Source organism: Lethenteron reissneri, chromosome 30, assembly GCF_015708825.2.
Source record: "Lethenteron reissneri isolate LAM-NWPU_2019-01 chromosome 30, ASM1570882v1, whole genome shotgun sequence".
Classification (NCBI taxonomy): Eukaryota; Metazoa; Chordata; class Hyperoartia; order Petromyzontiformes; family Petromyzontidae; genus Lethenteron; species Lethenteron reissneri.
The window spans coordinates 5,135,918-5,267,032 of NC_083808.1; the positions used below are offsets into that span (position 1 = coordinate 5,135,918).

At 44.7% G+C, this 131,115-nt stretch overlaps 1 protein-coding gene across 5 annotated transcripts; it reads left to right on the forward strand.

Annotated features, from left to right (window-relative positions):
- Window positions 1–18,704: 18,704 nt before the first annotated feature.
- Window positions 18,705–74,304, forward strand: GPR22 (G protein-coupled receptor 22). Of its 5 annotated transcripts, none has more exons than XM_061562880.1 (5): window positions 18,705–19,281; window positions 50,505–50,523; window positions 63,897–64,224; window positions 65,263–65,869; window positions 68,214–74,304. In XM_061562880.1, the coding sequence occupies exons 4-5, from the start codon at window positions 65,315–65,317 to the stop codon at window positions 69,042–69,044; spliced, it is 1,386 nt and encodes a 461-aa protein (XP_061418864.1). In that variant the 5' UTR covers window positions 18,705–19,281; window positions 50,505–50,523; window positions 63,897–64,224; window positions 65,263–65,314; the 3' UTR covers window positions 69,045–74,304. The 5 variants fall into 5 exon arrangements, with proteins under 5 accessions (XP_061418864.1, XP_061418866.1, XP_061418861.1 ...); XM_061562877.1 differs by lacking the exon at window positions 18,705–19,281 and adding an exon at window positions 19,743–20,123; XM_061562882.1 differs by lacking the exon at window positions 50,505–50,523.
- The last annotated feature ends 56,811 nt before the right edge of the window (window positions 74,305–131,115 follow it).

A 131,115-nucleotide genomic window follows, 5' to 3' on the forward strand; every position in this document is an offset into this window, starting at 1 on the left:
AGGATAGCAAAAGTGTGGACTCCACCTATTTTTAGATTTGATGTTTTCGTGACTGCAAGGATTTATACTCTTTGAGTTTTTTCGGTAAAGTCACGTAGGTAACAAAAAAAATGAAAACTAAATTAAATCACGACGTTTTGGGCGCAACACAAGCGTCCTTCTTCAGGTGGAGACAACGTAGCGAAAGCACAACCGCTTAAATGTGTCTGACTTAGGTAAGCGGTTGTGCTTTCGCTACGTTGTGTCCCCACCTGAAGAAGGACGCTTGTGTTGCGCCCGAAACGTCGTGATTTAATGTAGTTGTTTTCATTTATTATATTTGTTACCTACGTGACTTTACCGAAAAAACCCCAAAGAGCATCCACCTATTTCGTCTGTACGGAATAGAGCGAATTCCCCTTACACGCGCCGGTCTTCTCTCCCGCATGTAAACACTCATTAATTGGCTGACAACACTTTAACATAGAGAGAGGTCCTCAGAGCTTTGGCAATTATTGCCGCCAGCTCACCACGTGACTGCCTTCCCCGCTCGTCCGTAGTTCTTCGCGCCTCCGAGACTTTCTCTATGTTGCTCTCGACGAGGGCGAGCGAAAACAGTGCGCGTTACGAGTTGGAAGTTACTGTTGTTGAGGTTGTCGTTTGGGAGCGAGCTATTTATATATGGCAGGGTGGACAGCAGCGGAAGCGCGGGAGGGGGGCGTTAATCAAGAACGTTCTGGTTGGAACCTCATTTGCCAGTAGAAAAAAAATATGATAATTGTTTTTTTACCCTTTAATCTGGCAACAAAACTGACACCTTTTTTTTACAAGGATTCATGTTTGCATTGACCACAATACCTGCAGTCGGAATGCAAACAAAGAGTTGTGTTTTTTTTTTTTATCAGAGTTGTGTTTTTTGTTTGCATTCCGACTGCAGGTATTGTGGTCAATGCAAACATGACTCCTTGTAAAAAAAGTGTCAGTTTTGTTGCCAGATAAAACGGTAAAAAAAAACTATTATCAACGTTCTGGTATATTATTATATTATTTTATTATGTTATTTTAGCATTGTTTAATTATATTATTCTATTGTCTTATTTTATATTATAATATTATTATATTATTTTATTATGTTGTATTTTTTTATTTTTTTATTTCCATTCTACGTGACTTTACCGAAAGAACCAAGAAGAAGAAAACGTTCTGGTTGTTTCAACTTTCACACCGGTGGATCGAACCAGCGACCTGTGGATTCCAGGTCCCTTGTTACCATAGGCGGCTTTAACGGAGCAACAGTGGTGGACGTTAAGAAGGGGGTAATCAGCAGCTTCTGTGCGGGGGGGGGGGGGGGTGCAACCGACTGGATTGGACACCTGGGAAGCTGTGTTGACACCCAAATGGCATCGGTTTGTATCCCTGGCTAAGGTTACATGCAAGCGGTAACCCGATTGTTGAACCACCACTCTCTCACAGAGTCGATTCACCGAGCGATGCTGTTTTGTTAAAGATAATTGGTCAGCGCGGGGTTTAGATGTCAATCGCCACTGATGTTAGCCGTGAAAGGGAATAAAACACCGATGACTCGTTGTTATTCGTGAGATGTTGAAATCAGTATTATGATGAATGTTTATGACGAAAATGATGAATCTTCATCGGATCATTCATGTTCATCATCAAAAACATTATTTTATGAATTAATAATCATCCGACGACCTGAGTTAGACTCTTTGCATTGACCAGCGTGGTGAAGTATGGTTAAACGACACGCCTTCATCCAGCAGTGAATTGACACATGCTGAAAATTACTTTATTGTATTATAATACGTATAAGTCAACATTGCATTACATAATTCACGTACTTCAGCCGTATTGTAATAGTAAATGTAGATTGTAATACAATACTTACGACTGATATAATTAAGTCAATTGGCTCCTACCTCTGTGTCTTTAGGGATTCGTGCTTGGGTGCCATGGTCCATTGTTAACCCCCTGCCCCTTCCTAATTGAGTGGGTGATGGCCCTCCACCCCCACCACCTCCCACCACCTCCCACCCACCCCACACTATTGTTCTTTGCTCAGTGGCATAGTACGGTGGAGTGATATTTTTTCCGGCATGGTGGAGAATGAATCCATCATTAGTTTGCAGTGTGACCGGGGCGAAGTTATCTGCGACGAAGGGATGCCGCTAACAGGTCGGGCTGCGTCTGCAATATGTGCCGGGCGGAGATTTGCGTAAACAAACGCACACACACACGCACGCACTTGCTGATTAAATGAACCGCACGGTATTCAATCTCATTATTTAAACGAACTTACGCCCCGTGCAGGCCGCGTCACAAAAAGACGAAACAAAAACCAACCCGTGATAAAAAACAATACGACGTCCAGTAAATGTGAGATATTAATTTTCCGCTTGTTGTTTGCCTACAGAGCCCCCAGCCCCTCCCCCATTAGCGTGAATCCAGTGTCGCCATGAAATGCAATAGACTTTAAAAGTTAAAGGGGTGCGGAGGGAGGAGTGACATCAAGATAACCCACAGCACGTGGTATATAAATCACGAAAGCTAGTCGCGATAACGTTTCCAACTTGTCTATTTAATAATAAAAAGCCTTTTAATGGAACGTGATCAATACATTTACACACAAATGGATCTGGGGGGAGAGTCGGGGTGGTGTCAAGGGATGATGGAGCCCTTCGGTGGAAGGAGGGGGGGGTGCCCGTGATGGGATCGTTGCTGCCGTTTCATTACCTACGACGATGCACGAAAACAAACCGAGAGCCAACGTCCCCCTGAGCCACGCGCACCCAATTCAACAATCGCGTTGTTCTGTCGCCTTTGAAATTTTAAAGAGGTGAGGGATCGGGGAGGCGGGAGAGGGTGGTACGGTGGAGGAGAGGGCTCAGAGAAACGGAATATTCTTCCAACACTTCCACACTCACGCCCGGCCCGGTGTTCGTTGTACAAGATGTTCCCGCACGAATATCCTTGCGTGCGCGTTGGTCCAGTTGAACTGCATTGCAGAATGTTAAATGGGTGCCCTTGCATTGCATGCCTCTGATTACTCGTTACGATCATGAGGCACACAGGTGTTAAATGTATCAATATTGATACAAAGTAGACGCACGCGTTATTTCAGATTCCTTGCTTGCTTGGCATTTTAATGATTTGACTAATTTTTGTTTTGCTACTTTACAACGTAAAGACCCAGCGACCGCCAAGCTACCGTGGCGCGGCGTTATTCAGTTCTGTTTGGAATAGCGACGGGAGTGCTTTTAAGCGCTAAAAATATACGCTCATTAAAATGACGCCACCAGCAAAAACCTCCTCGTGCAGGCAGCGGCCGTGTTGTTGCGACTAGAAACATCGTACGCTGTTGGCTTTTCCCACGTCAACTGCGCAAGCGACGCTGGCCGCAGGCGCACGAGATCTGGCGGCGCAGAAACGCGAACTGGAAACTGCCCTGACCGTACTCGGGGACTTTGAGTCTCCGTAAACTGCAATTAAGTGGCCCTACCTTAGCCACGGTTTTACCCTGAAGACGGAAGCTTGTGTTGCCTCCGAAACGTCGTGATTTTTATTTTATTTTACTTTTATTAATTTTAATGTTTTACCTACGTGACTTTACCAAAAAAACCTAAGAATATGAATCCTTGCAGTCACGAAAGCTTCAAATCTAGAGTCAAAATGATCCTTCAATAAGCTCTTGGCCGAGTGATGCGACTGCTTTTGTTGAACGAGAGAACTATGGGAAGAGGATGCCTACTTTTGTTTTGTTGGGGAGGTGGTGGCACGGTAAATTGGTTTGAAGTCTCGTGACTTGCGACCCCTAAGTGCTGTGGCTTGGGTGGCTTTATCTGGAGCTCTCATCAGGGGCAAAAGGGACCCCGTGACACCTGCTCGCAGTCTCTTTCCACGACCACAATTAACCTCTTGACACCGCGAACTCAAGCGCCGATGCACACGTGGCAGGCACGCGCGCGTACGCACACGGGCGGTCACGTCGAGGGCAATAAATGTGGTCGTGGTGTTAGGGTGACATCGGGATGGTATTGACTGACACGGGCCCTTAAGGACATAGTGGCTTGAGCTCTGTCTCTGGCTCCACAGCCCACTCGGCCGATGCCAAAGATGCGTGTTGCTGTTACTCGGAGAAAAAAATAAAAACCACAGCGGCTGTTTTTGTGGGGCCACAGATTCCCGTCGTTGGAGGTTGCCGGAGAGGAGCGCTGGTGCAGCCACGCCTGGCAGGACCAGATGATTGAGATGGTGACCGACAACCTGGATGGCGCCGTGCCCTTTGGTGCAATCGACACTCTCCACATTAGCCTCGATGGCCCGGGTTGTCACCGCCATCAGCAGCAACCAGCGGGGAGAGTTGAGTCCGCCAGTGCGTGACGGTGCGGCTGTTACAGCTGATGATCCCGTCAAAGGGTGCTTGCGGTGAATACATGCATGTTAATACAGTCGCTACGTGCTTTGGCAGCTATTAAATGCATGCACGTGCGTATGTACGTACTACGCAAGTGTGGACGTACATCTACGTATGTTAGTATGTATTTATGTGTGTTTTTGGTACGTAACATTGTATTGATTTATCAACTGAAATGGTTCTCGTGCTCACAATAAATGCATAGAATTGTAACACCCTAACATTGCATTGTTGGCACTGTACGCACATTTCATGGGAATATGATTATCGAGGGAAATGGATTTCAATGAGAGTGGAGAATGAGGCCAAACAAATAAGAAATAATACCAACGAAAGTTAAAACCAGATAGCAAATTATTGATTATTGACCCGAATCATGACCCAGAATTATGCGATCATTCAATCACGATAGGGGTTCATATGGATAATTAAAGACATCTAACAACACATGGATTCATCAATTAAAATACATTTTAACCTCAAGATGCATGCAAATGATATTCAATGTTACATGAAGGCGAATGAAGTGAAAGCACCTGTACAAATGGGACGTCAGAAATGTGAAACAATACAAACAAGATGGTAAATATGAGACAAAAGAATACATTCCTGATTTAAATATTGACACAGATTCATGACAATTCGTCTCAACACTGGACGTGGGGGTAAACTATTTCCAGGGGCAAGTGTAACAGCACTTGCACCTACAGGATGTTAAGGCTTTCGGGAGATCTTTGTCTTTGTAGCGGTTAGCACGCTGCGCTACGAACCTGGCGACCCAGGTTCGATTCTGGCTCACGGCCAATACCAGTGACGATTGTCTGAACCGGTCCTGGGCCTCCCCTAGGTCGACTCAGCTTAAAATGAGTACCTGGTGCGGTGTGTAAACATCGTCACTAGGGAGACAAAGGCGATGGGGCGTGGTGCTGGCCACCCACCCCCTCGTGTGCCGTGCCGTCCTTCATAGGTGCTCGCTAACAGCACTTGCCCAAATAGTTTGTTAAGGCTATACGGGGGATCTTTGTCTTTGTGTGTATGTATGTGGAGAGTGGAAGTGATGTGGTTAGAGCACTGCACTACGATAGCCAAGGTAAATTCCCGCTCGTGGCCAACATCGGCATCGGATATCGAAACCGGTCCTGGGCCTCCCCTAGGCCGACTCAACCTCAAATCGGTACCTGGTGTGGTGTGTAAACATCACCACTGGTGAGTTTAACACGGAGGCTTTCGCGACCAATATTATTCATAATAAAGGAGTTTGGGTTAGATCACATACGTATAAATGTTGTGTCGTACCCCTCCACCACCCGACACAGCCAGTAAGGTTCGTCACGTAAACAACGCGCCAATCAGTGTACTACTTCAGCACACCGGTGTGTTGGAGAGTAAATCCACAACATTGACAATTTGAGTAGTACGACGTTTCGCTGGTAATTGCATCCAGCATCATCGGGAGATTTTGCCAGAATCTGGAATGGAGCTCGTCATGCTACTGTCGTCGTGGTCTTTGCCTCTTCAAGCTGTGGGTCTGGAAGCATGTTGCCTGTCCAGACCCGGTATGGAGTGACCCCCTATGGCTGTGAGAGCCGCAATAAACAAGAGGGATAACGCCTCCTACTCGTGTCTCTGAATGAGTACACTACATTTGGTGTCAGGAGTGTTAAATAGAGCTGGATTACGTCCTCACTGAACCACTGGTGGTCACCACACCACACCATCGTGTGCCGTGCTGACCTTCATGGGCGCCCGCCAGCAGGACTTGCTCCCAACAGTCTGGTAAGGCTTCAGTGGGAATCTTTTTTTGTCTCTGTAAATGCATGCACGCATGTAATGCAATGTGCGACGCGTCTGTGTTTGCTGATCTTCAGCCGTCATGAAGAAAGGTTCAGGATATTCAGAGAGCAAAGCGGAGCACAACACACGCACACACGCACACATCCGTTTAAAGAGTTCAAACGCTAACGCCGCTCCATATCATAACATGAGATGCATCGTCAATCGCTCCAGTCAAAATCCATTCTCGCCATCCGTTTCGCATTCCACGCTTTGAGCGTCGCTCTGGAACATCAGCGGCGTTTTTTGTTGTTGTCGTTGTTGCAGGCTCGAGGTCAGCAGTTCAACTTTACCGGCAACGCACGTCCGCCGCTGGCAAGACTCTCACATTAGTCTCCCTGCCATTAAAACAACTGGAGGAAACGAAATGACCTTTAAGACACTCCAAGTAGCCGATTGTTTTGTACAAACATCTTGACTGTACAATCTAAGTAAACACTATTTTCGAAGATATTGTCTCTGATTTTTGTTGAAAAATTGACTCCTACTCGCAATGGGCTCGTGTTGATAAACAGGCCACCGACTTATATATCCGAAGTCTTGTGTAGTTAGTATTTGAAATGTATCCTTATTAAAAGCCAGAGGTCCCATGATTGCATGGGGTTGACTGATTGGACTTTCTCCATGAGCTTCTACTCTGTGGCTCTTAACCCAATCACATCTACACTCATCATACTCCATCCCACCGCATCCCCCAGTTCAAGCTCGGTCTCCCTCTACCCTGTCTTCTCTGCACCGATGGCATCTCTATCGCACTTCCAATATACTGTATGCAGTCTCCGTGTGAGTGTATGGGTCTCCGTGTGAGTGTATGGGTCTTTGTAAGTCTATGGGTCTTTGTGTGAGTGTGTGAGTATTTGTAAGTATATGGGTCTCTGTGTGAGTCTATGTATTTCCGTGTTAGTGTGTGGATCTCTGTGTCAGTCTTTGGGTCTCTGTGCCTCTGTGCGAGCCGATGGGTCTTTGTGTAAGTCTGTGGATCTCTGTGTCTTTAGATCTCGGTGAGTCTCTGTGTGAGTAAATGGGTCTCTATGTGAGTTTGAGTCTCTAATTCCATAGCCCTTCGAATTGCATTTTATTTCTCTCAACACAAGAACAAAATCATCTACAATCTCGCCTGCCCGACCTCAAGAATATTAATCAACGTTGCTGAGGCTCGTCACTTCGTCATTCTGCCTCCTGTCCCTGAGAGATATTCCCAACATCCATCTCCAAATCTCATCTCGATGAATATTCCCCAACACGTAGCGCTAAGCATACTCATTGTCGCACGAAGTGTACTGTATATGCAAAAAATTAAATATCTATTGGACGTGTAACGATGACTGAATTAATCACGATAAATCAATTCGCGTGCGCATGGAACATTACTGAATCACGCGTCTGAGAACAGAAGTACGATGCATACAAACGACACGCAAATTATATCCGCACGTTACATTTTGGATGTGGGAGCGAACCAAACGGCACAAATGAGACGGACGAAATGAGAAACGATACAAATGAGATGGTAAGTAAAAAAAAACGATAAAATAATGGAAATGTTAAATTGTGGAGCCGGATCGTGACAATGCGTCAAACTGCTGGGGGGGAAATGAGGGGTGGGGGGTGTCGATGCACTGTACGAGTGTCTAAACCCCATAGCATTATTTATCACTCATATTCAGAATGATAAATAATTACCTGAGACATTTCAAAATAAAGTATCACAATTTACCGGATAAATTACTGATGCTCTCACCAGCCCCCTCCTACACACTCCAAAGACAAAGAACCGCCCCCCCCTGTATAGCCTTTAATAGACTGTAGGGGCAAGTGCTGTTAGTGAGCACCTATTAAGGCTGGCATGGCACGGCACACAACGGAGTGGGTGACCAGCACCACGCCCAGCTGCCTTTGTCTTCCTAGTGGCGACGTTTTGCACACCGCACCAGGTTCTCATTTGAGGCTGAGTCGACCTAGGTGGAGGCCCAAGACCGGTGCAAGATTATCGTCACCGGTATTGGCCGTGAGCGGGGATCGAACCTCGGGTTCGCCGGGTTCGTAGCGCAGTGCAGCGGCGTTCGTAGCCGCTGCACCGCTGCTCCGCGCGTCTCCCAACACCCCCCACTCCTTGCGGGGGGAGAAGCAGGGAAGACATTAGTATTCAGCGGAGGGTGTGAAATTCCCCAACACGCCTACTCAGCATTACAGCCCCGCGTTTGCAATTTGGGCGAGAGCCCCGATGCAGCGCCCGCTGCTACTTTACGCATTAATCTTGACAAACCTCAATCATCCATAAGCATGCCACACGCTAAACACCTCCTTTATTAAACACGGATTTAAATTCCCCCTCTCCCTCCCTCCCTCCCCTCCCTCCCCTCCTTCATCCTCACCCCCCAAAACACACAGAGTTGACGTTTTAAGTAAATCGCAGTCGTTGGCGTACGTTGTTCTAACCTGTGTTTATTCAGCGGACACGTTCCTCGACCAGCATCCACACCCCATGTATAACGACGCCTCGCGTCTCGCTACGTCGCCAACCGTTAAATACACTGCCATTGGATTGCTATTGGCAAGGATTGGCAAGGATGTTGGCTATTGTTTTTGCCAATGCCTCGACTGCAAATGCCCCCCCCCTCCCCCCGCGCGTCTACACAATGCAGTAAACGCGTGCGCTCTTACGTAGACGCGCACGCACACACGCGCGTTATAATTCGCGAAATCAAAATAATCATTGACGATGGCGATATTATTAATCGGTGCCGACGTAGTTGGCACTCGTCCACCCTTAAAATGACATCGCCAACTCCACGCAATCCCGACTGCTGAAGGTGAGGAGCGAGGTTCCATCATGCCCCACCCTCCCCACCCACCTCATTCCCATCATTATTCCACACGGCTCTCACTTTGCGTTCAAAGCGCCGCAGCTCCGCTAGTCAAGGGAGGGATTTCGCAACGCCACAGCGCCCACCGCCCCTGCGACATTTGGTCGCTTTTTTTCTTCTTCTCCTCCTCTTGTTTTTACATTGCACGCCGCTCGCAATGCCGATGCTATTGCCTCGCTTCGAAAAAAAAACTTACGCCCGATTTTTTTGCCAGCGGTGTGAAGCGTACGAAACGCGCCTTGTGCGATCATCGTCATCATCGTCGTCACCAACACCACCGCCGACGTCATCGCCGTCGTTATCGTGGTCGTCATTGTCACGGTGACAATTTCTCATTGCGCGGAAATTTCAGTCGGAGGTGGCCGGGTTGCTCAGAGAGACGATGTTTTTGGTCAGAGGCACTAAGAAAGCATTGCCGAGTTAGCTTGGTTTGAATCCAGGCCTCGTCCACTCTGGATTAAACAAGTGTAGCGAGCCGATGATTTGTCTGACCACCAATGTCCACAACACAGAGAATCATATTTAATGGGGTTTTTTTATCTTCTTCCTGGTTCTTTCGGTAAAGTCACGTAGAAGGGAAGTAATAAAAGACTAAAAATAAAACATAATAAAATAATTCTAACGACGTTTCGGCCACAACGCAAGCAGCCGTCCTCAGGTGAAGACCAGGTCTGTCAGGGAGACAGCGTCTGAATGAGACACCACCACGCTTGGAGCGTATATTTAAGCTGGGTTGGAAGGGGGGAAGGGCGCCTTGACAAAATAATTTGCATAAAATGAAAGCACCACCACGCTTGGAGCGTATATTTAAGCTGGGTTACTTAATTCTGCTTCTTTCAGCACCCGTAATCAGATGGCCCCGTTACACTTCCCATGCAAGACACAATCTTGGAATAGCATGCAAGTGTGGACACGAGGCAATTGAGGGGACTGCAGCAGTAGCAGCAGGAATTACCACCCGGCTTCAAGACTGTCGACCGCAATGGGCCTGCGCTTAATCGCTTTCGAACAACACGCGGCACGTGCGGCTATGTCCTTCACACGCGGAAAACGAAAGAGTCGCCCACCCCCCTCCCCGCATTGTGAACGCGAAGTGCAATCTGTTCATCACGCGGCCGACCGCTGCCCATGAAACACTTTACACGGGAGGCGTGAGCGCTCTGCATCAAGCAAACTCGTGACGCCCTCGAAGGGCGCACCAAACTCGCTACAATATCTCGTCAATTAATAATAGAGGTTTTTTTGGGAGGTTTAGATCGCGTACATATATAAATGTGTCCATATTCTTGGTTCTTTCGGTAAAGTCACGTAGATAGAAAATAAAAATAAAATAAAAATAATAAAATTAATTCTAAATTAAAAGTAGTAAAAAGCAATAAATGGTCTTCATCAAAGTCCTGGGTTTTTTGCTTTTGATTATTTTCAATTTATTATTTTTAATAAACATTTTTTTCTACGTGACTTTAACGAAAGAACCAAGAATATGAATTCCTATAATCAGGAAAGTTTTAAGTCAAAATACAAATGTGTCGTTAAAACCCGCCACCACCCGACACAACCAACTAGTAAGGGTCATCACGTAATCAGAACGTGCCAATTCGTCACTAGTACAGCACACCAGTGTAGTGTATAGTGTAGTATACTAGTACAGCACACCGGTGTGTTGGAGAGCCAAGCTACAACATTTACAATCTGAGTACGACGTTTCGCCAGTAATTACAACTAGCTTCATCAGGCAACAGCCAGATTTGTGGAGAAGTCCACCTGTTTCGTTCTTTATATGAAGGCTTAGATGTGGTGACCACATTTCTGCGCTCTTGTGCAAAGTGGGGGGGCGATTAATGAGTCAACGTGCATTATTTTGTATGCTATTGGTCGCGAAAGCCTACGTGTTAAACTGACCAACATCTCGTCAATTGCTCTTCGAATGCCGTGCGAAAGACACAGGGTGGTGTACTGCTCGCTGTGATAGTCTATTTGTTACGTCTCACGGAATGATGCCGGTAGGAAGATCGAAATTTAATTATTGGAAAATATTTTTTTTGTATGAATAAAATGAGTCTGTATCTTCATTCCAGATGGCAAAGCCTACAGTAGTAAGGATTTGTGTTCGTGCTCAAGAATCAGGCTCTTAACGTCACCTTTGGATATCACAGGAAATGGGAGAAAGTAATAACAATCCCATTATGCATCGCCAATTCCAGATTACTCACACAATCCGAGTCATATTTCAGCATTTCGAAATCAGAGACGCGCTCGTGACCACATGTCAATGTACCCGCACGTCCTCTGTAAACACCGTTGGCTTAGAGCTCATGGTAAATTAGCGCACTCACCATGACAACCCTGTTGATGCAGCCTTTGGCCGCTATAAATTTCGACTTGATAAGCCATTTCGTTGAGCTATCATTTGTGTCCAGGTCGCTTCTGAAAAAGACCTATAGAGAGCTCAGCGGGCCTTACCTGGTTCAATAAAAAATAGTTTTGTTTGAGTTTAAACATTCTTAAAGGCTCTCACGTCGGTGTTAAGGAGGCCAAACACACTTCTGTTACTTTTCCAATTTAGCTTCGAGTGCCCTGCTATCCGCATTTACACAAAGAGGCAAGTTGCTCCTTTGCGTGTGTCATTTTTTGTGCCTCGGAATGTCCTTATTTTAAGTTACATCTTTGTTGTTATAATGAATGGATTAATATCTTGAGTATTCATAATAGAGTTTTTTTTTGGGGGGGGGGGGGGGGTTAGATCGCGTAAATATGAATGTGTCGTTAAGCCCGACACAGTCAATTAACAAAAAAGATGTTCGTCTGATCTTGAGTTTTTCCTTACATCTGCTACACCTCTCCACCCCCTCCTCTCCCTCTCACCCCCACTGCCCCCCCTCCCTCCTGCCCCTCCCTCCTGCCCCGCGAAGAAAGAAGTTCTCTTAAACACATTAGCAGCTTATTCACTGTCGAGCAGCCAGTAGGCAGAGAGAAGCTTTCAAGTCGCGGCCGCTCTCACGTGAACGGAGCACCACCTCTCAGAAGGCGTTTCCCACCGTAAACGAACTCGTTTGCGTGTACCAGACCACCTGCGTGCAATCGAGCCCTAAGTGCATGAAATGTCAGCGATTGTTATTCGCACGTTTTCATTGAGCCCCGTTGACTCCAGGGATCCCCATTTACCATTGTCTGACGCAGGCATCATTCTTAATCTCATCCACTCCCTGCCCATCTTCTAAAGGGCACAGCAGTCTGCCCATTAGCGCCAAGGTGATAGAGTGCAATGGCTTGCAGAGTGCCTCTTTTTTTGTGTCACGGTGACCGCGTAGGCCGGTTTATTATGGAGGTGCACAGGTTCGCGAGGGACGCCTGAGACCACGTGCCCAGAGCCCTGGCAGCGTTACACCAGAACTGGCCACGCCAACTTGAGTCTCTGGATGCACTGGTGCTAGTGCTGGCCAACTGGGCGCAACAACGCGATACATTTTGAAATGACGTCGACAGGAAGACAACGGGACGCACAGTTATAGAGGTGGAGTGAGATGAGAGATGCAGACGAGATAGAGATGAGAAAGATGAATTAACTTTTTGTTATTTTCTTTATAGTGTTAGTATTATTTGACGGCACACCTATATGCCACGTGAATCTGCTGCCCTTTGAGCTGCTCAGGGCCCTATGGGGCCGTCCATAAATGACGTCGCGCACCTAGAGGGGGGGTGGGGTCAGACTTTTGTGACGATGTGTGACGAGGAGGGAGGGGGGGTTGAGAAATGTGACGTCACATCAAAATGCGCAACTTTAAATAAATATAGAATTGTTATAACAACACTCCTACAACATCAGAGTGCAGCGCCACATTAAATACGCACTACAATGACAATAGTTTAAAGCGATTTGAAGCATGTTTTATTTACAAAATGGAAATATAATTTTGAGGGGGGGGGCAGAGCTTTGTGACGTCATATTTGAGGGGGGTCTGACTTTTTGTGACGCCGTGTGACGAGGGGGGGGGGGGCAAAAATCATCTAAATTCGCGTGACGTCATTTATGGACGGCCCCCTAGGTGTGTGCTTGGTTTGTTTACCGTCACTGTGTGCAGTCGTCAGGCGCAGGGCTTGCCATAAGCGGTAAATTTAGCGAGTGGGAGCAGTGGAGAAATAATAAAGATGATGCAAATTGCAATGGTTCCTGGGTCCATATGTCACCTGGAATATATAAATGTCTTCCATCATTCACAATCCACCCTTTAAAAAATTACCCCATCCCTCAAGGAAAAGAATATGGAATGAACGTACTTAACTAAAGCAAATACATCTATTTTGCATATTGTATTTTTTTCATTATCGATTATCAGCCTATGTATGTACGTAGAAAAAAATAAAAATGATAAAGTTAATATGTCTATCACAACAATAATGGCAATTCATTACTCGGAAAAGCCTCACTGAGTCTGAAGAAAAATGCATTCAGCAGGGTCCTGCATTGGTTGATGTGGCCAATTCCGTATATGAGCATTTGGATTCACGTGCGAAAATCCATGCACACAAGGGGGATGATACACAGCCCCGTTCCTCCAACGCCTGGCAATCCCTAGCAAGCACCCATCCAAGTCCTAACCAGGCTCCACCCAGCTTAACTTCCAAAGCCTGGGCAAAATAGATTCTACCTTTGCAAGACCGTGAGGGTTGGTGACTACACCTTAATCCAGAAGTGGATTGATCATGGCTTTTGAGGAGGAAGATGATGATGGTGATTAAATAAGCAAATACAATGTTGCATTTCTTCTGTGTTTTTTTTATTTTCTCAAGAAGGCAAATCTATCTTGTTTTTGTGCTAACCCAAATCAGAGCCCCACTCACACTGCCTGATTTCCGGGGTAGAACGTTAAGGAGTGCAATGCTGTGTGGACTCAATTGCCCATTCATTAGCCTTGTCACTCTTGGTTCCAAGAGATTTAGCAGTAAAACAAAGTAGTTGTGATGCTTTGTAGTTGCAGAGTCAAGTGACAATTCATTGATGGTTCATTGGCCACCCACTTTCATACTACTTGCTTATCAAAAGCAATTATATTTTAATTACGTCAAATAACCGGATATTGTTATTATCATTGCTTTAATATACAAAAAAAACCACGCAACATTATGCATCAAACATGATTTCCGATTACTCTTGGTCATAATGTTTCCATATATAAACAGGAGTGGTATGTTGTATCCCCACGCACACATACTTTAGATAGTCACTTTAAGATGTTTTTTTGTTCATGTTTTTGTTTTTTGTTTGTTGCGGTTGCACCCGATTCAAGAGCCGAATGGCTCACAGGGCTATACCTAATAAATGAACTTTGAACTTTGAACTTTACTAATATGGATGTGCTTTAGCTATCTAGACCAATATTATCTAGGAGCATTTGCTTTTTCAAGCAAACCCTGGACCGGTTTTGGTATTCTGTCTCATCAGCAGTGAGACTCATTAAACAAATGCTGCTGGGTTGCCAGATGTTACCATTGCTGTAGAGGCACTATATATTATTCAGAACATATATTTTTTCACTGTATAAATATTCGGCAATATGCACATTACCCTTGTTGTGATGTGACATTGTATATTCCTGATTAATTCTATTGTTGCTTAGTTTCAATACTTTAACGTTTAAAAAATAAAATTACGTAGAAATAAATCTCGTTATTCTATTATATCCATGGTTACAAATGCAATTTTACTTTAAGATAAAGAAGGGAACACATATCGTGTGTTTGCATGCGTGTGTACAAGAGGGCATATGGGTTTATGATTATGAAAATAATTGTCAGTCCTTTGTCAATCCACAGCTGGATCAAGGCTTCTTTCACACACTGTCAGCCTTGGGGGCTGTTTGACCATGCTTCACCACATTCGGCCACGAGTGAGTCGTGACATAGCCAACACGTTGGCACGTAGCATAGCATCAACAAGGTTCGATTATTGCAACTCGCTACTCTACGAGACGTCTGGCAAAAAGCAGTAGCAAGCTGCAACGTGTGCAACATTTTTTGGGCGCGTGTCATGTCAGGTTCGGCAAGATCCGATCGTGTCCGTGCGTTGCTCGCAGAGCTGCATTGGTTTCCAGTTGCGGAACGAATACATGATAATAAGGTCGCACTCATTACACACAAAGTGCTTTCCACAAATGAACGACAATTCCTCGCTAATCTCGTCAAGGAGCATGAACCATCGCGCGAACTACGGTTATCCTCGCAGCAGCTCTTGGCTAACAATCGATCAGAGGCCACATCGCGTGGCTTTGAGATGCGCTTCTGCGGCCGTCTGGAACGCTCTTTTAAATCTAAATTGAAAACGAATTTCTCTAGAACTGCTTTTTGTGTTTCGTTTGTTGCCCTTCCCATGCACCTTCGATGAGCACGGTGCGAACGGATTTCAACAAACAAACAAACATATGTACAGCCAGCATGATACAGTAAGGCCAAAATACCATCCGTTACGCAATCTGGCAATTTAATTTGCATGTCAAATTTCTGAATTATTTGACACAGCAGGTGTGAGCAATTTTGGCAACAAAGGTGAACATGAAATAAATAAAATTCCATATGTATCCGTAGTCTGCAAAGGACAACCCCTAAGTGTAAATGTCAGACCTTTGCCAAGGTCTTTCAGAGACAGGAATGTGACATTTTGAGGTCAAAAGAACGGCTGTCCTCAGATGCTTCACACTCGATGGAAGTGTTTCAGGACGGGATGTACTCTTACCGCAATTGCAGGGCTGCACCTCTTACATTTTTTTTTTTAATTCCCGAGGTGGTGAGGCTACACAATAGACATGGAGCATTGATTTTTTTCTGCTGCTCCGCGCATAACAAATAGGCCAGGCCGACCAGCGTTATTCACACGTGTCGGTGTGCGCTGGGGAGAGATTGCTCTGGGCGTCTCATCATTTTATTATCATCATTCTCTCCGCGTCCGCCTCTTCCCCTCCGCCTTATCGCACAGCTGAGTGAGCGGGGCGACCAGCTTTTGCGATCTGAACTCTGCCACCTTTCTGGAGCAAATTGGAAGTCAAGGGGATAATCAGAGAGTTGGTGTGGGTGGTGGTGGTGGTGGTGATGGTGGTGATGGTGGTGGTGGTGATGGTGGTGGTGATGGTGGTGGTGATGGTGGTGGTGGTGGTGATGGTGGTGGTGATGATGGTGGTGGTGGTGGTGATGGTGGTGGTGGTGGTGGTGATGGTGGTGGTGATGGTGGTGGTGATGATGGTGGTAGTGGTGATGGTGGTGGTGATGGTGGTGTTGGTGGTGATGATGGTGGTGATGTTGGTGGTGGTGATGGTGGTGGTGATGATGATGGTGGTGGTGGTGGTGATGGTGATGGTGGTGGTGATGATGGTGGTGATGGTGGTGGTGGTGGTGGTGATGGTGGTGGTGGTGGTGGTGATGGTGGTGGTGATGGTGGTGGTGATGGTGGTGATGGTGGTGATGGTAGTGGTGGTGTGGGTGGTGGTGGTGATGGTGGTGATGTGGGTGGTGGTGGTGGTGATGGTGGTGGTGGTGGTGGTGGTGATGGTGATGGTGGTGATGGTGATGGTGGTGATGGTGGTGGTGGTGATGGTGGTGGTGGTGATGGTGGTGATGGTGGTGGTGGTGGTGGTGTGGGTGATGTTCATGGTGGTTGTGTGGGTGGTGGTGGTGGTGGTGGTGATGGTGGTGGTGGTGGTGATGGTGGTGGTGGTGGTGGTGATGGTGGTGGTGGTGGTGGTAATGATGGTGGTGGTGGTGGTGGTGATGGTGGTGGTGATGGTGGTGGTGGTGATGGTGGTGATGATGGTGGTGATGGTGGTGGTGGTGGTGATGGTGGTGGTGGTGGTGGTTATGGTGGTGGTGGTGGTGATGGTGGTGGTGGTGATGGTGGTGATGGTGGTGATGGTAGTGGTGGTGTGGGTGGTGGTGGTGATGGTGGTGATGGTGGTGGTGGTGGTGATGGTGGTGGTGGTGGTGATGGTGGTGATGGTGGTGGTGGTGGTGATGGTGGTGGTGGTGATGGTGGTGATGGTGGTGATGGTGGTGGTGTGGTGGTGGTGGTGGTGGTGGTGGTGGTGGTGGTGATGGTGGTGATGGTGGTGGTTGTGTGGGTGATGTTCATGGTGGTTGTGTGGGTGGTGGTGGTGGTGGTGGTGATGGTGGTGGTGGTGGTGGTGATGGTGGTGGTGGTGGTGGTGATGGTGGTGGTGGTGATGGTGGTGGTGGTGGTGATGATGGTGGTGGTGATGGTGGTGGTGATGGTGGTGGTGGTGATGGTGGTGGTGGTGATGGTGGTGATGGTGGTGGTGGTGGTGATGGTGGTGGTGGTGAATTGGCAAACAGAACCCGTCTCCACCACAACAACCAGTCTGCCCATTTAATTGGCACAGCATCAAGGAGAAGAGTTTCCCAAGAAGATGGCACCAACAAAGTGGCGATTACGCAGAAGATGTGGCACCGGGTGTCCGTGTGTTTTGCCATGAGATTCATATAGAGCCTGTGAGTCACACTCTCAGATGCCACACTCAGTTGCTGTAACTATGCCCTACGCCTCCTTGAATCAAACGAATTTGTCTAAAATCTAGACCTCCAAAGTAACCGGAGCGTTATTACACACACACACAAAGCATTTCTTGTTCACCAAGAAATGCTTTGTTTCAGACGCGTCGAAGTGTTGTTCTTCAGCACAGAAGGTTGTCACACAGGCCGCAGTTTGAAATTCGCACGTTTCAAACCAAACGATCAAATTTCATTGGACCAGGATGCTGCACGTTCCTGGAACCAAATTCAGACAACGGAAACCAAACAAACGAGGCAACTTCTTGGTTCTTTCGGTAAAGTCACATAGAATGGAAATAATAAAATAATACAAATTAAACATAATAAAGAAGACAGAGTCAGACTCTGTCTTCTCGACAGACCTGTTCTTCACCTGAGGACGGCTGCTTGCGTTGTGGCCGAAACGTCGTGAGAATTATTATATTATGTTTTATTTTTATCATTTTATTATTTCCATTCTACGTGGCTTTACCTAAAGAACCAAGAAGATGAATCCCTGCAGTCACGAAAGCTTTAAATCGAAATATGGCTCTTTCCATTTACACCATTTTGCATCTCACTCTGGCTCCGCATATAAACATCCTGTTTCAGACAAGACAAAGAGAAAGAGCGCCAGTATAGCCTTAACAGATTGTAAGGGCAAGTGCTGTTAGCGAGCAGCTATTAAGGCCGCTATGGAACACGAGGGGGTCGGTGGCCAGCACCACGCGCGGCCCCCTTTGTCTCCCCAGCGGCGATGTTTACTACACACCGCACCAGGTACTCATTGGAGGCCGAGTCGACCTAGGGGAAGCCCAGGACCGGTTCAGATAATCGTCACCGGCGTTGGCAGTGAGGGGGAATCGAACTCGCGTTCCCGGGGCGGGGGGGGGGTTGGGGATGGAGGGAGGGTACGTCGCGGAGCGCGCTAACCGCTGCGCCACCGCTCCCTATTCTGTCCCAGAAGACGCATGCCACGTGCCCTTCCCCGGCGCCACGAGAGGCGACGCAGCCTCAAGGCGGACCCCGCAGTCTCGAGCCGCTCTGGGGCAGGCGACGTGAACGCGCGCGGCACACGCAACACTCACAACGCACGCTCGCTCGCTCGGCGGTGTGAACGCCTCTATCTGGAGGGGAGAGAGAGAGAAAAAAAACCCTACGGGCTGGCGATCGACGTTGAGACGCACACACACACAGCGTGTGTACGTGTCACGCGCCTTATGATTTATTTATTTATTACTAGGGATGTCCCAGTCATCCTCCACGTGCCGCTGTGAAGATTAGGAGCATTTGGACGCATTTATCGCATGTGTGTGTGTGTTCGTACGTCTCCGCAAGCACTGACAAGAAGGACGCGCCGGTTGAAGCACATTTTCTTCGTTGGTTCATCTGGCGAAAGATAAGCTGGGAGAAGATATTTATACAAAATGTTATCGTCTTTTTAGTTTTCTTCACGGTTTTTCCTCTCTCTCTGAAAGCTGGGCATGCCTTCGGACAGCTACGACAAAGACAGCCTCGATCAGTTTATTTTATTTTATTAAGGACGAATTTATTTTTTCACTCTTTGTGATGATAAAATGACTCCGCTTAAGTAGCCAATTACTTTCTCTTGCACGGCTCAAGCTCGCGTTACCCAGGGTAAGTGAACTTCTCATCGATTTCATTTTTTTTTGTTGCATGAAATGTGTCCAAATAGAAAATAATAATTTGAATAAGGACTTAAAGCTTTCGTGACGGCAGGAATACATTTTCTTATATATTATTCTTGGGTCTTTCGGTAAAATATTTTAACCTATCTACCTACGTGACTTTACCGAAAGACCCAAGAAAAAAATATACATTTGAATAAGGTTTCCCTGGAAAAGACTGCTAATTAAAATATATTCGGTTTTTTTAAGCAATGCAACAACCAAGTATACAATTTAAACTCGACACGTTGGAAACCCACCCTGCGTATTTCAGACGCACATTTCGTCTAATGCGTTTCTGTCACACGAGGGACGGAGGGAGGGAGGAGGGGGGGCGGTCGATTCATTTCCGATCACCGCCGCCATCGTCCCGATTGTCGAATTGTCGTTGCCGTGGCCAGTTGGCGAACGCGTTCCGTAGAGGCAAACTTATTTTGGGTAAACAACACACACCCGCTGAATTATATTTCTGCACGCGCAAAACAAAAAAAACTTCTAGTATCCAAGCAAAGGCGCGGGCTCATTCGCCATCGCAGCGATGCGCGTGTGCAACTCCCACCCACCCCCCTTGGTAATTTTTGTATTGGTCGCGGCGATGAAGCCCGAGGTTGGAATCTCTGGTTCGTGATTCGCGCGGTAACGGACAGCGGCGCTCCCAGCAGCAGCAGCAGCAACAACAAGCTCGCCAGTCCGGTGCATTCTCGAGCCCGGCCGTCAGTCACACTCGCAAGGTTATCGCACAGAGGACAAAACTAGTCACGTTGCAGCTCCGATGTTCCAATAACTCTGCAGGTAAGTGTCGTGTGCGCGTGTGTGTGTGCGTGTGTGTGTGCGCGCATCCCTCCGTTCCTCATTTCTGTATTGATCTGGTAACCCGCTGTTCTGCAGATGCGTTTAGAATGCTTAAAAGGAAGGGAATTGAATTTGGTTTAAGTAATTAGCTCGAGGCTGTGCTTCCTGCAGCGACAGAAGAGGCTTGTTCAAATGTCATTCAATTTCGTTGCAGAGCCACCTTGTTACATAAACACACACACACACAAGTTAGAAAAAAACTAATAACTATGGCATCGTTGATTAATAATTAGGGTCATGAAATGCATCTGGATTTTGCTTTTCTTTCAGAGCAAGAGCTTTGTTACAAATAAGCACACTCGATTGCTTTGTCTTTTCTCTGGAATGTATTGAATGCATATGAAGCCAGACTGCCCTCCGTCTCATACATGCTAACATGGCAATTTAATGTGCACATTCATTTTCTAAAGTCATTGACAAAGCAGGGGAGAGAAATTGTGGCAGCAAAGATGAACATAAAATATATAAACTTCCATATGTATCCGTCGTCCGCAAAGGACAACCCCTATTGGCATAAATGTCAGACCTTTGGCAAGGTCTTTTGAGACAGGAATGTGACATTTTGAGGTCAAAAGGCTGTCCTCAGATGCTTCACACTCGCTGGAAGTGTTTAAGGACGAGATGCATTCTTGTCGAGTGTTCGACGTTAAATTGTGATCAATACCGCCCGATCAATAATGAAGAGTTGGGTGGTTGCTTCAAGCAAGTGCATTAATTAAACACCCAAAGCAAATGCTGATTGTTAAAAAGTCATATATATTTTTTAAATATACATTTTTCACAATGTCAACGAGGTGAATTAAACCCCTTATTTTTCACGAAACTAAAGGGAAAATAGCATTGCCACACTGAATAGAAAACGCTTGTTTGTGTTGGTCGGGTAAAATGTGTATATATATCTCTTTTTTTTATTAACCTGTCATCGTTGTTTTCTGGGGGAAAAAATACGAGTTGGATTTGCACGCCTCAACCTAGTGGGTGGGATACAAAAAAAACTTGTTTGAGCTCTTCGTGAAATTTCAAGACGTGCACGGATGTCATCGATGCGGCGTTATGGCTTTTGTAATGCGTCTTGGCACAAAGGTGCCAATACTCACGGCTCTTTCATTGGCCGCTGCATCGAATTTACCGATCCATGTCATAGTAACGAGGTGAATAATTGTTTGGTTCATATTTCTGTCATATTTAAGACGTAAATTCAAGGCGCGAATGAAGCTTCACTCGACGGGATGATAGCAATGGAGTGGCAGCCGTGGGAATAGAGCGAATAAGAGAGGACACCAACCGAGGAGATGAAGCCGTGCAACCATTATCGTGTGCAGGTTGTACGTGGATTGTTACATCTCAGATTCGTGAGCGACAGCGTCGGCTTTGGGAGACCTTTATCCAGTGGTGGATAAGCAATGACTGATGTTTCGTCTTCTTGGTTCTTTCCGTAAAGTCACGTAGAATGGAAGTAATAAAATATTAAAAATAAAACATAATAAAATAATTCTCACGACGTTTCGGCCACAACGCAAGCAGCCGTCCTCAGGTGAAGACCAGGTCTGTCGGGCAGACAGACCTGGTCTTCACCTGAGGACGCTGTCTCCCCGACAGACCTGTTCTCCACCTGAGGACGGCTGCTTGCGTTGTGGCCAAAACGTCGTGAGAATTATTTTATTATGTTTTATTTTTATTATTTTATTATTTCCATTCTACGTGACTTTACCGAAAGAACCAAGAAGATGAATCCCTGCAGTCACGGAAGCTTTAAATCGAAATGACTGATGTTGATTGCCAATATTTATCCTCTGCCACCCTTCACTTCTCCGGCCACGAGATCTGGCTGGATGGCTTGGAAGTAGAGCGTACAGAAGTACAGTGGACAGCTCTACGAGACATCTGTGAAGAAAAAGCTCATTGGATTTCTCCAGTATAAATAAATATTCTCATTCTGATCAAGAAGTCGGGTTTGTTCAGTCCTCCAGGGTTGATAACATGAGCACCACGATGTGTGGAAGAGCCATCGTCGTTGTCCTATGGAAAGACTTGTCCCCGCCATAGGAATGAGGAATGTCCCCCACTGGCTCGGGGATGTATACAGGAGATGGACACTGCCTCGTGCTAAATTGAGCTGGAAATCACAGAGCTTTTCACAACGGTACTTACGGACCTTTAAATTAATTTACAGGACAGTCCTTTGTCGATCCACTGCTAGATCAAGGCCTGCCTGCTTACTCCCAAATTGGTCAGTTGGGTTATTTGGTCAATCTTCATCACGACTGCTCGCTGCGCGTTTAATGAAGGAAGGGGGTGGGGAGTTTTCCGTGACTGCTGCACCCACCTCGGACCCGAAAAACATGTATTTGAAAACGCAGAACAAACATTGAGCGGTGTCACTCGCTGCTGCAGCCTTTGCACCTTCAAAGTGTGGCAGCATGGGTGCTTGCGAGAAGACTTCCAGCGGTGCGCGTTTTACATGTTTACCGAGTTGCAAGCAGCCAGGACGGGTGTGTGCGTATGTGTCGTGCCAGGTATTTGTTCGTCGTACTGCGAAGCCGCTTGTAAACTCCACACATCTGGGAGCTCTCTGTTGTTTTTGCTTAATCGGGCATGCAACGGGGCAAAACTCTAAGTGAATTAAATAAAGGTAATCATAAAAACCCCTCAGGGTACGCGCTCTTAAGCTGTCCACCAAGGCGAAAAGGAAAAAGATCGTGTAGAACATGTAAAAATAAAACGCATTCTGCTCAAATGGGCATTGAGGTGGTGCTCATATCCCCTTTACAGCCATGACCCAGTGGTGTAAATTCACAATTTTTACGGTGGGAGGAAGGCCTCTCCATTGGGCAACCACTGTTGACTTAAATTTCGATTTAAAGCTTTCGTGACGGCAGGGATTCATCTTCTTGGTTCTTTCTGTTGACTTCCCCACAAAGTGGTACTTAATTTCTCGAATCCCAGAGAGATGATGGGCCGAGTCTACCATTGAGCCACCTGTTCAGCTCCAAAATACAACCATATATAAATAATGTAAACTCCAAACGTAGCTTTTATTTCACATCAATGTGTTTGACGCGCGGATTGCAAGTCAAACGCCGGGTCGTGCGTCAACGCCACGTCACGGCGTTGACAAAAAAAATGCGACATCTACATCGGCTCCAGATCGCACAAACTTGGAAGGAGAAGCATTCGGGTTGGCATCGTGCATCTTGAGTCTCACCGGCGAGCGCATAAGGAAGCCAATCGAGTGCTCTGCAGCTCACGACCACCCACCCACCCACGGATCCATCGCGCCCAACACCTCCCGCCCCACCTGCGGCAGACTCTGTGCATCTCACATGTTGGGCCCTTCAGTCATCTCAGAACACACGGGTGCCACGGTGGAAGGAAGTCGACCCTTGATCAGCCAGAGCCTGCCAAAGGGAGGAGATGTGACATTGTTGATAGATAATACAGCAAAGATTCCGAACCGGCGTGGCTTTTTCCCGACAGGCTTTCGTCGCTCGCGCCTTTTAATCGGTTTGAGAAAAAATGTCGTATCGCGTTCCACATTGATTGTCCATAAAACGCGTGTCGCCGTTACACAGGGGCTCGGTAATGTACATTGACGGGGGTCTATTTCATACAAGCGCCATTAGGTAGAGAGCGAGCACACGGGAGCTTCGTAAAAAATGAGCCCAAATGACGCGGCGCCTCGAAACACAATCGACTCTTGCCACGTGACAAGATCACAAACTCGGCATACTTTCACGAAACGCTTCGTTAAGTATTCTTAGGTTTTTTCGGTAAAGTCGCGTAGGTAAAAAATTAAAATTAATAAAAGTAAAATAAAAAATAAAATAAAAATCACGACGTTTCGGAGGCAACACAAGCTTCCGTCTTCAGGTGGAACAGTCACAGCACGATAGGAACAGTCACAGCACGATTCTTATCGTGATGTGACTGTTCCACCTGAAGACGGAAGCTTGTGTTGCCTCCGAAACGTCGTGATTTTTAGTTTATTTTATTTTTATTTTACTTTTATTAATTTGAATTTTTTACCTACGTGACTTTACCGAAAAAACCTGAGAATATGAATCCTTGCAGTCACGAAAGCTTCAAATCTAGAATCGCTTCGTTAAGGTTGTCAGGGCACAACGAAACGCCGCAAATGTTAATGATTTTGGATGCTCTGGGGTTAGTTTGTTTTGGGTTGGTCACGGGACGAGCAAAGCTAATATATCTGCACGGAGAAGGGGTGCATAACATTTTCTGCGCTCGAGTGAAATGCAGGTTAATAAATTGTTCGCTTGAAGGTGTAATTACCGGGGGCGATGATGCAGCAGCCGCTAAGGGCAGCATCGTAAAACTAAACCTGAAGAGCGTACACTGTAACCTAATCAGAATGCGTCGCACATCTCCGCAATTTCACATTTCTTTTCCCCATGCTAACGCTCATCGAGTCTTTGATTTAAACTGAAAAAAATCAGGAGGGTCCTGCATCGGGATGTTTGCTCATTTCCATGAATGAGGATTTGGCGCAAAGGAGATAAGTTGAGAACCCAGAAAAAAATCTACGCGTACGAAGGAACAACACTCAAAAGTCTGCAGAGATAGATTCAGTCCAGTGACAGATCCATTCCAGTGAATGGACCAAACCTATTGCTGTGCCGCCATCTCCTGGCAACTCACAGATTGTTGCCTACAACACCTGGTATGCACTGGCGGTCGCCCATCCAAGGACTTACCACGCTCAAACCCCTCCCTTAGCTTACAAATCCAGCGACGATCGGACACGTGGATGGAGATTTGGTTGCCGACATAATTAGCCCTTTAACTGCATCACCTACTAAATAATGACCTGTCAACAAAAACAAATAACCCCCAGAGGCAGGGACATCCATAAGGGGGTGCGGGGCCTGGGGCAAACCCCACTGTGTGTGCCCCCCCCACCCCGACGCCTTCAAACTAAACCGGAAGTACTACATCAGACACCGTCCCCCAAAGCGCGGGGCCCGAGGCAGTCTTCCCGTTTCGACGTACCCCTAGGGACGGCTCTTCCGAGAGGCATCAAATGAAGTGGATAATTTTCACGTCTTCATTAAGCCTCAAGATTGTTATGAACTCAACAAGAAAACAAATAAGCCATATGCTATTTACTCTAATTCTAGACGTGTTCAGTGAAATGTATTATCTGGATTGCATTTCAAGGACTTAATTTTGTTGAAAAGAGAGTCCTCCCGTAGTCATTAATCAATATATCAGAAGCCACTGCGCTGGCAAACAAAGCTTGCGAGTGTGGCTTTTCCCTTATTTCATTAACCGTAACCGTTCTATTTTTAGGCCAGCTCGCAATGCCGCCGTGTGTACTTGTAATCCGTATGTGTTCTGCACATTGGCAAGAAGCCCGTGAAAATCAGACGACAATTCGACCAAAAGTTGTTCCAAGAGCTGAAATTTGAAAGAGAAGGAGAGAATAAAGGCAACGTTAAGCTAATCGCTACGCAAAAACACACACACACGCGCGACCGAACCGTTCCAACGATGCCATCGGTAAAGAGTCCATCACAGCAGTGACAGATATCCCATGGCGAAATTATATAAACCTGAAAAAAATTCCTGCCAATGCCTTTGTCACGCTGTGCTTACTGGATCACAACCACAGCCTCTCTAACCAGTTGCTTGCTACGCCCATTCATTTTGTATTTATTAAATTATTCCTTGTATCAACACATAAGCAACGCGCCGAGGCTGTATCGTTGTTTTTTTTCCTTCTGTTCTATAAGCGTCAGAGGGCGGCGGGGGGTGGGTGGGTGGATGCTCTCAGAGAGCAGCCACGCGTTTGGGATAGAGCGCCATGTCAGTGTCCTCAATGTCACGCCAAGGTCGCAGGCCAGACACCCGTTATTTACGGTGCCTCCTCTCTCTCGCACTCACCACACACGCACGCACACTCATGGAACAGGGACGTGGGTGGTGGTGGTGGTGGCGAAACGCGTGGGAGGCTGAAATCTGCTTGCGCGCACAGCACACGCGTCGACAAAACCCACGTTGTAATTTGCAAATTAAGATTCTGGGTGTGTGAAAACCGGCAGGGAAACCATCAAGTAACCCCCCCACCACCCCCCACCGCTTGCAACACTACCCACAAGCCCCGGGAGCTGCCTCGCCTCTCTCCCTCTCTCTCCTCTGTGCGACACGTCCGACTTCCCCGTGCAGTTTTAATTAGCAAGATGGGATAGAGAGGAGTGTGCGCGCGGGCGTTAGGCCTCCTTGCGGCTACGCAGCCAGCGATCCGTATCGCTTGCCCACGTGTTTGCCCTAAAGTGAATCGGAGACTCATCCCACAAGCCCCCGTCGTCTGTGATTACTGAGCGCGGCGTGGTCGCCGCGACACATCGAGCGACGCGTCTTGGCACGCGGCCGGTGCCAAGACGCGTCGGTGCAAAAATGCTGGTGCCACGACGTCGTTGTGGGTAACACGATACTGTGGGTGCCATTTGGGCAGCAGCCGGTGGTCCCATTTCCCACGGTCCTCAAATTCATCGCCGCCGAGATGGAACCACCACAAATGACGCACCGCAAGCGCTCCTCCAGAAGCTCTTCAAGTTGCCCTCTTGCCGGCAATTGTGCACCACCACACCCCCCGGCTGGAGCGAGCTACGCGGATTTGCGACGCGCACCTGTGGCTGATTAATCCATAACGAGAGGTGCAAATGCAACGTCGGGGGGTTAATTCCCTTTTTCACAACCATCAATGGACTGCGGCTGGGAATATCGTGCGCATTTTGCACGAGAACGTGAACCAGTCGAATGTCATGATAGGCTTTTTCCTCCTGGTGTCCTGACCTCGAGGCGTGAATCTTGAATACCGTATCTGTATGCGCCTTCCCACCTCCCCCCTGACGCTTATAGAATGAAAAATAAATGACACAGCCTCTGCGCCATACTCGAATAATTAATGCTGAAAGGTATCCATTCAAACTTAAAATAATTTAATACCTTTATTCAACATCAAGATTCAAGATGTTCGCGAATTTGACCACAATGCAATTCGCTATAATTCTAAATGTGCATCAACGACCTCGCGTGCAGCTTAGCGCATTCACTGCGACAACTTCACTTTCATGGCACTGCCTACGTCTGCGTGTGGATGTTGAACCACGAACAGCGTTCTCCCGTGGGCAGTCGCGCGATTCTGAGCGTGCATCGTTAAGACGCTGTACAGACACAGCGGTCACGTCCGTCAAAGTAGAAAAATAAAGGCCTTGAGCCTGGACTTTATACTGGTAGGAACCTCCTGGTTACACCAGCCCACAGGGGATTATTGTGTCCGTCGTGCAGGGAGGAGCTGGGTGGGGAGGGAGGGGCTAAGTGGGGAGGGTGGGGCTGGGTTGGGAGGGGAGGGTGGGGCTGGGTGGGGAGAAGCTGGTCACCCTGTGGTGCCCTTATAAAACTCAACGTTTAACCTACTCACGCCGGCTTGTGCCCGCCCTCACAGTCGGGCATATTTGCGGAATACACCACGCCGCCGTTGACCCTGGCCATTGACCGAGCAACCCAACGTTCCTACCAGCTCCCTCCGCAGGAATGTGTAATCGAGGCAGGGAGTCGAGAACACAGACTGCTGGGGGAGTGGAATTCCTGAATGTGGGGACAGCAGAGGAGAATAGGCGACATCGTACGGAGCGAAAGTGGACCGGGAGCTTCACGAGAAAACTTCGGTTTGCTGAAGCGTAGAATGTGGTAGAGTGGAAGGGAGTAGAGTGAGACGAGATCGAGTCGATAGCAGAGAGCGTGGAGGGGAATAGATTGAGATGAGAGAGAGAGGTAGGTGGGAGGATGCGCAGAAGGGAGTAGAGTGAGACGAAAGGGGAGAGTTGGGAGAGTGTGTGGAGGGGAGTAGAGTGATCCGAGATGGAATAGATATGAGACAGCGTGGAGGGGAATAGATTAAGATGAGAGGGGAGAGGTAGGTTGGGAGAGTGTGTCGAGGTGAGTAGAATGATTCGTGCCTATTGTGCAGTTAGGTGGGTGGGGGGTTTCCATGCTCCACAATTGCACCGGGAATGGCTCGGTCTAGACCTGGCATGAGCACGCGACCCACACACGACACACACACATGACACACACACGACAGACACACACGCGGCACACACACACGACGTACACACGACACACACACGACACACATGACACACACGACGTACACACGACACACATACACATGACACAAACGACACACACACACACATGACACACACACGAGACACACACACATGACACACACACGACACACACACACGAGACACACACACACGACGTACACACGACACATACACATCACACACACACGACACATACACACACATCACACTCCACACACACACGACACACCCACACTACACACACGGCCGTGTCCCAGGCGGACTCCAACCCACAGTCATTCCCTTTCTCTAAATATTCTGGGCACCGTCAAATAAATGTTTGACAGGCCACATGTTATTTATTTTTGTCAACCATTCCACGGCGAACGTTTCGAGTTCACAATTAAAGCTATATATACACGCGTACTTGAGCAGTTAAACCTCAATCATGCAATCAAATCGCTTTTACGAAAACAAATATCCAGCCGTTGCAGTGTTATACCCTGACATCCAAACTTTCTTCGGAGAGCGTCGCTGTATCGAATAACAGGGGGGGCGGGGGGCGTTCTTTTAAAAACTCTTTGATATTTTGTAACAGCAAAGCCTTGGGGTACGGCTTTTCTAGCGGATTCATTTCCCCACGATCCTGATTCCCGAGTAGATGCTCTGGCAGCCGATCCGACTCGCACGACGTGACCAGCAGTCGGACCTTTCTCGCTCGCTCGCTCGCCACACCGTTGACTCCTCTGTCACATCCGTGCCGATGGTGGCAAGGGCTTCTCCTCGCACAGAGAGTGAAGCCTCGCTCGTTCCAATTGCGTCGGTTATTAATCAGCGAACATGCCTCACAACCCGCCCGATTGTCATCACAACTTCCTCTTTGGAAGCAACCGAAATCACTTTAGACATTTTTTTTTGCTCTCAGTTGTTGCCGATTCCCATCTTCATGCCTCCCGCCCACCTCATTAGCTGATAGTTCAGGCGCCTCGTGCTTCGTCGCGAGATAAGGCGCCAATGATTTGCCTCTTGAGCGAGTGGATGGGAAATCTGGCCAATGCAAGCTGCAGCTGCAATGTTGAGAGGGACACTTGTGAGGAGGAGGAGGAGGAGGAGGGAGGCATCTTTTTCTTAATTTCGCACATCAGGCGACGCTCATCGATTGTCTGTCAACAACAGAGCGGCGTTTGCAGGCTTGCCAACCGCCACCTTCATAAGCAATTAGCTCCGTAACAATTCCCTCCCATCAACTGCACGTCATCGCTCCCCGAGCAAGTTTGATGAAGAGTCACGATTCAGTATCGCGCGATTCAATTGTGCGGATAGATTTAGCTCGTCGTTTCGATTTCCACGACAATTTGTCTCGTTGGTGCAGTCGCGTTCTTCCCCATTAGCCGAGCTGTAACACTTATAATGTGAAATTATTACAAGCAAACCGTCACCAACAGCCATCGTCGAGATCAAGGCCTCTCCGTGCCGTTGCTTTCCCAACAAGGCCCTGTGATGCCACAGTCCATGACATTTCCTGCGCATGAAGTATCCTCATCGCTCCATCTCGGCAGCGGGCGTTCGCCCTGGTGGTTGTCCTCCTGCCTTTGGCTGGCATTCCACGGCCAGCAGCAGACGCACCTTAACAACTTTGGCACCTCCCAGCTCAACCAGTATATATACAAGGACTGTTTTCTTGGAATTTCTCTCACTTGATACAGCTGTCGTGCTGTGACGGTTCCACCTGAAGACGGAAGCTTGTGTTGCCTCCGAAACGTCGTGATTTTTATTTTATTTTTATTTTTATTTTATTAATTTTAACGTTTTTTACCTACGTGACTTTACCAAAAAAACCTAAGAATATGAATCTTTGCAGTCACGAAAGCTTCAAATCTAGAATTAATACAGCTCAACCAGTCTACATAACAAAGGCTCCAGTCCTAGCAGCAGCCTCAGCCGCACCAACCTTACCATAAAAAAAAACTCCGATCCAGGTGCCTGCCCTGGCTCCCCCCCCCCCCCTCAACCAGTATATATACAAGGTCGGGTCTCTTGGAATTTCTCTTTACTTGATACAGCAATCGTGTTGTGACGGTTACACCTGAAGCTTGTGTTGCCTCCGAAACGTCGTGATTTTTTATTTTACTTTTATTAATTTATTTTTTTACCTACGTGACTTTACCGAAAAAAACTAAGAGTATTCCACGGCCAGTCTTGTCCGTCCGCTACCATCACTCCTCGCGATGTGTGCTGCACAAGCCCCGCTCCTTTTCCTTGACAGTCAACGTGATGATGTCTCCTATCATTTGAGCTCATTCGCTGATCCACATGCCTCTCTTTCCCGACTGTCGTCGGTGTAATTCGAAGCACGCGTCATTTGCACGTAATGTTCATGCATTGTAAATTATATAGATTAACACACGGACGATTCAATGCATGTATCATGAGCATTAAACTACATTTTAATTGATGAATCAATGTCCATTAAAAATCATCTATTTGGCCAAACCCGCTATGGACTGATTAATATATATGATAATTATTGGCCTCCAGCCAATTGGCTATGGAGATTGGCACTACGGCCGTCTTTGTCTCTCATGATACGAATAATTATAATTCCCATATGATTTCATGAGCGAATAGGTTAAACTAGTCAGGGATGTTCTATGTTGGCTCTCAAAGCATCAACCATTCTTCTCAATATGACACTGTCGGGGGAAAAAACCAAAATATATTTATTGTAATTGTTGAAATTCCATAAAGTTGGCCCACCTTGCCTCGAATATATTTACCGCAATCCATGTTGTCATTTGCAGGGAATTGGTTCGGGAACATCAATATACAATTATATGTTCCTTACAAACACACATTATGGAGAGGCTGCACGTCTACATGTGAACAATGACCTTCTTCCTTCATAGAGTCGTCAATGTCCTTCCCTACTGCGGTAGACGGCACACTTTATGAACGACCCCCAGCATTACCAGCAGGTATTCCAAATACGCTAAGCGCCGAGCTATTCAGCTGTCACGGTGTGGTGCGGTTGAAAAAAATGCTTTAAAGATTACTGCGTCGGCTCTAACAAAGGGACAGCAATGAGGAGCCACGCATCTCCTTCGGATGCCCCTGAGCCCCCGACCTCCACTGCCCTTTCCTCGGCTGCCCAACGGCAATCCCAGCGTCAGGCGGGCTTTCTGACAGCCGCTGCCAAACGACCAAAGAGGGAGCGTTTTCTTTTCTCTCCCCACCCACTGCTCATTATTCAGCATTTCAAGCAAGGAAACCGGCTCCTGGTGCGTCCAGTCCACAGCATCCCCACCCTCACTCGGCGAGATGTTAACTACCTCGCCTGGTATACAGGAGGTCGTGGGTTCGATCCCAACACTGGCGCCTGTATTTTTGGAATTTGCATGTTTTTCCCGTGGTCACGTGGATTTCTCTCCGGGCTCTGCGGTGTATCCCTCCACATTTAGAATCAACACGCGTTTAGGGTATTTGGCTCCTTGCTATACATTTCTACTTAATAAGCCTCTTCGTTGAGCTATCATTTGTGGCCAGGTCGCTTCTGAAAAAGAGCTATATAGCTCAGTGGGCCTTACCTGGTAAAATAAAAAATATATATCTTCTTGGTTCTTTCGGTAAAGTCACGTAGAAGGGAAGTAATAAAATAATAAAAATAAAACATAATAAAACAATTCTCACGACGTTTCGGCCACAACGCAAGCAGCCGTCCTCAGGTGAAAACCAGGTCTGTCGAGGCGACAGCGTCTGAATGAAACAGCACACGTGCTTGGAGCATATATATATATAAGCTGGGTTGGAAGGGGGGAAAAGGGCGCCTTGACAAAAGAATATGCATATTTTTATTATTTTATTTCTTCCCTTCTACGTGACTTTACCGAAAGAACCAAGAAGATGAATCCCTGCAGTCACAAAATCTTTAAATCGAAAAATAAAAACAATAGTTTATAGTTAACACGTGGCAGTTTACCTGTTCCCCCGGCATTCTGATGTCACCGCGCGAGTTCCCGCGAGCGGGAATTCTAATCTGCCTTGTAAATCAGGACCGGTCAATCAATCCACCACGCTCGGACGAGCATTTGCTTTGCTCCGTCGCAAGTGGGAATGGCTCAGAGATTCTCGTTTGGCCTTTGAACAAATTACCGTGAGCCCCAGGGGAAGACGTCATGCCCGCAGTGGTTAGCGGCCGTGCTCGAATCGCCATCCGAAAGGCTCACTGCGTCGATGCGATCTCCCGGCGTGGCAGCTGAAACGACGGTTGCAGGTTTTCTGAATTCCCCACGCCGCCTCTGCTCACCGGGCGGCATAAGTAGATAGGTTCATCTTCTTGGTTCTTTCGGTAAAGTCACGTAGAATGGAAATAATAAAATAATAATAAATAAAAATAAAACATAATAAAATAATTATTGCAGGGATTCATCTTCTTGGTTCTTTCGGTAAAGTCACGTAGAATGGAAATACTAAAATAATAAAAAATAAAAACATAATAAAATACTTATTTTATTATGCTTTTATTTGTATTTTTTATTATGCTTTCTAAAAATAAAAACATAATAAAATTATTATTTTAATATTTTATATTTTTATGTTTTATTATTTTATTATTTCCATTCTACGTGACTTTACCGAAAGTTTTAAATCTAAAGCTTTAAATCGAAATTTAGATAGGTTCGCTGCAGTCGGTGAATCGGCAGGTGCCGTGCGGTAGGGTAAAGCGTGGGCAAAGGCCCACCTCTTCCAAGATATCTGGCCAGCATGGGAAGGTAGATTAGATGACCTTTGGAGGGGCTCTCCTGAGCTCTCTCTATTTTGAGACCCTCCCGTCAGCAGTGCCATGAGCATGCAATTGCAGGGCTGCACCTTTATCTTTTCCCTATCAATTTGGAGTGAGGCAAATTTCTTCACAAAGTTTCAATATCTAGGTTTTCCTGGGGTGGGTGGGGGAGGGAGGGATTTGTCCGTGCTTGTTGCCTTCCATTTGCTGACCAAACGATTTTTTTCTCCAGTGGTAGACTTCTACAAGTCACGCATGACATTAATACAAATAAAAATCCAATCTCTTATTAGAAAGAAAAGAGTAAATCCTTTGTTGCAAATGTCACAACAAGAGAGCTGCTCATACCGATAGGCCACCGAGACATAAATGCCCAATTTGCATTTCAATCCAATCATCGGTCCCCGGGTGAGCCATGCACTGCGAACCGTGTCGCCCCCCCCTTCCCTCTGCTCCTCTTTGAATCGCCGATCGTTAAATTCTGCCACTGAGAGCGTGACTCCGACCGCAACGGAGAGCAAGAATTGCCGCATTGACTTTCCGAGCCGAGGCCCAATTGAGTTGGTGAACACGGTAAATAAACTACAGGAGCTGCCGGCCCTCGCTCTCTCTCTCGTGCGCATCGTGCAAAAGCTCACGCACAAAAGGGACCAGCATCCGTGACTTTACCGAAAAACCTAAGAATATGAATCCTTGCAGTCACGAAAGCTTCAAATCTAGAATCTTTCCCCCCGTCCGTGGAAGTTTAGCTCTGCCATTCGTGACGATGTGTGACGAAGGAGGGGGAGATTCAGAAATGTGACGTCACATCAAAAGCAACTTTAAATAAATATAGACAACACGTTCTCCTTAATTAAATTGACTTTTTAATAAATGTTTTTCCTACAACATCAGAGTGCAGCGGCACATTAAATACGCACTACAACGACAATAGTTTAACGCGATTTGAAGCATGTTTTATTTTTTTTGGGGGGGAGGGGGGGCAGAGCTTTGTGACGTCATATTTGAGGGGGGGGGGTTTGACTTTTTGTGACGCCGTGTGACGAGGAGGGGGGGGGCGGTCAAAAATCGTCCAAAATCGCGTGACGTCATTTATGGACGGCCCTTAAGGGCTGAGATTGACAGGGCCTTGTGCGGTGAGCGAGAGTTCGGGAACAGGGGCGTGACCGGCGCGGACCGGACCTGGGAGCCGTTCTTGTTGGGAATCACCGTCGCCTTGAAACGGGTCGTCTCGGTCATCGTCTTCGAGTTGTCTTGATGCTAGAGTTATGTCGTCTCAGAATAGAGTCGTTTGATGACCCAAGTGTAGATAGTCACTCGCAGTTACTCGTCAAATTGTCAGCGGACTTTATTCATAATAAATATACATAAAGACGGTGTCTCTGAGAGCTACGTTACACAAGCGTTCCATGTTCCTTCATAAGCTGTCACCCGTCGCCTTAACCAATCAGCACTGACCAGCGTGGTGAAGTAACAATCTAACATCCGCTGTGAACGACTTGGCGTCATATTTTGGATGCAATTGGTTCGAATAAACCCTGCAGCCAGCCACAAGAGGCATATGATGTGTCGAATCGAGTCGTGACCCAAACATATGTGGCCACTGATTTAGAATCAGATTCTTTATTTAGACTGGAGGAATCCGATGAGCTGTGAAGCCCGTTTTCACAGGTGTCCAGTAGGAGCGATTAATATTGAAGCAACTCCCATGACAACAGCGCAGTGAGTGAAGGCCTTTACTCAGCATACGATTGTCAATGTGATATTATATTTTATTATTAATATTTTATTATTATAGCCTGCTGGTAGAAGCTGTACATAAGCACGCCTTATAAAAATAACAGTTCCGATATTATATTTTTGGTTCTTTCGGTAAAGTCACGTAGAAGGGAAATAATAAAATAATAAAAATACAACATAATAAAATAAAATTCTCACGACGTTTCGGCCCACAACGCAAGCAGCCGTCCTCAGGTGAAGAAACAGAGCTGTCAGAAACACAGCGTCCCAATGGACACGGCCAAGCTTGGCAGCGTATTTTAAGCTGGGTGGGAGGAGCAGAGCGCCTTGACAAAGGAGTTTACATATCAACAGAGGAATTTAGCATGTTGATGACAAATGCAGATATGGGATCAGTCACTCCTTGTGGAATGTGTAGACGGTGGGGGGGTCTCAAAGTCATGTTATGCTAGTAGTGTATTATGTAGGATCAGCAGCAATAAAGGGGAGGGAACTTTTAATAATAATAAACTGCAACAGCCCAAACCACCGCGTATCAAGCTTTAAATCGAAAGTTCTGATATTAGCAACATGTCCTTACATTACACTGGTGGGTAGAATGCAAAGCACAACTTGGATACAAGCACATCTGGCCTTGCTCCCCGAGGGCTATGCTTACATCCAGATTCGAATGTAATCACAGATGCACTTTACCTCCAGCACTTGTGCAAAAATAATTTTAAGCCAACACAGAGAGAGAGGAGGGAGCCAATATCTGTGTGGGTAGTGTTGCGTTGAAGTGCCCTTATACTCTCGCAGTGAGTAGATGTGTCCCGCACGTAACAATGACGGGGCTTGACACGACACTTTAATCACACTTGTTAAACTCTTGGGACATTTTTCTTTTAGTGTCCTCACATGCACCGGTGACCTAGGAGCATCACGGAGCCATCCGTCTGTGGTGGCGTTGGGTCTTTGTACAGGTTTTAATTTGCGCACCCTTGCGAGAATGTGTCGGACTCTTTGTTTGCGAATCCCAGCGCCACTCAAATCTTATTGAGTGTCACTCGAACTTGGAGTCACGGACATATCCTGCGAATGCCGGAGTGGCATGCCAGAGTATCATGCCAGAGTGGCATGCAAGAGTGCGCACGTATCGTCGACGCTGTGTCAATTTGTTATCCTTGCCAATTCGCCCAATGTTTCTAAAAATAAATTACAACTAGAACTTCTGTTGGCTAAGTGGCGGCTAGTCACGTTGAGATTTCCACGGATGAAATGTTGACAAATGCCACGTAGCAGAAACAAAATTGATCGTGAGTAATACCTGCTTCAGCAAACAGGATGCTTCTCATGGTAAGAAGCAGCTATATACACACAAAAACAGCAGTCCGTGACATCATTGCTTGAAAGAATATATACGTATTTATGACTTTGTTCATCAAACAGAATATTTAAAACCACCACAGTCACCTCTTCGGCAAATAACACCTTACTGTTTTTTCCACCACAACTTCTTAAATGCATAAAAAAATGTATGAAAGGAAACCGAGAAGTAATGCTTTCTTGACCTCCAGAAAGGGGGTCACCGAAAAATTGGATTGGTACAGAAAATCCGAGTGTATAAAGTGAAACGTGAAAGCTGCGGTTGTCTAAAATGCACGCAGAAGACCTCAGTCACAGCCATCAAATTGGGGAACGTCACATCAGAACAGATTGAAAGCTACGGCATTTGATTATAATCCAAAGCTTGCCTTTCTAAGTCCCTTTTAAATTAACGCCAGCATTACAAATTCGACGCAGCGCCATGCTTAAATCATACGTGTGCAGTCCAATGTACTGAACCGGCGTTTCCCAACCACACAAGGTTGCCCTCTCAGCACTGCCGATGTCACGATTGGCCTGCAGTTCTCTCTCGCCCGGCATGATAAATGTCTCAAAATAAAACATTTATTTCATCTCCCCATTGGTCTGAACAAAGTATAATGTATGGAGAGGCTACCTCACCAAACACTTGTATCTGATGATCAATCACACATTACAGCCGTGACAGCTTCAATACACCTTCCAGCAGCACCTATATATAGAAAGCCTCTTTACTTCACTGGGGTAACATGTTACGTGCTTTTTTCCAAGTACACTGTGTTAATAATAATAATAACAAATGGACCATTTTCGAAACTACTGCTGGATAAAGGGCTTCCAAAATCTTAGGGATCATGACAGTTGTTTGACCATACTTCACCACGCTGGTCATTGCCGATTGGAGATTAGAGGGCCTAGGACTGGTTTAAATATCGCTCGCCAATCATGTTAGCTGTGGCCGGGGTATTGAACGACACGGGTCGCTGGGTTCATCACGCAATAGGCCAACTACTGCGCCACTGCTCCTGCCACCAGGACACAGAAGGTCGTTAATGTTAAATGTATCCACATTACAGGCAGGCGTTTTCACCGGAAAAGAAAATTGCCATATCATATATATCTTTGACATTATATATGTTATTTTATGTGGGAATATATTTCATTTCAATATGTGATATTTCCAGACCACCTTTTCTTACGAAACTGAATCCCTCGTCAAACCTCTGGTGCATAACCTTTTCAGAGGGCGTTATTTTTCCCCATCACAAACTGTCGTGTCAACCAAACATTAAAGAAATTTCGCACGAAACAACCAGGCCATTATTTTGACCTTGGTCGGGTCCGCGAAATTTTTCCAAAATTGCAGCTCCAATTGGGTAAAAGCATGTTCTTAGACGCGAATTTTAAAATAACAATATTAAAACTTAGCTTTTCTCGAGGATTGCTGGTTTACCGGCAATTTCACAAAACGCGTCTTGCGAATGTTTTTAGGTCCCCAGATTGTGGCCTCAGTTTTTTTCTTTCCACCCCCCACCCCCTTGACCATTTCCTTCATGGTCCAGGGGATACAACCCTTCATTTCAAAGATATCTTGTCATAATTTTATTTCATCTGAGATATTTAGGGAATTGAATGTCAGAGGGTTATGCCAAGGTCCCCTATTAAACATTTAGGGGGAAAGCACCACACAATTACCACGTGACAGACAAAAGTGCTAAGAGTTATAACGAAAAAGGGGGGGTTCAAAAGTCCACCTGTCATTCAGCAGCAATGGCAGAGCAACAAGCATGGATCCCACACCTGTGTGTCGAACCTCCTCTTGTCAGGCCTCGAAAGCCCAAGCAGGTTTGAGCCTGGATAGGACTTGGATGGGAGACCACACGGCTTGCCAGACTGGTATAGGCTGTGAGGCTACATGGTGTGCAGTAGATGGCAGGGAATACAAACCCACTGTTGTACTGCACCATTATTATCCCGGTCTACGTATCACTTTCCACCCATGTTTGCCGTGACCAGGAATCGAACTCAGTTTGCCAAGTTAACAGTGCAGTGCGCTGACCACTTACACCATCACTCCACCAAAACATGCATTAATCAAGCAATTAATAATCGATTCCTGTGTGGATGATCGATGCCTGTATTGTAAGAAAAATAGTCAATTCCAATTTATAGATGGGTCATCACAAGCATATTTCTACGTAAAGAGTTATCAAAATGTCACCACCTTCATTACGCGTGCATGTTTCAGTGGCCATGTTTCAAGACTCGGATGACAAAGTACTAGGAGCCACTTGTATTCACATAGAACAGTGGTCGGGAACCTATGGCTCGCGAGCCATATATGGCTCTTCCGGTGACGGCATATGGCTCCCAGACAATTTTGAGTTGAAAAAAATAATAATAATAAAATAAAAATAAAATCAGTTTGGAACTGATTTTAAAATACTTGTGATATTGCTTAATAATACTGTGTCATTTTAAAGTAAACAGAAATTAGTTTCGAAGATAAAATTTCTCGGGTCACGGGTCCCGTGACCAGAAGTCGCATTAAAAGTAAGACATATTTAATTTATTATACGTAAAAAATACTATATGGCTCTCAATGAAATATATTTAGAAATATTTGGCTTTTATGGCTCTCCCAGTCAAAAAGGTTCCCGACCCCTGACATAGAACAATCCAGGTCGGGGCTTCGTGCTTGAACTTGAAGCTCTACTTTCCCTCAAACGTTCCCCCCGCTTATGCTCTGTCACTCTGCCCTTGTATATCGTTTCAGTCCCCTTCTCGAATGTTCCCTCGCTATTCCCCTTGGCCAATCCCTGTCCGTCCTCTCTAATGGGTCCCAACCATCGCCTCTGGGTTGCACTTTATTTCCCACCTATTCACGTTCAAACCTTTTCCTCCAATCAGTTTGAAAGCGACGCCTCCCGACCAATGCTTGTGGAAGCCTCTTTCCGCCAATCGGAGACCTTGGTTTATCTTTGAATAGCCGTCAGGCTGCACCTTGGCTTGGGGTCATTGTCGGTCATTACACGTGTATTGTGAGCTCGGGATGGCCTTGTGTGATGACGTCAAGTATGAAATAACATTCAAGACCAAGCAGGAACCGTGGCCAAAGCCACGGATGCACACGTCGTCACCAACACTTTCCACCTTCAGCCAGTTCCCACAGCTGCTGCACGGTCGACGTGTCGAACCTCCAAGATTTGATTTCAACACGAATCCACCATCTACTCCGATGTCTTCCCCTTGGATGTTTGACTCGTGGAGACCACTCAAAGGTTGCGCCCGTCTCTCTAACGGCCCTCCATTCTTTTGTTGCCTCACCGTATTTAAAACATTTACTTGTCCCCGTGTTCTTATTTTGGACTTCTGCCTTGCTTCGCCTACCTTGCCTCACGCACTCTAGCATGTCTCATTAATGAAGCACAACTTTGCACGTGATTGTTGCCAGAAATCCAGCCCCCCCCCCCTCCCCTCGCTGCGCTGCCCCTGCATTCGGTGTGGTTCCTGCAATGTCTTTTCTCAGGGCAGTAGCATTTAAAAAAGTAAACTCAAGCACACACCGTATCAGTAAATTGTCATCGCAAAGATATTCTGATTGCACCTTAGTGCTTTAGACGTATTTGTACAGTTACATAATCGCAAAGCCTACTGAACTATCTCCGAAATTGAGGGCAGACGAACGGTAGAGTGTAATGAAAGTTGTCACAATAAACTCAGCCAATATAAACAAAAATCTTTCCACATCAAAAAAAAACCCTCATCCCCCCATATGAGCGGGCAGCTCTGAAGGATGTGCAAGAGACGTTATGATTAATCATTTAACACGGCCGCGGGCCTGCCTGTGAATCCATACACACAGCAGATGCCTCTGTCAGAGATATCCCATCTCAAATTAAAGAGAAAACAATGTGTTCCAGAGCATGTGAGCAGAAACACACCCTTGGCATTTCATATGGTGCAATGCACAAAGAAACATATGAGAAGAGATGCATGCTTCCAATGACATTGAGATATGGGAAAATTTACGTGTGGATTAAAAAACATCGGCACCTTATACAGATTGCATTGACTGTTTAGAAAAGTAAGTGGGTTTGAGATAGCCGGTGGGCGAGACAAACGGCAGAATGGCTGTCAAAGGAAGGAAACGGGCCCAACAGAAAGTCCCCCATGGAGGTGGAATGATGAAATTAGGTTGTGTGCAAAAGTCTTTACTGAGCAATGGCGACAGTTTTAGTCAAGTAATTATTTTTGTTTACACGTGGCGCCTTTCTGACACAAAGCACTGTCACATTAAAAAGCAAACTCCACGTAAAATTAGAAAAATTCTAAACAATTAGAACAAAAATCTACATATATACAGTATTTACAAACTACCTACAGTTAAGATAATTCGCAGCTTAATGACATAATTCAAACTATACTATTAGGGTTTTTCCCCTTTTTTCTGGCAACAAAACTGACACCAGTTGTCTCTGGTGTGGACCAATCAGTTTCAAAGACAATGCATAAATTACCAGAGTGTTGTTTTTGGTTTGCATTTGACTGCAGGTATTGTGGTTAATGTAGACATGATTCCTTGCAAAAGGTGTCAGTTTTGTTGCCAGATAAAAGGGGAAAAACCCTATTAGTATATTTTGGTACTGGCAAAAGAGGTCCCATGATAATTGAAACTGTGAAGAAAAGTAAGCGGGCTTGGGCTGGACACTTTGCTCGACGGGATGATGGCCGATGGTCAAAAAACATTGACGCAGCGGCAGCTCGGGAACCAAACGCGTTTAGGCGGATGGCCATTGAGGAGATGGAGCAATGAAATCGGCGCTCGCGTGCAGTTGCGAAGATGACTTGTTACATAACGGGATTGTTTGTAAGAGATGGCGGCAGCTTGAGCAGCCTCTCATCCAGCAGTGGAATGATCATGACAGATTATAATGGTGATACGAGGTCAAGCAAGGGGCATTTACACTATGGGGACCTCATTTGCCAGTAAAAATATGATAATTGGTTCTTTACCCTTCTATCTGGCAACAAAACTGACACCTTTTTGCAAGGAGTCATGTTTGCATAGACCGCAATACCTGCAGTCATAAATACAAACAAAAGACATAACTCTGATAATGTGCACTGTCCTTGAAGTTGATTGGTCCACACCCGAGACAGCTTTCCTTCGAGCCTAGTCTCATATGGGTTGGACCAGATGACGCCAAAAGGCGCACAACTCAAGGACAATGCACCATCAGAGTATGAGAGCTCGGGGCAAGCATCTACACTATGGGGACCTCATTTGCCAGTAAAAATATGATAATTGGTTCTTTACCCTTCTATCTGGCAACAAAACTGACACCTTTTTGCAAGGAGTCATGTTTGCATAGACCGCAATACCTGCAGTCATAAATACAAACAAAAGACATAACTCTGATAATGTGCACTGTCCTTGAAGTTGATTGGTCCACACCCGAGACAGCTTTCCTTCGAGCCTAGTCTCATATGGGTTGGACCAGATGACGCCAAAAGGCGCACAACTCAAGGACAATGCACCATCAGAGTATGAGAGCTCGGGGCAAGCATCTACACTATGGGGACCTCATTTGCCATTAAAAATATGATAATTGGTTCTTTACCCTTCTATCTGGCAACAAGTTTTGGTGGGGGAGCTGCAGTGAGGTCTTTTTAAAAATGCCACCATCATGTCAGCTCGGACCTGGGGGGTCAAAGGTCACCCGCGCGTGATTGGCTCCGTTTTTGTTCATCACACTCCATCATCCCCCCGTCCCACCCAACCCATCCAGCCCCCTCCCCCCCCAAAAAAATAAATCTCTTTCATTTCAAGATATTACCACTCTGCTCAGGTTGTGAATCGATGCTGCGGCTCTCGGCAAATAAAAGCCTTCATTTTTCGGCGATGATATTTTTGTTGCGACAATTGTTCAAATAATCACACGCCGCGATGCCTGCCCCAATAAAGCGCCGCTGTCATTCACGGTGCATTGTGGGGAGAGTTTGTCTGTAAACAAGGATGCTGGCTGTTGGCAGCAATAGCGTGCGGTTTTTCTTCTTATTTTTCTTCTACTCAAAATGTTTACAATCAATTAGTACGTTTCTCTCTTGCTTCTAAAAATGCACTCACAGCCGTCAAGTACTCTGAGGCTATTTACAGCGTATAACCTTGCATCGATGCAGTGGAATTACTCTGCCATTACAACATCCTGACAACAGCTATAGTTAGATTCGTGTGTGCCCTTGTATAGTTTCGCAGAGCAGCATTTCCCCTCAGAAGAGTGCGCGGGGTTTTCCAGATGTGCAGCCTGTATGCCCTTCGTGAGGAGAAGCGCCACATTTGGTGGAGGCAGCGCCGGTTAAATGTGCATGATGCGTCATTTTCACAGGGAAGGAAATAGGTAACGTTTCTGTGTGGCGTGAGGAGGGGGGTTGCAGTGCCGGATTAAACCATATGTTATAAAGGGGCCCTAAATATAATAAAACACTTAAATATATTATAAAAATTACTTGCATAGTAAAGTAATTGGATGTTTTACTTTGCTATACAGCCAGATAATATGACAAATCGCTAACCTTAAACACCCAGTCGTTCATAAAAGTTTGAAGGCAGTATAATTCGACCGTAAGAGCAAGTGCAGAATCACTGAAGCGGAATTGATAGCTTGAAAACATTTAGCGCGGGGCCCTTAAATATCGGGGCCCGTAGCATATGCTACTTTTGCTTCTACGATAATCGGCACTGGGGGATTGTTATCGTTCATATTTCTTGAACGAGTTCATGACCGTGCCAACTTTAGTTTTGTGGGCAAACATCGCCGCATCAATGCCGCTTTTATATTTGACCGTGACCATGCCAATTAACGTTTGTTGTACTGGTGGCAACGCCACCAACCAACCACGGTCAAAGAACTTGACTTCAGTGCAAAGAGTTTATCTTTGCCTTGAGCAGGTGTTTAAAATATATAAAATCCCGACAGGGGCGTGCGGCAATAATCAACGTGCGCGTTGAGCCGCTGTGACCTTGATGTGCAAATGCCTTAATTTTTTAAACGTGAAGAATTGTTGCGCATGCTAATGCGCGGTTTAGGATAACTCATGGGGTCTCGGACAGACCTGCGGTGGAGCGTTTACGTAGCGGGGGTGGAACGACTCATCCATTGATCGATAATAATAATTTACAGCCCTTTGACAATCCACTGCTGGATGTGTGAGTCCACATGCTGTAGTGGGGGGGTGGTTATGTGACCATACTTCACAACACTGCCTGGTATGGGATGGTGAAGCGGGTTTCATGACCGGTTCAGAAATTACTCACCACTCGTGTTAGCCACGGCTGGGAATCGTGTTAGCCCTGGCAGCTGGTTTAATAAAGCAGTGGCACTGTACCGTCGCTCCTCCCCACCCTACGTAATCATAATTTATGTATTACAGATAATGCTTTGTTTAGAAAAAAAATCGAATGTCCTCTACAGTTAATAAAAATTCCCATAAAACCAAGAAAACCGTCATAATCTGTCACGGTCAATCCACTGCTGGATGAAGGCCTTCCTGTGATGCAATAATCCACGTAGTGCACCTGCACGCGAGCCGATTTCGTAGCTCCATCTCCTGGGTGGCCGTCATATTCAGGCGCATTTCATCTCGCGGCTGCAACTCCGTCATCATTCTTGACCGCTCGCCATCAACCCTCGGAGCGACGCTTCCTGCCCAAGCCCCAATTGTTTATTTTCCCTTCACAGTTTGAATGCTCCCATTAACCTATGTTTCTTCTCTAATTCACGCGTTCCTCTGTCTGTCTCTCAGTGTAATTCCAATCATGCATCACTCCCAGATAATAAATGCATAGGCCAGCAGAAAGCTGAATGCGGATGTTTGCTCCGGTTGCTGAGAGGAATTGTGGTGTTTTCTCCATTATACTGCGTGACATAGACATCGTTTTTCTTTGCATGGCTCATTTGCACTGATCAATGTATTAACCAGGTGGGAACCTGGGGTGAGACCGTCAATTTTTGACCCTATTATTATTATTGAGTAGTATACCATGCAGATAAATTGAGAGTCCTGAGATCGAGTGATATACATTTAAGACTCGCAGAACCACTACAAAGCCATCCAATAACAGTACTATAATGTGAAATGGCACAATTTTGATAGGGGTTTGAAGGGTGATAGTTGTAGACATTTATATTTGTGAAATATATCATTTTCTAATGTTGGCACGGGAGCTCTAAGCGAGTTCTACCATGGTAAAAAATATACCTGTGAAGTGTGGTTGGAGTGGGTTTTTTTTCCCCCAAGATGGATCAGTGGTTAGCGCACTGCACAAAGAATCCTGCCTGAGTTCGATTCCCGGCCAGGGCGAGAATGATGTGTGGACCACCCCCTACTATGCCCCCCACCCACCCTTCACGAACCCGCACTAATCAGCGTGGTGAGGTATGGTAAGGTAAACACATTTTATTTTTAAATCCCATGACCGACACAATGTAGGTAAGCCTTCATCAAGCAGCGGATTGACAAAGGGCTGTAACATACATCACCAACAACACAAGGTGTTGAAGGGTGACAGGTGGCGGCATTTATATTTGTGAAAATAATTAATTTCGTATGGTCGGCACAGAGCTCTAAGTGAGTTTTGCTGCATTAAAACGCAAATAAGCACCATAATTGGTGGCTCAATACCTTTTAGAAAATGCGTTTCGTTCTGCAGCTACTCAGAAAATCAGTCCACATTTTAGGTCTTTCAAAAGGCATCAACGTAAAGCATTATTTTGGTCGTCAGTATCGCAGCCAATTTTTCAAGAAGCAATTTACCAAAAGGAAGATATTGACATGTCACATAAGACGACATATGAAGCTCGCCTATCGTCACACGGAGAACAATTTAAGATGTCAATTTCGCATTGCTGCTATGTTCTCATTAGGTAAATGTGATCAAATTTTGTCAAAAGCCCTTCCATAATGTGTGAATATTTTTTTTACGGCATGGTAAATGGGTTAATGTACAAAAAAATCTCCATCATTAGGAATTCACTCACGATCCGCACGTCTCTTTGAAGCGATTCTGCCCCCTTTTTTATTAATTATTTTACTCTGCAGGACGTGACTGGAATAACAGCAGAGTGACAATATCACGCTTAAAGGAGTGGGGGGGGGGGGGTAAACAAACTCCGCTTTTAAAGGATCCGTTATTAGATTGGCGATCGTACTTTAGGGGGCCATTATTAACAAAGCAGCGGCCACGATTTCGGCTGACCGCAAGTGGCTTGCCGCTGAACTGAAAACAGCGATGCGGCCTGACGAAATGGGTTTCAAGTCCACAGAGGCAGCCCTAGATGGGGGTTGAGGTAGGGTGGGGGGCTTACATTTAAAGGGGGTCAAGGGATCCCTACCCACCGCCAAACCTTCACAAGCCCATTCTCGGAAGCCAGTACGCAAGCGAGCATCTTCTCTCAGTCGCTACGCGGGGTTCCTGGCAGGAACATCATCAAGATCTTTGCCCTCCTGCTGCGTAAGTGATGCCACCTGTCACGCAAATCCAACCTCGCCACTCACTTGTAGCGCCCCTGCTCAGCGCGTCCTTCCTCGCGTAACTTTCATTCCGTCGTCTCCCACGGAGTGTGGCATTGGCCATACTAAATGACCCATACGTGTGCGCCTCGAGACTTGAGTCCTTTTAAATTATCGCCCGTGTAAAATGGAACCGATTTACACGTGACGTCGAGGGAGTTCTGAGGTGGGAAAAGCCAGATGTGGATATGCACCTCCGATGAGTGCGGTTGGCTACGTGCGGTGCGAAAGAGGTTCAACGTATTCTTGGTTCTTTCGGTAAAGTCACGTAGAAGGGAAACAAAAAAATATATATATAAAACAATACAATTCTCACGACGTTTGTGTTGCAGTCGAAACGTCGTGAGAATTTGATTGTTTTATATATTTTTTTTATTTTATTGTTTCCCTTCTACGTGACTTTACCGAAAGAACCAAGAATATGAATCTCTGCAGTCACGAAAGCTTTACATCTAAATTTAGGTTAAACGTACATGCGTGCCCCGCGTTCGGGAATTTGATAGCAATTGCTGCGCGCTCGGTCGATGTTGAAAGCCATGGGCGATGCCACCGTTTCACAAGGCGGAATGGCATCACGATGGCGGGAGCGTAAGGGGCCAGGGCAAATGGTTCAGGTGGTGTCAGTCACCACCACCAGGCGTTCATTAGAAAGAGGACGGGGTGAGAGAGCAGATGGGGACAAGCGTACGAGTCCCTGCCTCAGATTACGTGGCACTTTCTTGTGCCCACTCGGCTCAGCTACAGCTTTTTTTTTCCTCCATGGAGTGATGCTATTTCTAGGACAAGTAATTTAGTCATGAATCGTGCAAATTTCTTCTGATTTCGTGACGACGGGAAAGGGCTCAGAGTGGGACGTCCAGTTTGTCGATCCACTCGGCGGCTTCCCGAGATGCTAAGCGGAGAAATGAAGCGTGCGGGGCCAGGTTGATGCGATGCGTTCCGCGGTCCGGGATGCGTGGCCACAGTCGCACTCGGGGGTCATCCCTCATCTTCCGCTCGTGAAGCAGGTGGCCGCCTTGTGTCCTGTGCGGATTCGGTTGAGTGCAGTCCAAGTTAGTCACGGGAGGTCGAAGCCAGGGACCTGTTAGGTCGGCGATGAGGTGTTGGTCCTTTATGTTGAATGCATTCCACGATTCTGGCCATCTGGATGATGGGTTGGTGCCAGCTACATGAATAGCGGCCGCAATTTTAATTTCCAGAACGACCAACAACATTTGAAGCGCTTTCGTATTTTGTTTTTTAAGTCTTCCGTGGATGGGAGGTCGGGGAATTGCTTACGGGTTATTGTTGTTGTTGTTGTGGCCCATCCCGTGTTGCACGATGGCGTCGCAGCAAATGTCAGGCGAGACAGCGCCAGGAGACACTCAGTTGGAGTGGACTTAAGGCGTCCCGATACCGACCGTCTTGTATGGCGGGGTCCGAGATCTCTGCTGCTGAACCACGAGGAAGAGCAAAGTGTCCCGCAGCAGAGCAGACGAGGGCCACCGTCGCGTTGCGGGGTGTTACCGCTGTGCCCCCCACCCCCCCAAGCCCACCCGCCAATGACCTTCCAGTGAGTCTGTGGAACGGGTTCCAGTGCACGGGGAAAGTGGAGGGTTAAAAGGGAAGAAGGCAAACGGAGAGAAATGTGAGTCCAAACGCCAACGAGAGGTCGCATTGAGGTAGAGGAGAAATATAACAAAGGGGCACATTTGTGAAATGGAAAGATTGAATGCGCAGATCAAAAGTTATCTGTGGTAAAGATATTAGTTTGTATGCTGTTAAAATGAAGTATATTGGTTCCTACCTCTCTGTACACAGCGATATTTAGTGGGGCGGGTCTACAATCCATTGTCCCCCCCCACCCTCCAACAGTCTGTCAAGTTGAGAAGGAACAACCCCCCGCCCCCCACTGCACCCACCCATCCTCCATGGCATCACCGATGATGAAAAAAAAACACCCAGAACATAATGAGTGCCGACTTGCCGTGTGAAAGACGGCCAAGAACGCTGGACCTCGTCCACATCGCTAAGTCAACGCATCGCCGGAGTTGGATAAGCAGCTTCCCGCACTAGACCGGTTTCCCCGCACTCGCTGGCGGCGGGCAGTGCGCAGTTTGTCATCCCGTGGTAAAATGCCATTAAAATGTTGTCAGCCCTGGTGGCTGGCTGCCTTGGCATATACGTTACAGGCACCGCGCTGGCAAAAGCCAAGCTGGGATTTTTTTTGTTTTTGCGGAGAGAGTCCGATTCAGGTGTGAGCCGTCGGTTCAATAGAATGCGTTGGTGGCATCGCAGGGGAATTGCATGCATTTCGATTAAACGCATCTGTTGTGACCACGCTTTCCTAAGCTTTCTCGGCCCATACTGAACGATGAGTGCACTGTTTATTTAAACGGGCGCTTAAATTTCGATGTAAAGCTTTCGTGACTGCGGGGATTCATCTTCTTGGTTCTTTCGGTAAAGTCACGTAGAAGGGAAATATTAAAATAAAAAAAATTAAACATAATAAAATAATTCTCACGACGTTTCGGCCACAACGCAAGCAGCCGTCCTCAGGTGAAGACCAGGTCTGTCAGGGAGACAGCGTCTGACGGCTGCTTGCGTTGTGGCCGAAACGTCGTGAGAATTATTTTATTATGTTTTATTTTTATTATTTTATTATTTCCCTTCTACGTGACTTTACCGAAAGAACCAAGAAGATAAACGGGCGCTCTTCCCATTTTGTATCCTTTATCAGCGACCGTTTGAAGCTCCGTTTATTTATCCCCCCCCCCCCCCACGTTTTTCTTGTTGGTCGCGAATATATACACTAATTTATATCCGTGAGAGTTTTGCACAAATTAAGTGCAAAAGTCGTCGCGTCGCCACTGCGGAGACGATGACAGCTCGAGTCTCGTAAATGTTTTACTCGCGGAGCCTTCTTGCAGCAGTCTATGATGCGCAATTTGAAGTTTTATTAATAAAACAACACCGGCAGACAGCCTCAAACGCCGGGGACCGAGCGCTGATACCCAATATTGTTTAAATCTGTCGCGGGTGATAAAGTGCCTTGAGTGCAGTCGCAGGCGATGCGGTGTGTCTTCGCGTAAAACTCTGCAGACCCCGCGTCCGCAAAGCAACAGAATGAATGGCTTCGGGGCAGAGGGTCATTATTCTGATGTGTTTTCTCATCGATCAGTGGGTGTGCAGGGAAATATGCCATCCGCCTCACGATCCTTACCACGACCAACGCTCCTTCCCAGTTGCAGGCAACAAGAGAGGTCCTTCATTTAGGATTCCGTTTGGCAATACAGATAGGCGGCTGCAAGGGCATCTTCGACATAAATCCTCTTGCTGTCACGCACTTCTTGCGGCACGCGCTGCCCGATGGGGTCTCGTGGCGGTAATGCGACTAGCTGCTGTTGAGCACCTCTGCGGTGCTGTCATACCCAGCCACGAGACCGCGCAGCAGATGATGGTGACATATATTACACTGGTCAACACACTTTTTCTGGCATAATGTATTCCAAAGGGTTTAAGGTAATTTTGGGGTGCCGATTCCAAATCTGGCATCAGTTTTTGTCCATCACATCAGGTTTTTGAGATATCAAATATTGCATTTTTTTTATAAAAACTGCAGAAGAAAAATATGAAATAAATGTGGATATCTACATAAAATTATATTATAAACACACTATCCTAAAAATACAACACCATATTTTAACACTAAAGCAGTCACTGACTCGCAACAACTTGCAATCATAAGTGACAGAGTTAATTTCGGGTAAAATCAATGAAAATGGGGTAAGCCTATAGCATAAAAATGAGATGTGATAGAGCAAATCTGAGATCATATTTGGAATCAGCACCCTGAAATTAGCATAAAACAGCTGCAAAAGTCCAGGCCAGAAAAAAATGTTTTTTTTTGTTGTCTTATAATACACTCGTGCGCTGCGGCATCCTCTTAAGTACGACCTGCGTTTCGCAATGTTCCAGATCCTCCCTTCATTGCAGGGCGTAGAACACGAGCCCTGGGCAGGATTATATTTCATTGTTTTTATTTGCAAACATTGTCATCGGCCAGGCCGACTGTTCTCTGCTGGCCGAGTGGGCCTTTGCACAGGAAGCTGCGTCGCTCTCAAGGGCTTTATAACCTCGGCAAAAACAAACTTCCGATTCTGATGTGCAGGAATTGCGGTGGGGTGACGAACTCGGTTTGTCTAAACGGGGCGGGGGGGGGGGCGGGTGAGGAGGGGGGAGGGAACATTTCGGGAGGGCACAAATTGGCTTTCGTTGCGGCTTGCGGAACGGCCCAGAGTGCAACAGTGGCAAAGCCACTCACTGGTGAAAGTGAATTTTCGGGGGCCGGCAAGCGACGTGCAGCTGCGGCAGCAGAGCAGAAGAGTGTCGGCCGAGATTTAAATTGCTTTCATTCCGTGTGTGTGTGGTGGGGGTGGGTGGGGACGGGTGCTTATTGATCCACCCGTGGGTGCTAACGTGTGAAGCTGGTGGGCTGCCGGGGCGGGCAGGAGGGGGAGGGGAGGGGTTGGCGAGCGCTGGGTGATAGCGGCGACAGCGGCGGTGTTGGTGGTGGGGGGACGAGAGAGTGTGTGTGTGTGTGTGTGCCGAATGTTGGCTTGACGGCAGACGGGGCGATTTCCCCGCAGAAATCTGCGCGCCGTGGGAGGGAAAGGGAAAGGACCTCGGCGGAGATTTACTCCAATGGGCTATAACAAACAAGGATTTATCCTCACCTTTGCTATTCGTTGCTTTCGTTTTCTCCTTGCCTCCAATGACGGGATATAATCCCAGGATGCAAGCATCGGCACAGGTACGTCGTGTGATTGTGTTCATGAAGCAAAACTAAATGATGCGCCGTTGACGTTCGTGCATTGAGTAATATTTCAAGAATGCAAATTTAGAAAACACTGAAATTGGTTCGAGCAAACGCAACGCTTCATCATCCGCCGTATTGAATTGTACACCGTACATTGTCGGAGGAAATACCATCACCAGTAAATGCATTTGTTTCGTGAGAAGGCATTATTAGGGTTGCACATTTATAGCGCGCCGAGTACCGGCATGGCTCGACGTAGCTACGTGGAGGTCAGCATTCTGCTCGCGAGCGTCTGTACATGGCACAGTGTACGTGCACTTTGGTTCTATTGATCAAGGGTTTTTAGTGGTCAGCTCTTCATATCGATTATGCTTAAGAGGTTATATTATTTATCTACATTTCATTACTGCCAGCAACTGTTATGAATATTGTATGACAGTTCAGCGTGCCCTAGAGCACAGTTAAGGTTCATGTGATTGTGTTACAAAAAAAAAAGCAGGACCCTGCTCTATTCATTCGATGCAATTACATCGTTTCACGCTGTCGTGTATGAGGGCAGACGGGATCGGACACGTCGTGGGCGATTTTTTGGCCGTAAGCTGAGCAGGGCTGAGCCTTAACAGAGCTTATATGAGCAACCACCAGGCAAAAAAACAGGTGTTATAGGCTGCTGCGGGGATACACTGCAGGCAGCAGAGGACAGGGTTGTAAAGTCCATTGTTGTACTATTCTGCCGTTGTACTATTTTTACACCCACGGTGACAAGACGTTAACTCCCTCGCCTGGAATACAGGAGGTCGTGGGTCCGATCCCGACCCTGACGCCTGTTGTGTATTTAGAGTTTGCGGTGTCTCTCTCCCTGTGGTTGCGTAGATTTTTCTCCGGGTCCTTCGGTTTTTCCCTCCACAATTAGAAACATGAGTTTAGAGTTTAGTGTTTTTGCTGCTATAAATTTCCACGTGATGAACTGCTTCGTTAAGCTATCATTTGTGAAAGCCGGCTCGCTTCTGAAAAACAGCTTCATAGCTCAGTGGGCCTTACCTGGTAAAATATAAAAAAAATTGTTCAGTTTAGTTATTTGCTCCCATGTCTATGCCCGACACTTTCATCAACCCGCACTGACCGGCACGGTGAAGTATGATCAAATGACCCCACATGACCCTCCCCGCATAGTGTGGGGAGGCCCCTAAACATAACAGTGGGTCGACACAAATGGTTGCAATAGAGCGGTTCACGCACTGCGCAATGAATCTGATTATCCTGAGTTCAATTCCTGGCCACGGCTACCACCGGCGGTGAGTGGTAATTATAATTAAACCAGTCCTGGGCCTCCCTCCTTCAACCTCTGCTACCACCGTACCTCTACCTTACCGCAGCAGTGCTCACCGACGCGCACGGCGAAGTATGGTCAAACAATGCCCACGATCAACCTGGCGGCAGGAGGCCTTCATGCGGAAATGAATTGACACCGGACTATTATTTTGAACAATGTTTCACGACACACCGAGTGTATCGAGCTTTACTTGAGTATTCCAAGGTCTCTTGCAAGAGACATACTGCCTCAAGAGTGTAAAACATTGCCTTAGGTCTGTCTGTTTTATACACACGGGTTGTATTCAGTAAACATATGGCGACTGCACCGCATGCTATAACCGAAGAACACTGTGTACCCAACAAACAAGACAAAGATCCCCCTTATATAAATCCAGAAATAGACTTCTTGGGCAAGTACTGTGAGCGTACATCTCAGAAGGTTGGCGTGGCGCACAGAGGGGGTTTGGTGGCCAGAACCACGCCCGGCCGCCTTTGTCTCCCTATTGGCGATGTTCACACACCGCACCAGTTACAGTACTCATTCGAGGCTGAGTTAATCGAGGGGAGGACCCAGGGCTAGATTAGATAACCACACACACACACGTGTACATGAAAAACAATGCACAAATAAATAATGTATAAGGATGCCCTTGTTAGTCTGGTTGTTAGTGAGCACCTATTAAGGTCAGGACAACACACTGATACGTCGTGCGTGCCAACAACAACACCCATCCGCCTTTGTTTACACTCCATGAGCATTACACTGCATTAGTATTACACACTTTAGGCTGAGTTTACCCATATTTCACTGCTATATGTCATTTCACCAAACGAAATGTCCATTCAAAAATCGAACAAGACAGTGCATCACCGCGTGTTAGAGAGCGGCCTACAGAAGTAGATATCACTGAGCTACGTCTGAGATATACTTCTGCACATTCCCACACACTCCGCCATGGAGGTGCTCGTCTCATAGCAATGAAACGTATTTTTAAATCCTTTATATTAAGTTCACTTGCTTGCGCGCTTGCGCGCTTACGACCGTGCAAATCTTTCGGTCGTTTTTTAACCCACTTTCCGTGATCCAATCGAGCTGACATTTTGCACACAGACTCGTTGTGCATGACAATTTATTTTCGTGAAATTTTTTGTAATTTTTTTTACACTTTTTAGGAAAAAATAAATTATATTTAATTGCCAATTGCTTGATGGTGGCAGGCAATCATCTGACCCATAGGTGGCAGCCATCTCAAGCCAGAGGACGAGAGGACTCTAGCCACCACGCATCCTAAAGGATTTATAGTGAAAAACTTTGTTATTACGGGTTAATTTTTTTGACATTTTAACTCTCAAAGTTGGATTTTTTGTTATTTTTCAAAATTAAGTTTAAGCCCTGATTTAATCTGGTGGGTTTTTTTTCCTGTGCAGTCATCGGTGCCTGGGCTGAGACCATCAACATGATGCACTCCAGAACCTGGAATCGTTATGCGAAACCCAGACTCGAACCCACAATCTCCGACATACAGAATGGCTTAGTTCTATAACAATGTTTTTTTTTATAATTACGTACCTTTTTCCGCAACTACTTCATAACTTACGATGTTCTGAAAGCATATGTTACATTGAATCGAGCAGAATCTAAATTAAGTTGGGACCACGTGCCAGATTCTATTGAATGCTTCGAGTTAAAAGCACTGCTTAGCATTAGACATTCATTTTTATTTTGCGCTGAGATCATTTGGGATGGGTTTTAAAGCCACCCGTGTGTTGGCTGCTGCATTCCAGCGTAGGATACATCACAAATCAATGCAGTTCTGGCAAGGAGATGCGAAATCTAAATGCAAAAGCCGAAAGTAAACAGGCTTTCCCCACACCATGGCGATGGAAAACGTCTAAGCTGTTACACTTAAAGTGCCAGTAACGCTGGCTCTCTCGGCAGATCTCATCTTGTCCGAATACAGTCTTCTATATATACATACATATACAAAAAAGCCAAAAATCTACATTATAGCCTCTCTATAGGCCGGTGTGGTGCATCAGGGAATGGTGTGGTCGGTGCCTTTGACTCCCCAATGGTGATGTTTACACACCACTCATTTGAAAGTACACATTTTAAAGCCGAGTCGACCTAGAGGCGGCCCAGGACTGATTGTGATATCACTCGCCGCTGATGTTAACCATGACTGGAAATCAAATCCAGGTTGCTGGGTTCATAGCGCAGCGTGCTAGCTGCTGCGCCACCACTCCGTGCCATGGAGGAAATGTAATATTTCACAAACCATTGTAGTTTTATTTCGATTTAAAGCTTTCGTGACTGCAGGGATTCATCTTCTTGGTTCTTTCGGTAAAGTCACGTAGAAGGTGAATAATAAAATAATAAAAAATAAAACATAATAAAATAATTCTCACGACGTTTCGGCCACAACGCTAGCAGCCGTCTTCAGGTGGAGAACAGGTGGAGAACAGGTCTGTCGAGAAGGCAGAGTCTGCCTTCTCGACAGACCTGTTCTCCACGTGAAGACGGCTGCTTGCGTTGTGGCCGAAACGTCGTGAGAATTATTTTATTATGTTTTATTATTTATTATTTTATTATTCTCCTTCTACGTGACTTTACCGAAAGAACCAAGAAGAAGAACATTATAGTTTTATACCAATGTAAATGCAGATGGGTGGTACCGCGCTGGGAGCGTGAAGGATGCAATTTTAAATCACCGCCAGGAGATGAGTGTAACCATTGTCGCTGCAGGTTCAATGCCTAACGCTTCGCGTGGCAGGCAAACACTGGTTGTCCTGCAGGTGAGTTCACCCCTGCCATAGGAATGAGGAATTTCCACCACTGGCTTAGAGATATATAGTGTTGCCACCTGTCCTGGTTTGACCCGGACAGTTTCACGAATTGGCATCTGTGTTCAGGCGGCAGGAATTGATTGTGTGTACGAGATCTGGTGGCATTGTGTTGAACTTTACTCCAATATAATGGGCAGTGCTGCACAGTTTTGATAGACCTCGGCTGACTAAGAACCATGCCTGGATTTGGTCCGTGGATTCGGTGGTGACCCAATCCATCAACAATAAATTAACCTTATGGTGGGACCCCGGAGTACCAAATAATACAAAATGGGCCGAGGCAATTAAATATTTTATTTTCCAGGGGTGTACTTCACTCCGCGACTGGGGTACCAATCAATGCGAAATCAGTGCTACTGCGCGATGCCGAAACGCAGCGAGGAAGATTGCGCCGAAACCCTGAACGCTCGTACGCACCGTAGCAGTGCATAGTGTACAGCTCGTCGAGATGAGTCGATTGCCGCATCGCCGACCATCAACAGACTCAAAATGACTGCATCACGGACATTATGCGAGAGCCGGGATACTATGGGACCCCAGGGTACCGCTGTAAGGTTCAAATGAGTACCCCACCATGCTCGTTTAAATGTAAACAACTTTGACTTTCTGACTTTGAGGCAATAACTCAAGGTATTTATAACATACCGTGTATTTTAAGTCGCTTGAAATACAATGTATCAAGCAATGAAATGGTAATGTAGGAAGTGAGCATTGTACTTGACCCATTGGGTTGAAACTGTGAAGAAAAGTAATCGAGTTGGGATATATCACGTCGCTAGAAGCGGTGATGGCCGATGGGCAAGAACAATGAGGGAGTGGCAGCCAATGGATGGAGCAGCGTCTGAGAGAAATACGTCCACCGGGGAGATGGAGCCACAACATCAGCTCGTGTCCAGGGGTGCTCGGTGGCTTGTTACACCGCAGGATTGTGGGAGATGGCGGCAGCTTGTGCAGGCCTTCATCATGCAGCGGATGGTTTTCTTTTATTTAATTTCTAAGTTTGTTAAACCCAGGAAAACCTCGCCGAGTCTCCTGAATCTTTTTGCAGGAGGCTCCTGCCACAAGTTTTCGCGGTAAATGGCGATGACTGCTGTGTATAATCCACATTGAGCTCATCTTCTTGGTTCTTTCGATAAAGTCACGTAGGATGGAAATAATAAAATAAAACATAATAAAATAATTCTTACGACGTTTCGGCCACAACGCTGTCTCCCCGACAGACCTGGTCTTCACCTGAGGACGGCTGCTTGCGTTGTGGCCGAAGCGTCGTGATAATTATTTTATTATGTTTTATTTTATTATTTGATTATTTCCATTCTACGTGACTTTACCGAAAGAACCAAGAAGATGAATCCCTGCAGTCACGAAAGCTTTAAATCGAAATTTAAATCCACATTGAGCTGTTTGTATTGGCCATGGCTGATGGTGATGAGGACAATGAGAGATGTAAGTTCGGGTTATCGGTGAGCAATCTGGCAGCTACAGCCTCAAGAACACACATTCTTCCACACGTTTAGTTCCTTAAATGTTTTCCTTCGTCGCCAAACTAATGCGCACATATGTGGGTGGAGAAATGAACAACAAACTGACGGTAATATTAACAATGATAAATGCCTCGTTGGCAACTGTGTATACAATTTGTGACTTTATTATGATTGCGCTTGAGGGACCCAGCAACCAAAATACTTGTTTTGGCTTCAACGTGAACAATTGATGATGATGATTAAACTGAGACATTTGCTGGTACAGAGAAGTGAATATGGCTTTCTTCATGTGTTAGAAACACAATCATGAGTTTTAACCACCTTACCCTGAAGATGTGCTCGACCACGCTGGATTGATATAAAATATACAGTATACATATTGCAGATAGCTGATTTGAGATTATCATGCGTCGCATAAAATGCACACAATTATAATCAGTGCATATTAAGTGTAGCTGCTATGACGCGGATCAGAGCATGGGCACAAACAAACCCAAGTGGAACAAAAGCTGAAAAGCAATGGAGAAACACATTCCTGCGGAGGGAGCTGGTAGGAACGTTGGGCTGCTCGGTCAATGGCCAGGGTCAACGGCGGCGTGGTGTATTCCGCAAATATGGCCGACTTGTGAGGGCGGGCACAAGCCGGAGTGAGTAGGTTAAATGTTGAGTTTTATAAGGGCACCACGGGGTGACCAGCCCCTCCCCTCCCCACCCAGCCCCACCCCTCCCACCCCCCACCCATCCCCACCCTCCCCACCCAGCCCCTCCCCTCCCTCCCCACCCAGCCCTTCCCTGCACGACGGACGGACACAATAATCCCCTGTGGGCTGGTGGAACCAGGTGGTTCCTACCAGTAAAACAGAGAGTTGCACTGAGAGACAGAAAGATGAACACGCGTGGGATCAGGGGAAGATGCAAGACAGAGAGAGAGACATGTCTTTGACTGTTGAGAAGCGTCAGTGGGCTTTGGCAGGGCTCGCTCGCGGAAGGGATGTGATTGCCGATGGACGAGACTGTGGCGACAGGAATGAAGCGGAAGGCGAGAGAACGCATCCGAGGAACCTGAGAGATGGGATTAGTTCACGTGCAGGATTAGATGGGGCTTTGGCAGCACAAGGCCTCAAGGTACGGGTGGCAGCTTCGCGAGGCCTTCATTCAGCAGTGGATAGACATTGGCTTATGACGATGATGATGACGATGATATTATAGCACAGCTATGGTGAACAGAGACAAACACGTGGGTGGCATGTTGTTTTTTTTGGTTTGCGTCTGCTCAACACAATTGGCACACACAGAGACACAAGTGACAGTGCACGTGTGTGCATTGCAAGTGACAACGGGCATTAGTCTGACTTAACACGGCGATAAAGCTTTGGCATGTGTGACCAGGGAGGAACAGCTGACATGGGAGTCGCTGCGAATATGAGAGAGACGTCTTTACTGAGTTCTGCCGTGCCCAGGAGCTGTATTGAAATGCAAGGGGAGCTCTACGAACTTTTGTCCCACCCCTCCCCCCGCCGCCTCTTCTTTCGTACGGAATGAATTGAGCCGTGACATCTAAATGCTCACGTCGAGGATGACGAGCGAGCCAGTGGGCAGCAGCTTCCGTGAGTAGCGTCACGTTAAACATCTGAAATGCTGCCAGCAAATGAAGGAACCTGTGCGTTCCGCGGTTTGAGATTAGTGACAGCTGTCAACGCCCGTGGGTCTTTACTAATTGCCCATTACTTTAAGGAGCTAGCTAAAGTGGAGAAACACGAGCAGTGGTCGTACGGTATTTGTATTAGCGGTACGCACCTTTGACTTGTATAAAGTAGGGCTTGTTGTTTTCTACTGACTTTTGAGTCATTGGTGTTATGTAGCCCATATTTATTTTCCAGAACATTATCGTTTATTTATCAAGGAAATCTCCACCGAGATTCAAGACTCGTATTTAGGAGGGCCTTGCATTGGGATGCTTGGCCGCTTTCATTTAGGAGTATTTTGCCTTTGGGAGGAAAACGGAGACGCCGGAGAAGGCCCGTGCATATGAGGAAATAAACACTCAACGGTGCTTACGGGACAATTCAAGCGTGCATTTAGCTGAACTTCCATTCCCTATCCCGCCTCAATTTATGCCAATGCTTTTGTCACGCAAAGTGAAAGCGTACAAACCATCTGCGATATTTAATATTGAGGCCTGGACATCAACAACAGTTGCTGCTGTTGTTGTTGTTCCTACGGAGAATATGGCTCAGTCTATACAACGTTGTTGTTATTATTAATAACACACAGACCTCGCCGAGTACACGCCACAACACAGAGCAGGTGGGGACCTCATTATTTCTGAATTAAGGAGGAGTGAGGGGGGCCATACGCGTGGAAAACAAAGCTCCATTATTCATATACAGGTCTTTGTAATGAGGCCCGTTAATCACTGGCTGTCGCTCATTCACTTGCTACCCAATAATGCTGCACCCACTCAATTTCCATATCTTGTTAAATGCATGATTTGCAAGCGGCACCCGATGCATGCCCATTCGCTCTTCACTCAGTGGGAGGTTTCGATTTAAAGCTTTCGTGACTGCAGGGATTCATCTTCTTGATTCTTTCGGTAAAGTCACGTAGAATGGAAATAATAAAATAATAAAAATAAAACATAATAAAATAATTCTCACGACGTTTCGGCCACAACGCAAGCAGCCGTCCTCAGGTGAAGAACAGGTCTGTGGAGAAGACAGACCTGTTCTTCAGATCAGTGGGAGGTTGCTTCTCCTCAATTACCCCCCACCCACCCACCCAACCCTCAATGCACCCACCACCTGTGATCTGGAACTCCCTGCACTCGGTCGTTCGTGCTCTCAACTCCCAGCCCTCGCTCAGGTCCAAGCTGAAGAGCCTCTTCTCCTCTGCCTAAGACTGTTCCCATCTTAAAAAAACATTTAAATAGACTCCTTGCTCCCTGCGATGCACATCCCGCTGTTGAGTAGGGCAACGTGAGATACGTTTGCATTTACATACTATCATCAGCCATGTATGTTGAACTTATTTAGCACCGTACGTAGCCAATTGTGCTAATCGGAAGTGCGGGGAAAGAACGTATCCACTGCTAGACGAAAGGCCTTCGTAAGCCTCCACCATCTCACGGTGTCGCTATGAAACAATCAGTCTCGCTCCTTGCATGAGAGCTGATACCATCACTCCACTTTCATGGTGGACATCCTCTTGGGAATCTCTTTTTCTCCTCTGGCTGCCACTCCAGCATCAGTCTCGACCATCGGCAATTACCTTGCTCCGTCCCATTTCACTTCCTTCAACATACGCTAGCGTGCCCACACTTGCGTCTCACCGCACGTGATCTTGCCGATCTACTAATTGTCGTACTCGTCTGTACTGCTGGGCGGCCAGAGGAAGGGAGATTTAAGAATCTTGCACCATCGTTTAAAATGCCACACCAGGAGATCAAATCGAACTGGGGACCTCTGGATTTCAAGTCCAGTGTGCCATCCATGAAACGACGGCAACATTCACCGTATTATATAAGAGACAGCCAAGACAAAAAAATCACACCAGCTGGGCCCATTACATATGTACTGTACGCAGATTAAAGAGACATATCAGATTCTACAATAAGCTGTGGACCTCTGAATTTGCGCATACATAGGGTGTATGATTTGTGATAAACAATGAAATTACTCTGAAATTCCAACAAGCACCAAAAATAGCTTCAGCCGGGAAAAAGGATTTAAACTATTAAATGTAATTGACTTTAGTTTTTTTTCTCTCTCTCTCGAAAATATAATAATTAACTAAATAAATTGCAAAAATGTAATTAACGCAGTCATGTTTGCTGCATCATAAGCAAATTAATCTAAAATATAATTTTAATGAGTCTTTTTTTCCATAATACTGAAAAATTAGTTTTTTTAATTCCAATAATATAACCACTGTAGTCTTGTTGGCTGCATTACAAGCTAACACGTAATATTAAAAACACTTAGTTGTTCCAAATTACAGCAACGTTTTTTTTATTACCAAAAATGTATTCAACGTAGCGGTGTTGGCTGCATCACAAGGTAATTCTGGGAGGCATCTCCAGTGGATAACTTCGCAATGATTAGCAAGGCCAGTATCACGTTACCAGATTGGCTGAGATAACCCGAGGCTCTTTTGTTTGCTAATGCCTCTTTGTTTCCTGTCTAATTGCCTTTCATTATTGCAGGAGTTCTGGCAATCCCCGGGTGGCGTATTTTAATTATATGACCGACTAACAGCACGAGTCGCAGTGCGAGGCAGTGCTGCCACAATGGTGAACGCGAGTGCCGCCCTTACAGTCTTCATGGGGTCATACTCTTAGTTCTTTCGGTCGAATCCTTGCAGTCACGAAAGCTTCAAATCTAGAAGTCTTCATGAGGCCCGGGCCACTGTGTCCCGTTGTAAGAAGAGAGAAGATTGAGACTAGACCGGCGACAGTGGGCTGGTCGTGTTCACAAGACGGCACGCCAATTCAAAACGGTCAATAGCGCCTCTAATGTGAAATGATCCCCTTGGTGCGAATCAGCACCCGGAGTCCACACGGCTGTTGATTCTGCAGCTATGGAATCGCTGCAGTGAAGAGTTTGGGGGGGGGGGTGAGGGGGGCATTGCTTTGGGGACACCTCTCTCAGCTCTCATCCCAATCGCTGCACGTACAATAACAACAACAACAATAACAACAACAATAACAACAACAATAACAACAACAATAACAACAACAACAATAAACTGTCAAAAGCGTTACCAGGGGTTTGTGGGAATGACGGAAACGACTGGGCAGGGCAAAATGCAAGCTTAAAAATAGCGAAACGTGGCTACACATAAAGACTGGCGGATGCGGTGCCGATGAGAGATAGCTTTGTAATAGAATCGTGGAGCTCATCCCGTCAAAACTGACACGAGCCGTTCCTTGCCCTTTGTGCGGCAAGTCCCGGGTTGATAAAACCAACAATGTGTGTGTGTATATGGTTTTGCTATCGGCCAGGGTATCTTATCAAACGAGGCTTCGGGTGACTGTAGGAGATATATTTCGAATGTAAGGAACAAGATTCGTCATTACTTTAGCTATCCGCAAGCTGGAGTAGGACTTGGGGAAGCCAGGGGGGGGGGGCGGGGGGCACGTTGTATCCACATTGATGCCTGGGCACGACCCCCACGGCATTGCATGCTGCCACGATGTGTAGTGGAGTATCACACTGGATGTGCAATCCAGAGGTCGCAGGTTCGATCTCGAAGCGCGGCAGTTGAACTGATGGGCTGGTTTCTTAAACCCCCCACCCACCAACCTCACCCCGTCTGTGCCCGCTGACTGCGGTGTGTGGGTACGACGCAGTCAGTTCATCTGCAGGTCACGTGTGCCGAGGGGTAAAATGTGGATGCTCTTCCAGCATGAAAGAGTAGGCCAATATTACCCTCTCTGTAGATATGAGAATATGTTTTCCCCTTTTTGCTGGCAAACAAAACAGCTGTGTTAAGATGTTAAAACACCAAACTGAAACCTTCTACAAGGAATCATGTCTGCATTAACCACGATGCTTGTGGTCAGAATGCAAACAAAAAACATGCTCCGATAATATATACATTGTCCTTGAAACTGATTGGTCCACACCAGAAACAGCTTTCTTTGGAGCCTCGTCTCAAACGGTGTTGGACCAGAGGACGCTAAAATCTTCTCCATAGCTTCTCTTATGGAAAGCCTTTCCACCAGGAGTCGCATGAACAAAGATTTGCAGGGCTGCACCGGCGCCTTTCTTTTTTAAACGAGAACCGCTTTCCTTTCCGTCCTTAGAACTGCTCTCTGCGTTCAGTTTGCTGTCCTTCGCCTGCACCTCCGATTAGCACGGTTGGCTACGTACGGCGCCGAAGAAGTTCAACATACGTACGTACTCCCGGTGCCGTACGTAGCAGCAGCAGCAGCGTAATTTACTAGTAAAGGTCTGCTCGGTAATAAGCCCTCACGCCTCTTCCTTCTGTGGTAGGAGGGCAGTACTGAGCAAGCGCAGTGCCTAAAGAGCTAAGCAAACATTTGCTCGAGTGGATTTACAACCATTTTGGCTGAGCCCTGCATGGTAGCAGGGAAGCAGAAAATGTCCAGAAGCTGACAGATTGAGCGGCGCAAGAGAGCAGGAAGGTAGGGAGCGAAAAAAATCAATCTAGAAAAAAGCTTTCTGGGTGCCCCCCCCCCCTCCCAACCTTATTAATGTATTCATTGTGCGCTCCGGATGAGTGACAACAAAAGCTCAATCGTGCAGGGGAGGGAAGATGTAGGAAATAAAAGGAGGTTGGCAGGAGGGAGGAGCGCACGAAATACACCGGGAAGAGTCTTGAAGGCTTCGAGATAGGTCACGGCCTGATCGATACAAACAATGCTGTCACTCCGGCGGTGTGACCCGAGCGATCTTCAGTCAAAAAAATAATAATACATTTTTTTTTTAGAACGTTTCATCAGAAAACGCGGCGTGGAAAAATGTCTCGCCGCGAATGATTTACGGTTTTTGCAATAAGTGCAAGAACGCGTCATACATCGCAGCCATTTCGACTTCAGTCCGTAAATTTATCGCCGGTGACACTGGGATGGAAAGCAGACTTCTGCTGCCGCATGGCAGTCAACGTGACGGGCAATAAATCTTGTCCATACATCATGTGTATCTTAATAATACATTCTTAGATTCAATTTCCTGCTGAAACTACACACACCAGGAACCTTTTCCCGGTTCTTCAGCTTTACCTCCTGACCCAGCAGTCAATTGGGAGCCAGAGAAATCATTTAAATCCTGTGTGGAACTCCATGATTTACGAACAGGATTTGTAAAAGGTGTGTAATATGCGGTTTTGTTTTTTTGATTGGGGAAAGGGGGGGGGCGTGCTACTGTCAGGATGGGGGGGGGGGTATGCATTTCGGAAAGGTTGAGTGAATTGTAACAATTTTTTTATGTTTATTGGAGGTCAGCAGGATTGGAGGCAGACATGAGGCACGGACCAAGATGAATAATACAAATGGTCTCATGGCTGTGTCGTAGCTTGGGTATTGAATAATTAAAAAAATCACATTGTAGGAAAATGTGGGGCTCGCCACTTCTGGAACCGGCCGGTAAATAATGTATAGGGAGAGAATGTCGAAAGACACTACATCAATCTTCCCACTGGGTGCTGCATACAGATTCAGTGCTCAATATTGGCCACACAGGCCAACATATTCCCTTGGAGTGAGCATTACCTTCCTTGTAATGACATTTCCTCTGCTTTGTTCTGCCGCGGGGGGAAGAGAGAAAAAAAAAACAACAACAACAACAACATTCACGGGGAGGAGAATCAGTTTGGTTCTTCATCAGTTCGTTTCTTCAAGTCTGCTCGGCCAGTCCGGAGATTCTGCCGCTGCACTGCAGAAAGCCTCTGGGCGCACCCTTTCCCGTAGACCTCTTCGCATTAACATAATCCCTCTAGTATGTCAAAAAATATTAAAGCAATGTATATTTAAACAGGGAAATTGGCTTAGTATGTGTGATTCATTGTCGTATGTCCTGGGATGACCTGTTTAATCCAGTTAAATGAAGCCTCCTGCCAAGCGCGCGGCTCTATACGGTTTATCAAATTTAGCGTGCATTTTGTTTCTTATCATTGGAGCACATGGCAAAAACAAAACGTTTAAATGAGCGCAGGAGAGGCACTGAAAACCGTGATTTACGGAGATTGCTTTTCGTCCGACAGGTGGCACCGCTCGGAATGATGCGGAGGGCTCACGAGCAGGGCACGCAGCAGGAAAAATCATCTCGCAGGAAGCCGCAGTCAGCCGCTTTCCTCCTCCGCCGCCACCGCCGCCGCCAGTGACTCACAAAGTTCAATCGGGTGGACGCTGTGGGAGCTCGGGGCTGTTGGGGCAAGAGGCCACCGTCCCTGGCACCACCGCCGCCGCCGCCGCCGCCGCCGCGTTTGCGCGCACGTTACCCTGAATATGAATCACGGAGAGGAATGCAACAGCCGCTGGATGAGGGAACCGAGTCGGATTAACGCCACCCCCCTTGGGACCTTTTTGACAGTGAGTACCGTCGTCTTTCAGCGTGTAAAACGCAATATACCGTGTCAAAAAATGACGCGAGGGCTTTTGCCTAATTATGAAAGATATCAACATTGGAGGAACAACAACACCAATCGTATTTTTTGAAATTACAGTCATTTCTGAGAAGCCCTTTTCTGACTTTGTGGATAATGATATATCAATATATATTCTTTTGCTGGCGGAAAACCAAAGATATTAATATGTTTTTGCGAATACAACTTCTATATTAGAATCGTTTTTTCCTATTTTTTCTGGCAACAAAACTGAAACCTTTTTTACGAGGAATCATGTCTGCATTAACCACAATACTTGTGGTCAAAATGCTAACAAAAAACACTGATTGGTCAACACCAGAGACAGCTTTCTTTTGAGCCTTGTCTCAAGCGGTGTTAGACCAGAGGATGCCAAAAGGCGTACAGCTCAAAGACAATGAACTATCAGAGTAATGAGAGCTCGGGGTGAGCATCTACATCATGGGACCTCCTTTGCCAGTACCAACAAATAAGAATAGGTTTTTCCCCTTTTTTCTGGCAACAAAACTGAAACCTTTTTACTAGAAATCATGTCTGCATTAACCAGGCTCAAAAGAAAGCTGTCTCTGGTGTGGACCAATCAGTTTCAAGGACAATGCATATATTATCAGAGTATGTTTTTGTTTGCATTTTGACCACAAGTATTGTGGTTAATGCAGACATGATTCCTAGTAAAAAAGGTTTCAGTTTTGATGCCAGAAAAAATGGGAAAAAACCTATTATTATATTTTGGTACTGGCAAAGGAGGTCCCAACTTCTATATTGTTTAGATTAATGTTATCGTTGCAAATAACGCTTGAAGGTGAAGCTACAATTTTTACAAACAACTAATTTGTTTCATAAAATGTGTTTTAAGGCCCAAAATGTTATTTGGCCAATGTTTATTGGAAACAAAAACACCGCACGAGAGTAATATAACTTTGCTCCCTGTTGCCATGATACGTTCGTATCTCCCTCTCTCTCTCTCTCAATTTGAAACTCATAGTGAGGGCCAGAAAATCGAGCTGCGGCACCGGGAAATCCGGCCACCCTCCGTGATGCGCACCAGGAATCTTTCCGAAATGGTCACCGACATGATGTCGTCGTCGCCGATCCCCCCGGGGGAGCTGGCCGCGGGCGTCGCTCCACCGCGGGACAACTCCTCAGCCTCCGAGGGCCCCTCCTACCCGCTCGCCCTGCAAGTGGCCCTCACCAGCCTCCTCACGCTGGAGATCGTGCTGGGCCTCGGCAGCAACCTCATCGTGCTGGCCCTCTACTGCGCCAAGTCGGGCCTCGTGGGCTCGGTGAGCAACGCGGTGACGGTGAGCCTGCACGTCTTCGACGTCCTCATCTGCCTCGGCTGCGTGCCGCTCACCGTGGCCCTGCTGCTGTCCCCGCTGGAGCGCAGCACGCCACTGCTGTGCTGCTCGCACGAGGCCGCCACGTCCTTCGCCGGCGTGGCCACCGCCGCCAGCGTCCTCGTCATCAGCATCGACCGCTACGACATCTCCGTGCGGCCCGCCAACCGCGTGCTCACGCCGGCGCGCGCCGGCGCCATCCTCGCCATCGTGTGGGCGCTGTCCTTCCTGGCGTTCCTCATCCCCTTCCTGGAGGTGAGGGACAGTGGAGCGTGGCGGGGGGGGTGAATGGAATGTTGTTGTTGTTGGAGGTGGACTACAGCACGAATGCAGCACGTGCTAATTGAAGATTAATGCTTAGCATACTTTCCAAGCTTAGACTAAGCAACTTTATCAGCAACATGCAATGAATTCGAGTGTCTTGTTCGACATAGCTCGAAAGGAAGTTGTGTTCACCTTTGACAGACATCGACTCGGTGTCCGAGATAAGATTATCACGAGCAGCAGAGACAATAGCAGCGTCTCTTTTATGAGACACTGAATGCTGGCTGATGAAAGCATGGGTCAGTGCGAGGTGACCCGGGAGTTCAGAGGTCAGAGCACTGAGCCAGCCTGCACTGTCGACACCCTGGCCTCGAATCTGGGCAGTGTACTGCGATTTAAACTGGGTTCTCAAGTCTAGTGAGCTAATGGTCTCAGCCTGGACACCAAAGCCCAGTTTTGAGAATAACATGTTTATTTTTTTGACTGCCTTGCCGTGGACATTTCTGTGTAGCACAGCATGTGGGAACGTGCTTCCACGGGTGTAGATAAGAGGTTGCTCTAAAGGGAGCCCACATGTAGTTTTGTTATATCTCTATCTGTGGGCCAATGTCCAACAGTGCCATTGCATTGCTCTGCCAGAATTCCAAATGGATCCTTTGTCCCCCCATGACATGTCACCAAAAGAATAATCGGAGTAAAAATTGGGGAAAAGGCCACATTTCCAAAAATAGATTATAAATGTGTTGCCCGTACACAACGAGGAAATATACGCCGTGTGTGCGTGTGATTCATAGCGCGGCGCGGTGGCACGACGACGCCGGCCAAAGCGACCGTGGGAATTTTTTGACTTATTATGCCATTCATGTAAAAAGTACCAAATGTGACAGACGGTGGAGTTATACGTGGCAGTGTCCAAGAAAACAAAACAGTAATTTATTTATTTGCCAAAATCCACTACGCATTTTCCGTTCAAGTGTATTTGTTGAGATTAAATTCTTGGCTTCTCAAACATAAAAGTGATCCCCTGTGCCATGGCTGTCATAAACTATCCGGCTGTCGTAATGCTGCGAGCAAACTTCATCTGACAGATTTCAGTTAGATCAGCTATTCACGTAAACATCGGGGATTGCGCTTTCATGAGCATTGGGAATATAAACCATTGAAATTCCTTTAAGGTGTATTGGAATCAGGTGAACCTTTGCTCATGTTTGAGACTTAGAAGGTCTCTGCAAAGTATACAGAATGCAAACAATTACAGAAAATCAAAGCGTGGTGAAGCTGTGAAAACTCAAAAACATTTTTCGATTTAAAGCTTTTGTGACTGCAGGGATTCATCTTCTTGGTTCTTTCGGTAAAGTCACGTAGAAGGGAAGTAATAAAATAATAAAAATAAAACATAATAAAATAATAAAATAATATACTATAAAATAATATAATAAAATAATAAATTAAAATAATAAAATTATACTTTATTATTACATTATATTATTTTACTATTTTATAATATTCTTTTTTTATTTTTTTTATTATATTATTATTTTATTATGTTTCATTTTTATTTTTTCCCTTCTACGTGACTTTACTGAAAGAACCAAGAAGATGAACTCAAGAACGGCACGGGCTTTCAGTACGAGCGAACCACGGAGCCCCATGGCTAATGTGGGACTTGCCTCTCGAATTTTACTTCTGTACCAAAAAAGAGAGAAAGAAAAAACAGGCACTCATCTTGAGCTGCCGTCACTTATGTGCTCGCACAGATAGACCCATTTTCTATTGAATGCAGGGTGCTGTTCCCGAGCGGAGCATGATGTAATTATTCTTGATAAATTGCTGCAGTGTGCCGGGCATCAAAATGATATGAATTTAAAGAGCAAAATTGTAAGTTTGAGACGAAGAATGTGCGTGTAATATGAATTGTATCTCCCGTCATTCCCTTCAAATGTGACTGCCTCTCACTTTTGCGAGTATATATTTTCTTCCAAAAACATTTCGCTTCATTCCTTCCATTGTGACCTTTTGTTTTCAAGTTAAGCACTCTTCAGAATTTTCATATATTTCATTTGTCAATCTACCGCTGAATGAAGGCCTCTCTCCATGACACGTCAGTCGTGGTGGTTGTTTGACCATACCTCACCACGCTGTTCAGTGCGAGATGGTGAAGGGGTTTGGGAGCAGTGGAGGCCGCGAGGAGGCCAGGACTGATTCAGATTTCACTTCGTGCCATGTCCAGGAATCAAACTCGGTTCGGCCGGGTTTGTAGCACTGCGTGAACTACTGCGCGATCGCTCCTCCCTTGACGACAGCGTAGGATTACTTAAGATTCTTCTCTCTGCAGGTGAGCTTCTTCATGGAGGCGGCCTCAGAAGAGCCCAACTCCAAACCCTGGCAGAACAAGACGCTGCTGTGCGTCAACCGCAACGAGTACCACAAGGAGATGGGCATGTACTACCACCTGCTGGTCCAGGTGCCCTTCTTTGCCATCACCACCGTCGTCATGCTCGTGACCTACTCCAAAATCCTGCAGGCGCTCAACATCAAGATCGGCTCGCGGTTCTCCGTGACGGCGCCCAAGAGGAAAAAGAAGAAGCCCGGCAAGGCGGCCAACAAGAAGCGCAAGCGCACGGCGCACACGGCGTCCACCACGTCGAGCGGCCACCGCGAGAGCACGCTGTCGCACAGCAGCGGCGCTCAGAACAACGCGCCGATGGGGGTGCGCACGTCCGTGTCTGTCATCCTGGCGCTCAAGCGCGCCGTCAAGAGGCACAGGGAGAGGCGAGAGAGGCAGAAGCGCGTCTTCAGGATGTCGCTCATCATCATCTCCACGTTCCTCGTCTGCTGGACGCCCATCTCGGTGCTCAACACGGTCATCCTGTGCATGGGCCCGAGCGACGTGCTCGTGAAGATCAGACTCTGCTTCCTGGCCATGGCCTACGGCACGACCATCTTCCACCCGCTGCTCTACGCGTTCACCAGACAGAAGTTCCAGAAGGTGCTAAAGAACAAGATGAAGAAGCGTGTGGTGTCCGTGGTGGAGGTGGACCAGCTTCCGCCGCACAGCGGCGCCGTCATCCACAACTCGTGGATTGAGCCGCAGCGCAATCGCAAGGTCAAGTACAATGGCAGCAACGTCACGGACAAGTGCGTGACGGAGGTCATCAAAGAGTGAGACGCTTGTAACCCCCGCTGAAGAAATCACTTAACGGGTGCTTTTACATTTATATATAATGGAAAAAAGGACAAACTGCTGTATTGTGGCATGTGGTATTACAGGGAAAAAAGAAAGGGTGTTTGTGGTCAAAAAAAATTTTTTTTGGGTGTTTATGAAAACTGAAGTTGAATACCAATACAGTATCTGCTGCTTATTTATTTTAATTTTTCTACACGCGGTTTTAAGATTGTTATAATGGCGAAGCCAGCCGTGGCTACTTGAGTTCATGATTTCGTAAAAGAAGAGACAGAATATATGTATAAAAGATATATAAAATTATGATGTGCAAAAAAAATTTTCTTTTGTCTACGTGTATGAAAAACAAATCTTTGATTAACATTTCTTTTTGAGCAAATTCATCTTTTTTGCACAGACGTGTGCTTGTTAAACGTGACTTTATGGAATGTGAACATATTAACTCGTGCTGCCCCACACACGTTTGTGATGGTGATTATTACGTCAATATAAAACAAAAACTGATCAAATACATAAATAAAGCAATGCGAGGGACTTTTATATGGAGACTTTTTTTAGGCCTGTTTTACTACATATATCCTTGCCGTTTATAATACATTGTAATTGCAATGTAATCTAACAATTGAAAAATGTTGCATCGTCACTATGAACTTCATTATCCTGGATTGTGCTTTTTAAACGCCATTTACTAAACTTGGCACGATACGGTGATTTAACCCCTCGTTAAAAGCAGAAATGGCTTTAAGCGATGTTTTTTTTGTTTAAAGCAACGGGAAGTGAAATTAATACATTAAATGGTGAACCAAACGTGAAGTTAGAAGAGGTGTATTGTATATACTGTACATATTCAACAAATGCACAGTCATAGAACAAACACTGATGGGTGGTACCAGTGAAGTAAAATTGATACCAGTGAAACCAGGCCACGCTTGCAAAGAGGCAATGCTGTGGCATGCATCTCAACTGGTAATTTTCGTCCTCCTGGTTAATTAAAGGATACCGATGGGACTGATATTAATCTCCTGGCACTGTCACGCTAGGAGATGAATTTCATTTTACACGGCAGCCTTCTTTCACGGGGCTCCTGTGCTTTTTTGTTTGTTTTCTTTCTCCAACCATCATTTTAAAACCAACGCACATTCCACGTGGAGTTATGCATAAGTGCACAATCATATTTCATTTCGCCGATTTCACCGCGCGGTCACGTCCACCGACGTTCTAGGTAGGGCATGTGCAGGGGCTAGCGGTCGGATTGCTGCTGAACGGAGAAGGAATGGGAGCTCGGGCGAGTGCCTTGGTTTGAAACGGAGCTTGAGGGTTTATTCAGGAAGCAGAAGCTTTTTCGAGAGAGAGAGAGAGAGAGAAAAAAAACCCCATAGAGAGGCCATCGGCGCGCACACTTTTTTTGCGATATCTTGCAACGACAAAAAAAATGTGAAAATGCACGTGGGCAATCTCTTTGATCGCTCGTGACCAAAAAGCGGTCCCCCCCTCCCTCACCGGGTATGATTGGACACCTTGGCGATGCGCCGCTGTGACGCGCCGTGGCAAACGATCAGCGCCCCGGGGGTCAATCGCGTTGGCGTTCTCACAACAGTGCTTCTTCACTTCTTTTCTTCGAAACCGATGCCCACGTGTCCGAATTTAGAAGTGCCGCTTCTGTTACACGTTGTGCAATGATCGAAATCAATGAATGTCGTCTCGCAAAAAATAAAAAATGACAGGACACGCACCGCACCGCACGCACAAGAGACATGAATTGTGCACATTTGAAACAAACTTATGCTGTAGATAATGTCTCGCAACCATGTCTTGCTGATGCAGACTCTGTACACTGTGTATTATAGCTTGTAACCGTGTTCCCCACATTAAAACCCATGTACCGCGCTTAACTTGATTTAACAACAAAAATCTATATTGAAAAGTGATTTAAAACTGTGTACAGATATATAGAGTGTGCTGCTGTTAAACTTAAAACATATATAACTTAAGATGAAACTTCAGGGAACTAAATGCAGCGTGTAATAGATGCAACCTGTTAAAACTAATTCACAAAATGAGTGGGCGGGGAATAAATATTCAAAATAAACATGATAATTACTTTCGTGCCGGGTTATTTGAGAGATAAAGAGATACATCGTGATCATTTAGTACATATGGTGTTCGCGCCACTACGTATAGTGCACGGCTACCTATCACGAGGGCACTATGTTTGAAATAATTGAGATGACACACACACACACGCACGCAAAGACAAAGATAAAGATCCCCCATATAGCCTTAACAGACTGTAGGGGCAAGTGCTGTTAGCGAGCACCTATGAAGGCCGGAACGGTACACACGCACGCATACACACGCACACACACGCACACACGCGCACCCATTAAGGGTGCATACTCCTAATGCAGGCAATCGGGTTATTCCTTTGCAAATTCCTGGGGCTGCCAAATGCACGGACGTGGATGTACAATGTTCCATACGGTGCTAAAATGCTGCATTGAGTAGGGGTTGAATTAGGGTTGCTGGAGAGGAAATTGCCCAACCCAAGTTGAGATCTTGCAGGGTCACTTGCTGGTATAATAAGCTACTGCGCGGGGTTGTTCGCGATTGTGCTGTTCATAGCTCTGCAATGGGTTTTCGTCGCGATGTCCCACCTTTGGCTTTACGTGCTCGGAGCTTCTTCTTAGGAATCGAATATAAAAATGCTCCCAGCACGTGGAGCGTCAGGACGTCTTGGCAAACCACAGCCCAATATACAACCAGGGAACACATCGGAGAGATCCAACAACGAGCATTTATGAGAGCTTCCACTTGTTTTCTAGAATTGGCCTGCGTGTAGCGATGCAAGGGATTGTGGGCACGAACGTGTGTGAGCTTCAACGGTTGTGTTTTTTTCTCTTGCGGCCCAAGTTGTGTCAGCAAAGGAACAGAGACAGATGGTTTAAGCTGCCATAATTAAGAATCTCTTATCACGTGCATTTACTGATAATGTATTCATTGTGAGAACATCGTTGTATTAAATGCAACCATTTTTATGGTTTAAAAAATATATATATATATTTCGTTATATAATTGGCACACGAAAAAACTTGTCAGGATACTCTTCAGATAACCCAATGTACAGCGCTCGTGCATCCGTTTTCTTCCACGTACGAAAATAAACCCCACTCGGTCTTCCACGCTGCCGAATTGGGTTGCCTAGTCCTCTTTAATCTCTCAAATAGCATGTTGCAGAAACGAAAACAGAGCAATGTTATCCAGGCCCAAAGGATAATTCGAGTCAATGACAAGACTGCCGTATTCTATTTGCGAATAACTTTAAAATTGGCTACAATTACTCTTAATATTATTTGTATAGTTCCTAAGCTTTTTGGATTTTCAAGTGGAGAGAGAAAGAGCAATTTTAAACGTGCAGTCCAAAGCCATCCATTTTAACCCCTCGCTGAGCATCACCCAGTTCAATCTGATAAGGTCATGCTGATCATTAAGTTAACGTGCTAAAAATACACCTTTTCCTGAATAAATGACTCTGTAAGAATCAATGCAGTGCACTGAGATAGGCGTTAAAATCCACTATTGCACGTTGAAATGAATACCGATGATGCATTTTACGGCAGCAGCGTCGATGTAAAATGCTTAATATGAATTACATGAGCGTCCTCGTACAGGCGGAGGCCAAAGGCAGTTCACTTCAACAGATTTTTTATTATCTGTTATGCTGCTTGACTTCGACACATGTGCGGTTGGTTCTAAATTACACGCATTGCATTGGAACCACACTTAACTCACGCACGCACGTGATCTCCTTTCCCGGATTATTCAATTGGCTCATTGCAAGCACAGGGCATGTTTAGTGGCCAAAAAGATACGTATGAATGAAAGCTAATGGTGAAGGGTAAGTGCAAAACATTCATTTAGAATTGTATTAAGCTATTTTTTTCCCTTGTAATATTTGGTGAAAAAATTCATGATTAACGTAGTTATTCTTTGAAATAAAATTAATCCGTTGTAAATCTGTTATCATGGCAGAGGACACTTGGGTAGCGCCAACACAAGTACTGTGCTCAAATGGTAATTTTGCATAAAACATTTAAATGTGAATACCATACTTTTCTCACGATAAGAAAACAATTTGTGTGGTGTTTCTGCTCATTCATGAAATGTCAAGAGGACTCGAGTGTGGTTCGTACACTCGTGAGAAATTGGCGGAGCGCTATCTTGTGACCCAAAGGGCTAATGCACCACACCAGGGTACCGAGCAGAACGCCACAGTGGTTCTCAAGTTCAAACTCCGGGGTTGATACACAATTAAAAAAATAAACCCTTTCATTCTGTCTCCACCAACAACAAAACACGTTCCGATGGGTTTGACATTTCCATTGCAGCCTATGACGACGACTGCACAAAATGTTATCATTTCCAGCCAGCGGCGTAGCTATCAAGTGTGCAGGCGGTGCAACTGCACAAAGGGGCTATGGGTTGGAGCGGGGTGGGGTGGGTAGGGGCGGCTCAGTTGCCAGGCTTCAAAGAGCAGGAGAAATTGGACAGTGCGGGCCCTATTTCTTTCATTGCATCAGGGCCCATGCCAAGCACGCTACAGCACTGGTTCGGGATTTTGTGCTTGCACTTGATTTGATTGTACCGAGCTCCGAGCGTATAACATGAGGAAGGGGGGTTTTGAGTGGACATGTTGCATGCCAAGCAGAGGATGCCTCTCTGTCTACCAGAGTTGAGGTTACATTGGACACACGGTGGGAGCATGGTAATTCAGGAGACTCGTGCGTGTGTGTGTGTTGTGCCGAACTGGGATCAGTGATTTTTAGAACACGTAAAAGGTTAAAACAAAACTGCACAAAGGAAAATAAATAAGGATGTCTACTCAAAACTGACATCCAAAGCACATTGGCAATCAAGAAAAATAGACTTTAAAAATATCTAATTATTAATGCGAAATAATTTAACGCAAGTTCATTTTGGTGTATTTGTACATTGTACTGTATAAATGTTGCTATTTGTATTTGCAGATCCAGAATTTCAAGTCTGTTAGCTTACCATGCAGTGAAGCATTATTAGATGTGGCTTCACATCTTTATCCTGATCTTGTACCTAACTGTTGCACAGTATGGGTGTTCTTCAGTCACAATATATTGTAATTTATTTATAAGCGCCACATACTTTGTGCATTACAGCAGGCAATGCATTTGTATTTATTTTCTGTTGAGAATAAAATTGATCAAAGAGATGTGTGAGCTGCGGGCATTATTGTACAATGGTATTATATACACATATTGATTATTGTACAATGGTATTATATACACAGATTAATTCAACTCACCCCCACCTAACCCCAAGCAAATCAATCAAATTCCAAGCAGTGGTTCTCTTCAAAATTAAATTCCTTTTTTATCTTTTTACAATTCCATTGTTAGTTTCACACATTTTTTGTTGCCTATTTTTTTTCTTCAGGTTTTGTAAACGCCAACCCCAAAACTTTTGGATTTACCGAACCAGAAAGAATCAGACTATTTCTTTATACTTGAAAGATCCAATGAAATATAAAGTTATGTTTCACACATGTCCAGTAGGGGCGAGTAAGAACGCTGCTTGGGTAGGGATCAGTGTGGAACAACCGCTCGCAATGATTGCCAACAACGGAGCCCATACTCTTAGTTCTTTCGGTAAAGTCACGTAGGTAAAAAATGAAATTCAAATTAATAAAAATAAAATAAAAATCACGACGTTTCGGAGGCAACACAAGTCTCCGTCATCAGGTGGTACCGTCACAGCCAGATTTGCTGCAGCAAACGTCGTGATTTTTATTTTATTTTGATTAATTTTTATTTCATTTTTTACCTACGTCACTTTACCGAAAGAACTAAGAGTATGAATCCTTGCAGTCACGAAAGATTCAAATCTAGAAACAACGGAGCCCGTTGGTGCAGGAGAGTCCATTTCGCAGCCAGCCCTCAGATCGAAGAAGGGCAGATACGACAACGATGGTGCTAACGCTTCAGGCCCACGAATGATTCGCCGAATTCCCATGACTCGAATTCGCCACTTGATTCGAGGGTGTTTTCTTTTTGCGTCTCATTTCTATTGCCTCGTTTGTATCGTTTATCAAATTACTTTTCTCCCCCTTTGTAAAGTTATGTTTGCTCCGTTGAGGCTAAATGGATCGGGAGGCAATAATTGGCACGCATATTGCATTCTAGATTTGAAGCTTTCGTGACTACAAGGATTCATACTCTTAGGTTTCTTCGGTAAAGTCACGTAGGTAAAAAAATAAATTAAAATTAATAAAAGTAATAATAGAAATAAATTAAAATAATAAATCACGACGTTTCGGAGGCAACACAAGTCTCCGTCATCAGGTGGGACCGTCACAGCTAGATTTACTGTATCAAGATACGTCGTGATTTATTATTTTATTTCTATTATTACTTTTATTAATTTTAATTTTATTTTTTACTTACGTGACTTTACCGAAAAAACCTAAGAGTATGCATATTGCATACCTTGTAAATAAACAATTCTCACATCTTGATTTGAAGCTTTCGTGACTGCAGGAATTCATACTCTTTGGTTCTTTCGATAAAGTCACGTGGATAGAAAATAACGAATAGATCACGTCGTTTCGATCGCAACGCGAGCAATCGACTTTAACCGAGAAGATGAATGCAAATTTTAGCAATCTTTGGAAGGACGTTGATCAACCAGGTGAAGTGTTAACTGTTGTGTTGGCCGACTCTCTGAGTTGCATTATATTTCTAAGTTTGCTAAGTTTGATCTTTTTTCTTTGTCTCTCTCCTTGTTCCCTCTCTGAATATCAACCCCACCCTCTCGCCCTTTATGGCAGCCCCTCCCCTCCCTCCCCCCCCCTGGTGTGCTGAAATAGTAACAAATTGGCACGTTCTGTTTACATGACAAATCTTACTAATTGGCTGTGTTGGGTGGTGGCGGGTTTAACGACACATTTATATTTACGAGATCTAACACACAAAAAACCCTATACTATAAATGGTATTGGTCGCGAAAGCCTACTTGTTAAATTAACTGGATTCTTGCAGTCACGAAAGCTTCAAATCAAGATATAACCAAACCTAAATTTACAGCACTGCAAGGACATGTCAACGAAGCTGTAAACTCGTGCGGGGAATTTAACAAACACTTAAAGAGCGACGGCCTTCGGTAATCCTCCCAGTGTCATAAATTATGCAGCCAAACTCGAGAACGTTGGCACATCAGTGTGTCCTACTGTCACGCGCACGCCGTATGGACAGACAAGCTGAGCAACGCACATGCATTTCGGATAGCTGGGCGCAGAAAGAAAATAAACAATCGATTCGAGAAGGCAAGTTAGAGTTCTTAGACTTTGTCATGAGAACATGAGAGATTGAATACGTTTTGACTTGGAGAAAATTCGCAGCTACAAGATGGCGGGAAAGATGGCGAACGACTTCAGAAATCTGAAAAATTGAATGCATCCCGGGGTACCCGATGCAAAAGTTATTGAGTAAATATCATAGGCAGAGCTGAATGGAAGATGGCCATGATTGCCGACGTCTTTGAGAAAGGACATGGCGGCACAGAACAACTGTATGCGTGACACACGCATAAACTGGTGACCTGTAGCAGGCATGGTACATTCTAATGGCTTAGGAAACACACTCCACGGGTGGAATATTTCTTGGTTCTATGATTGTGGAGATAATCATCATCATTAAAATTTTAGGCTGACACTACCCTACTAGTAAAACCAATTAACCCCCTGGCCATAAGTTTTGTGAGCCAAAAGTTTTTTTATTTATCTTTTCTAGTTACAAGGATAAATGTTCATCAATGATGATAGTGCTTAAGATATGCTTAACTACATTTGGCCTCAAATGTTATCTTTCGAGCCCTTCCTACGTATGATTAGATTTGAAATCACGCACTCAGTCACTGAGTAATTATCGCCTAATATTTAGTAATGGTATGAAATACGATATAGCGATAATGATTCGATGCTTCAACTCTCCATGATTATAAAATGAGTACAGCATTGCTTTATTGCCAATCCGCAGTGAGTATCCTAAATAAAGCCTCACTCCTACCATAGAATTGTGGAGTTTCATTTTTTCCACCGGCTCAGATGATAGCCAACTCATGATAGCCAAGTTTTCAGTTGAGTTCATTCACGGAAACGTAAACGTGTTGTACACCCACCCACCCACCTCCACCCGGCAAAGCCAATTAGTAAGGTTTGTCACGTGATGAGAACGTGCCTAAACCCAGGGCCAGATTCAGGCATGAGGGCTTTAGGGGCTGCAGCCCAGGGGCCTCCGTCAGCTGGAAGGGCCTCCAGAGAATGAAGTGAAACGTTCTTCTTGGTTCTTTCGGTAAAGTCACGTAGAAGGGAAGTAATAAAATAATAAAAATAAAACATAATAAAACAATTCTCACAACGTTTCAGACGCTGTCGCCTCGACAGAGCTGGTTTTCACCTGAGGACGGCTGCTTGCGTTGTGGCCGAAACGTCGTGAGAATTATTTTATTATGTTTTATTTTTATTATTTTATTACTTCCCTTCTACGTGACTTTACCGAAAGAACCAAGAAGATGAATCCCTGCAGTCACGAAAGCTTTAAATCGAAAAAAAGTGAAAAGTTATTTCATTTGTGAATGCTGAATTGTATTTTTTGTTAGCCTTGTGAAAAAAAAAATCTTTAACTTTGTTTTCCTTTTGAAAATATTACTGAGGGCCTCACACTACCTGTAGCCCAGGGGTCTACAAAATGTTAATCCGGCCCTGGCCTAGCCCCACATATTTTTTTTATCATAAATAATATTAGTCACGAATGCCTATGTGTTAAAAAAAAGTGACTCGCGCTTGTGCACGTGGGAAAACACTTCCATTTATTTTACACAAACATCAGCCATGATCATTTCTACTGCTGGATGATGTCCTCCCCAAGCCATCACCATCTCCTCATGGGGAAGTGTTGTGGTGTAGCATTCCATCCAGCACCTGCACATGAGCTAATACCATGGCTACATCTCTGCAGCGGACGTACAATCTAGTATGATTTCCCTCCCTTGGCTGGAAATCTGTGATTAATGTCAAACATCGGCCGTCATCCCTTCTAGCGGTATCAGAATCAGAATATTTATCCTGGAGGAATCCGATGAGCTATGAAGGTATTTTTCATAGATGTCCAGTTAGGGCGGATAAGAACGTACAACGTATTCTTAGGTTTTTTCGGTAAAGTCACGTAGGTAAAAAGTTAAAATTAAAATTAATAAAAGTAAAATAAAAATAAATAAAAAATCACGACGTTTCGGAGGCAACACAAGCTTCCGTCTTCAGGTGGAACAGTCACAGCACGATAGCTGTATCAAGTGACTGTTCCACCTGTGTCACTTGATACAGCTATTGTGCTGTGACTGTTCCACCTGTGAATGCTTGTGTTGCCTCCGAAACGTCGTGATTTTTTTTATTTTACTTTTATTAATTTAATTTTTTTACCTACGTGACTTTACCGAAAAAACCTAAGAATATGAATCCTTGCAGCCACGAAAGCTTCAAATCTAGAACGTTACAACGGTCAATCTGATGTCTGTAACTTGAGCAATGACCAAAACAGGAAGACGTATTCACAATTCTGGCTAAATCGCCTGGTGAAGCTGGTTGTAATCACCAGCAAAACGTCGGACTTGAATTGTAAATGTTGTGGGTTTACTTTCCAACACACCCGTGTGCTGAACTAGTAACGAATTGGCACGTTTTATTTCGGTGACAAACCTTACTAATTGGCTGTGTCGGGTGGTGGCGGGTTTAACGACACAATATTCATGCAATCTAACCCCCCAAAAAACCTTTGTTATGGTTAATAGTGGTCGCGAAAGCCTACGTATTAAACTTGAGCATGTTTTCAAATGCATGCGTTCTGCTTCTCGACTCTGAGTGTAATTCCAAGAATGCATCTCTCCATACGCATACACAATCTCCTTGTTGTCCTCGTAGACTGCGAAGGCAAGTGTGACAATTGGAATCAGAGCCATAACGGGCGGTGTCACAGCACGGAACAAAAAAATGGACATCATCACCGCCACCACATTGTGGTTAATGGGGCGGCACAATTGTGTCAGACCAAGTCAGTTGCTGCACACCTCAAAGCCCCGTAATAAGGTGCTACAACAAAAAAACAATATTTCTACTCACAGAATGTCCTTGGCACGGTCCAGTTGAGAACACATAAAAAAACACACACATACACTCTGCCCTGAGATTCTGAGAACACGAATAATCCCGTAATTATTGCTTGGCAAATGCTGGGTGGCACACGACGTCTGGCTGTTGGGTAGCTGTTGCAACTAGTAAATGGAATATTCTTGTCGTGCCACAGTTAAACACATTCCTGCGGAGGGAGCTGGTAGGAACGTTGGGTTGCTCATTCAATGGCCAGGGTCAACGGCGACGTGGTGTATTCCGCAAATATGGCCGACTGTGAGGGCGGGCACAAGCCGGCGTGAGTATGTTAAACGTTGAGTTTTATAAGGGCACCACGGGGTGTCCAGCCCCTCCCCACCCAGCCCCACCCCTCCCACCCAGCCCCACCCTCCCCACCCAGCCCCTCCCCACCCCCCCCTCCCCACCCAGCCCCTCCCCACCCAGCCCCTCCCATTTTTGGATGCACGACGGACGGACGGACACAATAATCCCCTATAGGCTGGTGTACCCAGGAGGTTCCTACCAGTACAAGCAACCACAAGCCACCCTAACTGTGGATAATGAGCATTTTTGTTTTGGCCACTCATATATGCTCGTAGTAAATATGATTACGTGCATACTCGTAAGTTCATACTGGAATACATACGTGTGTATACTAGATTCCATATGAGTAACCAACCGCTTGTGTACTGGAGCGGTGGCACAATGGTTAGCGCACTGCACCTGAGTTCGATCCTCCGGCACAGCTAACATCAGTGGCGAGTGATAACCTGAACCGGTCACTCCGCTCCTCCGCTTCACCAATCTGGTCTGGCCAGCATGGTGAAGTATGGTCAAACGACCGCCCATGGCTAACATGGCGTGGGGAATGCTTCATCCAGCAGTAGATTGACAAAGGGCTGTGGATTGTTCTTTACTAATAGGGTTTTTCCCCTTTTTTCTGGCAACAAAACTGACACCTTTTGCAAGGAATCATGCTTGCATTAACCACAATACTTGCAGTCAAATGAAAAAAAACAATACTCTGATCATTTGTGCATTGTCTTTGAAACTGATTGGTCCACACCAGAGACAGCTTTCTTTAGAACCTAGCCTCATATGGTGTTCGACCAGATGACGCCAGAAGGCGCAGAGTTCAAAGACAATGCACTATCAGAGTAATGAGAGCTCGGGGTGAGCAGCTACATCATGGGACCTCCTTTGCCAATACCAAAATATACTAATAAGGTTTTCCCCTTTTTTCTGGCAACAAAACTGACACCTTTTGCAAGGAATCATGCTTACATTAACCAATTATCAGAGTATTGTTTTTTGTTTGCATTTGACTGCAAGTATTGTGGTTAAAATTCGATTTAAAGCTTTCGTGACTGCAGGGATTCATCTTCTTGATTCTTTCGGTAAAGTCACGTAGAATGGAAATAATAAAATAATAATAAAACATAATAAAATAATTTTCACGACGTTTCGGCCACAATGTAAGCAGCCGTCATCAGGTAAAAAACAGGTCTGTCAGAAAGACAGCGTCTGAATGAACGCTGTCTTTCTGACAGACCTGTTCTTACAGAGCTGCGTTGTGGCCGAAACGTCGTGAGAATTATTTTATTATGTTTTATTTTTATTATTTTATTGTGATTAATGTAAGCATGATTCCTTGAAAAAGGTGTCAGTTTTGTTGCCAGAAAAAGGGGGAAACCCCTATTAGTATATTTTGGTACATACTGGCAAAGGAGGTCCCATGAAATTATTTTTTGTTTACTATATTCACGAGTGTTTCTCCAGTTTCCTCCGAGATGCCCATTATTCATGGCACTGGGCGAAACATCAATACGCAATATCCCCCTGAAGAGGAGTCTTGAGTCCCAGCAAGGCTGTCCCAGGTAAATTCTTGTAATAATTATGTATGACCTATTGAAAACACAAGCTATCGCGACAAATATTATCCATAACAAAGGTTTTTTGGGTAAGATCGCGTAAATATAATGTGTTGTTAACCCCGTCGCCACCCGACACAGCCAATGAGTAAATAATTGTCACGTTTTGTTTACATGAAAAACCTTACTAATTGGCTGTCGGGTTAATGACACATTCATATGTACACGCTATAAACGACAAAACCTTTATTTTGGATATTTGCGACCTCGTAAACAAATAATATATCCGGCCAGGTTCATCAGCGGGTCGCAATCAGAAGGCTGCAAGTTCAAATACTGGTAGGGGGGGTTAACTCAGCCCATCATCCGTCCGAGACCGATAAAATCAGTACCACTTTGTGGGGGGAGGGGGGTGTCAAAAGTGGCCGTCCTATGAAAAGACATATCCCCACCATAGGAATGTGGCATTTCAACCACTGGCTCAAGGCTATACACAGGATATGAGTACTGCCTCAATGCTCATTGAAGCAAATAAATCACTTGCATTTTTTTCCTTATACAAAAATACAGAAAGCCAAAAATGTCTTCGCAATATTTTTTGACGACGTCTTTTGTGCACATAAAAGCACTCTCTTAAATTATTACGGCCGTTTAGAACAATGATATCGTGCTTCAATCGCTGTACAATATAAGATCAACGGATAGTGTCCGCAAAGATTAAAACAAGATCACGTGACGGACATATGAGAACATTATTTGCGTTCTCTTTTATCCATCCCTAAAATGAATTATTATGCTCTAAATTAAATTGGCTTGCTGCACACGACGTCCTGCTACAGTCAGTGTGCCTGGCAAATGTTAACGGCAACGTGGCATTGTATTCGAGCCAGGGGACATTTTAAATACAGAGCTGTAAAGCACAACACTCTTACAAATTTTATGAAAAATCAGTAAAGAGACCAGTGAGAACACATTTCCACCGAAGCTGTATTTACCACTTGGGATATCAACAACAAAAATATGTAAGGTCAATTATTTGTTATACAATGGAATTACAGCCATGGGACACAGAACCTGATACTCAATATAACAAACATCAGTTGGGATGTTTTTAGTTTCTAAGTATTACTAACACAGCAGATTGATGCGGAAATAAGAGAGCCCATTTCATCATCAATAGTAGCAGCAGCCATGATCCATCCACTGTTGGATGAAGGCCTCCACCATGCCATCATCATCCTTCAAGGTCGTGCGATTCAACAATCCATCTTTCTCCTGCGCACGAGCTGTATGTACGTGCGCATGTTGAACTTCTTTCGCGCCATACGTAGCCAACCGTGCTAATCGGAGGTGCGGGGAAAGGACAACGATCTAACCACAAAAAATCAGTTCAAAAGAAAATGTCTTTTTTTATTAAATCCTTTAAATTAAGTTCACTTGCTTGCTTGCTTGCGCGCTTACGACCGTGCAAATCTTTTGGTCGTTTTTTAACCCACTTCCCGTGATTCAATCGAGCTGACATTTTGCACACAGACTCGTTGTGCGTGACAATTTATTTTCGTAAAAAAAATTCCAAAATTTTCCACTTTTTAGGAAGAAAAATTTTCATATTTAATTTAAAATACCAATGTGATAAAAATGAAACTCTACTCAACAAAAACAGAAATGAATAATAAAATAAAACCGATGCCACGCATATAAAGGATTTATAGTGAAAAACTTTGTTTTTACGGGTTAATTTATATATATATAGATGATTTAAACGTGCATAGCTCCAATGGCAGAAGCGCATCTAAATGCATGCGATGCAGTGACCGTCTTTGTTTGATGGCCAGCCAAAAGCCGCTGCGAGGATGATCGGAGTTCACGTGATGGTTCTTGCCCCTTGACGAGATCAGCGAGGTGCTGTGGTTCATTTGTGGCAAGCGCTTTGTGTGCAATGAGTGCGATCTTATAAGAGGATCTCACTGCACGCTCCATCTCCTTTCTGGTGCATTGCCTGCTTTGGCTGTCATGAGGCTAAAACAATGGACTGGCCGGGATTCCTTGTGGTGCCACGTCCTGTTCAAGCCCACAAAACGTTTCATAACAATCAATATAATTCAAAATAGATTTTTGGGTAAGGCCACGTAATGATCTGTGTCATTCAGAACCCTCCACCACCCGACACAACCGAACAAATAAATGTGCAAGCATTTAATGTACCAATTATTATTATTATTTCAGCTCACCAGTACGTTGGTCAAATATCATCAGACATTATCTAGAATTTCAGAGTAACTATCCAGTAACAATCCTGGAAGTGACTGTGTCACCTGCCCCATCTTCCTTCTGAAGCTGCGGGTCTTCTCGGCCACATAGATGCCCTCCCTTCTCTATGCTTGCGAAATGTGTATCCCTTGGAACGACCATCTGTGCCCGTTTGAAACATTCAGGCTGGCTTGCCTTCGATCCATCCCGGGTTTAACCAGACTGGATTGTGTGAGCTCACAGATCTTTGAGAGTTCTTGACACAGTCCCATCAGTGAGTATCCTCTGGCAGCCGATGCTGCATTTGGGTGGGCCATATAGTCCGCATACCCAGCAACCGCATGTCCAAGCTGCTTCTGTTTGGCTGAATAGATGGGGCTAAATGGGCACGGCATGTGCCAGAGGCGGGGTGGACTGAGGCGGGACAGGATGTGGAGCTTATTAGACTTGCAGATAATTGCTACCAGCGGTGTCAAGATTGGCCCCTGTGCAGGAGGCTCGTGAATGACACTTCTGGGCAGTCAGATGCTGCCACCCTCCAAGAACAGTGGAGAGCAGATGAGTGAAGCTCACAACAACGAGCGGACACAAGTGGTGGATCTGTAAGTCGTCACAGTCAACCCATGGCACCTGGGTTTGTTCCGTGACCTCCTGCCAGAAAACCTTTGACACTTAATGTGGCCTCAAGATGCACTTGGCACAAGTGCCAGGCTAAGTGCCAGGCTAGGTATCACGGCCACCTAGTGACGATCGGGGGTTGTTGTTGTTGTTGTCTTCCTTAAATAATGTCATGACCTCAGGAACAACCAATCATATTTAAACGAAATATCAGCCAAGAAAATACGAATGGCATCTAATTTAATTCTAATTTATGAAAGTCAATGACTAACATTCTCTTCATTATTCAGTATAACTACTCATATATACTAGCTTGTAGCAGGATAACATTGCAGCATTGTGTTCACTGCAGCCTAAAACTAGATGTAAGAATTGTCACAATATTCATTGTTGAATCAACACCTACATTGTAATGTTTCTAAGCAGCGCTTAATTCATACCTATCAGCTAGATTGAAGTCTATATATTTATCTCAATGGGTTGCCTAATTAATCTGTTGGGTTGTTTTCAATGACACAGATAACTGGGGGTGGGATTTGGCATTGTTTTTTTCCATCATGTCCTTCCAAAAATGTTCACAAAAATGGAATTATCATTAACGTTATGTCATATTTGAATTCAGTACACTTCAAACATACAGGTGCAAATGCACATTCGCCTATGTTTAACAACAAAAGGTGAAAGCAAATCGCTTCTCAATTTAAAGAAACCAAGAATGAACAGCTATGGTTTTGACATTGTAAAATCTGATGCCATATGTAATATTTTGAATCAGCACCCCTTGTAAAATTCCAGATACAAACTTTCAGAGCACTCGCTTCAAAAACAAAATAGTTCAAGGTTTTGGCCCCTCGATTTTTTTTTTGGAGCCTGTTTTTAAATATGTTTCGTTTTCAGATGCTTATAGATATGGGCAGAGACTTCCACTATATTTGTGCCCAACTGTAGCTGCCGCAGACCTATGATATCATTAACATTTGCATCACTCACACTCACTCACTCGTGACCAGCTATATATAGCATGAGCCATGTAGACACATGAGCTTAAAAAGTAACTCTAACAGCATACTATTGTTGTTTATGAATACACACGGTGCGTGCTGTCACTGTATGTACTGTAGGCATGCCGTGTATAAAAATGACCCTTTGACCAAAATGTTGACCTTGTTTTGAGAATGTATCATATTATACATATTTTTTTTCCTTTGCCTATGATCAAATAACTCATAATGCATGAAATGTCTTACGATCTCACAATCTAAAGCTGGGTTTGAGCCTGAATAGTGCTTGGATGTGTGACCTCCATGTATACAACCCGATGCTGTTGACTGCGGGGCTACATGATCAACAGAAGCCCAATGCAGCAAAAATCATTGTTGTACTGCACTATGATCCGTCTATGCTCTCCCCCACATTCGACTTTGCATTGACTGGCGGTAATGAAGCATCGTCAAACAACGTTATCTATGGGGAGGCACTCATTTAGCAGTGGATTGACTTAATGGCCGTGCATGTACAGTGCATTTTTTTTCTACTCTGCATTAGAGACCTCACGATAACCCATGACGCATTCAAAACGTTGATGAACATCGCAGCCACATGACACGCTGCAGTATATACTACAGAATTCGTAATAAGCCTCGGGACAATAAATCTATTGTTAACGATACGTGGGCCCCAAAATACATTAGAGTTGATTCAATTAAGTTCACTTAGTGTATTGGTTTTGTGTCTCCAAGTGTCGTCCTCGTATTAACGCGCTCTATAAATACATTCCTTTTAACGCCACTGTAATAAAAAAAATCAGCCTCTGTAATATAATACGCGGTGCATGCACAGATGCATTCAAGGTATATATTTTAAAATGTTGATATATCGCAATATATATGGATTATACAGTATCGAAAGTAGTAATGCGATTAAAGCACATGTGTTATATTACGCTAGGGTAAGTCTACATGACTTCAAGCCTTCACTGAGCGCTTTGTACTGAAGTTGATATTTATGTGGTAGGGGCTTCAGATAAAAAAGAATTGTCAGGACATTTAAAAACTCAAAACAAATTTCCCCAATTGCAAACCAGTTAAATATTAATGTCTCAGACAGAGCCCAAGTACAGTATTGCACGTTTGAATTCTAACAGTTTTCATGCACAATTATAATTTAAATTATCGTGGTTTCTGTCATTGTGAGCAACTATGTGCAGAAGGTAAAACTAAAGCCACCTATCTTCATTTGACCACCAACAGGTGGAAACATTTTTTTGTGCGATTTTACTTTTAAAAAATATCAATACTTATTTTTGAATTGTAATGCCACCTTTTTTGACCAATTTACATGGTTGAACAGCTGTACACGAGAGCTGATCGAAATTTCCTCAGGCTTGAAATGTGTACTATAATTGCAGACCAAATATTGTTTAAAAATATAGCACGCAACTATTTGAAGACGGAGGCGGGTCAAAATAATTATATAACGAGGCAAATGGCAACAGGTTGGAGCGTTTTCAGACAGCCGAAATTAACAACGAAAAGTAAGTGGACAAATGTGCCTACCAACTACACGTGACATTTGCTTCATAAACATGGCCATTATGAAAAAAAAAATTGGAAAACAAACTGCAAGGTGTGCAGAGAAGCATCGAGATATGCATGCTGGGAACAGGTGGAATCGCGAACATAAACAACGGTGAAAAGACAATTCAATATGCAAAGAAAACTAAGTGGGGCGCTTTGGCAGGAAACGTTGTTGGAAAGGATAATGGGTCCATGGACGAGACTGGTGACAGGAAGGAAGCGAACGGCGGGAGGAACTCATCCACGGAAACTGAGCGATGAGATTAGTTCACGTGAAGGATAGATGGGGCCTCTGGCAGTACAGGGCCATGAGGGACAGTGGCAGCAATGGGGAGGCCTTCATCCAGCAGTGGATAGACATTTCGATTTAAAGCTTTCGTGACTGCAGAGATTCATCTTCTTGGTTCTTTCGGTAAAGTCACGTAGAATGGAAATAAGCTTAAAAAAGACGCTCCAAGCCTGGGGTTGTCATTCAGACTCTGTCTTCTTGACAGACCTGATCTTCACCTGAAGACGGCTGCTTGCGTTGTGGCCGAAACGTCGTGAGAATTATTTTATTATGTTTTATTTCTATTATTTTATTATTTCCATTCTACGTGACTTTACCGAAAGAACCAATACGATGGATAGACATTGGCTGGTGATGGGAACGATGATGCTATAGCAAGGCTATGCTTAACAGACACAAGCGCCGGACATTGCCAAGATGAGTGATGAAGCTGCAAATCAGCTATTGGAAATGTTTCTGAAAGGACATCCACCAGGCAAGATGGACTTGTGAAAATCAGCTCATGTCCAGGCGTGTGGAAGATGGTGGCAGTATGGGGAGGTCTACATATCTCGTTGTGGATTGACCATGGCTAATGATGACGATGATAATATCATCATTCTCCAAAGATATGCCTCACACAATGCATCTCCCGATTGTGATGATTTAAAACTTGTGAGGATTTAAAAAAATATATACAATTGTGGGCGGGGGCCCTGCATTTTCGGCCCCTGTAAGGGTGGAACAGGCCCGTGCTGATGGAGCACGTTTGTGCAAATTTTTAAAAAATGCAAATAGGAGACGTAACCGTAGCGTGTCGTAAACACCTGCTGCCATGCACGGAGCCTCGCCACACCGTAGCCATGGTCCGGGCACTGATTCTATCAGTGTGCCACGACAATTTGATTTGCCACCTTTCCCACAATAAATGTTTGCAACATTTTTCAAGGTGGATTCATTTTGCAAGCAAGGTTGTTCGTGAGTGTGTTTCGTTTTTTTATGATAACCCAAACCGATTTTGGCCACGGCTATGAGATGACATCGGGTGAGAAAAAAATGACATCTTCGTGATGTAAAAAGAAGATGGAATTAATTAAACACTTGTAACGTCATGGGAACCTCATTTGCCAGTAAAAATATGATAATTGGTTTTTTACCCTTCTATCTGGCAACAAAACTGACACCTTTTTACAAGGAGTCATGTTTGCATAGACCACAATACCTGCAGTCATAATGCAAACAAAAAACATAACTCTGATAATGTGCACTGTCCTTGAAGTTGATTGGTCCACACCCGGCGTCATCTGGTCCAACCCATGTGAGACTAGGCTCTAAGGAAAGCTGTTTCGGGTGTGGACCAATCAACTTCAAGGACAGTGCACATTATCAGAGTTATGTTTTTTGTTTGCATTATGACTGCAGGTATTGTGGTCTATGCAAACATGACTCCTTGTAAAAAGGTGTCAGTTGTGTTGCCAGATAGAAGGGTAAAAAACCAATTTTCACTTGTAACGTGTTTTACTGTAGCAAAACGAGGAACCACGTTGTCATTTCTCTCTCGAACATAAAAACCATTAATATATTAATCATGTTTATTTATACAGGAAAGTGTCAAAACCACTTTTCAGGAGGGTCTTATACAATTGTTGCAGGAGTGGGTGCGAGTAATAATTTAAATGTATCAAATTTGGACCACGAAGTCAGTCCACGATGGCCTATTCTTCTTTGAATGACATCACGGGATATCGACGCAGATGGCGCGTCTTTTTAAATCCTTTATATTAAGTTCACTTGCTTGCGTGCTTGCATGCTTGCTTGCTTGCTTAAGACCGTGCAAATCTTTCGGTCGTTTTTTAACCCACTTCCCGTAATCCAATCGAGCTGACATTTTCCACACAGACTCGTTGTGCGTTACAATTACTTTTCGTGAATTTTTTTTCTCCAAAATTTTACACTGTTTATGGAAAAAAAAAATGTAATTACCAATTGCTTAATAGTGACAGACAATCATCTGACCCACAGGTGGCAGCCATCTCAAGCCAGAGGACGAGAGGACTCTAGCCGCCACACATATAAAGGATTTATAATGAAAAACTTTGTTTTTACGGGTTAATTTTTACAGTTTTACAAACCTCGGGTGCCCTGCCACGTTCGAACTGAGAACTGCACCAAGCGACGAATGCACGACCACTGGGCCATCATGCAAAGCTTCCAGGTTGGAAGGGAAACCCGGCATCTCGTCTCAGCGCTCCTGCCACGCGCCTTTCCTCTCCTCCTGTTTAGCTTCGTGTTTTGTTTTCTTTCGTTCTCATATCCTCCTTTTTCTTGCTCTTCTCGTCTGAATGATTTACATCTTTCGGTAACTTTTAGCGACCCAGAGAACGATTGTTTCAGGGCGCTTGATAAATTGTCACTGCGCTATCCAATAACCGTAAGCTGCATACAAGAACGAGGCGGGTAGTACTCCAATATTATAACAACAACAACAATAATGCCCTTCGTTTTGTACAATTAGAAACCAATCTCACGCCTGTGATAATATTTGTACATTTTCACAAATCAACATTGTGAGAATTGTGGATGTGTGTTGGACTTCTTTCGTACCATACGTAGATAAGCGTGCTAATCGAAGGTTGAGATGTAAAAAAAAAACTCAATCTAAGATTATATTACATAATATCGTAATGTATTTTGTTTAAAAGGTAATTCTCACTGAGTCTCAACAATGTTTGTTCAGGAGGGTCCTGCTTTGGGATATTGAGCCACAGTCGCTTTGTTTGGGGGGAATGCGGAGCACCCAGAGAAACGCGACATGAGAGCTCTGTGTGCAGAGATATTCCCAAATCCATTGCTATTACTGCCATCTGCTGGCCACTCACAAAAGACACAGTTTATATCTCAGTTCGCAATGATTAAAACAATTAAAATTACACGTTGAACAATTAGGCATTTTTGAATTTGCACATATGACAATAACAGCAAAAACTCGCGAATTACTACTCAACCTCATACAAATCCGCAAACACCAACACACCCATTGGCAGAAATATATTTGACACACTGCTCTGATAGTACTGTAACACATTCCTGCGGAGGGAGCTGGTAGGAACGTTGGGTTGCTCGGTCAATGGCCAGGGTCAACGGCGGCGTGGTGTATTCCGCAAATATGGCCAACTGTGAGGGCGGGCACAAGCCGGCGTGAGTAGGTTAAACGTTGAGTTTTATAAGGGCACCACGGGGTGACCAGCTCCTCCTCACCCAGCCCCACCCCTCCCACCCCCCACCCAGCCCCTCCCTACCCTCCCCGCTCCACCCAGCCCCACTCCTCCCATTTTTGGATGCACGACGGACGGACGGACACAATAATCCCCTGTGGGCTGGCTGGTGTAACCAGGAGGTTCCTACCACTATTAACTTGCCTACTCGTGCTCCCTTAACGGTGGACAGTGGAAATAAATGCTGCATTTTTTTTTATCGTGGTGATGATGCAGACTATCTACTTGTAAAACAAAATCACGCAAATTCGTGTGTGGCTGGAACCAAACGCAGTCATCTTATTTGCAGTGCAATAGTTCACGAACACTGCACTCCAGATCTCTCTGCTGCACTCTGCTGGCACGCTTTTCCCAGTGTTTAGAGTATAGATAAATAATATTCATATCCAACATCAAACATTGTATATATTATTGCAAATGGCATAGTTAATAATAGCTTAAACATCTAAATCCAAGTTGTGAAGCCACTCGAAGGCTTTATACGTGGCTGAATTAATTGCTTGCTATTCCTCTGGAGATTATGGTTAAGTATTAATACTGTTTTCTTTCTAAGTTATCGATCCATAATTCACAGCAGGTAGTGCCATCAATGAAACACTTTCCTCATTAGGTATTCAGACATCTATCTCTATATCATATTAAATACGATGTAGTCATATGGCTCAGCCTTTGGTTAATGAGCACAGTACTACTGTGTTGACAGTACACAGTGATGGTCCTATAGATAGACTCCCTTGTGCCATCGCAATGTCAATTCTTCTCCACTGGCTCCGGCCTATCGTGCGTGCTTGAGAGGAGAACTGACTCTGCTTGATTTTCGTACACATCATCGTCAGCCATGATCTACCCACTGTTGTACAAAAGCCTTCCAAAGCCCTCCACATCTCTCCTGGTTTCACAATCGTAACGATCCGCACACATCCTCCACACGGGCTGGTTTGTTTCCACAAATATACATCTTAAAGGTATGTGCAGCAATAAAATAGGTTACATTTATCATATATGGAGTATCCGTGAATGTTATGTCCATTATTAAGGAATGAGAATTATGCAGGACTTTATACTCGGTGTATAAATTTGTACACACCCACTTGGCAGTGTCCCAGTAAACATTGGCCCATTAAGCGTTGGGTCAATGGTTATACGTGTGGTAGGAATATTGGACCGACATTGGCCCCAACGTTCCATGTTTGTTGGGGTAAATATGTTATCGTCTGAATCTAATGCCTCTGCATTTCCACGTGTCTGCCATAGAATTGGCGAAACACATCGCATCAAGATTTTCGAGTTTCGGGTGTTTGTCAACACCTGGGGAGCAACTGTTTAAGGTGCTTCCTTTGTTTGCTGTTGAAGATCACAAGAGCTTTTCAATTTAATACAATCCAACGTGTTGCCAGCATTACAACCATGCAGTTACAACTGCTAATTGCAGTTCGTTAATAACGGATGATACCTTCACCCAGTAAACGAAAGGTTACTGACCGGCTCGGCAAACTAGTTCTCAGAAACTGCAAAATCCCCGAACACGTGGGGTGAAACGTTGACATCATGCCAAAACAATACTGCTGAGCAGTTCAAAAAGCCCACAGAGAAAGCGCCGCTCACCGCAAGTCCTGCGAGTTTACTCATTAATCTGCAACACGGTCAATACCAACATCGATAAGCTGGGATGATGGACACGAAATTAATGAATGAGTGAATCTCAAAAGTACATTTCAGAGTTGTCTTCTTGGTTCTTTCGGTAAAGTCACGTAGAAGGGAAATAATAAAGTAATACAAATAAAACATAATAAAATACAATTCTCACGACGTTTCGGCCACAACGCTTGCGAAACATCGTGAGAATTGTATTTTATTATGGTTTATTTGTATTCTTTTATTATGTTTTATTTTTATTCTTTTATTATTTCCCTTCTACGTGACTTTACCGAAAGAACCAAGATGATGAATCCCTGCAATCACGAAAGCTTTAAATCGAAATTTGAGAGATGTGCAACATAACCACAAACACCTACCACAGTACTAAAACAACCGTCCACAAACTACCCTATACAAAACTACCGGTGTAATTAATCAAACATAACTATGCAGCGTGTGGCCACACCCTGGTGTTTTGCTTTGGGACTATATTTTCCCGTGGATGGCCTCTGGAAAAAAATGCATCCCCCTTTCGCATAATATTTCACCCATGCCCCCTCAGCTTTCAGACTCCGTGAGTAATGGCAGTGGCCTTGCCCTCCCACGTGTCCTAGATTAGCCCTGGGAGATCGAGGTGGGGACCTAACACCGTACGGAACTGGCAGATGTTGCTGCCAGTGCTTGGTTAACCATGGTTGAGTTGCTGAGTTGCGCTTACCAAAGGGCACGTGGTACGGCCATGCCTTTTCTGGAATGGGTGAGGCTCAATGTGTCATCATCACCATCAAAGGACATGCACACGGATGCCTGCCGCGATGAACCTCCTACAGGTTTCTGTCGCCAGCATGGATGGCAGCAGTTATTATTGGTCGATGTGGGTTTTCCCCTGACAACACCACTGTTATATTGTGCAATTGAGCTTTGTGTATTTATATTTAAATACATCTCTATGCCAGGCTGGTCCAAACTCAATTTGTCACCGGTCCATCGCGCCTCGCGTTTTTCACATTTGACTCGTTCCCCATTGAAATGCAAATCATACATACACGTTGTAGGCATTGATTCAGGGGTGAAAATATGACAATGTTATGGAAGACACCAATCTAGTAATAATCACAAATAAAGTACAAAAAAACATGTAATCTATTATTTATCCACAAACACATGATGGCATCTCCATGTGGCGTCAGGCATGAGGGGTTTGTTTCTCACCATATTGCACAATGCTGGACATGCATGTTGGTCATAACGTTTTTGGGTTTAGGTCGCGTTATTTATAAATGTGTCGTAACCCTCCACCACCCGACACGGCCAATCAGTAAAAAAGTGTCATGTTGACAAAAGACAAATAGTTCACTGCTTTAGCCCACCGGTGTGTTGAAGCGTGAAACCACAACATTTACAATTTGAGTACGACGTTTCGCTGGTAATTGCATCCAGCATCATCGGGCAATTCGCCAGAATGGTGAGGCTTTGCATGTTGGTGCAGGATCGGTCCTAGCATCACTCGCCACTGATGTTGGGAATCAAACTCGGGTTGCCGAGTTCACCACTGCCGCACCACTCCACCCAGCCTATGAATAATCCGACGATAATCAAAGTGCATTTACAAAAGCTCACTGAATATAAGGATTACATTATTACATTTTGTCTATGGCACACGATGCCACACGTCTGTACAGAATTGGCCGGAGAATTTGCATCTGTGATATTCAATGAAGAACCACCAGAGGTCAGGTTTGTCCTGGGCCAAAAAAAATCTAACTTGGACAGAAAGCCATCGCCGAGTTGTTGACTGATAAAAGCAAATTCGTCCTCGCCGCCATGAAGATTGAATCACTAACCAACAAGCTGATAGATTCCAGTAAATATATCACTGACAAACTCTAATGCTAACAAGAGGTCGGATAAAAAATAAATCTGATCTGGTGCCAAGAAAAAGTGGACGGTCTCAAATATTTACGTATTGTAAGTTAAATACAAATAATAGAAGTAACGCCACATTCAGGTCATGAACATTGCTTGTATATTATAAGCACAATGCTTCGTTTATAGCCACATGTAAAAAATGCCCACCCACAACAATGCAGTTTAATACCTTATATTTCAAAGGGACATTTCCACACTTGGTATTTATTTACTTATTTTACATTCCTGACAGTTAATTTTACAACCTAGGTTATATGGGTTTTATTTTACGAGTTAGCAAACTGGATTGGACTTGATGGTAAAGGGTGATTTCCTACTTTCTGAAGTTGACTTGGAAGAGATATTGCTCTCGATTTAACTTTAAAATGATGCGAGTGGTGACAAAGCAATCAGCTAAGCACCAAGCTCATGTGAACACTGCCATCGCTGTCCTGCTGACGATAACCAACTCACCATGATCATCCATCAACTGCTATTCTCCACACAGGACGAACGTACATACACGGTAATTGCTGCCAACACTCATGTCAGCAGAAAACATGTGAAGCAATGATGGGTGTTCAACCCTAAATATAGAGTAAATGTTTAGGAATACAGTGTGAACCTCCCTGGCCCACAAGTGGGCTACAATACACATCCTAAAATAAACTAAAGGTGTAAATATAAGTGTGTTCAGATTTAGTTGTTATTCGAACATTCACGAACCCTGTTTTAAGAGCATCCTTTGTTTTTATTTTCTGTAAGAAATACTATTTTATTGTGGCTTGCTGTGCATTAATATGGCTGTGATGCGTGCAACTCCAACGGTATGTGTGCTCTTAAACGTAGCATGTCACACACAAACGAGTCTACTGTTTGACTTTAGCTGACAGACACGTGGACTTAATGCCCATATGAAGTCACCATCTCAAAGCATATTTGCACACCAATCAAGAATGGATCCCAAATGCAAGCTTCCGATCACTGTGCAAAAACTCAGCGCACATTTTCAGTCAACAAAACCTAGCTATTAGTCTTTGGACTTGAGGGTGAGCACCTTACTAAGCCTGCATTGCTACCCCCAAAAACAGTCGAAGCCAATTCCAAATGGCATACACCGTGACGCCAAAGGACAGAAGGTCATCGCATGATTCCAATACTTTACAGCAGCAGCAGACCTTTTGAGGCCACACATATGGAGGGAGTTACAGACTGAATGCTCCATGTGTTTAAAGATATGTGTTATGTTGTATTACATATCCCGGCCTTTGTGCTGTACGCCTAAGGCAGGCTGCCCCATCCTCTGTTACAAGGCCAGTGAATGGACGTAACTCAACTTGTCTTTTCACACGTGCACTCGTAAAATGATACGTGTACAAATAAAAGCGACGGCCCTTTGTCAATCCACTGCTAGATGGAAGTATTATGTCAGTCGTGTTTGACCTTAACTTACCATGTTGGGTGAGAACGCATTGGTGAACATGAGGGACGGGGATGGTCCCAGGTCCCGTGACGGGTTCAGATAGAATTTGCCACTGGTAGCCTTTTTCCAGATGTCGAACTCGGGTCTCTAGATTTCGTGGCACAGTGCTGGCAACCACTGTGAACTCGTGCGCGTGCATCACGCTTCAATTTCAGTCGGCGTGGAACCTTTTCAACTTGGGTCAAACTCCACTGACACATGACTCTTTGCTCTATTTCAATTTAAAGCTTTCGTGACTGCAGGGATTCATCTTCTTGGTTCTTTCGGTAAAGTCACGTAGAATGGAAATAATAAAATAATAAAAATAAAACATAATAAAATAATTCTCACGACGTTTCGGCCGCAACGCAAGCAGCCGTCCTCAGGTGAAACCAGGTCTGTCGAGGCGACAACGTCTCATTCAGCGTCTCATTCAGACGCTGTCGCCTCGACAGACCTGGTTTCACCTGAGGACGGCTGCTTGCGTTGTGGCCGAAACGTCGTGAGAATAATTTTATTATGTTTTATTTTTATTATTTTATTACTTCCCTTCTACGTGACTTTACCGAAAGAACCAAGAAGATGAGTCCCTGCAGTCACGAAAGCTTTAAATTAAAAAAAGAATATTATTTAAAAATATATATATATTATTTCCATTCTACGTGACTTTACCGAAAGAACCAAGAAGACTTTGCTCTATCACAAGCCCCACCAAAAAAAAAAACCCCACGAGGTTCCAGAATCCGCCAGCACTCCAATTCCCCTCCTCACCCACCCCTCTTCCTGTCGCCCCACGAAGCTGAACCGGAGAAGGTCGCCCCCGTGTTGGACATACAGTCCGCTCATATATTTTCGTGGGCCACACCGCGCGCACTCATGTGACCAAACACAGAGGGCAGCTGCATGCCACATTGGGAACGCAGGCAAAGATATGGCGCTCTCCGCTGAATGGCTTCTCACATTTCAGTCATGACCACGCTGGCAAGGAGACGACCGACGAAATTAGACGAGCCGCCTTTCTGCCGAAGCACGCGGCATCAGGGAGTGTCAACGTGAACGTTTAGATCGTTACACGGGGGCAATCTTAAATGGCCTCGTTTAAAAAAAAATTTAATTTCAACTATTGGACTTTGGTGTAATTCGCCTGCGTGCTAAGTAGGTTTTGCTTTCCAGCAGTCAATTTTTGAGGATTAGCTAAATACCCAAACGCAGCGTTGTCTCTTTGTTAAATGCCAACTGCTGAATTTGTATCCTTTTGAAATATTTTCGTTTCGATTTGTTTTTCAAGTAAAGTTTCGTCAACTGTTCACTCTCGCAATTATTCAATAGCACAAAGTGACGGCGGTAACATCGTTGTCCATTGTCTATGCTTACTAGTACCCTGTTACATTTCTATACGTACTTTTTTTGTTATATAATAGCACACGAAAACAATATAGAAAAACTAGGTTAAAGTTTTACAATTCTTGGAAATGTGATATTAAATTAACCACACCATATCACGTTTTCTGATCATTAAAGGCTTTCGTAAAGTAATAGCTTAATCTCGCAGCTTCAGCCACCCAAGGATTTAACAGGGCGTTTGCCACGTCTGTTTTGTTTAATTTTATTTCCAACGGCGATCGAGAAGAGTCCGAGGCCGAATGATCGCGGCTGAACGGCACCAGTTTGTCCGCAACGGAGTTGGGCCCCTTGCTACCTCAGTCAAGCAAAGGCCCACGTGAATTCCATCATCTGGCCCAACGAAACCGCGAGCGGTGACTTCCCCCCCCACATTTGGCCATCGATACGCAAGGCGCGCATGTTTTTAAAACGGCAAGGGAATGTTTGGCTGGGTCATTCTGCGATGGCATGGGCACGAGGGGTGGCGAACGTAGGCGCTTCGTGTCGTGTTAACAACAAATGCCGACTGCAGCAGTCAGCGTGTTGAAACTTGAGGAACGCGTAGCCGTGAAAATGTAGGTCACGGCCAGGGTTGAGTGATTCAAAAAAATATTAAATTGCAAGAAATAATTACTTCGTAAATACGTTTTAATTTAGGAGATAAAGGGCAATTGTGAGTCATGAAAAGCGACGTAACGTGCAATTGAATAGTTAATATCAAATGTCAAGCCATATGTTTGGGTATTTTGTTGCACAAAATTGAAAGAAATATGTTTCTTCCAAATGGGTTTGTGTTCGCTGAATTATACATCATAAAACACACGTTATTAATATGCCGCGTAAATATGTATCTGTAATGTCAACAGCAATAATGGGTTGGATGCCTTATGCCATCAAAAACCATTGGTTAAACACATGGACAAAGATCGCTGGTATCGCCTTAACAGACTGTTGGGGACAAGTGCTGTTCGTGACGACTTAACGAGCGCCCACACGGCACACGAGGGGTGGGTGGCCAGCACCACGCCCGGCCGCCTTTGTCTCCCCAGTGGCAATATTTACACATCGCACCGGGTACTTATTTCAGGCTGAGTCGACATAAGGGATGCTCGGGACCGGTTCAGATAACGGGCACTGGTGTTGGCCGTGAGCGGGAATCGAACTCAGCACCAACGAGTTTGTAGCACAGCACGTTAACTGCCGGTCCACCACACGCACCCACGTGTGTACGTAATAGACTTATAATATACATGTTCACCGATACCTGTTAAATAAACACAGCTACACACACGCACGTGCGTCTATTAAAGAGTGCATATGAGCTCGTACATGCGACGTGAAACAAGCAATGTATGTGTAGTGTATTAGCGCCGGCTGGTGGTGGACAGCAGCGGCAACTGTGGTGGACAGACAGCACACACGCCGGTCAGGGTGTGCCAGAGGTCACAAACGGGTTTTGATTCCTTACCCGTACCCGTACCTGGCCGCACCAGGGTCGCAAACGGGTACCCGTACCCTACCCGATACCCGGCTACCCGTACCCGGCCGGGTATCGGGTAGGGTACAGGTACGGGTACCCGATTGCGACCTCTGGGATGAAGTCATGTTGCAGGCGCGGGTGGGTTGATTCTAGGAACTTGAATTCTGAAAAGAGACAAGACGTTGGGAAATGAGTGACAAACGGTTACTCACCAGTGACTCACGGTCTACCCGTACCCGTACCTGGCCGCACCAGGGTCGCAAACGGCTACCCGTACCCGGCCGGGTACGGGTAGCCGGGTATCGGGTAGGGTACAGGTATCGGGTACCCGATTGCGACCTCTGGGGTGTGCACGGTGTGTTGGCAGAGGGGGGAACTAGGGTAAGGGTCACGGATGACTCCATCTGGAGGCCCCTGGAATCTGCTAGCGGGTTCGAGAAGGGAGGCGTGGTCAGGGCGGAGCCAGGCCGCGCTGGGAGCATAAAAGGAGCCGAGAGCGGGGGGCTCAGGACTGCCGGTGCTGGGATTGGACTCATCTCGTCGTCGCTGTCGTCTCGTCGCCGTCGTCGCTAAACGTCTCCGCTAGATATTGTGCTATGAAGGGTAGTAGTTGGCTATCTCTGTCAGCGCTGTCAGTATTAGACGGCTAGTGTAATGTAAGGCTCGGCTGAGCTACTAGAAACTCTGCCTGCTAGAAACTAGAAACTCTGTCTCTGAATCGTTGACACTACACATGTGTACACACGTGTATACTAAACACAAACACGCATGTGCACAGGTGCGTACGGTATTAGGTAAACAATGCGCGTATACGCCATGTACACGTACGCACGTACAAAGTGAAAACTCGTTTCTTTACAACTGCTTTTTTGTGTTCAGTTTGTTGTCCTTCCCCCGCACCTCCATTTAACACGGTTGGCTACGTTCAACATACATAGTCTATACACAAGATGTTCGCACATGAACATGAACAGCTTAGCAAACAATCGAGCGCACACTCCAGTGCATTTCATGCATACACATGTGCAAATACGGCATACATACGCACGCGTTCATGCATATTAGAAATAGAATGTATGCAAAAAATATGAATGTATATGTAAATCATCACACACAGAGAGGCGTGTGCATGCAGCACTTCACTCATCCATACACGTGTACATTATTAACCAAAATAACTCCACACATTCGTCAATAACACCGCCTTTAAAATAGAGTATATCATCGGAGACGTTTCAGGTAACGGCCCTTGTTCACAGCAACATAACTAGGTCAGAGATATAGAGCACATTTACATTAGATGAATGATGCATGCTTCTGCATACGCATGCGTTCACGTCGACATCATCATCGACACGTGTAGACACATTACACGCTTGTCACAAGCACACGTGCTCCAAAGCCGGACATTTGTTATAATCCAAACAATACTTTTAATCTTCGTGGTTCTTTCGGTAAAGTCACGTAGAAGGGAAATAATAAAATAATAAAAATAAAACATAATAAAATAATTCTCACGACGTTTCGGCCACAACGCAAGCAGCCGTCCTCAGGTGAAGAACAGGTCTGTCGGGAAGACAGCGTCTGAATGAATATACCTGGATGGCTTCATGAACAAATCTCTGAAGGTAGCCGGTAGGTTTGCAGAGTACCTCCATCTTGGAAAAATTAATTTCGTGTGAGCCCACAGCGTTTAAACAATAATCAGCAACGGCAGAGGTATTGGTCCTACCGTGTTTCAGATCTGCCTTGTGTTCACGAACGCGGTCCGAGACATGTCGTTTCGTTTCCCCAATGTAACTGCTGCCGCAACCACAACTCAGTTTGTAAACACCAGGGTATTGCATGTCAGGAATCACATCCTTTACAGATGAGATTAAATCACGGATTTTGTGTATTGTGTTGAAACGAACCTGGATCTTGTGTTTGTTTAAATTTTGGAAATCTTTTTGGTAACCCCTGCGATGTACGGTAAAGTGATGGTTTTGGTTGGATCCTCAGGAGGTTGTCTCCGCATGGCTGGGGAGACAAATGTTTGAAGATAATAAAGGGTGCAAATTTTTCCGATGATGTCCTCGGCAGGAGAACCATTTTTAGTGTTTTCACGTGTTCCTCAAAATAACCTTTTGAGAGACACACAGCGTGACGGACGGTTGGACAGATGGAAACTTGTGTGATTTATCCGTCAAGAGAGTTTTCGGAATTCAACTCGGATGTCAATTTCATTAAAAATGTGATAATGAATTGCCTGTTCCCATTTTTGGCATGTACAAAGCCCATTTCTCACAGTGTGACATTACTTTTTTTCCTTTAAGCGAAACTCAAAGGCATAACCTGAACTGCCCTCCGCATTTATTAAAGTCAGTCACAAAGTGAAATGAGCCGCGAGACAAAATCATCTCAAGATAGAATACGTCAAACAAAAAGAGGAAGATACAAAAAATATAACTTATTTTTCTTAGCATCTGTCTGCATATGCATTTGCATAACCTCACATCAATAACACCTTTAATTAAATTCCAACAATAAATAAAATATAAGTTTCACCTTCATACATGTTTTAAGTGATAATATTGTACAACGTAACCAATTTGTAGACTCATCATTTATTTTCACTAATCGTATTGCAATAAACTACTTTAAAATATATATTTTTTTATCCAGCTAAGGCCCACTCTTTTTCAGACCTCGCCACAAATGATAGCTCAACGAACCGGCTTATGGCGTGGAAATTTATAGCAGCCAAAGACTCGAATCGCATGTTTATTCTAAATGTGGAGGGAACAACCGGAGGACTCGAAGAAAAATCCACGCGACCACTGGGAGAGAGAAAAAGAGAACATGTAAAATCCAAATATACAGCAGGTGTCAGGGTCGGGATCAAACCCACGACCTCCTGTGCACCAGGCGAGGTAGTTAACATCTCACCACCGTGGCGATTGAATGTTGTGAAAACGATGGCTGCTTTCCTTACAGTGGAGAATGTTGAAGTTGGTGGGATACATTTATAGCCTTTGACAAAAAAGTGTTCTTTTCTCAAGCATTTTAGTGGGTGCATATAGTAGTAGGTTTTTACCCTTTTAAACTGGTACAAAACTGACACCTTTATACAAGGCATCATGTTTGCAATAACCACAACACAAGTAGTCAAAAATGCAAAAAAAGAAGCAACTCTGATAATGATAATAATATGCACTGTCCTTGAAGTTGATTGGTCCACACCCGAGACGGCTTTCTTTAGAGCCTACATTATTAAATGTATATAGTCGTTTTCTCTGTTCACGTTTTCGACGCCAAGGCACACTCGATCGACAAACATACGGCCACGACATTACAGGCCGTACGGCATCCCCATTAACAGAGCCCATCGTTTGGATATTACAGAGTTGGTTGTTGTTTTCTTTTAATAAATACACGAGGGGTCGGGGAGAAAGGGGGGGGGGGCTAACCATAGGAAAATTAAAGAGCTACGCATGTTGATTTTTTTAAAGATATATTTACGACTCTCCATGGAGCAATTACGCAGTTGTACAATTCGGAACCCAATCCACGTCTGCACAATTGCGAGTTTTCACATAGCAATGTTTGCAAAGATGGTTGCCCTCTTACACCTTCATGCAGAGATGCAATTTTTCATGGTAGTATATTCGAAAAGATAAGTTTTGCCGGCTGGCTGGCACGCAGGCGGGCAAGTCTGCGTGCATGGTTATTACTTCACCCACGTTTCACAGCATTGAGCTAGATTCGTGCGTGCAAACGCCATGCCCACCCCCGCACCCGCCATCCACCCTGGCCCTGTGTCCCACGCAAATGTGCGGGATATGCTATCGTACTATATTACTAGATGAGAAAAAAACATTTTTGCTGGCTGGCTTGCTGGTAGGGAGGGAGGGAGGGACGGACTTTTTTTCTAGTTAAAATACAAAGCGTTTATTTGTATGTCTTTTTCAGGAGGATCCTGCACTATGATGTGTTTGGCTTTATTTCTTTGGCTTTGTGTGTGAGGCAAGCGGGGTCGCTGGAATAAAACGGTGCATGCGATACCACTCAAAACTCTTCGTAGGTGTCAGAAAATAATTTCCTTCCTGTCATCTCTGGGGTCATCTCCGCAGCCCAAACCTACAAAAGCACCAGGTACCCATCCGAGTACTCAATAGGCTCAAGGCCACATAGCTTCCGAGACCTGATCAGATTGGGCGAATTTCAGGAGACTTGGTCTTATGTCTTGTACTTTCATAGTGGACAACAAATCACGCATGTATTTCAAAGCAAAGGGTGCACACCTGGAGCGGTGTGGTCATTGTCGTTGAAGTACCGCAATCGTTGTTTCCAAAAGATCTCCTCGTTCAAGTGTATTGCCTTAACTCGCTGTCCTTATAAATCACAGCTCGACTCGAATTTTCCTGGGATGCTTCTGGCCTGGTGGAAAGTGATTGCAAAAACTTTCCACTCTCCACCAAGATGAAAATAAAAACGTTCTGCTACAGTGGATTTTGAAATCGGACCGCGATGTTCTTTCTGGTCAATATTGTGACACCGAGGGAGGGCTGCATTCTAAATGTATTGTTCTTGGATTGGAAGCCGTGCTGGCAAATTTCACCTCTAATTGCCTCAGGTCAAACCAAAAATAACAGTTTCTGATTTTCTTTCTCTGCACCATTTAGTACTGGTATTCTTTATTGAAACAGGTGAGACCCCCCCCCTCCCCCATTCAAGCATCACATCTCATTCGCAAAGGTGAGCTGGGTGTAAGCAAGTGATGGCAGTAGCGCAGTGCACTGAAGAGTGAGCTTACAGAGATACGTGATCTACGGAGTGATTTAACGACACAACGAAGTTAAGCATAACTTGGCAGCATATTGTGACAAAGCTAACGAAATGCGAACGTAGAGCTGTCATAAAACACGGTGCAAATTCAGAGGCAAAAACACGCTTGGACTTTTATAGAAAGTCCCATTTACAAGGAACAGACATTTCCTGCAAAGTGAAAGCGTGCAGCCTCTTCCATGCATGCGAAAGCACCGTGGACGATTGGATCTTTCTCCAAATTCCAGGATGTGCTATTACACCCTCGGCGTATTGTAGAGGAGTGTCACGGCTCATTTTGAATCACAGGGAGTTTAATTTGGCACAAGCAAACCAAATTGAGAGTCGAGGCCGCTCTTGCTTCGATCGCTTCGTGAGCAAACGTAAACCGGCGGCGTATTACGTGCGTCTCTCTCCGACGAGATAATGTAAGGCGACAGACCATATTTAAAGCAGAGGTCACAGTCATAAACAGCACGAACCCCCTCGTTTGCAATAAAGCGCCGGGACAGATAACAGAGGCTTAGCTACTGAGAGCTGTGCTCTGAGTAGCTTAAATCATGTCACCATAATCAATACCGTAAGTTGCTATTGTACCTACTGCAGTGCAATTGTCATATCCTGGACGGTACAAAGGTGGCTGACCGGAGAGACTTTAATTATCGGCAATTTTGAAATGATCCTATAGTTGAGCTAAATGTGTATATATTTTATGAATTGGTTTCGATTGTCAGTTGTTTTACTACAGTACAGTAACTTGAATTGTAAAATCGGATATTTATTGGTACAGACGTTTCTGAGTCTTTTCAAGCCCTAGATTGAGTTGATTGCTTTAGTTTTCCGAGCTAAGATCCAGGCCACGTTAATTTTGACAAGATTAGTTTTGCCTATGAAGTGAACCATATATTTTTTCTGTCCTTTACTCTGTATTTTTTGAGGGGTGCATGTATACTAATTATAGTTGTAAATGAGCTTCTGAATGATAACCAAGCAGTCTGTTGTGGAAGGGGTTAAGGGTTTATCTGGAGAATGTTATGGAAATCTCCAAAGATTATTTTTTCGCTTTAAAATGTAATCCCGGGAGTTAAATAACAACTTCATTGCAGGCAGCGAGCCGAGACACATTGGTTTTATTTGGACATCTTGTGTAGTGGAATATTGTTCAGACTTCAATTTAATATTGGAGGTATGCACAGGAAGAAGGAGTCACCCCAAGGTTTCCAGGATGCCCAACACAAACTTCTCCTGAGGCATGTGCCGACTCCTTCATTCCAAAATACAATACGGCACTGTTTTTCGAATGGCATTGATCAGAGCCACATTTTAAGGTATTTAGTTTCATTATACTCCCTTCTATGTACGTGCTGTAGTCTCAATCTACTGTTTAAAGAAACCCAATGAACCCACACTTTGCCGATGGCAGCCACTAGTCATGTAGCAGTTTCAATCCATTGAATTTCCACACAAAGATGATTTTGTCAAACTTGATTTGAAGCTTTCGTGACTGCGGGAATTACTCTTTAGTTCGTTCGGTAAAGTCATGTAGAAATAAAATAAATTAAGTAACAGAATACGACATTTCAATTGCAACACAAGCAACCGTCATCAGGTAGAACTCAATTTTTATACAGAGACAAAACACAGACACGGAGACACACACCGACAGACACACAAGCAGAGAGAGACAACACAGAGACACACAGAGAGAGACACACAACACAGACACACAGAGAGAGAGACACACACAACATAGACACACAGAGAGAGACGCACAGAGAGAGCCAACACAGAGACACACAGAGAGAGACACACAACATAGACACACAGACAGACACACAAGCAGAGAGAGACAACACAGAGACACACAGAGAGAGACACACAACGTAGGCACACAGAGACCCAATGCCTCTGTTTCGAGGACTTTAATAGAGATTTTGTCACTCGATCCATTCTTTGGTCATCCTTTCGTGTGCAACCAACGGTCGGTCACGTCTCCATTGTGTAGCTGTGTGCGTCGTGTACCTTTCCTAAAATTGTGTTCCTTGCAGATTCATTGCTTGGCTTTGCTCTTTCAGTTAATAAACTATTAATTGTCGTACTCTTACAAATGAGTTCCATCTTCTTTGTCAGAAAAAAAAAATGTTTTTACCACCGTGTCGACTTTCGTGATCGTGCTGCATCACTCTTCAATGTTGTTGTCCATAACAGAGGTTTTTGGGGGGTTAGATCGCGTAAATATATAAATGTGTCGTTAAAACCCGCCACCACCTGACACAGCCAACTAGTAAGGGTTGTCACGTAAACAGAACGTGGCCAATTCGTCACTAGTACAGCATTAGTGTATAGTGTAGTGTATAGTGTAGTGTACTAGTACAGCACTAGTGTGTAGTGTATAGTGTAGAGTAGTGTATAGTGTAGTGTAGAGTGGTGTATAGTGTAGTGTATAGTGTAGTGTAGAGTAGTGTATAGTGTAGTGTATAGTGTAGTGTATAGTGTAGAGTAGTGTATAGTGTAGTGTAGAGTATAGTGTAGTGCACTAGTACAGCACACCGGTGTGTTGGATATCCAAGCCACAACATTTACAATCTGAGTACGACGTTTCGCCAGTAATTACGAGCTTCATCATGAAGTTAGTTTCAATTACTGGCGAAAGATTGGTGTGCTGTACGAGTGACGAATTGGCACGTTCTGTTTACGTGACAACCCTTACTAATTGGCTGTGTCGGGTGGTGGCGGGTTTTAACGACACATTTATATATTTACGCGATCTAACCCAAAACCATCTATTATGGATGATATTAATTCTAGATTTGGAGCTTTCGTGACTGCAAGGATTCATATTCTTAGGTTTTTTCGGTAAAGTCACGTAGGTAAAAAATTAAAATTAATAAAAGTAAAATAAAATAAAAATCACGACGTTTCGGAGGCAACACAAGCTTCCGTCTTCAGGTGGAACCGTCACAGCCACGACAGCTGTATCAAGTAAATGAGAGATTACAAGAGCTATCACTCCGTATATATAATGGTTGGAGAGGGGAAGGGCCAAGTACGGCACACTTTTTATTAATATGGTAAGGTGACGCTTAAGAGGCTGAGCCTTTGTTATGGAGAGGCCCGGTTTGTGACTAAGCCTGGCCTACATAACAATAGTGTGAAAAAAGAAACAACTACACATGGCAGTTTGACTCTCCAAAGCCAAACGCAGCAACAACTCACTTGATGTATTCCGTGACGAGCACTGCTTTGCAGCCATCTCTGTAAGTGGGTTATCGGTCGGTTCGGCATTCTTGTCCTCCATCCCCCCTCCACCACCCCCCCATCTTGCGTGCTGTGACAGGTCCACCTGAAGACGGAAGCTTGTGTTGCCTCCGAAACGTCGTGATGTTTATTTTATTTTACTTTTATTAATTTTATTTTTTACCTACGTGACTTTACCGAAAAAACCTAAGAATATGGATGATATTGGTCGCGAAAGCCTGCCACGTGTTCAACTATTGCTGCCGTCGTCGATGGCTTGTTACCGTGCCGTTCGGCCACAGTGTCCGACGTCTCGCACCACGGGACGAGAGAGTTCGTTCCATTCGGTTCCCGAAGAAGCTCCCCACAGCGAGCAGTGACATTACGTCAGACAACCCATGCCGAACCACACGCCGGCACAGCCCGGAGGACATATCGGAGAGGGCTTATATATTTTTTCTGGGGACTGTGGTCATGTGTGACTTTCCCACACCGAATGCAGGCCATTTGAGCACCTAAACGATTCCATTGCGCCACAATTATTGAGTGATTTTATGAGGCAATTGAGATGGGTGTGGGAGGGTGATCGAGCGAAGGTTTAATAAGGTCAGTAGGTGTAACTTCCAATAATTACTGCCTCACTGCCCGTGTTTTAAACTGGGGCATGGCTCACTGGAGCAGATTAGATGCAGAACATAATGTCCTCTTCAAATGTATGCGTTGGATAAATGACCTCACGTTCAAATGCGTGGTCATGAAACGCCCTATTGATGTGTCTGGATCTGCACCTGCCTTCGGTAAAGACTCCGAACTATGTCAGCCTACATTTTTTTATTTTTACTATGACGCAAGGTACAGAACTGCACAGATAAACTAGGTCAGGGGTGCTTTAGAGATCATAAAAAAGTTGTGAGAATGCATAACTTTGCTTCAATTAATGTCGCAAACAAAGTTGCGTATGTACTCGTGAATTCTCTGCGATTACAAAACAGCAATAAAAATGTTAGGTGATCAAAATGACTGTGCCCGAATGCAAAGGATGCAATTTTTTGTACCGTGACAAAATGTTGTGTAAGTAACGGCAAGGCCATTCGCAGGGCGGAACGATCTATAAAAAGACAACTATTTACACAGCCACTTGGGGCAGTAAAGTCACGTGCACGGTAGCAATTGCACTTCAATTGAGAAATCGCGTGCATTTAATCAGCGAAAATGTTAACGGAGCACCTTAGCCAGATATTCTAGATTTGAAGTTTTCGTGACTGCAAGGATCCATACTCTTTGGCTTTTTCGGTAAAGTCACGTAGGTGTAATGCGGGCGTAAATGGGCGGGGCGGATATGACGATCCGAGAGGGAGGAGTCAGGGTGACGTGGGGGAGAAGTTATAGCGGGGAGACAGGAAGCTATCTGGGGCAGTCGGGGGAGTGAAGGGTGGTGAACACGTTGGGTGGTCGCCGTGCCTCAGCCTGGTGGCTGAGGGGCTCATGACGGCGCCAGCCAGCGGGGTGGAAGAGAGAGTGGAGGATTGAGGTTGGAGTGGCGAGATAGCCACAGAGGCCACGAAGGGCTGAGGTAGGAAGTGGCGAGATAGCCACAGAGGCCACGAAGGGCTGAGGTAGGAAATGGCGAGATAGCCATAGAGGCCACGAAGGGCTGACATGGGGAGGTGGCGAGATCGCCACGCACGGAGGAACAGGGAGCAGCGATGGAGCTGCTGGGGGAGCAGCCAGAGGGCTGTACCAAGAGCCTGCAGCGGAGCTGCAGGAGCGTGGAAGGCTACGGGAGTGAAGGCAGATGTGGGGCTGCCAGGGAGAGAGTCTCAGGAGGAGTGCCGTGTGGGAAGGAGAACGCGAACCCCAAATAAAGGACACGGAGTCAGCAAGAAGTGTCTGAGTCCTTTTATTACATAGGTAAAAAAAGTAAAATAAATTAAAAATGAAAACAACTAAATTAAATCACGACGTTTCGGGCGCAACACAAGCGTCCGTCTTCAGGTGGGGACAACGCAGCGAAAAGTACAAACGCTTAAGTATGCCATCTCTTAGACGCACTTAAGCGTTTGTGCTTTTCGCTGCGTCGTCCCTCCTGAAGACGGACGCTTGTGTTGCGCCCGAAGCGTCGTGATTTAATTTAGTTGTTTTTATTTTTAATTTATTTAATTTTTTTTGCCTGATATGTCTCCACACACACATCATCCCAATATGCTGATCTCTCCATGGGCTTCAAATCCAATCCCACCCACACTCATTATCAACATCAGCCATGGGACTCGCCCCTGGCTACCTCTCCCGTCTCATTTCACTCTACTGCCACTCACGTGCTACCTTCTCGAGCAGCCAAGGCCTTCGACAGAGTCCCTCCGTCAACATTTACTCGGTGAGAGGTCGATCTTTTTTTCCCACTCCTGCCTCCATAGTCTGAAATTCCCTTCTCCCAGCCATCCATGCGATCAACTCCTCGAATCCTAACAACTGTCTTCTTTTTCCTCTGCCTACTACAGGACTTGTTTTGTACTTTTAAACATGTATACAACATGTACGAGTACATGCTTCCTATTCCCCTATGGTGCGCGCTGGGCCGGATTCAGGCATGGGGGTTTTAGCGGCTGCAGCCCAGGGGCCTCTGCCAGCTGGAAGGCCTCCAGAGATTAAGTGAAAAATTATTTCACTTGTGAATGCTGAATCAAAGTATAAGTACCGCATTTCGCGGCATATAAGTCTCACTTTTTTTCTTTAACAACTGTTCCTAAAATATACATGCGACCTAAATGGCGAAGGTAGGCTAAATTTTTGGCCTAGGCCTGAGACAGACATCTACTTTTAGCATTGACGTTGGAAAAAAAACTACTTGAAAGCCCCCAAAATACTACTACTAATATAATTCCATGGCTTTTTTTTATTAAAATAACAATTTTACCAATTGTTTCACCCTTTCAGATTAATCATGTTGGAGAAGAAGAGGTTTTAGAGTGGAGCAGGCAAAAGAAAAAGACAACAATAGAAGACGTGGAAGCATGAAGAACTTCTCAGTAAATCTCCAAACTAATTTGATCTTGGGTTCAAACGCAAGACAGCAGCAGAACAGCAAACAACAAATGCATCCAATGATGGCAAAATGTCTGAGGCACTAGAAGTTTAAGTTGTCTGTGATGATGCCAATGTCACAGGAGTTGATGCTGAGCTTGTCCACCAGAAGAAAGATGACCTGGGATCTGAGTACCAAGATGACATTGGTTTGTGGACAAACTCAAATATAACAAAGGAGGTACGTGACTTTTGGTGTAAATTAGGTCCCGTGGAATGCCAGCACCATGATGATGATTTTTCTAGACTTGAAGCCTTCGTGACTGCAAGGAATCATATTCTTAAGTGTTTTCGGTAAAGTCACGTAGGTAAAACATCAAAATTAATAAAATAATAAAATAAAATAAAGATCACGACGTTTCGGAGGCAACACAAGTCTCCGTCATCAGGTGGGACAGTCACAGCCAGATCAGCTGCATCAAGTGAGGCAATGATTCAAGATGTAATCCCTTAAAAGCGAGTTGAGGGGGGATGAGAGGGGGGGGGGCTCATCAGAATGTGGTAGCCAATGAATGGAAAGTATCGGGAGAGAGGGGCCGATACTTTCCATTCATTGGCTACCACATTCTGATGAGCCCCCCCCCCCTCTCCTCCCCCCTCAACTCGCTTTTAAGGGATTACATCTTGAATCATTGCCTCACTTGATGCAGCTGATCTGGCTGTGACTGTCCCACCTGATGACGGAGACTTGTGTTGCCTCCGAAACGTCATGATCTTTATTTTATTTTATTATTTTATTAATATTGATGTTTTACCTACGTGACTTTACCGAAAACACTTAAGAATATGATGATTTTTCTTTATCCGAAAGACAATACTTTGATCAGAAAAGAAAATGTTCTCGTTCATTGATATTCATAAAACATATAACTGTTGATAAAAGTGTAAAGGGAAAGGCTAATGTATTATCCCTCAACAGGAAATGTATATTGCTTTGCTTGCGTTATCTTTGATGGGAGACATGGATAAAAAAACTAGTTTTCTGAAGGTGAATTTTCAGACTAGAAACATGCCACTCCATGGATTACAGAACATGAGAACGGTTCTGGACATCGGACCTCTATGATGACATGGATTTCTAGACGAAAAGCACTTGGACGAATGTATTCATTATTGGAAATCCAATTCACAAAGGAAAAAGAATACTGGGCAAAAGTACTACAAACAGTGGTTTCAACTATAAAGTTTATCTCATCTCGCTTTACGTGTGATACAGAAGTACTTAATTCTCAACAGAATGGCAACTACCTTGGGATAGTTGAATTACTTGCTGAATATGATCCTTTTCTTAGTTCTCATATAACAAAATATGGTAATCAAGGACGAGGAAAAGCTTCATATCTATCTTCAACAATATGTGAGGAAGTTATAGAGATTATGGGAAATAAAGTATTGAAAACCATTGTAGAAGAAATCAAGGAAGCCAAATACTCTTCTCTAAGTATTGATTCAACACCAGACATATCTCACACTGATCAGCTGGCTAGTTATTCGCTATGTTGGAACATCAGATAATAAGGTTGTTAAACGTTTTCTCCCTTTCATTCCCATTTCTGGTCACACTGGAGAAGCTCTTGCCAACATTGTCTTGAAATTATTTTAACAAATTCATGTAGCTAATCTAAGAGAACAGTTTTATGACAACGCATCAAACATGTCAGGATGCTACAAAGGGCTTGAAGCACATATTATAAATATCAATCATCTTGCACATTACATTCCATGCGCTGCACACTCCCTTTATTTGGTAGGTTTATGTGCTGTGGAAGGCTGCATTGGGGCAATTTCATTCTTTGGTCTGATACAAAAAACTTTACAATTCATTTTCTGGTTCAACTCAATGTTTGTCAGAAATGCTTCAGTTGCATTGAAGCTGAACGTGGAAAATAATCTACATTGGTAGTTAAAAGAGCATCAGATACGAGATGGTCCGCAAGGGCCGATGCCATAGAAGCATTGTCTAAAGACTACATCTGTTTTCAAGAAGCTTTCAAGTTCATCTCAGAAGATGGAAATCAGAAGGCTGACACACGTTATGAAGCCAACACTCTACTCGAGCAGCTATCAAAGTTGGAAAAAGTTATCTTGGCAGACTTCTGGGCTGTCATACTAGAGAGGTTCAATCAACTCAGCAACTCAATTCAACATCAAACACTGGGGCTTCAATCAGCTATTAAACTTCTTAAATCTCTACTGGATTTTTTTTTATGTCGCAGCGGGATCAGTTTGAAGTGTTTGAAAGTAAAGCAAAAGACAAAGTAGAAAATACGGAATAGTGTAACGAACAAAAACGAGAGCATTGGAAAAAAAACGAATCAATGATGGTAATGCTGAAGATGTGGCTTTGCGAGGAAGACAGAAGTTGAAGGTGGAAATATATCTATCCATCATAGACAAGTTATACTCAGCTGTTTCTCATCGCATTGAAGCATGTAAAAATGTTCATTCATTATTTGGTTTCCTGGTCGAATTTCCAATAATGAATGATGAAGACATTTCAACAGCAGCAGCCAAGTTTCATAAAATGTACTCGGATGACATTGAGCCTGAACTTGTGCAAGAAATTCTTCACTTCAGGAACTTTGTTGGCAATTTGATTAATTCAGACACAAGCATGAAACACTACAAGCTTCTGATATCTACACCCTTGTAGTAAACAATGGATTAACTTCTTCATTCCCTAATGTTGAAATAGCTCTACGGATTTACTTGTGCTTAATGATAACTAATGCGACTGGAGAGAGGAGTTTCTCCAAGATTAAACATCTAAAGAATGTACACAGGGCAATTGAAAACGATGTTCGCAATAACTTACAATTTACTGATGTTTTGGAGAATTTTTTTTCAAAGAAATTACGCAAAGCAAATGTTTTAATTTTTATATTCTTGGGTCTTACGGTAAAGTCACGTAGATAGGTTCAAAGAAAATATTAATAAAAATAACATTATTTATTTGAACCTATCTACGTGAATTTACCGAAAGACCCAAGAATATGAATTCCTGCAGTCACGAAAGCTTTAAGTCAATGTTTGAATTGTATTTGTTGTTGGCCTTGTACAAATATTTTTTCTTTAACTTTGTTTTCCTTTTGAAAATATTACTGGGGGCCTCACAGTTCCTGTAGCCCAGGGGTCTACAAAATTTTAATCCGGCACTGGGTGCGCGTGTACTTAAAACTTAAAAACCCACAGCAATCCACGACTACAGCGGTGAAATGGCACCGAAGGTGCTACCGCAGCTGGCTATGACCACGCGTCTACAACAGAAGGAGGGGTCTTGCAGAGAAGTGCCACGTTTTTTTAAATCCTTTATATTAAGTTCGCTTGCTTGCTTGCGTGCTTGCTTGCGTGCTTGCTTAGGACCGTGTAAATCTTTCGCTCGTTTTTTAACCCACTTCCCGTGATCCAATCGAGCTGACATTTTCCACACAGACTCGTTGTGTGTGACAATTAATTTTCGTGAAAAAAAATTCAAAAATTTTACACTGTTTAGGGAAAACAAATTAAATATTTAATTACCAATTGCTTAATGGTGGCAAACAATCATCTGACCCATAGGTGGCAGCCATCTCAAGCCAGAGGACTCTAGCCGCCACGCATATAAAGGATTTATAGTGAAAAACTTTGTTTTTACGGGTTTACTTGTTCTTTGTCGCTCCCGTTATTGTAGTGAGCATGTTCACTTTAGCGCTCACTTTCCGCTCTGCGGAGAGGTCTACCGAACAATGACATTTCTACTCGAAGACGTACGTACTGTATGTTGAACTTCTTTCGCACCGCACGTAGCCAACCGTCTTGAGAAGTGGCTGCATTAGGCGCCATTCAAAAGTGTATTGCAACTTAAGAAGGAATTGCCATTAACATGTGTGAGGACTCGCTTGCTGCATGTACCATGCGTGAAGTGCTGAAAGTTTTAATTCTAAATGTTCATTCATTGAAAACCATTTCGACATTCGCAGGCATGGTTGTCTCGTGCCGTGACACTGACAACCGCGTTGGTCTCTACGGCATTCGTAATTTCAGTCGGTTGATGTTGGCATTGATGGTGTTTGAGCAATTGCAGATTGTTAGTAATCTGGCAAGACCCGCGACGAGCACGCTCGTCCTTCCATGGACAATACAATTAAGTCACAGTCGAGTAATTGTCCACCAAATAGAGTCCCTCCCGCCATAGGAATGTGGAATTGCCAACACTGGATCAGGTCTGTAAAGCGGAGATTAACACCATCTCAATGGTTATTCGCCCAATAAATCACTTTGACCTCTTTTTTTACTTTCTTTTCATGCAATTCCCAAGGAGCACTGGGGCGAAATAAGGGTAAACAGATCATTCTTATGCCAAATAAATGCCACCTATTGATCCCAATGCTATGCCATCTCCATCAATATAACATTGCATACCACTCAAGAAAAATACATACTTCCAAATCGATGTCTTGAGGACTATTTCGTACGAGGACATGGGTTTTATTATCACCGCTACGTCTACCCACGCGTATTTGTGCCATCTGCAAACCGCATTACCATCAAACGTGTGACTGCTTCCATGGATACTGGCGCAAACCACAACAGCTCCAAATTGCTTCAGTAAATAGCTGTTTTGTCCAAGTTCATTGAGTGTGGTTTTTATGTAACCCTAAAAGTGAGTGCCTGAAAGTGGCACGTGACCGCACTGTTATTCCGTGAGGTCGAGAGTCCCGATTAACGTTTAAATAAATAATAAGCCAACCCGATTCGTAGAACAAATATGACAAAATTCTGCAATTCGCATGCGATCATGCAGCACAGTCCATTTATTCATGGTTCACGTTTCACGTTTAATTTCGCCGGAGAAGCTTTTACGAGAACACGCAAACCGGTCGCCATGGCAAGACTGGGGTGTCCCACACGACTCACAGAGTCGAGCGGTGGGGGGGGGGGGTGTCACGTGACAGCACCGCAGTCACGAGCACTTCTGAAGATTCTGGGTCCAATTCAACGTTTGGGGCGCTTGTGACTAAAAAAAGCTCTCAAATGTAGCAAGAATATGGTCTCAACCTGCTCACCAATGAACTGCGTGTGTGTAAATGTACAAATAGTTAAACTAAAATCACGTAAAATTTCGATTTAAAGCTTTCGTGACTGCAGGGATTCATCTTCTTGGTTCTTTCGGTAAAGTCACGTAGAAGGGAAATAATAAAAATAAAACATAATAAAATAATTCTCACGACGTTTCGGCCACAACGCAAGCAGCCGTCCTCAGGTGAAGAACATGTCTGTCGGGAAGACTGAATGAAGACGCTGTCTTTCCGACAGATCTGTCGGGAAGACAGCGTCTGAATGAAGACGCTGTCTTCCCGACAGACCTGTTCTTCACCTGAGGACGGCTGCTTGCGTTGTGGCCGAAACGTCGTGAGAATTATTTTATTATGTTTTATTTTTATTATTTTATTATTTCCCTTCTACATGACTTTACCGAAAGAACCAAGAAGATAAAATCACGTTGTTTGGGTTTTCACTTAATTTCCCTTAGAGAATAATTTTGACATGCAAAACGATTTGTAATATTAAAAAAAGGTGTTCCCTTAGTCTGAATAAAAGGGCCTATTGAATAGACATGTACATTTAATTTTGTATTACTATGTGAGAACCTTCCTGGCATAGATTTGCCATCCAAGTTGCCATGACATCGAACGAACACAACAAAAAATAATACAGCAAAATTTATTTGACAAAGTACAACATCCAATTAAAAAGCACAAGACAATTTTCAAGCCACTAAAATAATTCCCTACCTCCATGCCCACCATCCTCACCACGACCATCACCGCAGCAGAAGAAATGTGGTTGTAAGTTAATTGCTGTAGTTGAGCGTACAGTTTGAGTTTCTTTTTTTTGTCACACGGATCATCATGTTGAGCCAATTACCCAGTCATATTGCAGTACAGGGCCCTTGAAGAATATTGTACATCGAACAAACGAGGTATTTAGGAGATGTGGTTTGTAAGTTAATTGTTGTAGGCGAACATTAAGAGATGTATTATTATTTGTAATTTGAATGGAATTATGGGAGTAAATTTGGCATATTGTCTCATGGAGCTTATTCCATAGGTGTGGTGCTGCAAATGAAAATGACCTGTATCCCATGGTTTGACACTTGTTTTCTGTGGTGGTTGGAGGAACGTTTGGGTTGAAATAAATTAAAAAGTAGCTCCATGATGCCATCTTCTTTGGCCGTTCTTAAACACAGGATTGTCCACCTCTCACTCGGATAATTCTAAATAAACACATTCCTGCGGAGGGAGCTGGTAGGAACGTTGGGTTGCTCGGTCAATGGCCAGGGTCAACGGCGGCGTGGTGTATTCCGCAAATATGTCCGACTGTGAGGGCGGGCACAAGCCGGCGTGAGTAGGTTAAACGTTGAGTTTTATAAGGGCACCACGGGGTGACCAGTCCCTCCCCACCCAACCCCACCCATCCCACCCTCACCCAGCCCCACCCTCCCCACCCAGCCCCTCCCCTCCCCACCCCTCCCCACCCAGCCCCACCCTCCCCACCCAGCCCCTCCCTCCCCACCCAGCCCCTCCCTGCACGACGGACACAATAATCCCCTGTGGGCTGGTGTAACCAGGAGGTTCCTACCAGTAAAAACATCATGACATGACAAAGCTTGAATACGCTTTAACTGGGGAGAGTAAAATTATATATCGGTGCCTAGGAAAACCTAGACCTGACCCTTTCTCTACCATTGGTAAACCCATTCATAAGAAAATATTAATGTGGGGTGTATGTGGGGGGGGGGGGGTAATCTGCCCTGGGCCCCCCACAGTGTGAATGGTTTATGTCGTTCATAAATAATAGGGCCTCACGTGGAATTTTCCTCCAGAAAACCCTGCGCAAGCCCTGGCTGTGTGCGTGTGTGTGATATTGAGTTTGAGCAGACCTACCTTTAAGCAATAAAAATAAGTGTCCCTTTGCATGGGGATACGACGTTCGTGTCGGGCAATGAGCATACACCCTGTGAATGTCACATGCACTCGTCCCGGCGCAATGCGTCCACTGCCACACAACATCTTCCTGGTTCTTTCGGTAAAGTCACGTAGAATGGAAATAATAAAATAATCAAAATAAAACATAATAAAATAATTCTCACGACGTTTCGGCCACAACGCAAGCAGCCGTCCTCAGGTGGAGAACAGGTCTGTCGAGAAGACAGAGTCTGACTCTGTCTTCTCGGCAGACCTGAAAGAACCAAGAAGATGAATCCCTGCAGTCACGAAAGCTTTAACTCGAAATTTAACTACCACACAACATTCACACGAAGCACACACGTCGCACGAGGCCAGTCTGGTGCCACGAGCAGTGTCACACGTCACGTCCAGTGCAACGTAAACGGGAGAGTGAAGTCAATAAGCTTCACCGTCCAGAGGTCATCCGACCCACACACCCACACACGAGGGTTTCGAGGCCGTAGTAAATAATTGTGTATCCCCACTGCAGCGATCGAACTCGCTGCTGCCACCTATTGTCATGCTCGAGTTGCCCAGATACTGTGAGCGTGAGGAATGCATTGATACACCCCCTGCTGCGATGAGACAAACTGTCACGATTCTGGCTCGTGATTAAATTAATAAGTTCATCAATGCGACTTTTTGTTGTTGTTGTTGTTGCTGTTGTTGTTGTCCCGTTTGTACCATCTCGTTTGTGCTTGTGACAACGAACCGAGTTACAAGAGCCTGTTTTTTTCTTCTTGGTTCTTTTGGTAAAGTCACGTAGAAGGGAAGTAATAAAATAATAAAAATAAAACATAATAAAATAATTCTCACGACGTTTCGGCCACAACGCAAGCAGCCGTCCTCAGGTGAAACCAGGTCTGTCGAGATTTCGCCTGAGGGCGGCTGCTTGCGTTGTGGCCGAAACGTCGTGAGAATTATTTTATTATGTTAATTTTTATTCTTTAATTATTTTTTTATTATTTTATTATTTCCATTCTACATGACTTTACCGAAAGAACCAAGAAGAGGAATCCCTGCAGTCAGGAAAGCTTTAAATCGAAATTTAAGAGCCTGTTTTGTTACACCATGTGAAATCTCACCACCGTCGGTGTGAAATCTCACCACCGTCGGTGTGAAATCTCACCACCGTCGCGATCACCTTTAAACGGGCACGGATCTCGGCAAGAGGACAAGAAGGGCGAGGAAAATGGAATGGACAGTTCGGTTTACCATTTATTTGGTGGTGATGCTGCCGTTAGCTGTTGTGCACAAGCAGAACCGGCCCTAGACCTTTGGAGGCCCTAAGCAAAATTTGGTTGGAGGCCCCTTTGATGTATGATTTTTTTCACCCACTAGCTAGCAGTGACTCTAGGGGGCCCTCTGCTGGCCACGGGGCCCTTTGCAATTGCAAGGGTCGCTTAGTGGCTGGGCCGGCTCTGTGCACAAGCACAAATAACAGCAACAAAAACTCACACTTGTCGATCAGACTGCTTTAAAAAATGCTGTATGTGCTACGAAGGACCATTGCCGATTGTATATTTCACCTCTTAAGGCAGTGTTTTTGATGCATGTCTCACGTTTTTAGTTATGCATACAGCTCTATTCGCAATTAATTACAGGGACCTCTAATGTACAATGTCATTTGATAAACCAAGCCTAATGCACATAGTCCCATATTATTGTCACATACTTTCTAGATTTGAAGTTTTCGTGACTGCAAGGATTCATACTCTTTGGTTTTTTTCGGTAAAGTCACGTAGGTAAAAAATTAAAATAAATTAAATCACGACGTTTCGGAGGCAACACAAGCCTCCGTCTTCAGGTGGAACCGTCACAACAAAATTACTGTACGAAGTGACTGCATCAAGTGATACAAGTGATACAGTAATTTTGCTGTGACGGTTCCACCTGAAGACGGAAGCTTGTGTTGCCTCCGAAACGTCGTGATTTAATTTATTGAATTTTTTTACCTACGTGACTTTACCGAAAAAAACTAAGAGTATTGTCACATACCATAAATAATGGATTCTTACATGTTTAATTATATGGATGCATCATGAACGGAATAAAGCATTTTTTTACGGATGAATTTTACCTGCCCAATGATTATGACTGTGCGTTGAAAAGTATCCCAAACCAGTTATTGATTGAAGGGTGGGATCCAGGAAGTTGAAATCAAGGTCAATACTGATGTATTTATTTTTCTGCTAAAATTAGCAATCGGTCAACATCTTTCCCATTCTGTTTGGCTGCCCTTTTGTACGCTTTGGATATGGTTCAGTTGCTACACAGACCCGGGTAACAAAGCAAAGTACCGTCCATGAACAGAAGTGTTTTGACTCAGGTGGGTTCGTTCACATGTGGTGTGTGAGCTTCACCATACAAAATCCAAATATAAATGTAAAATACAATTTTAGAAAAGTTATGCCAGTTTAAAGTATGAGACATTGCACGTGACCAGTTGGAATGCACCAAGTCGTCAATCTCCGAGGACATCGAAAGTCTCACCCCTGAGACCAAGGTGAATGACGAGGCCAGAGAAAATGGCTAGGACGGCAGCCTAGAGGTCATGGACTGGACTCGAGCAATCGAGACTGCCCCTAACGTTCCACAACCACGTGGTCTACAGCTAACTACCCATACGTGCAGACACAAAAGTCAGCGAGTATTTAAGAAAGGGCTGAATGTGCAGCTTCCCGTCAGCACCTCATAGGCTTATGACCCACACATGCACCTCCAAGAACTGCAGCCATTCAAAAACAATGTAACCGAAGCATTTTACGTGAAATAAATGAGCATGTTATGGTGTCATTAAAAGTCAGAGTAATGAAAAAGTTACGTTTTAACTTTGCTCTCTGCTATGCTGGTATTATTTCAACTAATGTAGCTGCATAATTTTACAGGGTCATTAGAAGCACTTAACTAGCTACACATTTACTGCACTGCATGTGCACACGTCGAGAATGCAGAATGAACTGATTTACAACCAAACACGTTTGGATTTTACATCGTGTCAAAGCACAATGGTAATTGCCATTGCAATGTAAACAGCCTCTCTCTGAGATAGCCACTCTGCTGTACAGTGCTTTGACAAAATGGGAGGCTTTTATGGCCTGTGGATGCAAGAGCCAGGTTATTCGAGTTATGTAATTCGGGAGAAGAAAAAAAAACCTATGGAATCATTCTGAGGGCCTCACACCCCTCATTTGATTGGCTGAGTGAGCCACTGAGCGCGCGAGGAGGTGGGGCCCGATGAAGTGATGCTTTGAAGCCTGCTTGTAGAGAGAGCGGTGTATTTTTTTATTTTCAAGTTCCATTTTATTCTTGTGCACGACTGTTATGCGTTCAGGAGCTCAATGCAAATATCGAGGTTTGCTAGCCTCGACAAGAGGGCTTCGGGAAAGAGTTTGCGTAGTTTTGCTGTTCCTCTTCCACTGAAGGGGCGCAGACTAAAGTGGTTCACTATATCGTCCAAAAGTTTGGGTTGCATGGCCACAGTCGCATGACTGAACCATTCATGAAGGAGATGTGCCCATCAGCCTTTTAACATTCTGATTCCGTTGATGGTTCCACCAGTCGAGGGCGAGGAATGTCAAAAGCCACGAGATGCGGTGATGTTTGGGTCTCAAATGAGGCGTTAATTCTGGACGTCCATGTTGTTCCACTCTTTTCAAGTGGAATGTTGAGCTGAGACACCATGACACCCACACTCTCATGGATCCTTCATACACCCATCACTCTACCATGTGCTTGGGTAGTGATTCCTTATTTTTAGCCTATGAGCACAAACAGCACACTTGGGAACATAGTGAGGTAGTATATCAAGATGACCTATGCAATACTGAAAATTTGATATTTGGTAATGATACGACCCAACATACGTCAACATTGTGCATATTATAAGTCATCTGCATGCAGCAGTGGAGCAAAGGTTCACACATTGCACTCTGAGCCTGGCAAGCTGAGATTCCACGCCCAGCCACGGCGAGCCATATCTGAACTGAGCCCCCATGGTAAAGTATGATCAAAAAAACCCCATGACTCTGGGGGAGCCTTGAGTGGTGGATTTACAATGGGCTGTCCGTTATTATTAATATTCTAAGTAATACATGTCGATACATTTTGATGTATTGCGATTACTCCTGGGTGACACCAAATACCATACGAAAATAAATGTCCACTGACACTTCAGTGATGGATTAAGAATGTGTGCATTTGTCAATACGATACAAAATGTACTTTTCCATCGGTCAATAACTGATCTAGATTTATAATGACAATGTCAGCAAGACATGTTTAGTGCGGTCAAAGTATCAATTTTGGAGGAAATTCCTTTGCATGACTTTTACACGGTGTATGTTGACCGAATGTCACGGTGAGGCTCATGGAAACCACAGGGCATCATCCCCCCCCCCTGCTTTCATACAATGCCCCTTGTCCCCTAAGTAAATCTCAAGTGTCCAATTAATTATTGAAAAGGCTTCACTGAAAATGCCGTATGTTTTTAGTCCATAGGCTGATAGAGTAAATAACAAAAACATTGCGTATGGACAGATCTTTCATCAATTCATTTTCATAATTATACTGCCATGTGTATTGTCACCATGGTGGCGGAGTGATGCCCAACGGTAAAATGAGACCGCACAACGTTTCTGCGCGTAGAGCACATGGTGGACCGATGCCCAATTACACGGGCTCACCGAATTCTCCACTTGTCCACGTGCTCTGCTAGTGGTGTGACGTTACGCTCCCTCGCCGAGTCCAGATTCAAGAGGTTTTACTCGACAGACGGTTTGAATGCACGTCGCGAATTAGCCCTAATTAGCAGCCGCCTATAAATAAAAAAATGAAGCAAGGCAATCCAGTGACTCTTGGTTGATGTTAAACTCACTGGCAGTATTCACTTTAACCCCCTTGTCTACTTTTCAGTGTTAATAGGGACGTTGGGACACAACACTCAAAACGAATTGCACAACGTACACAGACGACTATCATGGCGCTCCAATATAATATGCATATCTCGACTCATAATGAAAACTGAAAACAGGCAGTAAGCAAGACGCTAATCAGAGAATGTGGTATAATAATTAACATAAATATATAGCCGTGTAATGTGAACGGCAATAACGGGTTGGATGCCTCATCCTATTAAAAAAAAACATTGGGTAAACACGTGAGCACATACAGGCATGCATGCATACGTACACACTACCCCAACATTCCATTGACTGCATACATAAAGTACTTGCCATGTATTAACAGATCAAATTCATCCGTGTACCACGGAAATAATGTACAAATGCAGATTCAATCCATCGTCGCAGTGAATCATGAGCGTATAAACAAATGTGGAGGGCAGACGGTAGTGGCGGCGGCGGCGACGATGTTGACATCAGACCAAAAAAGGCAACAGCAACAGACCCGTGCAGTTATAATTCAAGTGGTGGGGTGGTGGGTGGTTGCTAACGATCAGCTTCTCTAAAATTGTAAAATAAAAAGGCGCTCTATTTTAACAAAGCGACGCTGTTGCAGAAGAGTGCATTTCTGCTCCCTGGCCCAATTCAACGTACAATTTGTTACACATGATGCTGGAAGGCGACCTCTTGCTGAGAGCGTGTGCCCTGTCAACATTGACGTGGCGTGGGGGAGAGGGCAGGGGCTGGGGGAGGTGGGTTATGTTTCTCAGCGGCAAAAAATAGGCCTCGAGAAATTACGGCTCAAAAAACTCCGCGCAACTGCCTCGGGATGTGCGCCAGCGAGCGAGCGAGCGAAGCTGGTTTTATTTTAGATTTGAAGCTTTCGTGACTGCAAGGATTCATACTCTTAGGTTTTTTTCGGTAAAGTCACGTAGGTGAAAAATTAAATAAAAATATGTTGTTATTTTCATAAAAATTTTAATTAGTTTTTACCTACGTGACTTTACCGAAAAAACCTAAGAGTATGAATAAAAATATATTTTTTATTTTTTACCTACGTGACTTTACCGAAAAAACCTCAGAGTATGAATAAAAATATTTTGAAAAAATTTTACCTACGTGACTTTACCGAAAAAAACTAAGAGTATGGTTTTATTTTCCAAGTTGATCCAATCTGCCGTGCGCCCTCGCAGCATGCGTTCAACTTATGACCGCGTATTCAGCCACGAAAAAAAAATCACGCCATCCATCTGCGTACATTTTCTGTTTTTAACCCCCGATGACGCTCATCTCATTTGACACGTTTGACCATCGGGAGCCCTTGTGCGCTGCGAACCCGGCTACCCGGGTTCGATTCCCGCTCACGGTCAACACCAGTGACGATTATCTGAATCGGTCCCTAGGCCTCCCCTAGGTCAACTCAGCCTCAACTTAGTACCCGGTGCGATGCGTAAACATCGCCACTGGAGAGACAAAGGAGGTCGGGCGTGGTGCTGACCACCCACCCGTCTCGTGTGCTGTGCCGGCCTTCATATGTGCACGCTAACAGCACTTGCCCCAACAGTCTGTTACGGGCTATACGGGGGATCTTTGTCTTTGTAGCGGTTAGAGCGCTGCGCTGCGAACCCGGCGGCCCGAGTTCAATTCCCGCTCACGGCCAACACCGGTGACGTTTCATCTGAACGGGTTGTGGGGCTCCCCTAGGTCGACTGGGCCTCAAATGAGTACCTGGTGAGGTGTGTAAACATCACCACTTGGGAGACAAAGCCGGCCGGACGTGGTGCTGGCCACCCACCCCCTCGTGCGCCGTACCGGCCTTCATAGGTGCTCGCTAACAGCACTTGCCCCTACAGTCTGTTTACGCTCTACGGAGGATCTTTGTCTTTGTCTGTGTGTGTCGCATGGCATGTGACACCACAGCGTCGCCAGCAGTCTCGGTACACTTTGGTCCATTCGAATTGCGATGACCCACGTTCTGCCCGTCTGTTTTCCCAGACGAACGCGAAAGAGCCCAGGGCATGAGATGGAGGAGCGAAATCTGCTTCGCAACTGGCAATGAGGCATGGGCACCAGGGGCTTGGCCACCCCCCGTCTAAACCTGTATTTACAGCTGCACTTGCTACACTCGAGAGGCCAGTTTAAACACAGGTGGCTGGCCAGCTTCAAACCGAGGATCACAGTGGTGCAAGCTTTAGCGGTCTGACCCCTGAACCCACCCGGCCACCCTCGTGAAAGTGTTTTTGGCAATCAGATCCTTTGTAATATGAGCCTTTGAATGACAAATTGCACTGCCTTTAACTGGTAGTGTTTTGCACTTGCATTTTTTAGATCTATCCTGCATTAAAATAATTCACGCACACTTTGTCAATCCACTGCTGAATGGAGGTCAGTCTAACTTAGGGTTTGAACTCTGCGTTGTATTTGCTAATAACTGGGCTATTTTTTTATAACGGTAAATAGCGTAGAAAAATTATATCATGTGCGTGATAAATTCCATGAGAATTTTAAGTTCATTTAAATTTTTACATAAAAGTTAAACAAAAAGGATGCACTGGTGTGCATTCAAGGCAAGGCCACTGTTGTTACGACGGCGACTGCCATTTTGTCGAGAAATCGATAATGGGGCGACTGTCTTAGACGAGCGCAAGCACAAGACTTTGTTACGAAAGCATATAATCTCATTGCCACGTGCCCTTGAAACTTGCTTTTAAAGTTATACCTAAAGTTATAAATGGAGTTAAACAATATCTGCGATACGCAATGAACCTGCTGAGGGAAGGGGGTGGCTGGCACGGCTCCACAGATCTTCGTGGGGACCCAACCGTGTGACCCACACCCCACGGAACTCGTTGCATAAGCAAAGAAAGAAATATTGCCGTGGCCACTAAAAATTCCGAGCGCACGAAACGGCATGTTCCATCTTCATCAAGCGTAACCCGGGGCAAGTCAAATTTCGATTTAAAGCTTTCGTGACTGCAGGGATTCATCTTCTTGGTTCTTTCGGTAAAGTCACGTAGAAGGGAAATAATAAAATAATAAAAATAAAACATAATAAAATAATTCTCACGACGTTTCGGCCACAACGCAAGCAGCCGTCCTCAGGTGAAGACCAGGTCTGTCGGGGAGACAGACGTGACTTTACCGAAAGAACCAAGAAGACCGGGGAAAGTCCTCACAGAGCTGATCACAGCAATCCCAGGGCAATCACACACACACACTGCCCCTCAACTTTCGGAGGGCATGCCACGTGCAAACCGATGGAGCTGCCAAGCCTCAAGCTCGGGATTAATTCAACCGGCTTAGTGGGGCCCCCAGCTCCATGAGCCACACTGCTCCATAATCTGCGATGCAAAAGTCCTCTGCCGCACCGTGCCTGTTCAAACGGCCGCAAACCCGATGGCTTGATTTATTTGTTCACGGAACACTTTAAAATTGTTTTGTGGGCTGGGAGAGATAAGCCGCTATTACTTCGAGGATTAAATCACGCCTCTGCCAATGTTCACGCTGCACACTGTACCAAAGCTGGCTCCGTGGTTATCGTCCCGTTGCGCCCCAACGGAAATCGAGGGGAGATTTTTTGACTTGAGAAAGAGGCCGTTGTCCTCGGAGTACCAGCCAAAGCAGCAATTGCCAACTCAAGTAGAATTTTTGTTGGGAATTGGGCGCCATGGTGGCTCGGAGATGTTGACTACTTCACCTAGTATGTACAGGAGGTTGTGGGTTCGATCCCGACCCTGACACCTGTGTGTTTGGAGTTTGCGGTGTCTCTCTCCCCGTGGTCGCGTGGGTTTTTCTTCGGGTCCTCCGGTTTTTCCCTCCACATTTAGAAACACGCGTTAATTTGGCTGCTATATTTTTCCACATGATAAGCCACTTCATTGAGCTACCATTTGTGGCCAGGTCGCTTCTGAAAATGAGCTTTATAGCTCAGTGGGCCTTACCTGGTAAAATAAACACAACTTAGTTTACATAGTTTAGTTTAAATTTCGATTTTAAGCTTTCGTGACTGCAGGGATTCATATTCTTGGTTCTTTCGGTAAAGTCACGTAGAAGGGAAGTAATAAAATAATAAAAAAAAAACAATAAATTGTATTTTATTATGTTTTATTTTTATTATTTTATTACTTCCCTTCTACGTGACTTTACCGAAAGAACCAAGAAGATAGTTTAGTTTAATTTCTTCTCCAGTATCGTAAATACAGTAATTAACAATCGTTCCTTTTGATTTGGCACGTAACAATTTACCGTCCTTACTGAATCCTCTGTTGGATGAAGGATGCCCCGTGCCTTTGCATTCATGGATGTTGTGTCACCACACTTCACCGTGTTGGTCAAGGGATAGACCCAGGACCAGTTCAGATATTACTCACCATTGGTGAGTCACCACTCACTGCTGAAACTCGGGTTACTGGGCTCATAGCACAGTGGCACAAGCTACTGCAACCACCACCACTCAGCGTCATCGTAAAAAAAATACTTGGGTTGGCAGTTTACCGGTCAAACTAGAAATTTCCAACGAAAGATAATTTCTTCCACTATTAGTGTCAGTACAGTAATTAACAACCATTCCTACGAAAGATTATTTCTTCCACTATTAGTGTCAGTACAGTAATTAACAACCATTACTTTTGAATTTGCAGGTAATTTACAGTCCTCACTTAATCATATGTTGTATGAAGTTACGCCCCATGCCTTGTATTAATCGAGGTTGTGTGACCATACTTCACCACGTTGGTCAAGGGATCGTTCCAGGACCATTTCGCACAGTGGCACAGGCCACTGAACCACTCCACCTCCACAGACACAAAGGTCATGGTTTAAAAATAATAATTTTTAAACTTGGGTTGGCAGTGACAAAAGTAGGAATTACAATTTTTCGATTTAAAGCTTTCGTGACTGCAGGGATTCATCTTCTTGGTTCTTTCGGTAAAGTCACGTAGAAGGGAAGTAATAAAATAATAAAAATAAAACAATAAATTGTATTTTATTACGTTTTATTTTTATTATTTTATTACTTCCCTTCTACGTGACTTTACCGAAAGAACCAAGAAGATAGTTTAGTTTAATTTCTTCTCCAGTATCGTAAATACAGTAATTAACAATCGTTCCTTTTGATTTGGCACGTAACAATTTACCGTCCTTACTGAATCCTCTGTTGGATGAAGGATGCCCCGTGCCTTTGCATTCATGGATGTTGTGTCACCACACTTCACCGTGTTGGTCAAGGGATAGACCCAGGACCAGTTCAGATATTACTCACCATTGGTGAGTCACCACTCACTGCTGAAACTCGGGTTACTGGGCTCATAGCACAGTGGCACAAGCTACTGCAACCACCACCACTCAGCGTCATCGTAAAAAAAATACTTGGGTTGGCAGTTTACCGGTCAAACTAGAAATTTCCAACGAAAGATAATTTCTTCCACTATTAGTGTCAGTACAGTAATTAACAACCATTCCTACGAAAGATTATTTCTTCCACTATTAGTGTCAGTACAGTAATTAACAACCATTACTTTTGAATTTGCAGGTAATTTACAGTCCTCACTTAATCATATGTTGTATGAAGTTACGCCCCATGCCTTGTATTAATCGAGGTTGTGTGACCATACTTCACCACGTTGGTCAAGGGATCGTTCCAGGACCATTTCGCACAGTGGCACAGGCCACTGAACCACTCCACCTCCACAGACACAAAGGTCATGGTTTAAAAATAATAATTTTTAAACTTGGGTTGGCAGTGACAAAAGTAGGAATTACAATGTTTCGATTTAAAGCTTTCGTGACTGCAGGGATTCATCTTCTTGGTTCTTTCGGTAAAGTCACGTAGAAGGGAAGTAATAAAATAATAAAAATAAAACAATAAATTGTATTTTATTACGTTTTATTTTTATTATTTTATTACTTCCCTTCTACGTGACTTTACCGAAAGAACCAAGAAGATAGTTTAGTTTAATTTCTTCTCCAGTATCGTAAATACAGTAATTAACAATCGTTCCTTTTGATTTGGCACGTAACAATTTACCGTCCTTACTGAATCCTCTGTTGGATGAAGGATGCCCCGTGCCTTTGCATTCATGGATGTTGTGTCACCACACTTCACCGTGTTGGTCAAGGGATAGACCCAGGACCAGTTCAGATATTACTCACCATTGGTGAGTCACCACTCACTGCTGAAACTCCGGTTACTGGGCTCATAGCACAGTGGCACAAGCTACTGCAACCACCACCACTCAGCGTCATCGTAAAAAAAATACTTGGGTTGGCAGTTTACCGGTCAAACTAGAAATTTCCAACGAAAGATAATTTCTTCCACTATTAGTGTCAGTACAGTAATTAACAACCATTCCTACGAAAGATTATTTCTTCCACTATTAGTGTCAGTACAGTAATTAACAACCATTACTTTTGAATTTGCAGGTAATTTACAGTCCTCACTTAATCATATGTTGTATGAAGTTACGCCCCATGCCTTGTATTAATCGAGGTTGTGTGACCATACTTCACCACGTTGGTCAAGGGATCGTTCCAGGACCATTTCGCACAGTGGCACAGGCCACTGAACCACTCCACCTCCACAGACACAAAGGTCATGGTTTAAAAATAATAATTTTAAAACTTGGGTTGGCAGTGACAAAAGTAGGAATTACAATTTTTCGATTTAAAGCTTTCGTGACTGCAGGGATTCATCTTCTTGGTTCTTTCGGTAAAGTCACGTAGAAGGGAAGTAATAAAATAATAAAAATAAAACATAATAAAATAATATAATAATATAATAAAATAAAATAATCTAATATAAATATAATATTATTTTATTATTTTTATTTTTATTATTTTATTACTAGGAATTACAATGTTTGCTGTTCTTCATTTTGTAGGCAGCATTGAATGTGCACATTGTTTTCTTTTTTAGAAATTTGCAAACAGCAACCCCGCTCAATAAACCTATTCTGCTGATTGACATTTGGCAAATCCCAAGGTCAGGCGAAAGAGAATGGTACACGTTTAAACAAACCCTGGCAGTCCGTTGCACACACGAGAATACATTTTGAAAGACGGATTAAACAAAGATAAGTGTCCTTAAAACAATCTTCAGCAAGAGACCTTGAAAGTGTGGAAGTCGGAGGGCAATCATTTACCCATGTAACCTTATTTGCTGTAGCGATGGAATTCGCTGCTGAAGATGCATTGCATGCTTTCCAATGATGGCAATACAGTGCCACGATTCTGCATACAATCCTGCTCTTTGATCACATTAGCCATGATACATCATCCACTGAACTACGACAATTATCTGCACTCTGCATTGATTTACATATCGATGCCAGCTGCTTCTTGTTCACATTATGATAATTAAGCTGTGCATTTATTAAAATTAAGTCCAGTACTTTATGCAGCGAAGATCTCGGACATTCCATCTCATTGGGGGGGCCATGCTTCGGTGACCGGAAAAGTATCGCTGGCCGCCAATTAATTTTTTTTTAAACATGAAACTAAAACCTGTGTGCACGTGTATCGTAGTACATAGAGCAGTGTGTGCATATTCTTAGGTTTTTTTCGGTAAAGTCACGTAGGTAAAACATTAAAATTAATAAAAGTAAAATAAAATAAAAATCACGACGTTTCGGAGGCAACACAAGCTTCCGTCTTCAGGTGGAACCGTCACAGCCACGACAGCTGTATCAAGTAAATGAGAGATTACAAGAGCTACCACTCCGTATATATAATGGTTGGAGAGGGGAAGGGCCAAGTACGGCACACTTTTATTAATATGGTAAGGTGACGCTTAAGAGGCTGAGCCTTTGTTATGGAGAGGCCCGGTTTGTGACTAAGCCTGGCCTACATAACAATAGTGTGAAAAAAGAAACAACTACACATGGCAGTTTGACTCTCCAAAGCCAAACGCAGCAACAACGCACTTGATGTATTCCGTGACGAGCACTGCTTTGTAGCCATCTCTGTAAGTGGGATATCGGTCGGTTCGGCATTCTTGTCCTCCATCCCCCCTCCACCACCCCCCCATCTCCCCCCTCCCCCATCACCAATCGCCCTCACCTCCATCTCATATCTCCCCCCTCCTCCATCTCCCCCCTTCTCCCCCCCCCCTTCTCCATCCACTATCTCCCTTCTCCATCCCACTCCGCTCCCACTCCCCCATCTCTCCCCCCCCCCATCCGTCACCACCCCGCCATTGCAAGTGCATTTAATACACTTTAAATGCTAAATACTTACTAGTTTAGACATACATGATACAACACCTTCTTGGTTCTTTCGGTAAAGTCACGTAGCATGGAAATAATAAAATAAAAAAAATACAACATAATAAAATAATTTTATTATGTTTTGTTTTTATTTTTAAATAATAAAAATAAAGCATAATAAAGTAATTTTATGTTTTATTTTTATTCTTTAATTATTTTTATTATTTTATTATTTCCATTCTACGTGACTTTACCGAAAGAACCAAGAAGATGAATCCCTGCAGTCACGAAAGCTTTAAATCGAAATGATACAACACATTTTTGTGAATTTTATCATTTTTTAAAAATTACTATACAACAGGTATTCAGTAAATAATTTTCATGTAATTATACTTTTATTATATTTTTTAGATAATTAATTTCAATTGGCTGAAAAACTCTGGCTAGCCGGGGTTTTCGTGTGAAAAGAGCTTCGGACGAGGTAAGTACAGCTAGACTTCATGGTTTATTCGCAGATAATGTGCAGACACGTCGAGACCATACTTATAGAGGCTTCACCCCAGAATGCACCCCGAGCTCTCTCTCTCTTGGGCCCCTTATATACCCGTACACCCCTTTCTAGCAGGTTCTCCTCTCCTCCTCCAATCCCCTTTTGCCTTGTCCAACGGTTTTCAACCGTCCCTTATTCATTAAATTAGTAATCTTCCCACATCTTCCCTTTGCACCAATCTGACTTGAAGGCTCCGATGCCTTCTGATCAGATTGGTGTGACGGCGTCACCGACCAAGGCGGTTGTCAGTGGCTCTGCTACTTTTAAACTTGGCCTGCCTGTGAAGTCGTTAAGACTTTTCTGGCAGACTACCCCACACACAGACATCGGGTTGGCCGCCAGGCCTAAACCTTAGAACATGCATAGCCACTTGTCCTTGGGTGATTGATTCAAATTCTAATTATGTTCTTGAAAGAAGTGCTGGGAAGCTTAAATTCGCACACTTATAGTCGAATCGATGCTCATGAGTAGCGACATCCACATGCAAAAAATGTTTATTTATTTTACTGATTTACCCATTAAAGCCACATTTTTTCAGGAGAGTTCCTGCATTAGGTTATTTTAAGACCTTTCCGCCAATTAATGAGTGTTTATACGTGGACAGAGACTGGAGCACCCGGAGAACACCCTACGCATGCGAGGGTAGAACACTCAATGCCCGAACAGATAGAAACAGGTGGCGATTGGTTCCACTTGCTGTACTGCCTTCTCCTGGCGAGCCAGGGTATGGCAACCTCGACACCCACAGGAAGGGAGTCGCACAACATTCGTACAATTCGCCTCCCAAAAAACACCACAATCCACCACAGCAACACTGTACACAAGTCAACCACCACCATTTGCTCGGGTGACAATAACATCACGACTATTATATGAAGTCCTATTGTGATAAATTCCTGGAGCAATTAACTGGTACGGTAGAAATGGAATTTAAAACACATACCTGCGGAGGGAGCTAGTAGGAACGTTGGGATGCTCGGTCAATGGCCAGGGTCAATGGCGGCGTGGTGTATTCCGCAAATATGCCCGACTGTGAGGGCGGGCACAAGCCGGCATGAGTAGGTTAAACGTTGAGTTTTATAAGGGCACCACGAGGTGACCAGCCCCTCCCCACCCAGCCCCTCCCCACCCAGCCCCTCCCCACCCAGCCCCAACCCTCCCATTTTTGGATACACGACGGATGGACGGACAAAATAAATCCCTGTGGGCTCGTGTAACCAGGAGGTTCCTACCAGTAATATGATCAGAATTACCGCTGCCAATGGGATGAACAAGGGCGATTCTGTTGTATTTCCCATGAGTAAGCCAACAAAGCACACCACGGTTGTGAGAGTACAGGGACTCCT

What these genes read in the sequence shown, in the direction of transcription:
- GPR22 (XM_061562880.1), top strand. Translation starts at nt 65,315, where the DNA reads ATGCGCACCAGGAATCTTTCCGAAATGGTCACCGACATGATGTCGTCG. An exon ending in TCCTCATCCCCTTCCTGGAG is followed by an intron (nt 65,870 to 68,213) that starts GTGAGGGACAGT and finishes TTCTCTCTGCAG; the next exon opens with GTGAGCTTCTTCATGGAGGC.